Raw genomic sequence first — 144,179 nt, 5'->3', positions numbered from 1 at the left:
TTATGGACTGGTCTTGTGGCTTCAACTTGTTCAGATTTTATCATCTTCTTCTCGCCACACAGAAATCTCATGTGCTCGCTTCTGGACAATTATAACCCAATGGGTAATGGAGCGTTACCATGCTCCCATCATGGCGGACTCAATGCTTTCCTCCATTGCTACGTTTCATACCACCAACATAATTGTCACTCATCCTTCGAAGTTTCTTTTTGTTGGCTCCATTCTTGAGACAATGTATGCTTCTGTGTCTCCTTCGAGAAAGCTTATTCAGGAGTACAAGAAGCTTCCCTCTTCTGGTCCAAGGGAACTCACTGCTGAAATGGTGAAATCTATTGAGGAAGCAGACAAACCTGCTAAGAGGGGCAAGAAGCCAGAAGCGAAAAAGGGGGATAAAGGGGGTCAAGTCTCAAAGGTTCAGACTCCTAAGAAGCGAAAGTCTGAGAAGGCGGCGCCACCCCAGCCCAAGCAGAAGAAAGTCAAGAAATCTGCTCGTAGGCTAATTCTTCAATCATCAAGTGACTCTGACTCAGAGTACGTGCCTCCTGGTCATCAATCAACTCTTCCTAGCGAATCTGAGAGCGAAAGCTCATAGGATGAAGGTTCGGTTCGTGGTGATACACCACCTCGTTCGCCTACACCAGAGGTACCTGTACGGTCCAAAGCACCTTCTCCTCTACCTGTTTCCATTCCTGTCTCCTTCCCTCCCATTTTCCCTGTGATCACATCACAACCTTCCTCTACCATTCCCATTTCTACACCAATTTTTACTGAAGCTGCTACCACCACCACTACTGGAGTTCGGACCAACGTATCTGATACGGGGGCTCGCTCTTCAGCACCCGAAACCCCTGTTACCACCAAACCTCCATCACCTACTCCCTCGACAGAAACCAATACCGTTCTTGGCGGTGAGGACTTGGAGTTTGATTCCAGTTACTTCAGTCCTTATCGTGTCCAAAGCGACGATGATGAAGATGCTCCTATTACCAAGCGTCATCAAAAGGTTGTGACTGATAAGATCGATCAGTTACTTTCTTCCTCCTCTGCTGGTGCTTACTCAGAAGCCGCTCTCAAAGCTTTGTTCTCTTCGGTGGTACAAGAACATGCTACCTCTACCTCTGACGCAGCAAAGGCCATTGATGCTTCTACATCTCAATGTCATAAGGCTTCGCTTGCTGTTGAAGCCTCAACAAAAGATTGCAAGGAAGCGACCGCAAAAGTCGAAAAACTAATTTCAGAGGCTCAACTATTCTTGGATTCTCTGCAAGCTGTTGCTCAGAAAAACGCCCAAACAGTGAATGCTTCTGTTGACAATCTCACGCTTTCACTGGAAGCTGAGAAGACTAATCTTGAAGTCGCTCGAAGAGCCATTGAAGCTGCTAACGAAGACCTTCATACTAAAGTTGATGAGCGTTTAACTCAGCTGGAGGCGGAGCTTGCAGTTGAAAACCGAATTATGGATGAGCTGGACAAGCGAACTTCCCAGCTCAAGATTCAAAGTTTAAAGCTCGGTACTGCCACAAAAGAGCTTCATGATTTAAAGTCTGAAAGGGAGGTTATTCGAAGCTCTGTGGGTGATGTACATTCCATTCTGTTGCATCTTCTTGACGCCCACGACTCCATCCTGACTATCTCCATTCGACGTCATTTAGCCGAAAAGCTCAGACCTGCTTTGGATATTCTTAGTAGGATTGAGGGTGTTCCGAAACAAGGGGGAGAAAAGGTTACACAAGGTAAAGCAACTCATTCCCAACCCCCTCCAGAACCAAAATCAACTGTTGAACCGAAGGTTAATGTAGCTTCGGTCAGTAAGAGGAATAAGAAGAAGAAGATTATTGGAGAGGACGATGAAGATGATGATGATGATGATGATGATATTGAAGACACCATCATTGGAAATGCTCCTGAACCCAATCCGAAAATTAAGTCCACTGATAAAGAAATTGAGGAGAGACTTCTGAAGGAAAAGGTTCTTATCGAGAAGGAGCTGAAAGAAAAAGAGCTCTTAGAGAAAAAGAATCCATATTTCCAGAATGGACCATTGAATCGCTCCAGAGGGAAGTTATAGATGAACCGAGTACTCACTGGCTCAAACCCGTTATGTCGTTCGATCTTGAGAACTCGAAGGACGCTCATTCGATATGTCAATCACCCGAAAGGCATTTATCTTTCATTGCTTCAACTCAACAGTTGTCATTCCCTCTCCGGACCCGAAGGTGGATCGGGATCTGTTGGAGTTTTATTTGGAGTTCGCTCAGCCTCAATACTTGACCTGGAGCACACAGAAGATTACAACGGTGAAGGTATTGAAGCCTTATTTAGCTGGGAAATTTGTTAATCTCAAGTTCAAAGTGACCCGAGGCTCTGATAGCTCGGTCCATAATTTTCCCTGGCTGTTCTACCAAACCTGAACCCGCACGAATGGATACTCCTCAACAATATTCTACTATCCAATCCTCAGGAGTATCAGCCGATTATTGATCATGTCAAGCGAATGCTTGTTTGCTACATCCACGAAGTAGAAAGGATGGATCAAGAAATCGCATCTGCCATTCACAAGCGACCAACGATCAAACCAATTGGAAGAACTGGCAATGTGAACGCGATGGTCAAAGGAAAAATCGATCCAAAATTTCATACAGTGATGTTCATTAGGGGCGAAGGTCAAAAGTGCCTGTTCGCTCTCATTGACGAGCACCTGTTCTCAACCACTTGCCTGGAGCACATTTTGGAGATCATTCACAGGTGTAATCAGAATACTGCAGCTGACAAGAAGTTGTTGATCGGTTTTGAGCACTACAACATTCCTATGGTGTACATGCAAACCCTAAAGCGTTGGATCTAGTTTGTCTAATGAACATGCAATAATCATCCAAAGCCATAAACCCTAGATCTAGCATGTGATAATCAATATTAACATAAGAATAGGGTTTAGATCTTACCTTTGATTGTTATGTAGCAATAACAATCTATTCCTTCTGGTAATTGGCTTCTGAAAAGCTTAGAGTCACAAATGTCACTCCTCTAATGGCTCACAAACACCAAGAGCAACTAGGATGAAGAAGAAAGAGAATGGGAACTCCAAAAACGTCCAGAAACCCTCTTCAAAAGGTTAGCCACGTTTTTGGATCTCAAGGGGCCTTTAAATAGGTAAGCAATTAGGGTTATCTAACAAGGAAACCCTAATTTGACTACTTAAGCCCTAAGCAGCCCATGGTCCCCTTCTGGAACATGCCTTGGACGAAAATCATATGGACTTCCCATAGATTTTGTCCAACCTATATTCCAAGGTGATCCATAGCCCAATTGCAATTATCTTATAATTGCAATTATCTTATAATTACAATTCCAGTCCCCTAAGTTTAATTAATCTCTTTTAGCCACAAAATTAATTCTTAATTAATTATTGACTAATATTAATTAAACAATATGATTTCTCCTTTAATATATTATTCTCATAATATATTAATAAATCATAATTAGTCCTCTCTCTCTATAATTCATCCTATCAAGTTGCTTTGGTGAAGGCAACCCAAAAGGACCATGCACCATCGGTTCAAGTACATACCAAAATAGTTATGGACTTAGACACTAATCCAACAGTCTTCCACTTGGATAAGTCTAATAACTATTCTGCGTATGACTTCAAATCCTGATCTGCCATCGTAGCTTTCAAAAACCGTTGTCAACTCTGATCTTATCAGATACGCGTCCTTTAGATAAGGGGTCATATATTCCTCCATTCTAGATATCATATAGACGTGAGACATGGATTGAAATCATTCTCTCAGTCTATGTGTCGTTTCCTGATTTCCGATTTATGACGACTAACCAATTGAACAAATCAAATCAGTCCTGGCCCGGCCGAGCACTTTCCTTTGTCATCACTAAATCATCGAGGGGCCCACAGATATCGCTTTTATCCTACATTAGGTAAAAGGAATGGATAAACTTCGACTCGATGCTCGCTTGTACTCACTCACCGAATTACACACAACAATACGTTTTATAACACCAAGTTACTGGTGCGTTTACATATTATCAATGTGCAACCGATTTGCAAGATACAACTCACACATCTCGGTTTCAAGAATATAAGATATTATCGTCTCACCAATCACTCGTGATAAAATCCATGAAGCGATCCAAGTGAGCGTGGGTTTAATCCAATGCTTAAATCATATTCGTAAACACTCATGAACGTTGTAGCAAACTTTTGCTATGTCTAATACACTTTAGACAATCTACACACCAATTCATGACAATCTTCTTTCATACCTACTCCCAAAGTATAAGCGACTGTGGAACATTCAAATAATTCGATTATTCCCAAATAACTCAATTATTTAGGAAGTCAAAACATGCAAATTTGAAACACAAGAATAATACTAATCTTATATGGCCCCAAACCTTTGAGTATAAATAAAACACTTTTATTTAATCACCATATCGATTACTCATTATTTGTTGTTTCGGGTAATCAACTTCTCACTTGAATTATAACGACAATTGTCCCATGCTCTTAGCATGCACACTATGTTTACTTATGGTCCTTACTCTGTGAAATAGTATAATTGAAAAACATTTTCAATCACACTCATTTTACAATTCCCAATCCTTACCACAAGTGTAAGAATACCAAATTCTTTCCACTTATAGAATATGTTAGATTCTAACACTTTATGCAACAGTCCTTTCGTAATGTCATGGCACAAAAGTCACCAAGACTCGGCCAATGAAATTACAAAATGCTCTGTTGGAGATTGTTACAAGACAATTCCATAGACATGAAGTCTCACATTCAAAGTACATTCCTTTGAACATCCTTCTTGCATAAAAGTTTCTAATCTAGACATAAATTCTTAACGTCTAACTCCCAATAAGGAAACATTTCCATATTTTCCATATGACAACTCATTATTAATAGAATCATATCTAATAATAATAATAATGTTAATATGGTCCTTCCATTACTATACTTCCAACTGTTCACAAGTGACCAATCCTTGGCGAACCTTAGATTATCCTTGACAGTTGTTTAACTAATTCAGTCAAATCCGATTCTAGTCTTCTTTCCCTCTTAATGCCCTAAGCATTTGGAAAATTTTAGAACGGTCAATGACATGATACTTTACCAGTCTTTGGCTATAATATTTCTATTTTCCATGTTCTCACGAGTCGAACTATGAAGAGGGATGCCGTAATCATAATCGAGTGTGAGAACACAACAAATATTTCCATATATAGAATTCTCTTACGTTGAATCCTTTCAACATAACATCCATATATCTTTTTGACTAAATTTGAGTAAAATTTCTCGATCTAAACCTTTAGATTTGAAACGAAGTATAACATTCTCTCCCTTAATTATAGCAAAACATCTTTTCAACCTATGCAACTTTAAAAAGTGAAACCTTTTGTTTTCTATAATTAATATTGCTAACTTGCAATAATAATCATGCTCCCACTAACATGATGATTATATCCATACCAACATAACATTTATGCTCCCACTAGCTTTGACACGTATTCAGAAAACAGTTGGACTTCTAAAAGTCAATACTTATTGATTTTTCAAAGTTCATTGTTTTTAATACGATATGCTTTGATAAGCTTTTATCTAAGCTTCTCAAATCCACACACCTTTCCTTAGATAGCTCACATGTGTGTCTAAACTAATTCAGAACTTATATTACTAAGTCCCAAATGTTCAGACTAATTGCCAAATCTCACAATTCGAACTATGAAGAGGGATGCCGTAATCATAATCGAATTTGAGAATGCAATTTACATAATCGCTATCTCCTTAAAATCTCTCTTAGTGAAAACGTTTCCTCACAATCATTTTCATGAAGGAGAGAAACCTTATGAAACTTAGATTTTATGGTGTATGTGTTCCTATCCATGTGAATCTGTCATAACCATAATCGTAAGATAATGTTCGTGACAAATTCAACCTCTTATGGACAGAACTTGTTCATTCTTAATTTCTTGCCATCAAGGGTCCCACCATTGCTTCCAAGTTATTTAGCAGCTCACCTATGCCAGTTAATGTACTTTCATTGATCAAGGTGTTTGCCTTAATGCATTCAATTGAGAACTCGTAGTACTCATATGCATAATCACTCAACTGGATTGGCACAGAAATAAAATTTTGTCAACACGATATGTTACAATCCTCAAGTCGTGTGCTAGTGTTTAATAGTTTTACTTCTTGATTTGTTCTTGAAACTTTTCAAGATCTTTAGACTCCCACTGACCTTTTGTCATATAAGATTCTCTTATCAATAAACATTTCTTGACAAAACAAATATTCAAGAGTCAGTGTGTGTCTATGCCAAGACAAAACTACGCGCAATTTGGTACTAGCTGCTCTTTGTCTTATTCAAGACATTACAACTTACCAAAATGTGCAAATGTAAGAGCATTCCTACATAAGATTATCTCACTCAATTCACAATCTTGGAGTATGACTCTAAGACTTGATATTGAAACGAAGTACGATACATCTTATTGACTTAACCATTTCTACAATTCACCATTCCTCTTCTCAGCCAAACTAGTGCACTAAGGTATCCTTAGAGGATGAATTGTAATATGGTTCCTACAATAACCAAGATGATCAGAGAACACGATACAAAGGTACTCTCACTTCTTCTTAGATTGGAGAACCTTTTATCTTTCTGCCTTCATTGATTCTTCTTATTCGTTCTGCCATTCATTGAAACTTTTCAATGATTCAGAATTACACTTAATCTTGTAAGCATAATCACGTTTACTAGACTTTTAGTAAATCATGATGAATAAACTTATCGTTCTTTGTGGTGGACTTGACCAGTGCACAACATTGTGTACCAGATCTCCTACTCCTTCACTTGACTCACATAATTATGTGAACAAGGAATTAGTCTCAATTTCCCAACTACGAAGGTTCTCATTCGTCACACAATACCAGTTGCATGATTCCAAGTTTCTGTCCAATTGAAACTTGGGCGATGAGAATCTTTCCTCATTTGGTAAATTGCTGACATTACCACAAATAACATAACTAAGAATCAAATCCATTCCCAATATTGCTAACAATAGAACCATTCAAACACCAATTTTTCATAAAATCCATCGCAAGGAAACATAAATAAGATAAATCAAAATTTAGTTTATTGCGGAAAAATATTGTCCTTTCGATGCGATTACAAATGAAAACTATGTAAATATTACTTAGCAATCTATCTTAACTCCAAAGTAGTAGCTTTAATATATGATCCTTGAATCATGCGATCGAAATCCATTTCTTCGCGATCAGACTCAGCTTGCTCCTTCCTTTAAGCTTCCTTTCCTTTCTTTGATCCTTCAAAACATCGAAATGTAATCTTATCACATCATGTATTAAGAATCTCCACATAGGAACTTAATGGAGTTAGATAGTGGATTTTACCTGAAGCAGAGTCATACATCTTGACTCTCCCATCTCTTAGATCTCTCAGGTAGTTAGGGCAACTTCGTAACCAATGCCCCCTCTTTTGGCAGTCGAAACACATGGATTCTTATGGAATGGTACACGGGACTATCTCAGACTCATCTTTTCTCTTGCGTAGAGAAAAAAATTTCTGGACTTCCAATGTTACCATTGCCCATAGAGGGTTGGGATATTGATTTACCAGACAGATTTGCTGACCAGTGTGCCAAATCATTTCTGATTCAGGAGCAATGAGCAAATAAGTCAAATCAACAAGGGTCATGTCATGGTCCATCATATAGTACTCTCTAACGAACTTACCATATGAGTCAGGAAGTCACTGAAGAACCGAGTCAACAGCCAACTTCCTTTAAACATCGACACCTAGCAATCCCTACAATCTCAATCTATCAATATGTAACCTTTTATCCAAGACATGAGCACATATAGACTTTCCATTTTCATGTCTTTTGCCAATAGGGCTTGAGTGACCTTGAACTTTTCAAGTCTTCGAACACATGGGTCAGGGAGAATTATTGGAGGAGGTGGAGGAAGAGAAGCATAATTTCTATTTCCACAATCCAATCGTGGTACATCATCTTCATATGGAAACTTTTTCCAACAGATTTAGGAAGACCATAGTTGTCAGACTTTGACATCTATAAAACGGGAGAAAATTCAAGTTAGTTGATTGAGTCCTTAATAAAACACCCAAATGAGGTATTAAGGCTAGGACCCAACACAATATCCTACAAATTGGAAGAGGGATACCGTAATCCAACTCGCAGAACATTTGAAGGTAAGTGAATATCGATTCACTAATTTTCCACCATGAAAAATAATTTTAGTTTTAAATGTATTGAAAACTCCTAGATCTTTTGAGATTCATTGAACTTTTCAATGTCATGTTTAATCTCGATTATGCCCTTCATTTGTGACTGGGATGCCGAGGATCACAAATAAGGTGTGAATAACCATGTGAATGTACGTGGTGCCCTCAATGTTACAGTCACCTAATCGACGTGCCGGTTAACCACACACGCTCCATTGTTCTATGACAAACATCGAGTCACCCTTCGCTACCAATGTCAAACCCAACTTAGTGTGCCGGTTAACCACACACGCTCCACTAATTGTCTCGACAAGGGTACAAAGTGTAATTCCATGGAATTGCATCGATTTCACTTTTTCCTAAAGTAACTAAGATTTGGGAATTTAGTAAAACATTTAGTTACTTTAACATTCATTATACTTTTAATGAGGAGAGGTTTTGTCCTATCCTACCCGTTCGGCTAACGACCCTCCACTAGTCAAGAGTGCGGTGGGTAAGAGTGGATACCCATTCAATCGCCATTTTATAGGCAATTTCCTTAAACACCCCTATTAGACCAGCTTCGTGAATGAGGCCTACTAACGGTAAGACTAGCATTTTAAGTTATACATATATAATATTAGACTTTTAATTTTATATATAGTATAGGGTGTATTTTACACTTTTAAAATACTAGGTGGTTTAATTTCATAAATTACACATTTAATTTAATTAAATATAAACCATATCATTATGGATTTATTAACTTTCTTTTAATTATACCTTTAATTAACTTAATGAAACATAAGGGTGTAATTTGAACTTTTTCAAAACTAGGGTTTTAGAATTTAACATTTTAAAATCAAACTTTTAAATCAAAATTTAAATTCCAAAACTTGAGGGCAAGTTTTCAAAAATTAGGGTTCAGAATTTAAATATTTCAAAGTTAAACTTTTAAACAAAAATTTAAATACCAAAACTTGAGGACAAATTTTGAAACCTTACAAAATATTAGGGTTTAACTATTTAAATTTCAAAACTAAAACTTTTAAAGTTCAAATTTAAACTATAAAACCTAAAGGGTGTAAATTGAAACTTTTCAAACTTACTAGGTCAAATATTTACTTATAATAATCCTATATTATCCATATTTAACCAAATCCATCATATTTGACAAGGATAATCATTCCAAACATAAAAAATCGATTTTAGGCAATAAAAACGAGTTTTGGCAATTATCCTCAACAAAATCTGGTGGAAAAATCGAAAAATCTGGCAACAGATCCTTGGACTCGTCGAGTCCACAATGGAACTCGTCGAGTAGGACCAACTCGTCGAGTCCATTTATGGACTCGGCGAGTCTGCCAGTCAGAACCTAAAAAAATTCGATTTTTAAGCAATTTTCGATCAAAATAGCATCAATTCATCAACAAACAGCCCTAGGCTTTGATACCACTGATGGGTTTTGAGCACTACAACATTCCTATGGTGTACATGCAAACCCTAAAGCTTTGGATCTAGTTTGTCTAATGAACATGCAATAATCATCCAAAGCCATAAACCCTAGATCTAGAATGTGATAATCAATATTAACATAAGAATAGGGTTTAGATCTTACCTTTGATTGTTATGTAGCAATAACAATCTATTCCTTCTGGTAATTGGCTTCTGAAAAGCTTAGAGTCACAAATGTCACTCCCCTAATGGCTCACAAACACCAAGAGCAACTAGGATGAAAAAGAAAGAGAAAGGGAACTCCAAAAACGTCCAGAAACCCTCTTCAAAAGGTTAGCCACGTTTTTGGGTCTCAAGGGTCCTTTAAATAGGTAAGCAATTAGGGTTATCTAACAAGGAAACCCTAATTTAACTGCTTAAGCCCTAAGCAGCCCATGGTCCCCTTCTGGAACATGCCTTGGACGAAAATCATATGGACTTCCCAAAGATTTTGTCCAACCTATATTCCAAGGTGATCCATAGCCCAATTGCAATTATCTTATAATTACAATTCCAGTCCACTAAGTTTAATTAATCTCTTTTAGCCACAAAATTAATTCTTAATTAATTATTGACTAATATTAATTAAACAATATGATTTCTCCTTTAATATATTATTCTCATAATATATTAATAAATCATACTTAGTCCTCTCTCTCTATAATTCATCCTATCAAGTTGATTTGGTTAAGGCAACCCAAAAGGACCATGCACCATCGGGTCAAGTACATACCAAAATAGTTATGGACTTAGACACTAATCCAACAGTTGTGTATCGATATGCTTCGCTGGTACATTCAGTTTCGGCAGACACTTCTTGCTATCATTCCTCAGCTGTTCAAGGTTGTGAAGAAGGTCAAGGTTACTCAACAGAAATAGTCTCTCGCCTCATTTGACGCAAAGGGGGAGATTTTTGGGTCGAATAGTGTTGCGTCTTGGGCTCGGTCCTTAGCCCAGTTTTGTTATACGGTTTGGGCATGTCCAACCGTGTTTTATTTTATTAGGGTTTAGTATTTAAGGTGCATGCATGCATCCTTTATTGTTAACGCTTTAATTATTATTCTTAAATTGTACTACAAACCCTAGCTCGCCTCTACAGCGAAAGTTCTTCATCGAGCTCTACTGAGGCGTGACTACATTTGAATCATTAAGCATTATTTGATTCTATATCGTGTTCATTGTGTTTGATTGCTTTTGTTGTTTAACCTGTTGAAGATCTAATCGATCTAAGAGTTTTTCAACTCATCAGAATGGAATTGTGAATTGCACCCGATCACACCATATGATTTATTTAGAAGAGTGATGGAATTAAAGGATTAAGTCCTTAATGGGTTAACTAAGAAACACTTAACCTTAATCGTCATTTTATGTGAAAACCCTAATTTCACGTGGGCCTTGAGTTGGGCCTTTCTATTGGGCTTTGGTGTTTGGGCTGCTGATGGGCCATCCAAGAACAAGCATATGGACTAGAATATTTAGATTGGGCTTTAGGATAAGGCCCATTAGACAGGCTTAGGCCCAATTGGGAAAATTAGGCCATAGATGGGGATAACTGGACCTTGATGATTATGAGATATTGGACCATTGTAATCCCACATGTTTGGACTGGAATAATTGGTTGGGCCTTAGGGCAAGACCATGTAGAGGTTTGGGCCTAATTTGGAAAATTGGACCATAGTTGGGCCTTGGTTCATTATTAGACTTTTGGGCCTTTGGATTGGGCCTTGGGCTTGAGTCAAGCTAAGTTAGGGGTAAAAGTAGTCTTTTACCCCAAGCATGGATTTATGGATATGTGTTGGGGACCCAATTATTAATTGGGTGTTATTTTGATGTTGACAGATTCGGGAATCTGTCATCCAGGAGCTAGGTTTTTGTCAACGGGACTTCAGCAGTGTGAGGTGAGTCCTCTTCCAGTAGGAACGGGTCTAAGGCCACAATGCCGGTCCGTTTAGAAGTTAGTAGTTCCGGACTACGGTTCGATGTCGGGGCGGTCCCGAGAAGAGTATATGTATACTTGATGTCTTTATGATCCATGCATGTTATGTGTTATGTGTTCCGGGCCTAGGTCCGATGCCCGGGTAAGCCCGATGCATGTTAGCTTATATGTTTTGTGTTATGTGTTCCGGGCTTCGGTCCGATGCCGGGGTAAGCTCGATGCATGTTAGTTTATATGTTATGAGTTACGTGTTCTGGGCTTTGGTCCGATGTCGGGGTAAGCCCGATGTATGTTATATTCTTATGTTATGTGTTATGCTATGTTGTATGTATGTCGGGGAAAGCCCGATGCCGGACAGGGTCCGATGCCTGATGCGGTCGGATGTCGGGCGGGGCCCGATGCCGGGTAAGCCGATGCCGAGTTCGTCCCGATGCAGCTGGGCGGAGTCCCAAAGTTATGTTTATGTTATGCGTTTATGTTATATGCATTGTTGATATGTTTATATGTGTACCGGATTATGGTCTGATGCCGGGCGGGGCCCGATGCAGTGGACTAGGCCCAAGTTATGTGATTATGTGTATGGTATGTGGTAGTTTGGGGAGACTCACTAAGCTTCGTGCTTACAGTTTTCAGTTTTGGTTTCAGGAACTTCGGCTTTCAAAAGAGGAGCTCGGGATGATTGCAGTGCATACACCATTTGTTTAGCCTGGGATGTTTATACTCTGATATATTTTGACATGTGACTTTGATACATGACTTGTTATTTTTATATGATAAGGATATTTATGGTTACTAATGACTTTAAAACGAAATTTTTGGACGGTATTTTTGGGATGTTTCAAGTTGGTATCACAGCCTTGGTTTGAGGGATTCAGGCACACTCTCGGGTGTGTCTGGACTCAAACTGAGGACTTGGTATAAAAATTTTCAAAGGAAAATCATTTTTTATAAAAAGAATTTAGAAGAGAGAAAAGAATTTGAAAAGACAAAAGAACTTTGAAATGAAAAAAGGGTGTGGTGCATGCAATCAACCGAGCTCAAGTAAGTACTCCCAAATTACCCATACAAGTTTATGTTATTATATGATTATCAGCTTTATGAGAACTGCATGCTAGATTAGGACTAAGGATCTAGGAAGGATGCCTTATGTGCCTGTTATATGATTATCAGCTTTACAAAAACAGCATGCTAGATTAGGACTAAGGATCTAGGAAGGATGCCTTATATGCCTGTTATATGTGTATCAGCTTTATGAACCGCATGCTAGTACAGATCAGACAGTATGATAGCCTGAAAGAGATATGCTTGATTATGTTTACTCGATGCTCGAATGCTGCTTGCTTTGTGCTTTTAGGGGTCTTAGTTATCTTTTACTAACTATTAAATGAATATGTTACGTTACATATTGCGAGGATTAAATAATTTCAGAAGTTAAGGTCTAGCTCTATTGCGCAGCCCTTGTCTGAGTCCAAATGTTGTAGGGTAGGATCTCTCATTAGAAGAATTATCTAGCCTTAGTGATATGTAATAGTATTTACGAGCTAGTTAGGGGGAGGTAGCATGGACTTCTTATGCAGCTGATAGCGGAGAGTGGGTTGGTGTTAGCGGAGAGTGGGTTGGTGATTACCCTAGGGCAAGCCTAGGAAGAGTTTAGTATGAGATCAGTAGTAGTAGTAGAAGGGACTTGGTAGATTCGAGGCAGTTCTTGAGGAAAGTATGGATAGATGTGGAAAGTAGTATGGGCCCGTACTACTGAAAGCAGAGGATCCGTACTCGAATCAAGGAAGGCTGAGATAAGACCAGGGAACTTGTAGTGTGTGAGATCCCTCGAGTTTTGACGAGTATTATGATGATTTTCATGGTATATTTCCGAGTATAGTGACGCTACGTGGTAGACCAGAAGGCAGTTCTGGTGTCGACAAGGGATCAGGCTCGGACTCTACAGTCGGGCAGCTCGATGATCAGATGAGGGAGTTCATTCCATCTGAGGTTACATACAGTATCACTTACCAGACTCCTGTGATCTTCAGTATGATCAAGGAGGGCATTTTAGAGATTTGTGACGAGAGGCTGAGTGCATTATGCATTGAGATAACGGCCATGATAGGGACGCGTACGTTGATGCTTTAGGAGTTCAGAGCTTGTGAATCTCTAGATTATCATGGGGCTAGGGAACCCAATGCTAGAAGCAGGTGGTTGGCAGATGTCACCAATGCTTTTCGTACCAGTCGTAGTCTCGAAAGGGGACAAGGACCGACTTGCTTCCTGCCTCCTGAAGGACAGGTCATGTGGTTGATGGGAAGAGGTTGGTAGTGAGTTGAGTGATGGTGTGGTCGATGCTATGTCATGGGATGACTTTTCGACCAGATTCCTAGCAGAGTTTGCCCAGACGATTGAGGCACAGCAGTTGGCGCAAGAGTTAGTAGATCTCTGCTAGACTATTAAGATTGTGGTAGAGATCACTGCCAAGTCTCGGGAGGGAGCTATTTGGTACCGCAGTATGAAGCAGATGAGGAAACGAAGGAGGTGAGGTATCATGACATACTGCAGAATGATAGCAGGAAGATCGTGAGTGTATCGGGGTGCAAGACCCTGAATGATATGAATTCTAGAGCCCGAGAACGGGATGTTGATTGGGAGCACATTGGGAAGAGGGAACCAGATCAGTTGCTGATGTTGAAGGGTCTCGGGAGGAGACCCAAGATTTCATATCAGCTTTTGAGAGGCCTACAGGGCCAGAATTGGTGCAAAAATTGCAGGATTGGGAGAGTACAACGTCATCTTGGTTTATTCCAAGACTGAGGAGTAGCACGAGGAGCGCCTAAGGGAGGTGCTAGAGACTTTAAGGAGGGAGAGACTTTTTGCAACGTTCTCACTAGTTGGGCACCTTGTCACCAGAAGGGTATACTAGTCGATCCGGCCAAGATAGAGGCCGTGATGCAGTGGGAGATTCTGAGGTCTTCAACTGAGATTCGGAGTTTCTTGGGTCTAGCGGGTTATTACCGGAGATTTATTCGGGACTTTTCCAAGATTGCAGTTCCTTTGACCCGACTGACCAAGAAGTCGGTGGCCTTTCGCTGGGGGCCTGAGCAGCAGGCAGCCTTCGAGACTCTCAGACAACTGTTGTGCGAGACACCGATTCTCACCTTGTCAGAGGGTGTAGATGATTCTGTGGATTATTTTGACGCTTCGATCATGGGCATAGGTGCGATATTGATGCAGCGGGGTCACGTGATAGCCGGCCTTAGGGAATCAGGTTGGGGATTCCAGTCAGGACATGAGTTAAGTTGAGTGTTAGGTCAAGCGCGTGTTCGACCCAATATGGAAAGTGTTGTAAGTCTGCGGGTGTAGCCGTAGCATTCACTAGCAGCCAGATAGTGTGAGATTATGTTGTAAGTCTGCGGATGTAGTCGTAGCATTCACTAGCAGCCAGATAGTATTAGAGTGTTGTAAGTCTGCGGGTGTAGCCGTAGCATTCACTAGCAGCCAGGTAGTGTTAGAGTGTTGTAAGTCTGCAGGTGTAGCCGTAGCATTCACTAGCAGCCAGATAGTGCTAGAGTGTTGTAAGATTGCGGGTGTAGCCGTAGCATTCACTATGTTGGAAGATAGCATGGGAGTGTTGTTAGATCGTGTAAGGAACAGTAGTACCCACTTGTTCGGGTGCAGCAGTGAGGGCTTGCAAATCCACAGATTGGTTTACGGTTTTCCCCAGATGAATTAGACCTGTTTGAGCCAGTGATAATACTGTAGGAACGCCACTACAATTATGAGATCAGGGAAGCAATGGAATGCTTAGGGTTGTTATGATATAAGGCGACCATTGGTCAGGTAGCAAACACTTTTAGCCTGGGTTTTGGTGGCGTTAGGACTCGACCTATGGACCCTATCAGTTAGATCAAATGGTCGTTAGAGCCACAATGGCAAGATAATTAGTGGCAACTGTAAGCAGACAAGGATTTTGTTCGGAAGTCGCATGGGGCGACTGTGAGATTGCTCTTGGCTCAGCAACCGGGCAGGACTTCAACATTTCAGATAAGCTGGGACCAGGGAGGTTTCAATAGGTTTTGGGAAGCAGCCATGTGGTTGCATACTGTTTCAGGTAGTTCATTGTTTCAGGCAGATCAGTGCTTCAGACAGTTTTGGGTCTCAAGTAGTAATGGTATTTTACGATTTCATGTATGGTAAGCGTAACAGATTGTTGAGTAATGCTAAGTCACTCACAGTGGGATTAGCTGAGCCTAGGCCAAGTATAAGTGATCCGCAGGGATAATTAGGTCTGTGGTTTTGTTTTCTAATGGGAACCTCGGGTTATCAGGAGTTCAGTAGTCAGTTGAGAGGCAAGTGGACTGGATTCAGCGATAATGATTCAGTATGGGCGGGTGTCAGGGGGCCAGGCCATCTTGAGACTGCAGATTTCAGACGGATTAGATGTGATCTTGTTGCAAGGAACTCGTTTATCTCGGGATTTTAGAACCCTACAAGGGTTGGTTATGCTTACCCTGGGAAGGCTAGAGTGTGCTCGGGGTTGTGGTCATGTTACTTGAGTGGTTTAGCGTGTAAGGAATGATTTCGAGGACGAAATCTAACTAAAGTGGGGGAAAGTTGTAACATCCCGTTTGTTAAATAAATAAATAGATAAAAATTAATATGAATAGTAGCCCTGAATGCGGAATAATTTAGTAAGGCGTTAGTTCTGGGGATTAAAAGTTATAAATTTAGAAGTTGGGGCTTAAAGTGTAAGTTCTGGGATTTATTTTGTGAAGATTGTTAGAAGACAGGGAGTGTTTGGTATCATTTGGAACTAATATGAAATGACTTATGGAAGCAAGGGCTAAATGGTAAATTCTGGACCTAACTGAAAAGGGTTTTGTATACGAAGGGCCGTTTGCTAACATTTGGATTAAATTTGAAAGAAAATGGAGAATGAGGGGCCATTTCTGTCATTATGGGCTGAAGTTGTATGAACCGGGTATATAACCGTCGACTCATCCGTAACCCTAACCCTAAGTGCCATCCTTCAGCCGCCACCCCTTATACCTCCAAGTTTCCGGCCGCCACCTCCTAGCCTTGCCAGAACCGATGAACAGCGTCACTCCCGTTGACCGGTCGAACGTCAATGACAAAATCCCCGCTCCACCTTCTTTCCTTCGATATCCGGCTGCCGCTTGCTTGTTTTTTCGATCAGTGAGCGGCTTCAAGCGACCACAGGACGGCCGCATTATTCTCCTTCTCTTTCTGCAGCCGGTCCAGTAGACGTCGTAGTGGAGCCGCTGCCATCGCAAACTGCCTCTGCTGTCCGCCATCTCGCGTCACCACAGCCACCGCGACTGTTCCTTTCCGTTGCCGATCTCCGACCGTCCCACGCCACCAGGTGGGGGTTGCTCAAGTTAGCGTGTGATGTTGTTGCTGATTATGTTTGTTGTGTGAGCGTGACAGCTTAGCCAGAGATCGAGAGAAAAACCCACCATGGCAGCCGACCATGGTGGTTGTTTCCCTGAAACCATTTTCTGCCACCACAACCCACCGTAAGGTGATGGATGTGTGATTGAATCCTTGGATGAGTGTGTTCTTGAAGTTGTTTGCACAGTATATGGCCGGAAAACCAAGAAAAGGCATCACCACCACGTGCCACCGCCGGCCACCACTAGGGTGCCTGTGTGGGTGTGTTTGTATTAGTGTGTGTATGTGTGTTATTTGATATTTTTCATTGTAAAATTGTAATCGGGTAGTAATAATCAATATAATACTAAAAACCACCACCATGAGGTGGTGGCTGCCGCCACCAACCGCCGTGCTGGGTGGCAGTGTGCTTAGTTTGTGTTTGGATTGCTTTTGGAGTGCTTGGACATGATTTGACTAGGACCATAACCACTACCATGAGGTGGTGGCTTCCGTCGTGAGTCGCCGTGAGCCTTCGTTGACCACCACTACCTGAGGTGGTAGTGGGTGGTGCCCGACTTCTAAAACCCTAATGGGCCTTATGAGAGTCTAGTGGGCCTAATGAAGCCCTAATTGATCTAAGGACTTAGTTTTGGGACTATTGGGCTATGATTGGTTGAAAACCCTAATTAGGGTTTAAAAAACCCTAATTTTGGATATATGGGCCTTAGACTTATCGGGACCCGCATATTAGGCCATTGAAATGGAATTGTGAATTGCACCCGATCACACCATATGATTTATTTAGAAGAGTGATGGAATTAATGGATTAAGTCCTTAATGGGTTAAGTGAGAAACACTTAACCCTAATCGTCATTTTATGTGAAAACCCTAATTTCACTTGGTCCTTGAGTTGGGACTTTCTATTGGGCTTTGGTGTTTGGGCTACTGATGGGCCATCCAAGAACAAGCATATGGACTAAAATATTTAGATTGGGCTTTAGGATAAGGCCATTGGACAGGCTTGGGCCCAATTGGGAAAATTGGGCCATAGATGGGCCATAACTGGATCTTGATGATTATAAGATATTGGACCATTGTAATTCCACATGTTTGGACTGGAATAAATGGTTGGTCCTTAGGGCAAGAACATGTAGAGGTTTGGGACCAATTTGGAAAATTGGGCCATAGTTGGGCCTTGGTTCATTATTAGACTTTTGGGCCTTTGGATTGGGCATTGGACTTGAGTCAAGCTAAGTTAGGGGTAAAAGTAGTCTTTTACCCCAAGCATGAATTTATGGATATGTGTTGGGGACCCAATTATTAATTGGGTGTTATTTTGAGGTTGACAGATTCGGGAATCTGTCATCTAGCAGTTAGGGTTTTGTCAGCGGGACTTCAGCAGTGTGAGGTGAGTCCTCTTCCAGTAGGAACGGGTCTAAGGCCACAATGTCGTCCCGTTTAGATGTTAGTAGTTTCGGACTACGGTCCGATGTCGGTGCAGTCCCGAGAAGAGTATATGTATGCTTGATGTCTTTGTGATTCATGCATGTTATATGTTATGTGTTTCGGGCCTAAGTCCGATGCCGGGGTAAGCCTGATGCATGTTAGATTTTATGTTATGTGTTATGTGTTTCGGGCTTCGGTCCGATGCCGGGGTAAGCCCGATGCATGTTAGTTTATATGTTATGAGTTACATGTTTCGGGCTTCGGTCCGATGTCGGGGTAAGCCCGATATATGTTATATGCTTATGTTATGTGTTATGCTATGTTGTATGTATTCTGGGGCAAGCCTGATGTCGGACGGGGTCCGATGCCTGATGCGGTCGGATGTCGGGCGGGGCCCGATGCCGGGTTCGTCCTGATTCAGTTGGGCGGAGTCCCAAAGTTATGTTTATGTTATGTGTTTATGTTATATGCATTGTTGATATGTTTATATGTGTACCAGATTACAGTCTGATGCCGGGCGGGGCCCGATGCTGTGGGCTAGGCCCAAGTTATGCGATTATGTGTATGGTATGTGGTAGTTTGTGGAGACTCACTAAGCTTCGTGCTTACAGTTTTCAGTTTTGGTTTCAGGAACTTCGGCTTTCAAAAAAGGAGTTCGGGATGATTGCAGTGCACACACCATTTGTTTAGCCTGGGATGTTTATACTCTGATATATTTTGACATGTGACTATGATACATGACTTACGATTTTTATATGATAAGGATATTTATGGTTTACTAATGACTTTAAAACGAAATATTTGGACTGTATTTTTTGGATGTTTCAAGTTTTGTTGTCAAACAAACAATGTTTCGAATACAAATGTAAACACTATATTATCAATACAATGGTTGTTGTTGCTTTGATTACTATTATTCAATTGTTATGATATTGTACATGACGTCCTCCGCCCCCGAACGTTTCAGCCGTTCCAGTTTGGGGGTGTGACAATTTTCCCCCAGAAAAGGTCTGACCAGATGAAGCTGGCATAGGTCTACCGGTTGGAGAAACATTTGCCTCATCCAGGTTTTGGAATGCACTAGTTTCATCCAACTGATGATTAACACTCAAGCTATCTAAATCAATAGTATCATTTATATATTCAGCTTTATCTATATTATCATAGGAAAAAGGGTCCTGAAAATCAAAAGTAGACGAAGATTTATCAACAGAAGTGGATTTCATCTTATAAGGTAACATAGATTCATAAAACTTCACATCCTAGGAAATAAAAATAAGGTTTGAATCAAGACTTAGCAATTTATAACCCTTTTGTTTAGAAGAATAACCAAGTAAAACACACTTTTCAGCTATTTTTGAGAACTTTTCAGTATTATTAAGTATAGTGGCCAAGCAAAGACTTCCAAGTAATCTTAAAAAATCAAATTTAGGAATCTTTGTAAACACAAGTTCGTATGGAGATTGACCTTTTAAAACAGATGTAGGCATTCTATTTATCAAAAATACAGAAGTAAGAACGGCTTCTCCCCAGTACTTATCAGGGAGACCAGATTGAAACAACAAAGATCTTGATACATTTAGAATATGTCTATGTTTATACTCCACAACATAATATATATATATATATATATATATATATATATATATATATATATATATATATATAGAGCTTAGGGAACATTTTTTTTAGCTTTAGACTTTGGCCATACAGGTTTTAAAGGTTGGCAATTTTGGTCCCTCCCAGCACACGTGTTTTCCTCGGCCGCCTACTATATCCAATCAAATGCATCCACCGATTATATTTTTCATTGATCGACTTCAAAGGTTTTCTATACGTTTCCTTCTTCCAAACTTCCTTCCACTTCTATCCACTGCTACCTTTTTTCCTCTAAGCCATCATCCACCTATTATATTTTGTTTTAATATAGAAGATTATGCTTTGAAATTCTATGAAATACATCTCATTTCAACTTTACCCCATTTCAAACTATATAATATGGCCTTGTGTTTACTTTCATGTATGTGTTGCAAGAATCCAATTCCCTTTGTAGTGGTTTTCTTTTCGCACGTGGCTGCCCTTTGTTTTAGGTATGTGTCTGTCTTCCTTATCCCTTTTACATTTCTTCGATTTTGCTTTTTCAAGGGTTTGCAACCAACTATTTGTATATATGTTTACAATTAATGGTTCCTCTAATTCTAGATTTCTTGAGCATGAGGTATTATTGATAATCACAACATAACCTCTGTTGTTAATTTTCAGTAATCAGTTGGTTTGTTCAATTGATTTTTAAATATGTAGTAAACATGAGGTTTTTATGATCATATTATATGTGATAAAGTGTTGAAGAATGAATAGGAAGAAAGAAAAGCTAGGGAAGGTAGTGGTGATCATGTGATCGGCGGGACGTTTAAGCCTAGGAGGAAAATTGGTAGTGCATCTTTTTGACAGCTTTATATGAGTAAATTTTTTATTTTCTCATATCGTAGCCTCTTTGTTGTTCATATGTTATACCTTTGGTTGCATTCTTTAATGGTTTCCTTTTCCTTCGAAGAGTAATTGTTCAAAGAGGAGAAGAAGTTGCAGAGAATATGGTATGTATATGGGGTTTCGCATTTATATACAGTAGAATACACAATAGCTGATGTTCCCCACCTTAAATGGATTGGAGCTGAAGGAGAATACAATGCTATTATTGTTATTAGTGACTTTTATATAATTCCATTTTACATTCTTAGTATCGTTCCTACATTTTTATGTCAACAAACTCACTATACAACCTTATTCATGTTTCACACCCGGTGTTCCGCACCTTAAATAGATTGGAGTAATGAGGTCCCATGCTGCTATTAAATCAACATGACATTAATGAAGTGTTAAGGATCCGAATGGTACCAATATTTTTTGACATTTTTACCCTTTGTAGAATGGAATTCTATCTTGTTGGATCGGTGATATCTATATTTGAAGCAAAACCATGTTAATTTTATTATATATTGTTTTTTTCCTTTGATATTGGCAATTTAAATGTCATTAAAAAAAAGTAATACAACAAACAAAAGCAGAAAAAAAAAATCCTTGGGGAGTGTGTTATAATACAATACCAAAAAGTTAAAGAAAAAAAAGAGAATCGGGGGCACAGTCCGGACTTTTTTATTGTTTTGATCAAAATACCAAAATCAATGATAATATATATATATATATATATATATATATATATATATATATATATATATATATATATATAATCTGATTGCTTAATTTTAGCATTACAAGATAAATAACAAAATTTACCAAAATAGATTCTCAAAAACAAACCAATTTCTTTATTTGGTATTGCAAAATTGAAGGATTTACCAGAATATTAGTGAATGAGAATTAAAATAAGACAAATTAAATATATCTTGTATCAAAATCTGAAGATAAAGAACCTTAACTACTGGATATAATAATTAATTGCGAAATTGGTGGCTTTTGTGATATTACAGATACAATTTGGTTAAATTATTATTATAAATAAGGAATTGTTTATTTATTTATTTATAAATAATACCTGTTTCCTCGGCAGTGGCAAATGAAATTGTGGCCTCGTGAATAAGGTCCCCACCACATCATGCTGCTCTTCTCAACCTTGTGTTTTACTTGGCCCCAAAAATATGTGGTTGTTGTTTCACTTTCAATGATTATTTTTATTCAAATTGGATGATAAAATATCTCCTAAACAAGATAATAAGACAAAATGAAATCTTTTTTGGCTCAAAGTAGAAGAAAAGGGTTGTTCTTATCGTATCATCTTTTAAAATAATTGCCACTAGGCTCACAGTAAATTGACAATTGATGTGATCATCAATTACTGTTTTAAAAATAATTCGTACGTTTCTTTATTAGTTAAATGGACGTCTTAATTTCATAGGTAATAGAGTAAACTAAACTGTAAATTTGGTCCTTGTGTTTGGAAAAAATTAGGGATATTGTCCCAAAATCTTTTCAATTTATATTATTAGTCCAAAAGCTAAAAAGTTTTTATAGTTTTGGTCCTCAAAAACTTAAAAAACTGTTTTTCCTTTTCAATTTCTTTTTTATATTATTTAAGTATTTTCTTAATATACGGTTTTTAATTTCATTTTTACATTATTTAAGTATTTTCTTATTATTCCTTCTTTCTAATATGTGTATTTGGTCTGTGTTTGTTTTAATAGATCGGAACCATTCCAAGATTAGTTCCCATAAAAACTTTAATCAAAATCACATCCATTCTAGATTACAAATCAAACAAGATCAAACATAAAATAATCAAGCAATATCAAGATCAAAAAAATCAAGCAAGATGAAGACCAGAAACCTTCAATGAGATCCATTACTGTTATCCGTGTCGATGTTTTTAGCCTTAAAATCAACACTTGTCAGCTCTAAAATCAACATCTTCTAGGACGAACAAAACCTAAAAATCAATTCGCACTGTTATGATTCTTAAACTTATGTTCTTAATCCATTCTATTTTGGGTTCGTGTTCTGAAACTTGTGTTATTAATTCATCCTCTAAAAAAACCTAAAGAACCTGCAGCAAGTAGAACGATGGTGGTGCTCTAGGGACTGCTTTCTTGCTCTCAAAAAATTATCAATTGAATGGCAATATGAATGATCTCAACCTCTTTTCTCAAATTATCAAAGCTTGTGACTCTGTTTTTACATACTCCAAGTATCATCTCTAGTAATCTATATGACATCAATTCTACCATAAAGGTTTAGTCCTGTATTAAAATAAGTAGATTCTATTGTTGTACTCTTAAATTCTGATTACACCAAGTTCATAAATCTATTACAAATAATGATGTGAGAGGTGGCATGTGTTCTGATTCTTGTTAGAGTTGGTTGTGATGTTGGTGGTTTGTTTTTCAATGGCCAATTTTGGATAAAAGTTTCACAAATTAAGGTTCATGATTTAAAGCAAGTGGCTTGTTTTGGTGTTCGATTTTGGGGGAAATGGAACGCTATGTTGATGTTATAGTGGGCTGGGCCCATTCTTATAGGTTTAATTATTAAAGTACTAAAGTGATATAGAAAAGGAACTTAAAAGAGCAAAACAAACATTTCATGTTTTTGAGGAGTCAATTCTAAAAATAATAAAAAAAAAAAGAACAAAATTGATTTTCAAGTTAAAAATTTTTTTGAACATATTCATAGTTTATTGCAAACTATATGACCCAATTTTCACACTCTAGATAATGTTTAAAAAAATTACTTAAGTATTTATTGATCATTAAAAATATAAATCAATAATAATAAAAAGTTTATAAATGATAAAAAAATTTATTTAATATAAAGTAAATATTAATATAGTTTACAGAAAAATATCATTGATCATCAATTTCAATATTTCAATATAAATGGTATTTTGGTCAAAATACCGCATTTACTCGATTCACAATTGTCATGGTAAACGATTTAACATACAATGGCCGATAATAATAGTGCTACTATATTCATTTTGATTTTTTTTACATGAAAACGACAGTAACCGAACATACATACATATCGAACATAGTTATTGACCCTTATTAATTGTAACCCTATATTTGTAGCTAAGAAAAACCTTTTCAAATCACGATAAGCTAGGTATCTATTGGAGTACATTGCAAAAGAGAATATTTGATTATAACGAACATCGATTTAAAAAGAATAATAATAACTAGGTAAGAAAATACTTTACAAAACCTTTGTGGATGCTCCGAGTATGGCCCAAGTCTTTTTAAAAAATTAATTTTATCCTTTGACGTATAATCTTTTAAAACTGTAATTTTATAATAAATCTTTTAAGATATAACTTTATTTAATAATGATAAGAAACGACCCTACCTCTAAATATCTCTTGTCCTAAAGTCATGTTTGATGGATGATTTTGCTGCCAATCAGATAGAATACGGGGTCAAGGGGAGATGATATGCATAACAGTGCTGATTTGTTATTATTTATTGGTTTCTAGTCATCCGTTTTCTTTTACAGTAAGGTTTTCCGATTTTGTTTTCTCCCAAAAAAAACATTTAACAAAAAAAAACAATATTTTAAAAACTAGTTTTTTAGTTGAATCGGTATGGTGTCGGTTCTCGGTTTAATCGGTTTGACCATCGGGTCAACCGGTTTCTATAATTTTCATTTTTTTCTTATTTTTCTACACATACATACATATATCAAGAATTTGACGTCTACAAATTCAAACATTAAAAATACATATAAAAACAAGTTGTAGATCAATTCAAATAAATTCAAATAACACATAATCATAAGTTTTACATCAATATATATATATATATATATATATATATATATATATATATATATATATATATATATATATATATATATAGGGTCGGCCCAAGGGGAGGGCCAGCTGGGGCAACGGCCCAGGGCATCATTTAACTAGCGGGCATCAAATGTACAACAAGTCTTATGGGTTTGTTCTAGTTTAATTGGGCAAAATTTAGTCCAGTAGAAACTTTTAGTCCAGAGGGCAGTAGAACGGGAAAAATAAGCGGCTATAACGATTCTCCCCTAAATTAAAGCAGTATTTATTGGTAATCTCACAAGTCGCATCGCAATCCACAAAATCACTCGCTTAAATTGAAATCAAGGGGTCGATTGGAGGAAGGAACAACCGGTGGTTATTAATCACCACGACACCATTATGGATTCTACTCTCCAGTTCTCAAATCTCGACTTCTCCCTCCATTCTTCCATATCAGAAAAACAGAGCATATAAATAAACATCGATTGAGGTTTTTGTTACATGATTCTCGAGCTTCACTAGTCTAGGAATTCGTTCTCTAAGAATTCATTACTTAAGACCTAGTGAAGTTTTTTTGTCTTTCTGAATTGACAATTATTGAAGGTTTTCTGGTTTTGTTTCAATTTCTTGTAATGGAGTATTCTAATAGTTGTATGTGTTTGTTACGGGAAGTATTAAAGTTTTGCCCTGCACTTGGGGTACTTGGGCTGTTTTGCCATTTGGCCTGAAAGACGCATTCACTTTAAAAATTGAAGTATGTGGTGGTCTTTCATGTTTTCCCAATTGCCCAATTTGCCCTTTGGCTTCAAATTTGAAGTTCTTAAATCTTTCTTACTAGTGGAGTTTTTTTGGCATTTTTGTTCTATAATGTTTTTAGGATTATTTTGATAGTATCCAAGAATTATTCTTGAATCTGTAATTGCTTTTCAGAATTATTCTTCTATGAATTTTTTGGGAGTATGATTTTTTTTTGTGTTGTACTTGTTATTATTATTAACAAGTTCAAGCAACAAAAATATTACTTTTTTTTTATTGTCGTTTTAATAATTTGGTTAATGGTTGATTGTTTTGTTTTGTTAAGTTGTTATCTTTACATATGAGACTAAAAGTGCTTGAGACAGAAATTGAGTCTCAGATTTAGCTGTTAGGCTTTAAAATTGTTTGATGGAAAAATTGAGTGACTCCTAAAGTTGGTTTTTTTAGCAAGTGTCAATTTTGATAGGAAAACATGACATTTTTGTTCAAGAATTGTACAGACACAATGTTTTAGTTGAAGTTTGTATTCGTGAGTTTGTATAAATATGAGTTTTTAATAAAAAAAGTTATGATGTGAAAATTGCATTATGGATTTATGTGTTATATGGGTTTGATGTAGTTGTATGGCATAAAGACAGGGCATTGTCGAGTTTTTTCGCCTTGGGCATGAAAAACATTTGGACCGGCCCCTGTGTATATATATATATATATATATATATATATATATATATATATATATATATATATATATATATATATATATATATATATTAAAACAAAATATCATTTTAGATGACTAGAAACATATCAAAAAAACTTCATAACATTTATCTTATGACTTTATATCGAGAAATCTAAATAAATGTGAAAAGACCACTAATGTTATTGTAACATCTACGTTTCTCGCCAGACATTAATAAATATGTAATTGACATCGGTCATCAATTGTAATATTTTTATGAATAATTAAAAAAGAATTATTTGAGTATATGTGATTTATGTGTATATAATGTTTATAAAATAACTTAATAATTAGAGTTAAAATAAGCGTAAAAAATAAAAGATTATTTAGGATAAATAATTTAAACGGAAGTTGTAGTAGTCGTAATAGTGATTCCGTACATATAAAGAACGCTTAAATCTAACTTCGTATGAAAAAGTTATAATCCTTTGAAGTTTTGCGTTTAATCCAATACGACAATTGTGTCGTAAATAGTGAATCGGAAATGGGTTGCTTATTAGCCTAAGTCATCTAAACGAAAGTCGTAGTAATCGTAAAAGCGAACTCGTGCATATAGAGAACGTCCAAATCTTACTCCATGTGAGGAAGTTCTGATTTTTTAAAGTTTCAGCACAGTTGTGTTAACACAGAAATCGAAATTAAAATCAGTTGATTATTAGAAAAAATAATCTAAATGAGAATGATGACAACGCTATATTTAGTGAGGTGTTTAACGTGGGATTTCCAAACAGTATACTCAGTATACCAAATAGACCCTACCTCCGATATTATCTTACGTAGTTATTCATTACTTTATAGATCTTGATGTAGACATTGAGATTGTTAAGGAATCTAGACTATCGTTATTCACTAGGAATACAAGAGTAAGACTTAGCTATAATCATACCTAGGCCACGTCAAAGGAAAAGCTAAAGTGCCAGATGAAGCGTTGCCCAAATTTCGAGTCATTCACTTTTAATAGTAAGTGCATAGTTACTTTCATCTTACATATAGATACAAGTATCTAGAAGATTAAATGCTATATTTGCTTATTATCTATATTTCTTGATATTTGTGTTAAATGAAACAATATGATTTTTACTTGATTTAATTGTATATGTATTTTCATATATATAATATGTTGGGTAGTGATGGGTAATGAAAGCTTAAATGATGAAGAGAGGCCGTGACTATTATAGTACTAGTGTACTGATGAACCAGTCATCTAACAGAGTATAGATGACGGCCACAGACTATTCTAGACAGTCCAATGGAACGCTGACAAGCTCGCAACCTGTAGGAGACCTAAAGGAGATAGAAAGATTACTCGAAGAAAGTGAATACGAAGAATAAATAAGAAGTTTTGAAAAGTCAACTTGTCGAGTTGAAGAGATAAACTCGGCTAGTTTGGGTAAAAATCACGATCAGTCGGGAAAAATGAGAATAACTCGACGAGTTCGGTTTATGGACTCGACGTGTTTAGTGTTCAAAACTCAAATTTAGAGCTGAAAACTTTGCCGAAACACTTAGAGAATGCATTTTTGGAAGAGAGTAATCAAAAACCTGTGATTATAGCTTCTGACCTCACGAAATCTGAAAAAGAAGAGCTGGTTCAAGTTTTGAAGAAAAGAAAGAATGGCATTGTGTAGAAACTTACCGATATTAAAGGAATAAGCCCTTCTTATTGATCTCACAAGATCAACCTTGAAGAATGAGCGAAGCCGGTAGTGCAACATCAAAGGCGGTTGAACTCGAACATGCAAGAGGTGGTCAAGAAGGAGGTTGTCAAGCTCTTAGATACTGGGATCATATATTCGATTTCCAATAGGCCATGGGTTAGTCCAGTTCAAGTAGTGTCAAAGAAAGGAGGGATGACGGTCGTGACGAACGAGAAGAACGAACTCATAACTACACGAACAGTAATCGGTTGGCCGACGTGCATCAATTATCGAAAGCTAAACGATGCCACTTGCAAAGACCACTTCCCTCTTCCTTTTATAGATCAAATGCTTGAGCGATTATATGGCCATAGATATTATTGTTTCTTAGATGTATTTTCAGGATATTTCCAGATTCCTATTGACCCAATTGATCAAGAGAAGACGACTTTCACTTGTACGAGTGGAACATTCGCATATCGACGCATGCCTTTTGGGTTATGCAACGCGCCGGCAACCTTTCAACGATGCATGACGGCAATATTCCACGACATGGTGGAAAACTTTATGGAAGTATTCATGGATGACTTTTCTTTTTTTTGGCTCTTCTTTCAATGATTGTCTTACTAACCTTGATTTGATGCTTGCTAGGTGTGAAAAGACCAATTTAGTCTTAAATTGGGAAAAATGTCATTTCATGGTGAAAGAGGGCATTGTTTTAGGCCATAAAGTATCCAAATTGGGGATCGAGGTGGATCGGGCAAAAATTGATACTATTGCTAAATTACCCCCACCAACTAATGTGAAGGGCGTTAGGAGTTTTTAGGTCACGCGGGTTTTTACCGCCGTTTTATAAAAGATTTTTTCAAAATAACAAGACCTTTGACTCAATTACTTTTGAAAGAAGCACCTTTTAATTTTTCAAAAGAATGTTTTGCTGCTTTTGAAATCTTGAAAGAAAAATTAACTAATGCCCCGATCATTATCGCCCCGAATTGGAACTTACCCTTTAAAATAATGTGTGATACGAGCAATTTTGCCTTAGGAGCTGTACTTAGTCAAATGGTTGACAAGCACTTTCAACCCATTTACTATGCAAGCAAGACCTTAAATCCAACCCAAGAGAATTACACCACAACTGAAAAGGAATTATTGGCAGTGGTCTATGACTTTAACAAATTTTGTCCCAACCTTATTTTGTCTAAAACTACTGTTTTTTACTGACCATTCTACTATCAATTATTTGTTTGCCATGCAGGATGCGAAGCCTAGATTGATCCGATGGGTGCTTTTACTTCAAGAATTTGACATCGAGATCAAAGACAAGAAAGGGATGGAGAATGTAGTTTCCGATCATCTATCTAGATTGGAAAATCCAGAAAGGGACGAGATGGACAACAAGGGTATTGGTGATAGCTTCCCAGAGGAGTACTTGATGGTGATCATGGGGGAAGAACCATGGTATGCAGACATTGCAAACTGCTTGGCTGGCAACTTTCTTCCAAAAGGGCTCACTCACCAGCAGAAAAAGAAGCTCTTTTCAGAAATCAAATATTATTTATGGGATGAGCCTTATCTTTTTAGGAGTTGTGCAGATGGGATGATTAGGAGATGTATATTTGGAAGAAAGATTTATGACATTCTAGAGCATTGCCACAATGGACCGGCAGGAGGACATCATGGGGTACAATGCATAGCTAAAAAGGTGTTTGATGCGGGGTTTTATTGGCCCATAATCTTCAAGGATGCTGCCACCTATGTGAGAGAGTGTGATGATTTCCAGAGATTGGATAATATTTCTGCAAGGAATGAAATGCCTCAAAGGAACATCCAAGTGTGTGAAGTATGTGATGTGTGGGGTGTGGATTTCATGGGACCACTTCCATCATCTAGAGGACACAAATACATACTTGTGGCGGTGGACTATGTATCAAAGTGGGCAGAAGCGCAAGCATTACCAACAAATGATGCAAGGGTAGTGGTGAAGTTTCTAAAAAAGTTATTGTATAGGTTTGGAGTTCCAAAGGCATTGATAAGTGATAGGGGAACCCAATTTTCTAATGAACAACTAGCAAAGGTTTTACAAAGATATGGTGTACGCCATATATTTTCAACACCTTACCATCCACAAACAAATGGGCAAACCGAGATCACAAATAGGACACTCAAAAGAATCTTGGAAAGATCGATGGGTAGCAATAGAAAAGATTGGGCGGATAAATTAGATGATGCACTTTGGGCATTCCGGACTGCATTCAAGACACCCATTGGAACCATACCCTATAGGTTAGTCTATGGTAAAAATTGTCATCTACCGGTGGAGCTTGAACATAAGGCTTATTGGGCCTTGAAGACATGTAATATCGAACCAAGTGAGTTGTGTGCCAATCGACTTTTGCAAATGATTGCCTTAGAGGAATTAAGAAACGAGTCTTACACTAACTCATTGATCTACAAGGACAAAAAAAAGGTGGCATGATGCAAGGTTAAAAGGTAATAAGGAATTTGAAGCTAACCAAAGAGTTCTTTTGTACAATTCAAGACTAAAGCTCTTTCCGAAAAAATTGGGCACTCGTTGGTCCGGGCCTTTTACGATTAAGCATGTCTATCCATACAGGGTGATTGACTTATGGAACAAGGATGGGTCGAGTTTCAAGGTCAATGGGCATAGGGTTAACCGATATGAAGAAGGAATGCCAAGTGCAGAAAGAATTGAAGAAGGGCTAGATTTGGAGAAAGCCGTTGCAACGTAGAGCGAGAAGGAGTCCAGCTAACGACTCCTCAAAAAGAAGCGCTTACGGGAGGCAACCCGTTCTTTGAGTTTGCTTTCTTTTACCTTGTTCTTTTCTTTTTATTTTTCGTCTTGTATTTTCTTTATTTTTGTGTGTTTTATTAGGATTTTCACTCTAAGTCTTCTGATTTGCTTAAAATGATTGCTTGAGGACAAGCAATGTTTGAGTGTGGGGTGTGGTGGAATTTATTTAAAAAGATTTTTTTTTCGAAGAGATCCAAAAACTCGCCGGGTCCATATCTAAACTCGACGAGTTCATCTGAAAAATCGCGACATTTTGACAGAATCCGTCTCTACTCGACGAGTTTGGGACCCCGAACTCGACGAGTAGGTTTTTATTACCGAAAAAAATGTATAATTTTTAAACTCAGTAAATTAGGGTTTTTACCCTAAGAAGTGAAGTTTCTCATTGACAGCCGCCACCTGCCTTGCACTCTACGAGCTTTTTCTCTCAAGCAAGTGTTGGATATAGTGTCTAAGCCCATAACTATATTTGGTATGTACTTGACCCGACCCGGCATGGTCTATTTGGGTTGCATGGCATTGCAATAATTGGATAGACCAAAATGAGAGAAATGACACTTTAGGTGTATTAATATATTATAAGTACTAATATATTAATAATATTATTTAATTAGTATTGATCAAAGAATTAATCTTGAATTAATTAAGTGATCAAAAAGAGACTAATTAAATATATGGGGTTGATTATGTAAATAATCTATTCTTGTATAGTGGGCTAATGATCCATGGTTTGTATGGATTGGGTTAAAACCCATAAGATGCTCCATGGATAGTCCATGGGGGTTACAAACCCATGGATCATGGAATGTGGAAAGCCATGACAATTAGGGTTTATATGGTGTAACTCTAATTGTGTCACAACTATATAAAGGCTCCTTGTCTAGCAAAATAGGCACTACTACAAGCAAGTAAGAGGGCTACCCAATTTTGAGTTTAGTGTAATTCTCTCAAGGTTATTCCAAGAATTGTGGTGTTGTGTGAAGCATTTGAGGCATCACATTTGGGGTGCTAGGCTCACAAAGTCATCAAGGAATCCAAGCTTCTAAGAGGTATGTTATTCTACTTGTTTTTTGTATTACAAGTTATTATTAACCTTGGAAAAATCATTTTGCATGTATCTTAGTCAAACATAGATCCAAGGTTTCTAGGGTTGCATGTACACCATAGGAGTGTTAGAATGCTCAAAACCCAACAGTGGTATTGATGATTTTTTATATATTTATTTCATTTCATTCAATTGGGCATTTGTTAATTCATTTGTACTTTTTTGCTATTTTTTTTCTTTATTTTACGAATGTAACACTATTTACTATGCCTAATTAGGATTTGCAATTGTAGTTGTGTAACATCCCAAAATTCATGACCAAAAATTTCATTTTTAAATTAGATAATGTATAAAAATAGTAGTCTGAAAACATGAATATTATCATCTCATATCATAACCAAAACCAATATCTCAATAACCAAAACATGTCATAAGAAAACATCATCAGAGTACAACTCCCAAAGATCTCATGTGCTGAAAATCATAATGTGATGCGTTGCGATCATGTCGGCTCCTTTCCTATCGAAGAAGAAGTACCTGAAACCAAAACTAAAAACCGTAAGCACGAAGCTTGGTAAGTTCCCCCATCATACCACATAATCACATACTGTCAGGCATATCTAGGTGCCCGACCTACCCTGTCAGGTATATCTGGGGTGCTCGTGTAACGCCCGATTCCCGGGTATCAATTTATGGTTATAAATTCTCATGATTTCAAGGTCTACTCGACGAGTTGGTGGCCTGACTCGTCGGGTAACAACGCGTTGGTCCGCGAGTTTAAGTGACCTACTCGCCGAGTCCAAGAAGGGACTCGACGAGTAGGAGCTGGCAGATGAAACCCTAAATCCCGGGGTTTTGCACCCTATTTAAGAGGACTTATGCCTCCTTTGGCCTCCTTGCAGTTCTAGAGAGCTCTTAAGAAACCCTAATTCGTGTGGTGCTCTATTGTGTGTGTATTAAGCTTGGGAGGAAGATCTTTGGAGAAAAGGAACTTGGAAGGCAAGGGAATTGGAGCAAGGAAAGTGTGGGACTCAGAATCTACCTCGGTTAGTATCTTCCAGAGGTATCAAGTCGCCACCTTTACTTCTTTTCCCTTCTAGATCTCTTTTTGGTTGAGTTTGGGGCTTTTATGGATCCTTGAGTTGATAAGGTGGACTATGGGATAGATCTGAAGTTGTAACTTCAGATCTGGACCCTTCTTAAGTCCTAGAGTCATAAAGTTTCTGGTTTGGGCGTGAATGAAGCCTTCCTTGGGTAGGAAACCCCATTTCGGGCTTGGATCGGACATTTGGAGCCTTTTATAGCTATGCATGCACGTAAAGTTTGCAACTTTACGTGAAAAGCATGCCTTAGAAGCTTGGATCTGTAGTTTGGAGCCGCTGCATGGCTCAAATGAGTCTGTATGGCAAAAATGACTGAAGGGACTCGGCGAGTCGCATGGTCGACTCGGCGAGTCATATGAAGATAGGCATGAACTCGACGAGTTGGAAGAACAACTCGGCGAGTCCGTTGGAGATTGCCATAGACTCGACGAGTCGTATGAACAACTCGGCGAGTCGGATGAGATTTCCCCAAGTTATGTATGCGTGCGTATCCATCGAGTTGCATGAAGGAAACTTGACAAGTGGCCATAGAGTTTCGATCGTTAACCGAAGGGACTCGACAAGTCACCCCGATGACTCGGCGAGTGGGCAAGTACTTCAAGGAACTCGGCGTGTAGCCGAGGGTACTCGGCGAGTTAGGGTCAACATGGACTGTTGACCTTGACTGATGACTTTGACTTTGACCAGGGTTTGATTAGCTAACTTATGGGGGTACCTTGAAAGGTTGGGAACTTATGGGTATTTATGATTGGATCATTGATGGTTATAGGTGTTGGAGTTTGGGGTAGTGTTTTGGGAGCGTGTTTTCGTGGTTCAGTCCGGCATTGCAAGGTGAGTTATCCTCACTATATCAATAGGGTCTAAGGCACCAATGCCGGCCCTTTATGGTTTGTATTTGGATCATTGCATGATATGCTTACTGATTTACATCCTGGTAGTTAGGATGGTGATATGCTATGTTAGTGGCAGGTTAGGTCGATATCCTGGTTATAGGATTGTTGATATGTTTATTGATCTATTAGATTGGCGTCCTGGTAATTAGGACGGTATTATGTTTAGTGACCTGGTTAGGGTCGGTATCCTGGTATATAGGATGATGCTATGTTAGTGACCAGTTAGGTCGGCATTCTGGTTAGGATGTTGCTATACTATATGATCTGCTAGATCGGTTTGTCTGTCTATGGGCTGTTGTGTGATTACCTGTTATATGTGCACATGGTCATTTGCTTGATGTTTGGGTTGAGGCGGTACTGCTTCGTGCTGAAGGCCAACATACCCTACGAGCGTTCCGGATAGACTGTTGGCCCGTATGGCGGTCCAGTCATGCCGAAGGCTCGGGATAGATCCAGATAGAATGTAGGCCCGGTGCGGGCGGTCCAGTCATACTGTAGACTCAGAGAGTGGACCAGGTGGACTGAAGGCCCGGTGCGGGCGGACCAGTCACACTCTATACTCGAGATGCATGGTTGTTCTGTATTTGTTGATATGATATGATTATGGTTATATGAGGTTGGTATTTTGGGGGTAACTCACTAAGCTTTCGGGCTTACAGTTTCAGTTTATTGTTTTAGGTTCAACGGATGGCCGCGGGTAGGCGAAGGCGTGACCGTACACTTCCTCGATTTACGATTATGATTTCTGGGAACTCTGATGTATGAACTATTTTGAAAACAAATTGTAATAATTGAATGGTTTCAACTGAATCAAAAAGTTTTAAATTGGCTCGAATTTTTGGGATGTGACAAGTTGGTATCAGAGCCTTGGTTTGAGTGAATTGGAGGAACATTCGTGTGAATCCAGTCTCAAATCAAGGAAAGGTTTTCAAAATGATTTCTAAAATGGTTTTCAAAATAAGTAAAGGAGGATGTAGGATGTACGATCAGCCGGAGCCAGTAAGTAGACCCCAAAATACCATACAGTTATTTGATTCTGTGATATGTTAGAACAGCATGCTAGTACTAAGCTAAGGATCTTCGGGAATTGCATGATAGAATTGCCTGATTACATGATGACTGCTAGCCTAGGGTTTTTCCTTATATGAGATTGACATCATTACTGTAGTTACTTGTGTATGCATCACAGTTATATATAATTAAGATCTTATAGCCTAAGAATGTTTGATCTGGCCTTATGTTATGTTCTTATTGATTAGGGCTTAGGGTAGGAATGGATATTCGAAAGTCTATAGGGTCCAGCGTTATGTATGGCTAGCATACACTAGTGCTGCAGGGGTTGATGGAAGTTTCATGGATGGGTGGGTTGTGTGAGGCCGGGAGGTCAGTTATGAGATATTTAGCATTCCTCTAGGAGTAAGGATTGAGCGCTCGCTATGTTATGTACATTGTTAGGGCGTTGTGATGATACTTGATACAAATATGGGTAGGTATGGAAGGTAGTATGGGCCCGTACTACTGAAAGCACAGGACCCATACGCGTAGCAAGGAAGTCACAACCCCTAGGGTTGGGTAAGGAGTTGGTCCCCTGTTATATTATGCATTATCAGAGATCTTTCTGGTGTCTTACCAGAATGGTGGTTACGAGACGTCTTGAGACCGGATCCGGGTTAGGATCGGGAGTTGGCAGCTAGGATAGGCCAGCATTGTTAGAGGGTCGTGTCAGTGAGATCATCCGGGAGGAGGTGATTGAGATTGTTCGAGGACAGTTGGCGGAGATGTTTGGGTCTATCAAGACCGTTATGGTCAAGTATTTCGACGAGCGCTATGCAGCTAGTGCAGAGACGATTGTCGTGGCAGCTTTAGCAGCTGTAACAACGGCAGGGGGAGGAGCCAGTTAGGCTTTCTAGTATCGGGACTTCGATGATGCGAAACCCTGACTTTTATAGGGTTCGGGACCCGGTTATAGCCATGAGGTACCATATGACGTGAAGGGATGTTGCTTCACATGTTCATGTTCTACTGACCAGAAGGTCAGGCACGCTCTGAACCTGCTAAGGTCCGGGGCGAAGAATTGGTGGGGACTTGTTATTGGGACGTATTCTGAGGAGCAGAGAGCTGCAGCTACTTGGGATCAGTGAGGTGTTCTGTACTTGTTGCAGTCTGCGGGTTAAGCGGGAGAGTCTAGCACATGCGATTCTAGATTGAGGCTTCGGGGGTTTTGTTCGAGGCCGGAATGTGAGTCGCGGGGACTCCGGAAAGGAATAATGATTATGTTCAGCTGGAGTTATGCAACTGGAATTAAAATGGTTTATTTTCTAGGGCAAGGATTGTGCCCTTTCAGTTTACGAGCTCGAAGGATTAAGCAGGCTTGTGACCCCAGGATCAGGTTGTATTCTAACTCGGGGTTAGTTGGTCGCCAGGATTGGAGACAATGGTTTAGCGCTGGTAAGCGCAGGTGGGTCGATGTGACATAAGTATTTTGGAGGTCTATTTCGCATTGGATCTCTTGTATCAGACACTAAGGATTGATTGTGCGATCTATTGCACTTCCGGGATTGTAGACTACGTCTTGGGAGTGATTATAGCCTGGTTTAGGGCAAAGGTTGTTTCAGCTACTGCAGTTCAGCTGTGGATGATTGAGCTGGTGAGTGAGTCAGGGTGCGAGGCCCTGAATGATGAGTTCTAGAGTCGAAAGCGGGAGGATTGTTGGAATGCCTTGGGAAGAAGGGTATTATGTGGGAGGTCTGTGGACAGGGCCCCATAAGATGGTTATTCATCATTGTCAGGATTCAGTGGTTTTAGTAAGCATTATTGATTGGCGGAGGAAAGCGCCAAGGGAAGTGGTTCGTGGCTGAGGTATTATTTGCAGAATTTATCTTTTGGTCTCCAGGACATGAGGGTGGGGCCATTCAAGCATTAGTGACCGTCGGTTGCACTGGGATACAGAAAGTGTTCATCTGGTTATTAGAAGTGTGTGATAAATTGGGAAAGAGTTGGTCGTCATCGGATCAATTGTGGGAAAGTGAGAAGGGTTGGGAATTTCCCCAATGTCCATGTGTTGTGAAGACTTAGTCGAATCTAAGTGGGGGAGAATCGTCCCGGGATACAGAAGCATGAGCGGTGTTGAAAATGGGATAAGTCTCGCATCGTTGGCAGGAAGGAAGACAAACCAAGTGGCTGTTTGGTTGGAGGATTGTGTGAGTTGGGAGTTTGGTAAAACTCCCCAGCATGTGTATCACGTCTTCTCGGTGGTAGATAACAGAATTCGTGGAAATCAGGTTGGAGTTTTGATTATGGTTTGAGTTCAGTTCGAGTATTCGGTCGAGGGTGTACTCGACTCTGAGGGTTTTTGGATTGATAGATTGAGGGTTTTGTTAGCTGCCAGGGCTCGGCAATACACTCAGCACAGGAGTGCGGGTTATTTAGCGTGTGTATTAGACACGCGGGTCAGGGAACAGACCACGGATTTCCGAGAGGGTGGACAATCGACATGAAGCCTAGGGTTGGGTTGGGGATATAGTCCACAGAGTAGATCAGGAGTTCGAATCCCCAAGTGGGTGAGAACAGGATGCATGGGAGAGAGCATCAAGAGGGGTGGTCCAGGGAGATGCTCAACAGTTTAGAGCGGTCCGGATAGACTGAAGGCCAGTGGGGCGTACCAGTCAGACCGAAGGCTCGGAGAACGGTCCAGACACGCTGAAGGCCCAGAGAGGCGGTCCAGACATGCTGTAGGTTCTGAGAGTGGTCCAGATAGACTGAAGGCCTGGTAGGGCGGTCCAGTCATGCTGAAGACTCTGTATATGTTTGTAGATCTATGTTTGGGTATTGAGTAGGCTGTTATTCTATAGCAATCAATGGGTCTGTTCCAAATTTTGAACATGTGGTTGGAGTAGGCTGAGGACTCCGGTGTATTTTGGTTGATCGGAAGTTGTTATTAGTGGTCGGACGGAGTTTAAAGGATCTTGGTGATCTCATCAGTTTGGAGTGTCTCCGAGGTTTCATCATCTTGGATCGGGTAATACTCCAGTTGGGGACTGAGAGTGGATCTGAATGGATATTCGTCAGTTTTGGGAAGGTTTGGGATTAGAATATCCTGTCATTCAGGTTCTAGGAACCGGGTTAGATCTTTCTCATGAGTGTTTTTGGCTTTTGGATAGGGTTGAGGCGGTCCTGCTTTATGCGGTAGGCCAAGATACCCGGTGCGGGCCGACTGTAAGTCGTAGGCACGGAGGCTCGAAGGGAGCGTTAGGGTTGAGGCGGTAGTCCAACAAGCCCTGAGAATTTCAACTCAATAGTTGAATCGATTAGACATGTTGGTATTCTAACCCGAACGGGGTGATATGGGTTAGATATGAGTGTCGCACTGGTGGGCCGGTAGTGGTAGGTATGTTGATGATGGTTTGAGTTATTGTGATGTGTCTTGAGATTCGTGTGTGGTGGTAGTTTTGTATCGTTATGTTGTCCGTTGATGAGAGGAACGCCGATTAGGCCCTTCGAGTGGCGGAGGAAAGTGGATATCGGCAGGGTCGGAGTGTTGGGCAACTGAAGTGACGACAGTAGTGTCGATTGGTCAGCGGGAGCATTCCAGTCATGAGATAAGGGCCGGGGATGGCATACCAGACTCATGCTGTGGGCTCAGAGGCAATCCAGACCTATACTGAGGACCACGTAAGGGTATTCCAGTCATAGGCTGTGGGCATAGAAATTGTGTTGGTTATGTCTGTTGTAGGAGCACGTTCGGATTGGATGTATTGTTGAAGATTCGGGGGAGTTGCACTTGGTTGTGACGAATCTGAGGCTGGTGGATGAGACGCAAGGATTGATATTTGGATCTCAAGTTATGAGTGGACCCGAGTTATGTTCATGGAGGTATTCCAATCTAGGGTATTCCATTCCGAGGATGACCGGACCTTATGATTGACTGGACTTGATATGTTTGGTATTCCAACCCGAGGGTTGATTGAGTCAAACATGTGAGGAATACGAGGGTATTCCACCCTAGGGATGATTGGAGCCGTCGTAGGCTCGCCTGGTATTCCAACCTGAGGCCGATTGGGCCAGGCATGAGTGTTCGTGTTTCAGTGGATTGATTTTGTATGATGATGAGGGACAATTGTCCTGTCAGCACAAAGGGTTCGCCTCTGGAAGAGGGAAAGTTGGGCTTCCGATACGTTGGATCATTAGGATTTTGTCAGTTGGCAAGTGGCTTGTATGATAGATCTTTCAAAAAGGTTCGGTTGGGTTTTGCATCATCTTTCACGTTTCGCAGTTGTGAAAGTGTGTCATGGATCAGGAGGCGGTAGTATCATTGGATGACATTCAGGTTGGTGAGCGCCTGGATTATGTGGAGAGGCCTGTGGCCATACTGGGGAGAAAGGTGAAGGTTCTGCGGAACAAGGAGGTACCCTCGGTAACGGTACGGTAGGAACACCAAAGAGAGTCTGAGTGGACATGGGAGCCGGGGGCAGAGATGCGGGAGCACTATCCGAGGTTGTTCACCGCAGCGGACTTCGAGGACGAAGTCAAATATAAGTGGGGGAAAATTGTAACGCCCCGATTCCCGGGTATCAATTTATGGTTATAAATTCTCATGATTTGAAGGTCTACTCGACGAGTTGGTGGCCTGACTCGTCAGGTAGTAGCGGGTTGGTCCGCGAGTTTAAGTGACCTACTCGCCGAGTCCAAGAAGGGACTCGACGAGTAGGAGCTGGCAGATGAAACCCTAAATCCCAGGGTTTTGCATCCTATTTAAGAGGACTTATGCCTCCTTTGGCCTCCTTGTAGTTCTAGAGAGCTCTTAAGAAACCCTAATTCGTGTAGTGCTCTATTGTGTGTGTATTAAGCTTGGGAGGAAGATCTTTGGAGAAAAGGAACTTGGAAGGCAAGGGAATTGGAGCAAGGAAAGTGTGGGAATCAGAATCTACCTCAGTTAGTATCTTCCAGAGGTATCAAGTCGCCACCTTTACTTCTTTTCCCTTCTAGATCTCTTTTTGGTTGAGTTTGGGGCTTTTATGGATCCTTGAGTTGATAAGGTGGACTATGGGATAGATCTGAAGTTGTAACTTCAGATCTGGACCCTTCTTAAGTCCTAGAGTCATAAAGTTTCTGGTTTGGGCGTGAATGAAGCCTTCCTTGGGTAGGAAACCCCATTTCGGGCTTGGATCGGACATTTGGAGCCTTTTATAGCTATGCATGCACGTAAAGTTTGCAACTTTACGTGAAAAGCATGCCTTAGAAGCTTGGATCTGTAGTTTGGAGCCGCTGCATGGCTCAAATGAGTCTGTATGGCAAAAATGACTGAAGGGACTCGGCGAGTCGCATGGTCGACTCGGCGAGTCATATGAAGATAGGCATGAACTCGACGAGTTGGAAGAACAACTCGGCGAGTCCGTTGGAGATTGCCATAGACTCGACGAGTCGTATGAACAACTCGGCGAGTCGGATGAGATTTCCCTAAGTTATGTATGCGTGCGTATCCATTGAGTTGCATGAAGGAAACTCGACGAGTGGCCATAAAGTTTCGATCGTTAACCGAAGGGACTCGACGAGTCACCCCGATGACTCGGCGAGTGGGCAAGTACTTCAAGGAACTCGGCGAGTTAGGGTCAACATGGACTGTTGACCTTGACTGATGACTTTGACTTTGACCAGGGTTTAATTAGCTGACTTATGGGGGTACCTTGAAAGGTTGGGAACTTATGGGTATTTATGATTGGATCATTGATGGTTATAGGTGTTGGAGTTTGGGGTAGTGTTTCGGGAGCGTGTTTTCGTGGTTCAGTCCGGCATTGCAAGGTGAGTTATCCTCACTATATCAATAGGGTCTAAGGCACCAATGCCGGCCCTTTATGGTTTGTATTTGGATCATTGCATGATATGCTTACTGATTTACATCCTGGTAGTTAGGATGGTGATATGTTATGTTAGTGGCCGGTTAGGTCGATATCCTGGTTATAGGATTGTTGATATGTTTATTGATCTATTAGATTGGCGTCCTGGTAATTAGGACGATATTATGTTTAGTGACCTGGTTAGGGTCGGTATCCTGGTATATAGGATGATGCTATGTTAGTGACCAGTTAGGTCGACATTCTGGTTAGGATGTTGCTATACTATATGATCTGCTAGATCGGTTTGTTTGTCTATGGGCTGTTGTGTGATTACCTGTTATATGTGCACATGGTCATTTGCTTGATGTTTGGGTTGAGGCGGTACTGCTTCGTGCTGAAGGCCAACATACCCTACGAGCGGTCCGGATAGACTGTAGGCCCGTATGGCGGTCCAGTCATGCCGAAGGCTCGGGATAGATCCAAATAGAATGTAGGCCCGGTGCGGGCGGTCCAGTCATACTGTAGACTCAGAGAGTGGACCAGGTGGACTGAAGGCCCGGTGCGGGCGGACCAGTCACACTCTATACTCGAGATGCATGGCTGTTCTGTATTTGTTGATATGATATGATTATGGTTATATGAGGTTGGTATTTTGGGGGTAACTCACTAAGCTTTCGGGCTTACAGTTTCAGTTTATTGTTTTAGGTTCAACGGATGGCCGCGGGTAGGCGAAGGCGTGACCGTACACTTCCTCGATTTACGATTATGATTTCTGGGAACTCTGATGTATGAACTATTTTGAAAACAAATTGTAATAATTGAATGGTTTCAACTGAATCAAAAAGTTTTAAATTGGCTCGAATTTTTAGGATGTGACAGCTTTACCTACCAATATCAAGCATATCTAGGTGCTCGACCTACCCTGTCAGGCATATCTAGGTGCCCGACCTACCCATGTCAAGCATATTTGGGTGCTTGACCTACCCTCCAGTTTATCTCAACCGACTAGGGGGTCTATCTCACCCTTCCTACCACTATCACATAATATCATAACATACTAACACATAAATCATAATAGATAGTGACATACCATACAATTATCACAAAGACAATCATCCAACTACAAACTCCTACTAGTGGGCTGGCCTTGGTGCCTTAGACCCACTATTACCGGGAAGGTAACTCACCTCAAATGCTGTAAAGTAGTTGAACAGTCCCCGGCTTTGAAATCAACCCAACTCAAACCCCTACACATAAAAGATTTCCTTTAATTACCCTTTCATACTCATAACCCCTTAAGGGTCAACTTTGGTCAAAATCAAAGTCAACACCCTGGTCAAAGTCAAAGTCAACATTCCGAGTTGACTCAACTCGCCGAGTTTCTCTTCAACTCGTCGAGTTTCCATAATCATGAAATCACGATTTAACTCGTCGAGTTCTTTCATGAACTCGTCGAGTTCCTCCTATCCACATAATCGAGACATTTTCAAATCAACTCGTCGAGTCCATCCTTGAACTCTTCGAGTCCTTCCTTTTAACAGAATCGAGACACTTCGACTCAACTCGTCGAGTTCCTCTATGAACTCGTCGAGTTCTTCAGTCTATTAAGCCTTCTTAATGCATTGATCCATTATTCTTCGAATCTAAGTTCCATATTCCAGATTTGGGTCGGAAACACACCCAAGAGGGTAAAGTTTTCGACTTTACCCATTAAGACCAACCCTAGAAGAAATGAGCTCTAACCCTAACTCAAAATGGCTTGAATCCAACTCCAAAATCCATCAAAACTTCAAGATAGACCATGAGGTCATAGATCTGGACTCTAGGGACAATTTGGTCACATAAAGTTCCCATCTTTACTTGCATGCATGACCTACTAGGGCTTAAAAGACCAAAAAGATGGTCTAAAAGTTGCATGAGACTTCCATGGCCATAAAGTTGGCACATTTATGCCATGAAGTCCCCTCAAGACCCTAGATCTGAAGGGGTTGCCCACATGGGACGTCCAAATCGCAACAGCCAACATACTTGGACCAAAACATGAAGAAAGCATCCTAAAACTAGATTTAAGCATGTCATGGACAAGGTTGAAGCTTTATACCTCAGATGAACGAGAAATGAAGCCCAACTTATGGATCTACAAGCTCTCTTCAAGTCCTTGCTACCTCTTCAAACTCCTTGCTCTTCAAAACCACCAAAACAACACCAAAATGCTCAAATTAAGTTCACAATCACCAAAAATGGCTTAGGGTTTCGTGATTAGGGTTTTGGACAATGGAGGTTGGAAATGAGGTCAGCTTATGGGGGTTAAAGTGTTTAAATAGGGTACAAACCCCCAAAATTAGGGTTTCATTTCACACAGCCTACTCGTCGAGTTGAGGCTCCCCAACTCGTCGAGTAAGTTTCCAAACCCGCGGTCCTATTAATCTCTACTCGACGAGTTTGAGGCCCCCAACTCGTTGAGTTTCTATACAAAAATGAATAATTTATAAATTTAAATACATACCAGGAACCAAAGGTCACAACTTGTCATATAGATAACTGCTTTAAAGGGCCCATTTCAATCGGTTGGATAGTTTTGAATTGGCCACTATGAAAATGTTACATTTTGCAACCAAATATGGGTTTTTTGAGAACGTTAGATAGAAACCATGTTTTTTTTCTTATGTGGTTACTATGTGGCAACAAATAACACCACATCCTTTAGCATTATTATTTTTACTTGATGATTTTTAATTTATTTATTTCATTTCATTCAATTTGGCGTTTGTTAATTCATGTGTATTTTTTTGGTAATTTATTTTCTTTATTTGAACGAATGTAACATAATTTATTTTCTTTATTTAAACGAATGTAACTACTTATATAGATTACTACTTTAAAGGGCCCATTTCAATCGATTGAATAGTTTTGAATTGTCCACTATGAAATGGTTACATTTTGCAACCAAATATGGGTTTTTGAAAACGTTAGATAGAAACTGCCCACCATGGTTTTTTTTTTTTTTTTTTTAATAAAAAAGTCATCTTTAAGCAAAAGCTAATAACATCTTTCATAATTGTACTATTTTATCATTTAAAATAAGTGTCACATCATCATATAATTAATCTTGACCACATATTAAATTATATCTCCAATAGTTAAGCTTATTTAAATAGTTTTATTTATTTATAAATATAACTAGTTTACTCTCATCTATTTAAAATGTTTAATAAAATATCTACATTTAATTAGTCCATTTTTAAACACAAATAATATTTGAAGACGAACACATAAACACAAGTATATCATTTCATTATTTATACACGTAAAATACGAAAAATTATTATGTTATTGTTACAAATATAAAAGAAAAAACATTAAAAATATTATATTATCGTCATAAAATTAATATTTTATAAATGAGATGTCATAAATATTTAATAGGAATAGTTCATTAGTAAATAAATAAATAAAATATCTAAAACTAAATTAGAATTAAAGAGGTAAAAGGAAATAGGGTTAAAACACAAGAGATTATATGTACAAGTTAGTAAAATATATTGACCATTCAATATATAATGAATGGTAAAAAAAACAAAAACAAAAACAACAAACAAACAAACAAGTTATCCAGTCCAATGGTAAATAAATGTATAGTAATTAACTATAAAAAAACTCTCATTCCAAGTGCTCTAATGTAGCATTTGATTATCAATGTTCAAAGAAGCAAACTACACTACGAATGCATATCAACAACTCAATGTCTCTAAATCGATAGTGGTTTAGAAGCTTATCATGAAAAGATTTTGCATGTCTCTTAATTATAGAACTATATTTTAAGGTTATTGTTAGAAAAAGTCTCTTTATTTTGGTATAGTTTATGAAAAAGTTTCATATTACTTTTTAAATAGAAAAGTCATGATTATTGGATTAAAAAATTTAAATCAACCATTTGTTCGATTTCACAAATTATAACCAGCAATCAGTACTTTTATGCTAAATACATGTAAAAACTTTTACTTTCATTTTTTGAAAATATTATGATTTTTTTTAGAATAACCCAATATAAATAATACGCAAATTCTTATCCAAAAACAATCCGCTCGTTTATATGTACACCATTAGTTCATTTTCTCTCTACGTGCATTGAAGATTAGAAGATATAATTCATTCGATTTGAGTTTAAGATTTTTGTGAAGATAACCCAATATAATAACACAACTATGCATATTAGAAATTTAATAAGCTATTTTTGAAGATAACCAATATATAATAACACAACTTTTCCATAAGAACTTCAATAAGTCTTTATGCAATTAGAGCATAGCCAAAATCATCACCATTAAACTTAATAGTTGATCAAAATTTGATAAACATGTTCGAGTCTTTTATCCGCCTGCTCTTTTGTACAAAAAAACAAGCTCTTTTGTACAAAAAAACAAGAATAATAAACTAAACACATGCAATAGACATTATGATTTTACATGTGTTGGACCCTATTTGTATAGATTTGATGATGCAAAATGCATACATTATCTTTATAGTTTATCTACTCATTATATACAGTCAGTCTTGTCTAAGAAATTGTAAATAATACACTTAGAGAAGTTGATCTGTCAGAGTTTGTTTAGTTAGTTAATATGTAGATATGTTGATGTAAGTTCATACGTCGAACACTGAAGATCATCCTCTGATGATCAAATGACACTAAAGAAACTATCAACACCAAAGACACAAAGATCCCATTCACTGGATCAGTGTGTCCATACGCTAAATATCCTACACTGATGGCACACTGATCAGGTGATACATTGATGTCACACGCTGATGGGTATTCACTCTAGCTAAAGCTGAAGCTGATCAGTATGACTCCCTGACGCTGATGTTGAAACTAAAGCTGAAGCCGATCTCCCTAACATTGACATTGACGGTCTAATGTTCTGGTGCTGATGTCCGAATATGGAGCAGATCAGAATTACTTGGTGAAGAAGTATTCTGAAAATCTGATCTGATCCATTCCTTATATACCGGATCTGCATTTATCATAGAAGAAAAAATCCCATCAAATCAGGGATTTGATATAACAGATGATCTGGAGAATCTATAGAAATCTTATCTTCTATAGTTTAGCATATAATCTTGTAATAGGGCTAACCCCTAATTATCGCTTTGTGTGTTTCTTTTTTGTCAACTGCTTTGTGCACCCGTTCTCTTTTTTAGAACTTTTCTTAGTGAAAAACAATCTTTGTGATAATCCTTTGTTTTTCATTATAACTTATTTGTATCCGATCAACGAACCTTAAATATTCACACTTATGATATTACTTCGTGTTTCTTTAAGATTCATATATAAGTGTTAGGGTTTGGAACCATCAAGTGGTATCAGAGCAGGATATAACATTCGTTCTATGATCTGTTGAAGTTTTCAAAGTTAAATCACTATTTGGAAACTCAAAAATCAGAAGAGAAGAGTTTAAAAACTTAAAGCTAATCATTTTCCATTTGATTAGAGATTTTTTTTGAAAGTAAGTCTTAGAAAAGCAACAATATGTGTGCATTGTCTCTTCGTTATGGGTATGCCAAAGAAGAGAAGAAAATAAAATGGAATGATCTGTGCATTTTCCATAAATATGGTAGGTAAATTATTTTCTTTTTAGTCTTTTTTATTAATTTTTTTTCAAATGGTTTTGTTTTCGAAAGTTATATAAAATAATAAGTTCTATTTTTAAAATTTTAATTAGTTTTCTTTTTAATTAAATAATAATAATAATATTTTTTTTAAAGTTATTAGTTTTCTATTAGGCTCCACCAGTTCAAGCTAATTTATCTCTGTTTTTTTTCTAACGTGTCACGTGAATTCTCTTTTTGGAAAGCAAACATAGTGAAGTTTCACAGGGATCAAGTCTGTGTAAATGGTCTACTATTGCAACAACACAATAGTGTGATACACCTATTATATCCTTTAACATTTTTTGATGTTTTCTTTCATTTCAGGTTACTTACTGTCTTCTTAAAAAAAACAAAAAACAAAAAGAAGGAAGTTATTATTGATGCTGTAAAAAAAGGAAGAAATGTTTAGTTCTGCTATGTTGTCACTTGATCATTCATATAATAGCATGGCCTTTTGAAAGAAGGAGGTTGTTTATCTGAGGGGGAGCAAAATCTAAGGGGGAGCAGAAATCAACATTTTACTTCAAATGTAGTTAGTTCATTTATTATTTCATTCTTTATTAGTTTGGTTTTGACATCATCAAATAGGGGAGATTGTTGGGACCCTATTTGTATAGATTTGATGATGCAAAATATATACATTATAGTTATAGTTTAATAGTTCATTATAGACAGTCAGTCTTGTCTAAGCAAGTGTAAATAATACACTTAGACAAGCTTATATGTAAGAGTTTGTTTAGTTAGTTAATCTGAAGATATGTTGATGGAAGTTCATATGTCGAACACTGAAGATCATCCCTTGATGAACAAATGACACTCAAGACACTATCTGCACCAAAGGCACGAAGACACCATTCCCTAAAGACTGATCAGTGTATCCATACACTGAAGGTCCTATACTGATGACATATTGATCAAGTGATACATTGATGTTACACGTTGATGATTATTCACTCTAGCTGAAGCTGAAGCTGATCAACGTAACTTCCTGACGCTGAAACCGAAGCTGAAGCTAATCTCCCTAACGTTGACGTTGATGTTCTGATGTGTTGCTGTTGATATCCGAATCTGGAGCAGATCAGAATTACTTGGTGAAGAAGTATTCTAAAGATCTGATCTAATCTATTCCTTATATACCATATACACATTTATCATTGAAGAATCAATCTCATCAAATCAGGGATTTAATATAACATAAGATCTAGAGAATATGTAGCAATCTTATCTCCTATAGTTTAGTATATAATCTTGTAATAGGGCTAAGCCCTAACTATCGCTTTGTGCGTTGTTTTCGTGTCAACTGCTTTGTGCACCCGTTCTATCTGTGAGAACTTTTCTTAGTGAAAACTCATCTTTGTGATAATCCTTTGTTCTTCATTATAACTTATTTGTATCCGATCAACGAACCTTCAAGATTCACACTTGTGTTATTATTTCGCGTTTCTTTAAGATTTCTATACAAGTGTTAGAGTTTTGGGCCATCAACATGACATGCTTACCAAAGCTTCATCACCATAAAACAACTACATGGTGTTGGAGATAATGGTTGGCCATTGAAAAGCCAAAGCGACAAAACATTCAACTGCCAATTCGAGTTTCTTCATCTCGATCATTGTTGATGACTTTGCTTAAACTCAAAACCAATGAACTATATATATATTTCCAACTTAAACATACATAAAGAGAAAAATGAAAGAATAGGATACATATAAACGAGTAAATTGTTTTTAGAAAAGAAATTACATATTATTAAACTGTGTTATTTTCAGAAAAAATCCTAATATTTTGACCAAATTAACAAAAAAGTGCTTACATTTTTTTTAACGAAAAAGTCCGTATTACCGGTTAAAATATGTGAAACTAGACTGATTTGAATTTTTCATCTGATAATTGAGACTTTTCTGCGCAAAGAATAAAATTTAAGATATTGCTATAAACCAAGCTAAAATAATGAGACTTTTCTAAAATTAACCATAAATTTTATTAAAACTAGAATACTATATATGTCTAAAATGTAATACATTTAATATGACAAAAATTGAGAATACAATATTATATAAAAAATGAAATGGATATTTAATAAAAAGGAAAGAGTTTCTATAAAACAACACATGGTATAGTTATATTTTAATCGTATAATAAAAATATATAAACAGAGTGTATTCTTATATCTTATTGAAAATAATTTTTTCATTTAAGAAATTGATTCATCTATACAAGATACAATATCCTTACAACTACATATAAATCAGTGAAACATATATTTTATGTGAAAAATTTGATTTTTAAGTGAAACATATATTTTTTTTTGGATAAATTGATTTTTAAGTGGAAGAATCACCTTCCATATCTTACAAATCCTATTAGAAAATGTCATTTTATAAATCTTAATGCTTTCCATTATTATTTAACAACATAACGTCCATTAATATATACAAATAAGTGTTTTCAAATTTACGATTAAATACTACATTTTTTATTATATATGTTTTTTTTAAGATTTAGAACTGTGTTAAAACATCCCAAAAATACAGTCTAAAAATTTCGTTTTAAACCATTAATAAAACCATAATTATCATTCAACATATAAAAATCATAAATCATGTATCTCGAAAACATCACAACATTTGTCAAATACATCAGAGTATAAATATCCCAGGCTGAACATATGATGTGTGCACTGCAATCATCCCGAGCTCCTCTTTTGAAAACCGAAGTACCTGAAACCAAAACTGAAAATTGTAAGCACAAAGCTTAGTGAGTCTCCCCCAAGCTACCACATACCATACACATAACATGCAACTAGGAGATATGGGCCCCGCCCACTCTCATGGAGATGCGGTCCCCGCCCACACTCCATTGTCTAGGAGATTCGGGCCCCGCTCACACTCCGCTGACTAGGAGATTCGGGCCCCGCCCACACTTCATTGTCTAGAAGATTCGGACCCCGCCCACACTCCGTTGACTAGGAGATTCGGGCCCCGCCCACACTCCGCTGTCTAGGAGATTCGGGCCCCACCCACACTCCGATGTCTAGGAGATTCAGGCCCCGCCCACACTCCGCTGTCTAGGAGATTCGGGCCCCGCCCACACTCCACTACTAACAAGCACACAAGCATCACATAGACAACAAGAATATCTACTCATATCAGGCAGTCACATATCTATACTCAAATAACACTACGAGATTCGGGCCCCGCCCACACTCGGCTACTATGAGATTCGGGCCCCGCCCATACTCGAATAATAATGAGTTACGGGCCCCTCCCACAATCACATACATAAACAAACTCATACAAGTATCACACAGACAACAAGTATAGCAATCCAACAATCTGACTGATATCTATACTCTGATAATAATGAGATACGGGCCCCGCCCACACTCAGCTACTAACAAATCACATATACGGGCCAACCTTGGTGCCTTAGACCCGTTTCTACTGAAGGAAAGTCACCTCACACTGCTGACGTCCAGCTGACAAAACCCTAGCTGCTGGATGACAGATTCCCGAATCTGTCAACATCAAAATAACACCCAATTAATAATTGGGTCCCCAACACATATCCTGTAACATCCCATTTAAATATAATAAATAAATAATAAACCCGGAACCCCGAGAAGTGATTTTATTGTTATTTCGTATTATTATAGCCCAAAATCGAATAATATTTAGTGGGGTGTTGGTTTAGGGAAGCCAAATGACAAGGTTTGAACCTCCAGGGGTTAAAGTGTAATTTCGGGAATTATTTTGCAAAGGATTTTAGAAGTTAGGGGGGCGTTTGGTATCATTTGGACTTAATGGTAAATTTGGGATTTATAATGAAAGAAAATAAGGAAGGAGGGACTAAGATTGTCATTATGGACCAAAGTTTGGATGTAGCGGGTATATAGCCGTCCACCCTTGTAACCCTAACCCTAATCGGATGAGTAGCCGCCACCTTATGCCTCCCTTCACACCAGCCGCCATCCCTTCTTCCTCCGATCTCCGACACCGCTACCCCCTTCTGTCGAGTCGCAACCACTGCTGTTGGAGTCATCGAGCACCACCACCACAGCCCATGTAGGCTGTGACGATGGGAATGGCCAGAGAACCCCCCCCCCCCCCCAAGAGCAATGGTGCCACTGTTACCTCACCCTCTTGCTCGGAGAACAACCATGATGTCGCCGCTGTAGTTCCTGCCGTCGGAGAAGTCGAGAACCCCCGAACACCGACGTGTGGGCCGTAAACGGGTAGAACCTTTCACTGTCACACTGAAGCCGTCTTAGCGCCACCATTATTGCATCTGCTGCCGGCGAAGAGTGAGAAGCGACGGAAGGAACACTGAGGACGTCGGGAGAAGTCGGTAGAGCTGGAGCGTGGCTGTGACGTCGCGAAACCTTCCTCTTCTCCGGTTCGTTGCTGCAACGCCATTACCGCCTTAAACCTGAAGGGTTTTGAGCAATTCTAACACTCCTAAGTGTACATGCAACCCTAGAAAACCTTGGATCTATGTTTGTCTAAAATACATGCAAAATACTTTTCCAAGGTTCATAAACCTATCTAGCATACATGGGGAACTTTATAATATAAAAGATAGCTAGAAATACATACCTTGTAGTTGTTATGATTCCTTGAAACCTTGAGAGCCTAGCACCCCAAGTGTGATGCCTCAAATGTCTCACACAACACCAAATGCTTTGGAATAACTTAGAGAGATATGTAGAACACTTGAAAATCGGCCTAGCCCTCTTGCAACTACTTATGTAGCCGATTTTGGTGTATGACATGTTCTTTATATAGTGTGTCACATCTAGGGTTATATCATGTAAACCCTAATGTGGCATGACTCTTCATTTCCATGACCCATGGGTTTGTAACTCCCATGGAGCCTCCATGGAGCATCCAATGGGTTTAACCCAACTTGATAATCCATGGAGCCTTTTAGCCCACTATACAAGTTATGGATGATTTACATAATCAACCCATATATTTAATTAGTCATCTTTTGATCACTTAATTAATCCTAGATTAATTCTTGATCAATACTAATTAAATAATACTATTAATATATTAGAACTTATAATATATTGATAAACCACAAGTGTTATTTCTCTCATTTAGTCTATCCAAATGCATGATGCCATGCAACCCAAATGGACCATGCCGGGTCGGGTCAAGTACATACCAGAAATAGTTATGGACTTAGACACCTTATCCAACAGTCTACCACTTGGATAAGTCTAATAACTATAACTGCAAGTATGACTTCAGGAACCGATCAGCAATCGTAGCTCTTTTCAAGGTTTCTCGGAACTAAGAAGATGATGGTACGCCATTTCAGATAAGTGATCATATAATCCTCTATTCTAGATATCAGTCGGACAAATACATGGAACAGTGTCTTACTTTTTGTCCAGCAGTTTGTTTCCCGATTACCGATTTGTTTGACATAGAACTTAATTGAACACATGAACTTAGTTCTGACCGGGCCCGATACATGGGTCAAAACAAAATCATCGAGGGGCCTAGATATCGCTTCTAATCCAAGAAGGAACAGATAAACTTCGACTCATATGCTTGTTCTACTACTTGTTAAATCACACACACAAGCACGTTTTATAACATCGAGTTACCAATACGTTTTCGCAAGATCAATGCATAACTAACTCATAGTCAACAAGTCATATCTCTAGGTTTGAAGACTTATATGATATTACCGTCTCGCGATCACTCGAGATAAATTACATGAAGTGATACCAGCGAGCGTGGGTTGAATCCAATACTCAGAACTTATGAGCACTCATGAGTGTTGAGGCCATGTCCAACATCTTAGACCTCTACAACCAACCCATGACAGTCTTACTTCATATCTACTTCCAACATATGACTGACTGTGGATAATTTGAATAATATGTAAACACAACATAAATATTCTGGAAGTCAAAACATGCAAAAGAAATAATAGTAAACGATTGACAAAAGATAGCAACACTTTACTCATAAATAAACACAACTTTTATTCATCATCAAATGTCAATTACACTTTACATATTTCAAAATTATCTAACTACTAAAACTAATATCATCCTTCAGCCCTATGCTCCTTGCATGCTGGAGATGCTTAACCTTACCCAGTCCCTTCGTGAGGGGATCTGTCGGGTTCTGATCCGATGATACCCTCTTTGCCACGAGGAGTCCTTCTTCTATACTATGTCTGATGAAATGATATTTTCTGTCAATGTGTCTGGATCTCCCGTGATCCCTTGGTTCCTTTGTTAAGGCAACAACACTTTCACTATCACAGAAGATTTCCATAGGCTCCTTAATAGCTGGTACAACTCCAAGATCTCCAATGAAGTTCTTCAGCCATATCGCCTCCTTTGCTGCCTCGCTTGCCGCTATATACTCTGATTCGCAAGTTGAATCAACCACAGTCTCCTGCTTGGAACTTTTCCAAGAGATAGCTCCTACATTTAAGGTAAAGACCCAACCTGACTGAGAGCGAAAATTATCCGTATCAGTCTGGAAGCTAGCATCACTATACCCTACAACTCTCAAGTCATCACTCCCACCAAGGGTAAGGACCCAGTCCTTAGTCCTTCGCAGGTACTTGAGAATATTTTTTACCGCTGTCCAGTGAGCCTTACCAGGGTTCCCCTGATACCTGCTAACCATGCTCAAAGCAAAGGCTACATCAGGACGAGTGCAGGTCATAGCATACATGATCGAGCCTACTACAGAAGCATAAGGTACTCGACTCATTTCTGCTATCTCAACCTCGGTACTCGGGCTCTGAGTCTTACTCAGTCTAGCGTTACTCTGGATGGGTAACTCTCCAGTCTTGGAATCTTGCATGCTGAACCTCTTCAGCACCTTATCCAAGTATGTACTCTGACTAAGCTGATGTTTACCTGTATTACTGATTCCCTGAGAAATACAAGTAGTTTTGAAAAAGTGTCAACAATTAAGTTGCTGAGTTCATAAGCGTTTTTGTACTAAAATTTGTATGTCTTTCGGTAAAAATAAGTGAACGTGTTTCCAGAAAATCCAATATTTTCCATGTATGTGTAGTAGTTTGAAAAAGTTCCAAAGACTGAAATGTAATAGTATCTTTTATGCTGAAAATGGTGTAAATAGATTTATACATATATAATGTAATTACTGAGTGTATTTACTAGTTTCGTAAATCAAGATATTTCGATACTCCATGTGAGTTTTATAACCATGCTATTGACCCAGACTGCGTGTAACAACGTTCTTCAGGCGTTGCAGTGTTATGACGTTTTTCACCCCAGACCTGCCGGTCTAACTGTAGCTAACAGTTTAGGTGTGGGATTGTCAATCCCGTATAGATCTATACACAAGTATCACGCTCTCCCTCCAAGAGATTATGGTTTATAATACAGGACTTGAAATGCGTACTTGAGAGTACGTTGAAGCTGAATGTCTCACAACACTTAGTGTTAATAGGTTTACCAAAAGATAAGTCTATATTTCTTGTAAATGAAAGCATTTCCCTTTTTACAATGTTTACGTAAAGATATCATGAATAACTTGTAAACTATACCTATTATAGTTTTTCGAAAGTGTGTTCCATTCGGTGATAAAAACTCGATGTAATACCAACTTTGCATGTAAAGTGTAACGTTGGTATCAATGTTATTTAACATTTATAAAAATGTAGATAAGCATTTGAATCCATATAAAACGATGCGTATCTTAAAACATAAGTTTTTCTCGTATTTCACTTGTATTTCCCCCTAAAACATGAAAAAGACGTGAAAATGTAGGGGTATGAACTGACCTGGAACGTGTGGTGATTTGAAGAAAACGCGATGTAACCAGGGTGTCGGGGTCGTCTCGGGGTGCTAACCGAAGATTAGAAGTGAGAGAGAAGAGTGGAATGAGCAAGAGAAGTGGGAAGTCTCGTATGCTATTTATAGGAGGGGGAGCTGCCCTCGTACGCGGGGCGTACACCGAAGTACGCGGGGCGTACCTCATACGCTGGGCGTACCCTCGTACGCGGGGCGTACGTCAACGATGACGTCTCCGGTCTTCGGATGGGACTGCATTAGAGGGTGTAGGGGCGACGTGGCCGATCCGAGGCCCTCCATTCGGTACGCTGGGCGTACTCCGAAGTACGCTAGGCGTGCTCCTTCGGATAAGCCTTGAAGTGTGTGCCAAAAACTTCAAAAATGCGTAACTTTCATATACGAGCTCCGTTTTTGACGTTCTTTATATCCACGTGTAGGTGAGAATATACTCTATAACTTTGATTTAGACTTCGTCGGCTAATTTTGACTTTATTTTTAATGATATATCTTTTAATAGGCCGGGACAGGATAAATCCGTTAAAATTTCATAACTTCTTCATCCGATGTCCGTTTTCGTCTGTCTTTTTACCGTTGTACTACTATTGTCGAGACTTTCAATTCTCGTTTAGGTTGCGTCGGCTAAAAATCGTTCGATTTTTATCTCGAGTTTTTAGCTGTCTACTGCTATATATCTGAAACTTCGAAAAATCATAACTTCCTCATACGAAGTCAGATTTGGACGTTCTTTTTATGTACGCTTATGGTTTAACAAAATCTACAACTTTCATTTAGATACCTGAGGCTAAAAAGTATTTTATTGAAATTTCACTTTTCACGCTTAACAGTGTTTTACCGGTTGTGTCACGGATTTTCGATTGGTCATAACTTCGTCGTTATAACTCGGATTTGAGTGTTCTTTATATTTCTGAAAACCTTGGCACGATATCGAGCACTTTATGTGTCCCAATTGAGGCTTTAGAACACTTCATTTTTGACGCTATTTTCATTGATTCCAAATAGTTTATTATATTTGACTTTTTGAATATTACATTGACTCGAAATATCGAGTTGTCACATCATCCCCCCGTTAGAGGGAATTTCGTCCCAAAATTTAATATAAGATAGAGTTTATGGACTAGGAAAAAGATGTGGGTACTTTTGTCTCATTTGATCTTCACGCTCCCAGGTGTATTCAGGTCCCCGCTTGGCATTCCAACGGACCTTCACAATGGGTATGCGACTTTGTTTAGTTCTTTTAATTTCCTGATCCATGATTTCCAATGGCTCTGCTACGAAGTGGAGACTCTCGTCGATTTCAATTTCGTCCAGAGGGATGACGAGGGTCTCATCGGACAAGCACTTCTTTAGGTTTGATACGTGAAAGGTAGGGTGTACGTTATTGAGTTCCTGCGGTAATCGAAGTTTGTATACTACTGGGCCAATCCTGGCAAGGATCTCGAAGGGTCCGATATACCTTGGGTTTAGTTTCCCACGTTTTCCAAAGCGTATTAATCCCTTCCAGGGGGAGACTTTTAATAGTACCCGGTCCCCAACCTGGAATTCCAAGGGTTTCCGTCTTTTGTCCTCATAAATCTTTTGTCTGTCTCTTGAAGCTTTTAGCCGTTCTTGGATTTGAACAATCTTCTCTGTAGTTTCCCTTATGATTTCCGGGCCAGTGAGAGTGCTGTCGGGTACTTGACCTCTTGCTAGTTGCGTGTCACCCACTTCAGCCCAGCACAGAGGTGATCTGCACTTACGGCCGTAGAGGGCTTCGAATGGGGCAACTTTGATGCTAGTGTGATAACTATTGTTGTACGAGAACTCGACCAATGGTAAATGGGTGTCCCAAGCCTTACCAAAATCAATCACACAAGCTCTTAGCGTATCTTCTAAGGTTTGAATGGTTCTCTCACTCTGGCCGTCAGTCTGTGGGTGGTAAGCGGTACTCATGTCTAACCTCGTTCCTAGAGATTTTTGTAGTGACTGCCAAAACCTCGAGGTGAATCTACTATCTCGGTCTGAGATAATGGATATTGGTATACCATGCAGTCGTACAATCTCCCTGATGTATGTTCTAGTTAGCTTCTCCAGTTTATCCGTCTCTTTTATTGGTAGGAAGTGTTTTGGTTAACCTGTCGACGATCACCCAAATGGTGTCGAGTCCACCCGCGGTCTTGGGTAACTTGGTTATAAAACCCATGGTTATCCGCTCCCACTTCCACTCGAGTACTTCAGGTTGTTGTAATAATCCCGAGGGCTTTTGGTATTCTACCTTGACTTTGGCGCAAGTTAGACATTTGCCTACATAGGTAGCGATTTCAGCTTTCATGTTTGGCCACCAATACAGTTTCTTGAGATCCAGATACATTTTGTCTGAACCGGGGTGTACGGAGTATCGAGTCTTATGGGCTTCATTCATGACAACATCCCTGAATCGGCCAAACTTCGGCGTCCAGATCCGATTCATGAAGTAACGAACTCCGTCATCCTTGACTTCGAGATTCTTATCCATTCCTCTTAAGGCTTCACCCGCCACATTTTCGGATTTCAAGGCTTCTATTTGAGCTTCCTTGATTTGTGTGGACAGGTGTGAATGGATAGTTATGGTTAAGGATTTTACTCGGCGGCCCGAGTATTCCTTTCGGCTGAGGGCATCAGCTACTACGTTAGCTTTCCTGGGATGATAACGAATTTCACATTCGTAATCGTTTAGTAGTTCTACCCACCGCCTTTGTCTCATGTTGAGTTCCTTTTGATTGAGGATGTGTTGAAGGATTTTATGATCGGTGAAGATTGTAGATTTCGTGCCGTAGAGATAGTGTCTCCAGATCTTTAGGGCGAAGACGACCGCCCCTAGTTCAAGATCGTGTGTGGTGTAGTTGACCTCGTGCGTCTTGAGTTGTCTTGAGGCGTATGCGGACCATCCCTCGTTGCATTAGGACACATCCAAGTCCCTGGTTCGACGCACCACAGTAGACCACAAAGTCTTCTGTTCCTTCTGGTAAGGATAATATAGGTGCGCTGCATAGGGCTCGCTTCAGTGTTTGGAACGCAGCATCTTGTTTTTCTCCCCAGCTGAAGGTTACACCTTTCTGAGTTAGGGCGGTAAGTGGCTTAGCAATCTTCGAGAAATTTTGTATGAACCTTCGGTAATACCTAGCGAGGCCCAAGAATTGTCGAATTTCCGTTGGAGTCTTTGGAGTTGTCCAGCTCTCGATTGCCTTAATTTTGGAAGGGTCCACGTGTATCCCTTCCTTGCTGATCACGTGACCTAGGAAATCTACTTTCCGAATCCAAAATTTGCACTTTGAGAATTTTGCGTATAGCTTCTCCGTCCGTAATGTCTCCAAGACCTGTCAGAGGTGCTGGCTATGTTCCTCTTTAATCCTTGAATAGATGAGTATATCATCAATGAACACGATCACAAATTTTTCTAGGAAGGGAGGACATACTCGGTTCATCAGGTCCATGAACACCGCCGGTGCATTTGTCAACCCGAAGGGCATCACTACAAACTTGTAGTGACCATAGCGAGTTCGGAATGCCGTCTTGGGAATGTCTCCTTCCATAACTCGCAACTGGTGATACCCAGATCTTAAATTGATCTTGGAGAAGTAGCTCGCTCCTTGTAGTTGGTCGAACAGATCGTCTATGCGTGGTAAGGGATATCGGTTTTTGATTGTGAGTTTGTTCAGTTCCCGGTAATCGATGCACATGCGGAAAGATCTGTCCTTCTTCTTTACGAACAGAACCGGTGATCCCCAAGGCGAGAAGCTCGGCCTGATGAATCCTTTGCTGAGAAGTTCGTTCAGCTGGCTGGACAATTTTTGCATTTCTGCCGGTGCTAGACGGTACGGCAATTTTCCTACTGGGGTGGCTCCGGGAATCAAGTCGATCCTGAACTCGACTTGGCGTTCTGGTGGGACTCTTGGAAAATCTTCAGGGAAAATGTCAAGGAAGTTGCAGACTTCCGGAATGTCCTTAATGTCTTTTGTTTCTCGTTTCTTATCTACTACGTGGGCTAGGAAGACGTGATATTCCTTGCGCAGATATTTTTGGGCTTTGACGCAAGAGATGATTTGTAAATTGGTACCAGGTTTGTCGCCATAAATGACAAGAGTTTTGCCACTTGGCAGATTTAGGCGAACAACCCTTTCGTGACACAGAATATCGGCATGGTGAAGGCTTAACCAGTCCATACCGATGATAACATCGAAGCTTCCTATGGTGATCGGCATTAAATCGATTCGGAAAAAGTGTTCATTTAGAGCTAGTGTGCAACCTACATACAAATCGTTTGTGCTTTCTGTTTTACCGTTTGCCATTTCTACCGTAAATGTCTTATTGAGTGCTTGGGGTTTTTGATTAAGTAAGTGTTTGAATTTATGACTCACGAAACTTCTCTCCGCACCACAGTCAAAGAGTATGCATGCATAAATGTCGTTGAGGAGAAACGTACCCGTAACCACTGTGGGATCGGCTATTGCCTCGTTCGGCCCTATTGCCATCACTTTTCCTACACCGCCAGCATTCTTTGCCTTAGGGCAATCCCTCTTGTAGTGCCCAGTTTCCCCACACCCATAACATGCCTGGCTCACTCCAGTACCAGGAACTTGGGTGATTGGTCGCGCCGGTGCCTTACAGAAACGGGCAGTGTGCCCTTTCCTGTCGCAGTTTTTACAGTGCATCTCCCGGTAATTACCGTGGCGATGTAATTGCATTTGTTGCACTTTGGTAGGTTCCCAACATATTGTTTTGCCAGCGCAGGGGTCACAGGGACATCAGTGGGGGCAGTAGCGGCATGACTGCCACTATCTGTTGTTTCTTTGCAGGTTCTTGCGAAGATTGACCTTTCCTCTTGTTCCAAAACTTCTTCTTGTTGGTGTTGTTGGAATTACCGTTATTATTGTTGCTTCCTTTGGTTGGTTCTGGGACGACGGTCATGACACCTTGGCAGACCCCATGATCAACGAGGGATTGTGCCAGTTCTTTGGCACTGTTGAACGTCGTGGGTTTGGAAGCTAGCACACTTCCTCGAAGCTGGGGCGACAGCCCCCAAATATACCTTTCCACCTTTTGGCTTTCTAGGGCCATCATTCCTGGGCAAAGTATTATCAAGTCACTGAACCTATTTGTATAGCTTGTGATGTCCGAGCCCACCATAGTAAGGCCCCAAAGCTCCTGTTCGAGCTTCTGAATCTCGCCCCTTGGGCAGTAGTCTCGCAGTAGCATTTGTTTCAGGTTCTCCCAACCCATGGAGTTTGCCACCACCAGAGTCAGTGACTTGACGTGGCCATTCCACCACGTTAGGGCTCGTTCGAAGAAAGTACAGGCGGCAAATTTTACTTTGCTCTCTTCAGGGCATGAGCATATCTCGAACACGACTTCTGTTTTCTCTATCCATTGGGATAGAGCCATTACTCCCCTGGTTCCATTAAAGGGGATGGTTTTGCTGTTGGAGAAGTCCTTGTAAGTACATTCCCCATAACGACCCTGGTTTTGGCCATTTGTAGAGCTGTTTATCCCTCCTCCTGGTCCGTTGTTACTCATTTGCGCCATTGCTGCGGTTACGGCAGTTGTTACAACGGCCTGAAAGGTAGCAGCATCCATCGATGGAGGGGGTGGTGGAGGTGGTGTTGGTGCTCCTGTAGTATTGAAGCGTCGAGGATTCTTTCTTGGCTGCATGATTCCGCCATAAGTTAAGATACGAATTCTTGATAAGTCTTCAGAAATGATTACGGAAGGTTTTAGTATTATATGTTTTGCGTTCTGAACATTACCGAATTTTGTAAGTTAATGGAAACTTTCAATAATAAGTGCATGATTTCCTTAGTATTTTAAGAACTTAATAGAATACTCAAAGAAATAATAAATGCGTGTCAATTTCATTGATATTTATATATGATACAACGATCGGGAAAATTTGACCTTACTTAGGTCTAGGGTACATCAATGAAAAAGGGAAAATTTGACAGCATTTCGGCCTCCGAATTGTGTACTCACAATCCGTCGGGTTTACATTTATAAAAGAAAGAGTAACACCAACACTTAGTCGATAGGTATATACATAGCGCCAGAAGTATGCGCTCTACTCCGAGCGGGTAGCACGCTGAGGACCATGGTATGTGGTTGTGGAAGCCTTAGCTCGGGCTACTTGTCGTTTAACCTCGATGACGCGCCTTTCCAATGCGGCTTGGCTTCTACGGAATTCCCTTACTTCAGCCCTAGTAGCAGTATGTCCTTCTGAATGGAAATGTGTGCTCTATTGTTCGTTCATGTTCTTCGTGCAGACGACGAAGTCGTACTGCAGTGACAGCAACAGTGGCTCCAATGTCCAAGAGTTGGCTGACATTCACCCTTGCTTGTTCACCTTGGTTGACGATGCGACAAACCATGACAGGGAGTGCCCTGTCAGCCGAACCCCTGTTGCTGAGGTTATAAAAGCCTCGTGCCATGCCGTAGGGTGGGCGTTGTCCTTTTTCCCTGCTCCATCGCTTCAGATCCACAGCCCAGCGGGGCGTCGGGCCCTGAAAGTTCCTTTGGGGATTTGCTGCTCCTCGGGGAGGATTGTAAATCTCTGGTTCCGAGTCAGTGCTCCCACCATCTCCTTCCTCTTCTGAATCCTCGTCTGGGTCTTCCTCGGGATCTTCTTCGGAATCCTCTTCTCGCTCTTCCTCGGGAATCTCTTCGGGATCTTCCTCTGGGTCCTCTTCAATCCAGCCTCCATTACCCTGGTTAGGGTAGTAGGGATCCCCGGGGATGTGAAATCCTGCCATTTCGTCTGGTCGAGAATAGAGGTAAGAGAATTTTATATAAAACTTGGGAGTAAGAAGGGAAATTTTCGATAAGGATAATTTTATTTATTTGACGATTCCTATTTCTAATTAAATACCGAGGTTCGTATGGTTATAACAGTTCTTTTAGTTTTTACAAAATACTCCAATAGTATTTCAAATTTGTATGTCTGATTCTAATATTTCATTTGGTAAGTTTTTGACTTGTTGCTTACTACGATCATTCCCCGTCATACGTTGGTCATATCTCGGATAAATATAGTTGATCAGACTATATTTATCCTTGATTTGATTACATATCTCGAGGCCTAATCGTAGTGTCCAACTTGTCTCAATACTTTTTGAAAAATTTGGCTATGATACTAGACCGATGCATGCATGTACTTATACTTTTATAAAACTAGCATTTTATTTTCTCAAAAGTATAGTTTGTGAAAACGTTTTGTCAGTGGGTTTTAGTCCCTTTGCATTTATAGTTTGTATATCTTATGTGGTTCGATATACTTAGTTCACTATAAACAATGCTCTGATACCAATCTGTCACACCCCCAAACCAGAATGGCGGAAACATTCGGGGTTGGTTGACTTCACGTAGTATCGTAACAGTTGAATATTTGTAAAAAAAGAAATCTCAACCATCATAAATATAATAAAAAGTTACATTGTTGCATGTGATACATGTTTCAAAGGAATATTACAAATATGATGATTTAAAATGTTTTGATAACTGACGCCTTAGCGTTCCTTCTCCAAAAGCTGATGTTTACATGTATTACTGATTCCCTGAGAAATACAAGTAGTTTTGAAAAAGTGTCAACAATTAAGTTGGTGAGTTCATAAGCGTTTTTGTACTAAAATTTGTATATCTTTCGGTAAAAATAACTGAACGTGTTTCCAGAAAATCCAATATTTTCCATGTATGTGTAGTAGTTTGAAAAGGTTCCAAAGACTGAAATGTAATAGTATCTTTCATGCTGAAAATGGTGTAAATAGATTTATACATATATAATGTAATTACTGAGCGTATTTACTAGTTTCGTAAATCAAGATATTTTGATACTCCATGTGAGTTTTTTAACCATGCTATTGACCCAGACTGCCTGTAACAACGTTCTTCAGGCGTTGCAGTGTTATGACGTTAGTCACCCCAGACCTGCCGGTCTAACTGTAGCTAATAGTTTAGGTGTGGGATTGTCAATCCCGTCTAGATCTATACACAAGTATCACGCTCTCCCTCCAAGAGATTATGGTTTATAATACATGACTTGAAATGCGTACTTGAGAGTACGTTGAAGTTGAATGTCTCACAACACTTAGTGTTAATAGGTTTACGAAAAGATAAGTCTATATTTCTTGTAAATGAAAGCATTTCCCTTTTTACAATGTTTACGTAAAGATATCATGAATAACTTGTAAACTATACCCATTATAGTTTTTCGAAAGTGTGTTCCATTCGGTGATAAAAACTCGATGTAATACCAACTTTGCATGTAAAGTGTAACGTTGGTATCAATGTTATTTAACATTTATAAAAATGTAGATAAGCATTTGAATCCATATAAAACGATGCGTATCTTAAAACATAAGTTTTTCTTGTATTTCACTTGTATTTCCCCCGTAAAACATGAAAAAGACGTGAAAATGTAGGGGTATGAACTCACCTGGAACGTGTGGTGATTTGAAGAAAACGAGATTTTCTCGGGCGGCACTTCGACCGAAAAGTGGTGAATTTTTCGGGAATCTCGGAGCTTCGGACCTTCGTCGGGACTCGGGTATGTAACCGGGGTGTCGGGGTCGTCTTGGGGTGCTAACCGAGGAGTAGAAGTGAGAGAGAAGAGTGGAATGAGCAAGAGAAGTGGGAAGTCTCGTATGCTATTTATAGGAGGGGGAGCTGCCCTCGTACGCGGGGCGTACCTCGTACGCTGGGCGTACCCTCGTAAGCGGGGCGTACGTCAGCGGTGACGTCTCCGGTCTTCGGATGGGACTGCAGTAGAGGGTGTAGGGGCGACGTGGCCGATCCGAGGCCCTCCATTCGGTACGCTGGGCGTACTCCGAAGTACGCTAGGCGTGCTCCTTCGGATAAGCCTTGAAGTGTGTGCCAAAAACTTCAAAAATGCGTAACTTTCGCATACGGGCTCCGTTTTTGACGTTCTTTATATCCACGTGTAGGTGAGAATATATACTCTATAACTTTGATTTAGACTTCGTCGGCTAATTTTGACTTTATTTTTAATGATATATCTTTTAATAGGCCGGGACAGGATAAATCCGTTAAAATTTCATAACTTCTTCATCCGATGTCCGTTTTCGTCTGTCTTTTTACCGTTGTACTACTATTGTCGAGACTTTCAATTCTCGTTTAGGTTGCGTCGGCTAAAAATCGTTCGATTTTTATCTCGAGTTTTTAGCTGTCTACTGCTATATCTGAAACTTCGAAAAATCATAACTTCCTCATACGAAGTCAGATTTGGACGTTCTTTTTATGTACGCTTATGGTTTAACAAAATCTACAACTTTCATTTAGATACCTGAGGCTAAAAAGTATTTTATTGAAATTTCACTTTTCACGCTTAACAATGTTTTACCGGTTGTATCGCGGATTTTCGATTGGTCATAACTTCTTCGTTATAACTCGGATTTGAGTGTTCTTTATATTTCTGAAAACCTTGGCACGATATCTAGCACTTTATGTATCCCAATTGAGGCTTTAGAACACTTCATTTTTGACGCTATTTTCATTGATTCCAAATAGTTTATTATATTTGACTTTTTGAATATTACATTGACTCGAAATATCGGGTTGTCACAGATTATCAGAGATCTTTCTGGTGTCTTACCAGAATGGTAGTAAATGACTACTACTTGGGAAGGTCTGGTTGTCATCAGATCGATCGTTGCAAAGTGAGAAGCATTGGGAATTCTCAAATTTTCATGTATTGTGAAGACTTAGTTGAATCTAAGTGGGTGAGAATCGTCCCCGAATGCAGAAGCAGGATCGGTTTTGAAACTGGGATAAGTTTCACATCGTTTTCAGGAAGGAAGACAACCCTAGTGGCTTCTTGGTTTGAGTGTTGTGTGAGTTGGGAGTTCGGTAAAACTCCCCAACATCTGAATCGCGTCTTCTCAGTGTTTGATAGCAGAACTTGGGGAAATCAGGTTGGGATTCTAGCCATGAATTAAGTTCAATTGTGTGTTAGGTCGAGTGTGTGTCCGACCAGTATGGGTAGTGTTGTAAGACTGCGGGGGTAGCCGTAGCATTCACTAGCGATCAGTTAGTATGGGAGGTGTTGTAAGACTGCGAGGGTAGCCGTAGCATTCACTAGCGATCAGGTAGTATGGAAAGTGTTGTAAGACTGCAGGGGTAGCCGTAGCATTCACTAGCGATAAGGTAGTATGGAAAGTGTTGTAAGACTGCGGGGGTAGCCGTAGCATTCACTAGCGATCAGGTAGTATGGAAAGTGTTGTAAGTTTGCGGGTGTAGCCGCAACATTCACTAGGTTGGTAGATAGCACGAGCGCGTTGTTAGGACGCGGAAGGGATAGTAGTAACCACCAGTTCGGGTGTAGCAGTGAGGATATGGAAATCCACAGATGTGTTTATGGGTTTCCCCAAAGGGAGTAGACCTGGTTAAGCCAGCGATAGGACTGTAGGAACGCCACTACAGTTAAGAGATCAAGTTAGCAAGGAATTGCTTAAGGTCGTTTATGATATAAGTCTACCGTTGGTCAGGTAGCAATCACTTTTAGCCTTGGATTTGGTGACGTCAGGATTTGACGCATGGATCCGATCGGTTGGATCAGGAGGTTGCTAGAGTCGCAGTGGCATGGTAACTAGTGGCAACTTGTTCCAGGGAAGGATTTCGTTTAGAAGTCGTGTGAGGCAACTCTGTGGGAGTCCTTTAGCTCCGCGACCAGGCCGGAACCCGGTATTTCAGATGAGTGTTACTCGGTTGTGACGAATCAGAGGATTTTGGATAAGATGCAAGGATAAGTCCTTGGATTTCAAGTTATGGGTTAGACCCGAGTTATGTATATAGTGGTATTCCAATCTAGGGTATTCCATCGTGAGGATGACCGGACCCTACGATTGAGTGGAACTGACGTGTTTGGTATTCCAACCCGAGGGTTGATTGGACCAAACATGTGCGTGATACTAGGGTATTCCATCCTAGGGATGACTGGACCCGTCGTAGGCTTGCCTGGTATTCCAGCCTGAGGCTGATTGGGTTAGGTATGAGTATTTGTGCTTATGAGCCGGTTATTATATGTATGTGGTTCGGGAACTAAAGGAAACATTGTCTTGTTGATCCAAAAAGGGTTCATCTCCCAGTTTACACCCCGTTGTTCATTATGTCCCTGGGAATTGATTACCATAACGAGTTTCTCGTGAAGGAGTACTTAATCTCTTGTCAAGAAAAGGATCATAGTTAGCAGTGTGGGATTTGTGATTCTGTTTTCTAGTGGGAACCTCAGGTTATCTGAAGTTGAGTAGCCAGTTGGGAGTTAAGTGCAATGCATTCGACAATGATCCAGCGTGGGCAGTCTGTCAGGAAGCCAGACCATCTCGAGACTTCAGATTTCGGATCGAGTAAATGTGATCATAATGAAAGGGATTCTTTATTTTCAGGTTTTAGAACCCCGCGAGGGTTGGTTACGGTTTCCTTGGAAAGGCTATGGTTATGCTCGGTAGCGTAGTTCAAGTTGTTTGGCGTGTAAGGAAAGAGAAGAAACGATTTCGAGGACGAAATCAAATTTAAGTGGGGGAGAGTTGTAACATCCCATTTAAATATAATAATTAAATAATAAACTCGGAACCCCGAGAAGTGATTTTATTGTTATTTCGTATTATTATAGCCCAAAATCGAATAATATTTAGTGGGGTGTTGGTTTAGGGAAGCCAAATGATAAGGTTTGATCCTCCAGGGGTTAAAGTGTAATTTCAGGATTTATTTTGCAAAGGATTTTAGAAGTCAGTGGGCGTTTGGTATCATTTGGACTTAATATGAAAGGTTTTTGAATGGATGGGGCTAAAAGACTAAATTATGTACCTAAGCTGAAAAGAATTTGTCATGGAGGGGTCAAATGGTAAATTTGGGATTTATATTTAAAGAAAATAAGGAAGGAGGGACTAAGATTGTTATTATGGACCAAAGTTTGGATGTAGCGGGTATATAGTCGTCCACCCTTGTAACCCTAACCCTAATCGGATGAGTAGCCGCCACCTTATGCCTCCATTTACACCGTTACCCCCCTTCTGTCGAGTCGCAGCCACTGCTGTTGGAGTCGTCGAGCACCACAACCACAGCCCATGTTGGCTGTGACGACGGGAATGGCCGGAGAAACCCCTACCCCCCAAGAGCAATGGCGCCACTGTTACCTCACCCTCTTGGTCGGAGAACAACCATGATGCCGCTACTGTAGTTCCTGCCGCCGGAGAAGCCGAGAACCCCTGAACACCGACGTGTGGGCCGTGAACGGCTAGATCCTTTCACTGTTACATTGAAGCCGTTTTAGCGCCGCCATTGTTGCATCCGCTGCCGCGCGAAGAGTGAGAAGCGACGGAAGGAACGTTGGGGACATCAGGAGAAGTCGGCAGAGTTGAAGCGTGGTTGTGACGTTGTGAAACCTTCCTCTTCTCCAGTTCGTTGCTGCAACGCCATTACTGCCTTAAACCACCGTTGTGGCTGCTGCGGCCGTCACCGCGCACCACCAGGTGGGTGGTTGCGTCCAGACTTCCGAGCATGGGTGTGTGGGTGTGTTCTGCTTCTAATGCACATGTGTGTCGTGTGTGTGTGTGATTGTTGACAAGAAATGTAATGGGACCACCATGGCCGCTAGCCATGGTGGCTGCCACCATCCAACCACCGCCTGCCGCCACCCGGCTGGTTGGGTGTGTGCGTATGTGTTCTCGTGAGTGTGTGTGTTTATTTGATTATCGTGTTGTAATATTGTAACCAATCGGAATAGTAAAGAAAATCCATAACCACCACCGTGAGGTGGTGGTTGCCGCTTCCTGCCGCCACCAGCCGCCGTGTTGGGTGGCGGTGTGCTTTGTTGTGTTTTGGACTCGTTTGGGGATGCTTGGTCAAAGTGGGCCCAATGAAATCCTAGTGGGCCCAATGAAACCCTAATGGGCCCAATGAATCCCAATTGACCTAAAAGCCAAACCATTTGATTAATGGGCTAGTATTGGGTTGGAAACCCTAATTAGGGTTTAGAAAACCCTAATGCCATGAAACCCTAATTTTGGGATTTATCGGGACCACATCAGAATTAATTAATAAACTTATAATATTAAATTAAAATCATTGGCAAATTAATCTAAGGCAATAATGGACTTAATGGATTAAGTCCTTAATGGATTTGTCCTTAATGGGTTAAGTAGGAACACTTAACCCTAATTGTCATTTCATGTGAAAACCCTAATTTCACTGGGCCTTTATGATTATGTGATATTGGGCCATGAGAATACCAATAGTTTGGACTAGAATAATTGGATGGGCCTTAAGGAAAGACCATGTAGAGGTTTGGGCCCAATTTGGAAAATTGGGCCATATGTTGGGCTTTGGCCCATTACTTGACTTTTGGGTCTTTGGAGAGTGAGTTGGACCTTGGGCTTGGAACCCAATTATTAATTGGGTATTGTTTGATGTTTGACAGTTTGGGAATCTGTCAACCAGCAGCTGGAGTTTTATCTGCGGGACTTGAACAGTGCCAGGTGAGTTATCCTCACTATACTCAAGGGTCTACGGCACCAAGGCCGGCCCTTTGAATTTTTATTCAGATTTCTTACTATTATGATATGGTGAATTGGTATCCTGGTAGATAGGATTGTTATATGCTATTATGATCTGTTAGATCGATATCCTGGTAGTAGGATGATGCTATGCTTAGTGACCTGTAGTTGGTATGACTGTCTGTAGACTGTTGATGATTATCTAATATATGTGCACATGTTGATTGGTGGTTGAGGCTTATCTGCTTTGTGCGAAAGACAACAGACCTGGGCATTCCAACCCGATGGTTGTGGGCCGTGAGTATTCCATCCCGAGGATGATTGGATTCATAGTATGTGGGCATTCCAACCTGTTGGTTGTGGGCCTGGGGTATTCCATCTTGCGGATGATTGGACCCGTAGTATGTTGGCATTCCAACCCGATGGTTGAGGGCCTGGGGAATTCCAATCCGATGGTTGATTGGACCCATAGTATATTGGCATTCCAACCCGATGGTTGAGGGCCTGGGGGTATTCCATCCCAATGGATGACTGGACCCATAGTATGTTGTTTGTTTATGATTATATGTGAATTGTTGTGGGTATGGGTATTTTGGGGGAACTCACTAAGCTTTCGAGCTTACAGTTTCAGTTTATTATTTCAGGTACATCAGGGGATCGTGGCAAGGCAAAGGCGTGATCATACAGCTCCTCAGTTTTTATGACTTTGTTTCTGGGATACTCTGATATGATACATTTTGAAGACAAGTTTTGTAATGGTTAATAGATTTGAAATGTTTTTAAAAGTTTAAATTTGGCATGATTTTTATGGGTGTTACATATCCATAAATCCAAGCTTGGGGTAAAAGGCTACTTTACCCCTAACTTAGCTTGACTCAAGCCCAAGGCCCAATCCAAAGGCCCAAAAGTCTAATTGTGAACCAAGGCCCAACTATGGCCCAATTTTCCAAATTGGGCCCAAACCTCTACGTGGTCTTCCCTTAAGGCCCAACCATTTATTCTTGGTCCAAAAACTTGGCATTCTAAAGGCCCAATATCATATAACCATCAGGCCCAAACTATGGCCCATCTATGGCCCAATTTTCCAAATTGGGCCCAAACCTGTCCAATGGGCCTTATCCTATAGCCCAGTCCAATACTCTAGTCCTTATACTTGTTCTTGGATGATCCATCAATAGCTCAAAATATCTAGGCCCAACAGGAGGCCCAACTCCAAAACCAACAAAATTAGGGTTTTGACATGAAATGATTATTAGGGTTAAGTGCTCTCACTTAACTTATTAAGGACTTAACCCATTAAGTCCATTCTTGCACTAAGTCATCATACAATGGAATCGACATGAGTCATAACTTCAATCTACTGGTCCAAACGCGGGTCACAAAAGGCCCAAAACCAACAAACTCTTAATTAGGGTTTTCTAAACCCTAATTAGGGTTTCTAGCCCAATCACGAGCCACTTAGTCCAACAATTAGATTTTTAGGTCCATTGAGGTTCTACTAGGCCGGACACCACCCACTGCCACCTCGGGCAGCGGTGGTCGGCGACGGGTAACCACCGTTTCCAATGGTGGTGGTGGTTGTTCCTGCCCAAAATTTGCCTATATCACATCTCACATAATATATACACACACAGCCACCTCCTACGGTGGCTGGTGGCGGAAATAGGCGGCAGAACACGGTGGTAGCCACTACCATGAGGTGGTGGCGGTGGGTGTCTAGCCAAAAAACACATGCATGACCACGTATTCGACTCATACCACACCCAAACACAAACCAACATACTCCAATCATGGTTCAAGACTGAAAAACGTACCTACACCCGGCCATACTCGTGGCGGCATTCGGCAGTCGGAGGAGAAGAGCGCCACCGTGACTGCTTCCCGGAGTAGATATGGCGATGGCAGCACAACGACAGAATAGGCGGAGGAATGAGAATAACCGCATCTGAGAACCGGGAATTGAGCCCTTACCGCCGGACGACAGCAACAGTCGCGCCTCATAGCTTCGACGGCCCACATGACGACCAAATATGCTCACGACGTCCGGCAGTCGTGATGACGTTCCGATGGCGAATAAGCGACAACAACGGACTCGTCTGGTCGGAAAGGTGAACGGAAAAAGGGAGTGGCGGCTGGTGAACTCGAGTGGCGGCTGCAATGGAATAGGTAGGTTTAGGGGTTCCTCAAGAAAACGAGCGGGAAAAGGTTACCGGGTTTAATCCTGTTCCACGTTCAAACATATGAGCAATTTTTACAAGTTCAGCCCTCCTCCCAAGATTTGTTCTCAATTGAAGTCCAAAAGTTACCATACAACCCTCCACTTGTGAATTATTTGCAAAACTAATCCGAAAATTATCTTTTAACCCTTTCTTCCATAATTCCTTTCATAAAAAGTCCCGAAGTTACCAATTAGCCCCCTAAGCCTTCAAATCTTTTCAATTTAAGTCCAATAATTACCAAACGCACCCTGACTCCTGAAATCCTTTTCAAATTAAATCCAGAACTTGCACTTTTAACCCCCCAACTTCTAAAATTGTAACAATTAACCCTCGAGACCAACACCTTGCTATATAATTATTGATTTTAAGGCTACTATATACTCATCAATCTATTTATTCATTTATTTAATAAATGGGGTGTTACATGTGTACTACACATATATGTAACCTAACACACTAGATATTTGTGATTTTGTTTTTTTAACTAAAATAAATTTCATTGCTCTATATCAACAACCCCTACTTTTATGGCGAGTCAGGTCCAGTCTCCCCCTTAGAGATGGACACATAAGCCAAATCGATAATAAGGCACCTACTTGGTGTCCATGTCAGCAAAAGAGACAACTGGTATTGATCGCGACAATGAATTTCTTGATGGACTGATTTTCGGTTGGACAAGTTTTTTCCACCCGTTGATTATTCTTTGAATCCTTTTGAATTGGCTTTATCCCGTGTTGCTACTTTCCCCACTACATCCATCAGTCTCTTTCTTAACGAAGATTGTCATCATTTTTCATTTTCATCCACCACTTCATTTTCTCGTTTCTCCATTAGGTTGTTGGGCACTAGGGTTAACTTTCACATCTTCCTTCATCTCTTTTCTTACCTTTAAGTGTCCTAAACTATTACATGTCTCACTTCGAAGTTCAGTTATCCATTGCTCAAGTTCTTATATATACCTATATATACCGAAGTTAGGCACTATCTAGATATTTATTGATCAAATATAGATTAGTCTCTAATCAAATTTGAATTCCAATCAATTAGTTTTCTTCCACCGTTTATTCTCTCTACTATTTCGTATAAAAGATCTCTCTCTCTTTCTCTCTCTCTCTCTATCTCTATCTCTCTCTCTCTCGCTCTCTCTCTCTCTCTCTCTCTCGCTCTCTCTCTCTCTCTCTCTCTCTCTCTCTCTCTCTCTCTTCTCTCTCTCTCTCTCTCTCTCTCTCTCTCTCTCTCTCTCTCTCTCTCTTCTCTCTCTCTCTCTCTTTCTCTCTTCTCTCTCTTCCCCCTCTCTAATTCGTGGTTGTCCGTACATCCACGACTTCATCAAATCTAAAGAAAGTTACATAACGTAAGTGAAAACCAACAGGAAATTTTGTTATAGAAATAATTTGTTGAAATCCATGAAATCGCTAAGTTTAAGAGAAAAGTCAATTCTTGTTGAAGGGCCACTTAGGATTTATTCACACTTTCTGTGTTCATATTTTGCTATTATTAGTTCTTGTGATATTCCATGTATATCAAGTGTATACATAACATCTTAAAAAAATTAATCAAGTAAAAAAGATGGCATTAACTATACATTAGAGAGAGAGAGATAGCCCCTCCTAATTCTTAATTGTTAGAACAAATAAATTAGTTTTAGATTTAAAAAATGAAAAAAAAATGGAAAAAATGGAAAACAAATACCCTAAGGGTAGTACAGTCATTTAAATATTATGATAGACTAAAAACGCAACGAAACTAGCTCAAAGGGACCACAAAGCCAAAAAGGTCAAGGTTTAGACCAAACTTTAGAAAAAATGAATACCATAGGGACCATTTTTGCAGTTTTTTCTTTATCTTATTGACAAAACCTCAAATGGTCCCTATGGTTTCCCAAAATCTAGAATATAATCCTTAAGTTTAAAATACTTATTTATGTAACATCCCAAAACTGATGACCAAAAATTTCATTTTTAATTAAGTAATTGTAAATACCAATGATCTGAAAACATTCATAGTATCATCTCATATCATAATCAAAACAATTATCTCAAGAACCAAGTCATGTCATAATAATCAGAGTACAACTCCCAAAGATCTCGCGTGCGGAAAACCATAGTGTGATGCGTTGCGATCATGCTGGCTCCTTTCCCTTCGAAGTAAAAGCACCTGAAAGCAAAACTGAAAACTGTAAGCATGAAACTTAGTGAGTTCCCCCATCATACCACATAATCACATACTGTTAGGCATATTTGGGTGCCTGGCCTACCTTGTCAGGCATATATGGGGTGCCAAACCTACCCCTGTCAAGCATATCTGGGGTGCTCGACCTACCCTGTCAAGCATATATGGGATGCTCCAACTACCCTGTCAAGCATATCTGGGATGCCCGACCTATCCTCCAATTTATTTCAACCGGTTACGGGGTCTATATCACCCCTACTACTACCACATAATAACATATCATAACATACTTGTTAGACATTTTTGGGGTGCTCAGCCTACCCTCCTACCACTACTACATAACATATAGCATGCAAGCACATAAATCTCTACAGATAGTAGCATACCAGACAATTATCACAAAGACAATCATATCTACTATAAACACTACTAGTGGGTCGGCCTTGGTACCTTCAACTTACTTCTACAGGAAAGATAACTCACCTCGCAAAGCTAAATGCAGAAACTCACGGTAATGAATCTCTAACGGCTGCTCCGACGACTCCCCGAGCTATCATTACCACAATAACACTTAGTCAAAAACTAATATCCTTCTTAGGGTAAAATGATCATTTTACCCCTGATCTAATTTGGCCCATGACTAAGGCCCATCACCATAACATGAAAGGCCCAAATCTAGTTAGCCTTCCCAAGCCCACTAGTGGCCCACCAATGGCCCAATTTTCTAAATTGGGCCCAACTCCTTAAATGGGCCTTCTTTTAATCCCAACATATTCTTAGCCCAAACTAAATAATTTATGATGGCCTACTTCCATGAAATGGCCCAAACCGAGGCCCAAATGATGCAAAGCCCAAATTCAGTGAGTACGCGGGGCGTACTCCTCTGTACGCTAAGCATACAGGCTACACGGCTTGTATGCTACGGGTGCGGGCTTTTACGCCCAATGTACTACCCTGTTAAGCCATAAACTTCTAGAGGGCTTAATCCCTTAAGACCTTAAGCTCCAAACACATATATGATTCCATTGAAGTGTCTTAACCCATATAGTCAATTACTTTGTGGCTTGCAACCCACCAAATGGACCCAAACTTGAAATATAACTATTAACATCCATAGAAGGGACTAGAAGTCATGCATGGTCACAAAAGGACCTTCATGATTGAAACTTTTCTATTCTTGGGACCCATTTAGCACTAAGGATGGCAACCCTAAGCTTAGAAACGGATTTGAACCATAAAAATCCATTCTTGGGACCAAAAGAGGTCCAAAACATCATTAACATAGATCTAAGCATACATGAAGCAAGTTGAGAGCTTTTTACCTCAGATGAGTGCTAAATGGTGATGCTATCTCAGATCCTTGAGCTCAAGCTACTCAAGTTCTTCTTCTTCTACTTCTTCTTTCTCTTTCCAAGCTTCTAAACACCACAATGAGCTTGACAAGGCCAAAAACACACAAGGATGAGGAATGAAAGGCTTTCTAGGGTTTCTGAGGTTGAGAGGCTGGTAAGGAGGCTAGGGTTTGGGAGTTAATGTTGTGTTTGTATGGCTTAAACCCTAAAAATTAGGGTTTGGAGTCTGCCCGCGTACGCTGCGCGTACTCCTTGCTACGCTGCACGTACGCGCATGATCCTCCTGCATCCAATGGTGCACTACGCCCCGCGTACTCCAAGCTTACACCCAACGTACGTCTTCGGGTAGCCCACTCACTTAAGGCCCAACTCAATAATCCAAACCCTAATCTCATTTCCAACAATTAATTATAAAGGAATTAAATAATTATTATTACCTGAAGTCACGGGTGTTACAAGTCTCCCCCACTTGAATCAAACTTCGTCCTTGAAGTCAGTTGCCCTGAATAACTCTGGATAGTGCTCCCCCATCTCATTTTCGGGATCCCAAGTCCACTCTGACCCCTTGCGGTGCAGCCACTACACCTTTACCAGCTCTACCCTCTTGTTCCTCAGCTCCTTCATCTTCCTGTCGAGAATGGCTACTGGTTTCTCGATGTAGTTCAGGCTGTCATCAACCTGAATATCCTCTAAAGCTACAACTGCGGAATCATCCACTAAGCACTTCTGCAGCTGGGAGACACGGAATGTACTGTGGATCTGACTGAGCTCTGCTGGATGATCCAAACGATAAGCAACCCGGCCCACTCGAGCCAAAACCCTGAACGGACCTATGTACGTGGGGCCCAGCTTGCCCCGCTTCCTGAACCGGATGACACCCTTCTAAGGTGACACCTTCAGGAGGACCATGTCGCCCACTTGAAACTCCAAGTCTGAACGACGCTTGTCGGCATAACTTTTTTGCCGACTCTAAGCAGTCTGCAGCCTGCTTCGAACCTGCTGAATCTTCTCAGTGGTCTTGAGTACCACCTCGGTACTCCCCATGAATCTCTGACCGACCTCCCCCCAACAGATTGGGGTCCTACACTTCCTCAGGTAGAGCATCTCGAAGGGAGGTCGATCTATGCTAGCATGGTAGCTGTTGTTATACGAAAATTCCTTTAACGGAAGATACGTATCCCAACTGTCGCCGAAATCCAATAAACACGCACGCAACATGTCCTCTAGAGTCTGAATCGTCCTCTCACTCTGCCCATTCGTGTGAGGGTGGAAAGCGGTACTGAAGTGAAGACGAGTACCCATCACGTACGTAGATCTCAGCTAGCTTCTCAGCCGATATACTCTCCAGGATCGGGATTAAATGAGAACTCTTGGTCAATCGATCCACGATGACCCATATCGAATCCACTCCATGCGCGGTCATGGGAAGCTTTGTGATGAAATCCATAGTGATGTCTTCCCATTTCCACATGGGAATATCTAACGACTGCATCTTTCCGTGAGGTCGCTGGTGTTCGGCCTTGACTTTCCTACAAGTCATGCACCGCTCCACATACCATGTTATGCCCCTCTTCATGCAGGGCCACCAATAATCAGGGTGAATATCCCGATACATCTTCGTCGCCCCGGGATGGATGGAGAATCTTGACTTGTGAGCCTCATCCATCAGAACCTGGCGTACCCCACTCCATTAATGAACCCAGTGTTGGATAAGGTGTCTAAGTCCATAACTTATTTGGTATATACTTGACCCGACCCGACATGGTCCATTTGGGTTGCACTTCACCCGAACTATTTATATGGATAATATTATGAGAAGAGTATATTTGTGACTTATTAATATATTATAAGTTATAATATATTAATATGAAATCGTATTATTTAATTAGTATTGATATTAAATTAATTATGAATTAATTTAGTGATCAAAAGGTGACTAATTAAATAATGGGCTATTATATTTATATAGTGTGGGCTAACACTCATTTGGAAATGGGCTAAGCTTAAATTGGAGTCCATGGATGATCCATGGAGCTTTTAACCCATGGATCCTTGGAAAAGGAAAAGACATGGGTTATTAGGGTTTGCATGGTTCATAACCCTAATCATCTACACTATATAAAGAGGCTAGTGGTGCTTGAAAAGACACTATGTGTGTGTGCATAAGAGTGGCCGATTTCTAGAGTGTTTGTGTACTCTCTCATAAGTATTCCAAGTTTGTGGTGATTTGTGATTTCCATTTGAGGCATTCACATTATTGGTGCTTGGCTCTCAAACTCCTAAGGAATCAACTCACTAACAAAGGTATGTAATTCTTCTAGTATCTTTTATGTTTAAAAGTACCCCAGGCATGCTAGATAAGTTATGAACCTTGAAAAATTATTTTGCATGCATTTTAGACAAACATAGATCCAAGGTTTCTAGGGTTGAATGAACACCTTAGGAGTGTTAGTTTGCTCAAAACCCAACAGTGGTATCAGATCCTAGGCTTGTTTGTTTGATACTTGATGCAAAATAGCTGAAAAAAGTCGAATTTTTGTTGTCTGAACAGGGGACTCGCCGATTCCATGGGGGGACTCGACGAGTCCATGTACAAATTCATCCTACTCGTCGAGTAGGTTACTGCACTCGACGAGTAGGAGGCTCAGAATGCAGTTTTTCGACTTTTGCTGCTGGAAATGGACTAGAAACATTACCCTAAACTGTTTTGATGTTTTAAAACCTGTTTTAGATGGTGTAATGTTTATGCTAATCCATTTACAATGGCCAATATCAAAATTACATGTTTATATATGTGTTCATATGTTCTTGAAGTTTTGATATGATGTTCATGTTCTTATGAATTATTGTTAGATCATAGGAATTATTTGCTAAATTGTTTATTAATTAATTCTTGATCATTTATGTGTTTTAATGGAGTCCATAATTTGTCCTGAAGTTATGGATTTCCAAAGGTCACTTTCTTTTATGCACATTAAAACACATAAGTTACATGAAAATGAAGAGTCTTCATTTTTATGAACCTTTAATTCATAAGTTATGAAATGAAAAGTTTTGAATAGTTTCAAAACTTGTCCTCATGTTTTGGAATTTGTAAAGTTACACACACTTTAATATACTTTAATTCCAACCCTTAGAGTTTTAAAAGTTAAAATTCAACCCCCTTATACTATTTATAACATTAATGGTTAATTATTATAATATGTATAAGAATAAGTCGTTTTACCGTTAGTAGGCCTCATTCACGAAGCCGGTCTATAAGGGGGGTATAAGGTTGTTGCCTATAAAATGGCAGCTTAATGGGTGTCCATTCTCACCCACCGCTTCCTTGATCGGTGGAGGGTCGTTAGCCGAATGGGTAGGACAATGACTTTAAATTCTCATTAAAAGTATAATGAATATTATAAAGTAACTAAATATTTTTATAAATTCCCAATCTTAGTTACTTTAGGAAAATATGAATATGGTACTAACCCATGAAATTCACACTTTGTACCTTACCAAGTTGTTGGTGGAGCGTGTGTGGTTAACCGGCACACTAACTTGGACTAGTAAGGATCACGAAGGGTGACTTAATGTTTATCATAGATCGGTGGAGCGCGTGTGGTTAACCGGCACATTGATTAGGTGATAATATTAAGGGTACCAAGTGAACTTGCATGGTTATTCACACCTTGTTTTGTGATCCTCGGCATCCCAGTCACAAAACTTGAAGGGCACAATAGAGATTAAAACATGTCATTGAAAAGTTCAATGAATCTCAAAAGAATCTAGGAATTTCAAAACCAATTAAACCTAATAATTCATTTCGTTTTTCATGGTGGAAATTGGTGAATCGTTATTCACCTATCTTCAAATATGTTATAGCTTAGATTACGACATCCCACTTCTAAGTTATAATATATTGTGTTGGATCCTAGCCTTAATATTACATTTGGGTGTTTTATTAAGGATTCGATATATCTAATCTAAACTTGTTTTCTTCTTTTCAGATGTCTTCCAACAACAATGTTTCGGGCTCTAACCCTACTGGCTCCTTCTCTCTCATGAACCTTTGTGGGAGGGTCATCTTTGATGGTTCCAACTTCATGGATTGGATCCGGAACATCAGGATGGTTACTCGTTACGAGGACAAGGAATATGTCCTCGATAAGGAGCTAAAGGAGCTTGATGAGTCCACTGCTACTCCTGAGGAGGTCGCTGAGTATCAGGCACATGAGAGAGATGCCACCAAAGTGGCATGTATCATGATGGCCACCATGACAGCTGAACTCCAAAAGTCCTATGAGGACTATTACCCTTTTGAGATGCATCAGGATCTGATGGAAAGGTACCATCAGAGTGCTCGTCAAGAGCGGTATGAAATAATCTCCTCCATGATCACTACCCGTATGAAAGATAGCGAACCTATCACGGGCCACATGCAGAAAATGCAAAAGTATGTGGACCGTCTAATGAAACTGAATGTGAACTTCCCAGAGGAGTTGGAAATTGATATCATTTTTCACTCCTTAACCTCGTGTTATGACCAATTCCATATTACATACCACATGAACAGGGAGGAAGCTACACTCAGTAAGCTTCAAGGACTTCTGAAGACCGCCGGAAGTGGTCTTAAAAGTAAGTCGGTTGCTACTCCTACTCCTACAACTACCCCTGTTTTGGCTATCGGGCAAGGCAAATGGAAGAAAAGGAAGCACCCTTCGAAGGGTACCAAGGGAAAGTCTCTTGAAGGCTCCTCATCTGGAAACAAAGGTGGTTCTATCACTCCTTCTGCCATCCCTAAGGATGCTGAATGCTTCTACTGTCAGAATAAGGGGCACTGGAAGCGAAACTGCCCAAAGTACTTGCAGGATGTCAAGGATGGGAAAGTAAAACCATCCCATGCAGGTATTTACACTATATTGTCTAATAACTCACCATATTCTAACTCTTGGGTGCTTGATACATGATGTGGTATTCACATATGTTCTGATTTGCAGGGCCTAAGAAGAAGTGAGGATGTGGAGCACGGGAAAATAAACTTAATCATGGGGAATAGGAAGATTTCACCTGTTACCAAGATTGGAGTTTATACTTTGTTGCTAGATAGTGGGTTAAAGTTATATTTGAATAAATGTGTGTACTCGTCAGAAATGGCGAGGAATATTATTTCCTTTCATGATTTGTACAAACAAGGTTTTACCTTTTCTTTTGATAATGAAGTTGGTAGTATTAATGGTTTCTTTAATAATGTTCTTTATTTTAAAGCATTACCTTGTGATGGTGTGTATGAAGCTGTATCGATTGTAGATAATTTAGGAAATAATGTATTGTGTATTGATTCTTCTACTAGCTTGGATAAAGCATCTTTGTGGCATTGTCGTCTTGGACATGTAAGCAAGAAACGCATAGGCCAGCTCCAAAAGGATGGAGTCTTGGAGTCGTTCGACCTTAAGTCGGATGATAGTTGTGAATCTTGTCTACTTGGAAAAATGACAAAATCACCCTTCACTGGTACTTGTACAAGGGGTGAGGGTTTGTTGGACCTCATACATACTGATGTATGTGGACCATTTAAAACCGCCACAAGGGACGCTAATCGCTATTATGTGACTTTTATTGATGATTTTAGTAGATATGGTTATGTCTACTTAATCAAACATAAGTCAGAAACTTTTGAAAGGTTTAAAGAGTTTAAACAGGAAGTAGAAAATCAATTGGGCAGGAACATTAAGATGCTTCAATCCGATCGAGGTGGTGAGTATCTTAGCACTGAGTTCCTCGACTATCTTAAGGAGTGTGGGATTGTCTCACAATTGACACCTCCCAGGACACCACAGCTGAATGGTGTGGCTGAGAGGCGTAATCGAACTTTGTTGGACATGGTTCGCTCTATGATGAGTTGAGCTTCGCTACCAATCTCTTTTTAGGGGTATGCCTTAGAGACTGCCGCCCACATCCTTAATCTAGTCCCTACAAAGAAGGTTGCCAAAACACCTCATGAGATGTGGACTGGGAAAGTTCCCAATTTGGACCACATCAAGATTTGGGGTTGCGAGGCTTTCGTGAGGCGCGAGACTCATGATAAGCTCGAACCTCGAAGTGAAAGGTGTATTTTCATCGGCTATCCACAAAAATCTTTTGGTTACCTCTTCTACAGACCCATTGAGAATGTGGTCTTTGTGGCAAGGAGAGGGGTCTTTCGAGAGAGAGAATTTATAAGACAAGGAGATAGTGGGAGGCAAATTGATCTTAAAGAAATTCAAGAGTCAATTGGTGAAGGAACCTCATACACTAGCAATCAACCTGAGGAGGAAACTCCTATTGATCCGACTGACGAGTTTGTACCTCCGAGGCGTTCCACAAGGGTTAGGAACACACTTGAGTTTTATTATGGATTTCATATTACTACGGAAGGTGATACATTTATCAGTGATAGTACACTGGTAAATATGGATGAACCTAATAGTGTTAAGGAAGCCATGGCAGGCCCGGAGTCTGCTAAATGGAAGGAGGCTATGGACAGCGAGATATAGTCCATGTATGACAATCAAGTTTGGAACTTGGTTGACAATGTACCAGGCCGTAAGATAGTCGGGTGCAAATGGATCTTCAAGAAGAAGACCGACATGGAAGGGAAGGTACACACTTATAAAGTGCGACTGGTCGCGAAGGGTTTTACTCAGACTTAGGTTATTGATTATGATGATACTTTTTCACCAGTGGCAAAGATTAAGTCTATTAGGGTTATACTAGCCATTGCTGCATTTCATGATTATGAAATATGGCAAATGGATGTCAAAACCGCTTTCCTTAATGGAAAGTTGGCTGAGGATGTTTATATGAATCAGCCAGAGGGTTTTGTCAGTGCAGAGTATCCTAATAGAGTGTGCAAGCTTGAGAAATCCATTTATGGATTGAAACAAGCATCTCGAAGCTGGAATCTTTGTTTCGATTAGAAGGTCAAAGAGTTTGGCTTCTCGAGAAGTGAAGATGAGTCTTGCGTGTATGTTAGAGCTAGTGGGAGTCTAGTTAGCTTTTTGGTGTTGTACGTAGATGACATACTACTCATAGGAAATGACATCCCAACCTTGCATGAGGTTAAGTCCTGGCTTGGGAAGTGCTTTGCTATGAAGGACCTTGGAGAAGCTGCCTATATCCTAGGGATAAGGATATTAAGAGAAAGGGGTAAAAGACTAATTGGACTTGGTCAGAGTACCTACTTGGATAAGGTGTTGAAAAGGTTCAACATGCAGAATTCCAAGAAAGGAGAATTATCGATCCAAAGCAATGCAAAACTGAGCAAGGCTCAGAGCCCGAGTACAGAGGCTGAGATAGCTGAGATGAGTCGATTACCTTATGCTTCCGCTGTTGGCTAGATCATGTATGCTATGACTTGTACCCGTCCTGATGTGGCCTTCGCTTTGAGCATGGTCAGCAGATATCAGGGGAACCCTGGCAAGGCTCATTGGACTGCGGTAAAGAATATTCTCAAGTACCTGCGGAGGACTAAGGATTGGATCCTCACCCTTGGTGGGAGTGATGACTTGAGAGTAGTAGGGTACAGTGATGCTAGTTTTCAGACTGATAGGGATAACTTATGCTCTCAGTCGGTCTGGGTCTTTACCCTAAATGGAGGGGCAATCACTTGGAAGAGTTCCAAACAAGAGACAGTACCTGATTCGACTTGTGAATCAGAGTACATAGCAGCGAGTGAAGCGGCAAAGGAGGCGATATGGCTGAAGAACTTCATTGGAGACCTTGGAGTTGTACCAGCTATTAAGGAGCCTATGGAGATTTTTTGTGACAGCAATAGTGCGGTTGCCTTAGCCAAGGAACCAAGAGATCATGGCAGATCCCGACACATTGACAGAAAATATCACTTCATAAGACACAAGATAGAAGAAGGACTCCTCGTGGCAAAGAGGGTATCATCAGATGAGAACCCTGCTGACGAGGGTTAGGAATTTGCAGCATGCGAGACGCATCGGGCTTAGGGACGATATTAGTTTCACAGATTAGATAGTTATTACTGAAACTTGTAAAATGTAATCGACGTTTGATGATAAATAAAAGTTGTGATTTATTTATGAGTAAGGTGTTGCTGTCATTGTTAATTATTTACTATTGTTTCAACTTTGCATGTTTTGACTTCCAGAATAATAAATTTATTCAAACTTCCACAGTCGGTCATACGTCGGAAGTAAGTATGAATCAAGATTGTCATGAATTGGGATTGTAGATGACTAAAGGTGTTTAGCCATAGCAATGGTTGCTACAACATTCATGAGTGCTCATAAGTTATGAGTATTGGAATAAACCCACACTCACTTGTATCACTTCATGGAATTTATCTCGAGTGATCGTGAGACGGTAATATCATATAAGTCTTCAAACCTAGAGATATGAGTTGTTACCTATGAGTTGGTTGTGCATTGATTGCACGTAAACGCATCAATAACTTGATGTTATAAAACGTGCCTTTGTGTACAATTCAACAAGTAGTAGAACAAGCATATGAGTCGAAGTTTATCTGTTCCTTCTTGGATTAGAAGCGATATCTGGGCCCCTTGATGATTTTGTTTTGACCTATGTACCGGGCCCGGTCAGAACTAAATTGATGTGTTCGATTAAGTTCTTTGTCAAACAAATCGGAAATCGGGAAACAAACAGCTGGACAATAAGTAAGACATTGGTCCATGTATTTGTCCGGCTGATATCATGAGAGCAGAGGATTATATGATCACTTATCTAAAATGGCGCTTCATAGTTCAACAGAGTTTTCGAGAGCTACGATTGCCGGTTGGTTCCTGAAGCTATATAGGCAAATACAGTTATTAGACTTATCCAAGTGGGAGACTGTTGGATAAGGTGTCTAAGTCCATAACTTATTTGGTATATACTTGACCCGACCCGGCATGGTCCATTTGGGTTGCACTTCACCCTAACTATTTATATGGATAATATTATGAGAAGAGTATATTTGTGACTTATTAATATATTATAAGTTATAATATATTAATATGAAATCGTATTATTTAATTAGTATTGATATTAAATTAATTCTGAATTAATTTAGTGATCAAAAGGTGACTAATTAAATAATGGGCTATTATATTTATATAGTGTGGGCTAACACTCATTTGGAAATGGGCTAAGCTTAAATGGGAGTCCATGGATGATCCATGGAGCTTTTAACCCATGGATCCTTGGAAAAGGAAAAGACATGGGTTATTAGGGTTTGCATGGTTCATAACCCTAATCATCTACACTATATAAAGAGGCTAGTGGTGCTTGAAAAGACACTATGTGTGTGTGCATAAGAGTGGCCGATTTCTAGAGTGTTTGTGTACTCTCTCATAAGTATTCCAAGTTTGTGGTGATTTGTGATTTCCATTTGAGGCATTCACATTATTGGTGCTTGGCTCTCAAACTCCTAAGGAATCAACTCACTAACAAAGGTATGTAATTCTTCTAGTATCTTTTATGTTTAAAAGTACCCCATGCATGCTAGATAAGTTATGAACCTTGGAAAATTATTTTGCATGTATTTTAGACAAACATAGATCCAAGGTTTCTAGGGTTGCATGAACATCTTAGGAGTGTTAGTTTGCTCAAAACCCAACACCCAGACCCTCCGATACAGGGTCAACAACCCACGGCTGTCATAATCAAATGAGGCCACCTGGCCTACGATCCGCTCACACTTCTGACGCTCTTCCTTCATAACCTCTACCCGCGCCCCTCGAATCCGTTCCAGCAATGGAGTAATCACTGTCATCCTCAGGCAAATGTCTCGAAATCGGAGCCGCCACTTCCATGCGACTAAGAGCATCGGCCACCACATTGGCCTTCCCCGGGTAATAAAGGATCTCACTGTCAGAATCCTTCAGCACATCTAACCACCGACGTTGTCTCATGTTCAGATTTGGCTGGTCCGTCAGATACCTCAAGCTCTCTGTGGTCCGTGAAATGGTACAACGAACCCCATAGAGGTAGTGTCGCCAAATCTTGAGGGCAAAAACCACAGCCCCCAGCTCCAAATCGTGCGTCGGGTAATTTGCCTCAAGAGGCTTCAGCTTCCTCGAAGCGTAAGCGATGATGTGTCCTCTCTGCATCAACACCACGCCTAAACCTATGATAGATGCGTCACAATACACCACAAAATCCTCAACTCCCTCAGGCAAGGCTAAGATCAGCGCCTCGCACAACCTCTGCCTCAAGGTCTCGAAAGCTGCCTGCTGCTCAGGCCCCCATCGAAATGTCACCGACTTCTTGGTCATTCGGGTAAGTGGAACGACTATCTTGGAGAAATCCTAGATGAATCTCCGATAATAACCCGCCACACCAAGAAAACTCTGAATCTCAGATGGAGACCTCGGAACATCCCATCTCATCACGGCCTCTACCTTGGACGGATCGACCAGTATACCGTTATGATTTGAAGGGGTGCCCCAGAAACTACACCTCGCGCAACCAAAAATTGCACTTGGAGAACTTTATGAAAAGTCTCTCCCTCTTTAGCGTCTCCAGCACCCCCGTCAGGTGCTCCTTGTGCTGCTCCTGCGTCTTGGAATAAACCAATATATCATCAATAAAGACTATCACAGACAGATCCAATATCGGTCTGCATATGCGGTTCATGAGATCCATGAATGCGGCAGGGGCATTAGTGAGCCCAAACGGAATCACCACGAACTCATAATGACCATATCGACTCTGAAAGGTTGTCTTCTGCACATCCTCATCTATGACTCTCATTTGGTGATAGCCTGAACACAAATCGATCTTGGAAAACCAAGATGCTCCCTGCAGCTGGTCAAAAAGGTCATCGATCCTTGGGAGTGGGTAACGGTTCTTCACCGTTACCTTATTCAACTCTCGGAAGTCAATACACATCCGGTGAGACCCGTCCTTCTTCTTCACAAACAAAATCGGGGCTCCCGAAGGCGAACTGCTCGGCCTGATAAATCCCTTGTCTAACAGCTCCTGCAGCTGTGTAGACAACTCCTACATCTCAGGAGGAGCCAACTGATACGGTGCCTTGGCTATCGGAGCCACAACCGAAATTAGGTCAATCCTGAACTCCACCTGTCTCTCCGGAGGTACCCCAGGTAAGTCCTCCAGGAACACGTTCGGATACTCCCGTACCACTGGTACATCATCCACAGTCGCCTTACCCTCCTCCCTGGTATCCATAACGTAGGCGACAAAACCTATACATCCCTGATGAAGGTAGTGTCTGGCTCTTGTTGCTGAACACATGACCGGTCCACGCTGCGGTCTCTCACCCTGAATTACTAGCTCTCCCCCACTTGGGTTCCTGACCCGAACCAACTGTTGCTCACAGTCGATCACTGCCCCATTAGGGATCAACCAATCCATTCCTATGATGACCTTGTTCCCACACAAAGGAATGGGAACCAAATCCACGAGGTAACGTTCGTCATATATCCTCAGGACACAATCTCTATAGACCTCTATTGTCCGGACGAATCGGTCGTCTGCAATCACGACCTCTAAAGGACAATCCAACGTGCCTGAAGACTCAGTAAACTTCTTGCTAAGTTCAAGAGAAACGAAAGACCGGGTAGCTCCAGAGTCAAATAACACCAGCACTGAGATATCATTCACATGGAACGATCCTAAAACAGAGTACATGAAACATAAATATCAAAACTGAAACATAATAAAAGATAGGGAGAAGAAACATATCTATCACCACAAATGGTGCGACATGTGCCTCCTCGGCGGTCAGTTGGAAGGCTCGGCTCCTCACCATTGGAGCATCTGTCTTGCCCTGTCGGCCATCTGTGATCCGTAGGGTCGCTGGAGCTGGCACCGCCACTAGCGCTCCTGGTACCAATCTCGGGCAGTTGGCCTTTTTATTTACCTTAGATTGCAATGAAAGCAAATCAAGTCTGATGTCTGAATGGTGGGTGTAGGGGCAATGCAATCTATGCTAAAGTGCCCAGTCTTGCCGCACTTGTAGCAGCCCAATACCCCAGCTCTTCACACTCCCTCATGTGGCCTGCCGCATTTCCCACAGCAGCTCCAGCCCTGGTGGCCCTTCGACCTCGATTTGGATCCCTTGGCTTCTTTACCGAAACCCCAATCGTTTGCCCAGCCTCTGAATTCCTCTTCCTAACATGCTCTATGTCAATCTCCCTCTCTCGTGCCCTGGCTATCATGTCATCCAAAGTCGGGCACGTTGAGTAACTGAGATGTTTCCGAATGTCAGTTCTCAACATGTCATGGTACCAGGTTTTTTTCATCTCCTCATCACCCGCGTACTGAGGCACCAACAAGGCCCTCTCCCTAAACTTGGTGGTAATCTCCGCCACTATCTTATTAGTCTGTCTCATATCGAAGAACTCTCTGGGCAGCTGCTGAATCTCCATAGCCGACGCGAACTCATCCTGGAATCTGGTCATGAAGTCTGACCAAGTCATAGCCTCCATGGTTGGGGCTCTCAACGTATCACTGAGTGCCTCCCACCAGTCTCTGGCGATCTCCCTCAAACAACCAGCAGCATACCTGACCTTCGACCCCTCAGGGAAGAAGCTCGTCAACTGTGCAGACTCAATGTCTGCAATCCATCTCCTAGCCACAATGGTGTCTTTCACCCCGCTGAAGTCTGGCACACCACATCCCCTGAAATCCTTTAAGGAGAGCGTGCGAGTCCCTAACTAGCCAGGTGCCATGTCACTCCCGAATGCCCTCAAGCGATCCTCCATCAACTCAATGATACCTTCCTTGATCTACCCAAAAATCACCGGGGTCACCTCAAGGATGCCTCTCATAATCTCGGATGCAATAAATGCTCGCAATCCCTCATCGATTGGCTCGGAACCCGTACCCGAACCCGAACCTGACCCAAACCCTAAACCTCCTGCTCAGTGACGTGTCACCACCATTCTGAAACAAAACACACAATTGTCAGGGTTATACATAACCTCGAAAGGTCTCACACACACTACAAGTTCCCTGGTTCTATCTCAGCCCTCCTTGACTCGAGTACGGATCCTTTGCTTTCAGTAGTACGGGCCCATACTGATGGGTTTTGAGCATTCTAACACTTCCTAAGTGTACATGCAACCCTAATAACCTTGGATCTATGTTTTTCTAATAATCATGCAAAGTTGAATTCCAAGGTTATATTCCTATCTAGCATACATGGGGAACATTTTTAACTTGAATAAAAGATAGAATAACTTACCTTATTGTTGATTATGATCCTTGAAACCTTGTGAGCCTAGCACCCCAAGTGTGATGCCTCAAATGCTTCACACAATACCAAATGCAAAGGAGTAAACTTTGAGAGAATCTTACACTTGCAAAATCAGCTCTAGCCCTCTTGTTTCTTATGTGTAGCCTATTTTGGTGGAGAATGGGTTTCTTATATAGTGTTGACACATCTAGGGTTACACCATGTAAACCCTAATGTGTCATGACTCTTCATTTCCATGACCCATGGGTTTGTAACTCCCATGGAGCATCCATGGAGCATCCTATGGGTGGAACCCAACTTGATAATCCATGGAGCCTCTTAGCCCACTATATAAGATATGGAAGATTTACATAATCTACCCATATATTTAATTAGTTATCTTTTGATCACTTAATTAATTCTTGATCAAACTAATTAAATAATATTATTAATATATTAGAACTTATAATATATTAATAAACCATAAGTGTTATTTCTCTCATTTTAGTTTATCCAATTGCATGGTGCCATGCAACCCAAATGGACCATGCCGGGTCGGGTCGGGTCAAGTACATACCAGAAATAGTTATGGACTTAGACACCTTATCCAACAGTCTCCCACTTGGATAAGTCTAATAACTATAACTGCAATACTTCAGGAACCGATCGGCAATCGTAGCTCTTTCAAGATCTCTCGGAACTGAGAAGATGATGATACGCCATTTAAGATAAGTGATCATATAATCCTCTGTTCTAGATATCAGCCGGACAAATACATGGAACAGTGTCTTACTTTGTGTCCATCAGTTTGTTTCCCGATTTCCGATTTGTTTGACATAGAACTCAATTGAACACATCAACTTAGTTCTGACCGGGCCCAGTACATAGGTCAAAACAAAATCATCGAGGGGCCCATATATCAGCTTCTAATCCAAGAAGGAACAGATAAACTTCTACTCATATGTTTGTTCTACCACTCATTGAATTATACACAAAAGCACGTTTTATAACATCGAGTTACCAATGCGTTAACGTACAATCAATGCATAACCAACTCATAAGTAACAAATCATATCTCTAGGTTTGAAGACTTATATGATATTACCGTCTCACGATCACTCGAGATAAATTCCATGAAGTGATTCCAGTGAGCGTGGGTTGAGTCCAATGCTCAGAACTTATGAGCACTCATGAGTGTTGTAGCCATGTCCAACAACTTAGACCTCTGCAACCAATCATGACAGTCTTGATTCATACCTACTTCCGACATATGACCGACTGTAGAGGTTCGAATAATATGATATACCAAACATAATTATTCTGGAAGTCAAAACATGCAAAAGAAATATAGTAAACGATCGACAAGAGATAGCAACACTTTAATCATAAATAAACACCTTTTATTCATCATCTAATGTCAATTACACTTTACAAATTTCAAGGTTATCTAACTACTAAATCTAATATCATCCTTCAACCCTATGCTCCGAGCATGCTGGAGATGCTTAACCCAAGTCAGTCCCTTCGTGAGGGGATCTGCTGGATTCTCATCCGATGATACCCTCTTTGCCACGAGGAGTCCTTCTTTTATTCGATGTCTGATGAAATGGTATTTTCTGTCGATGTGTCTGGATCTCCCGTGATCCCTTGGTTCCTTGGCTAAGGCAACTACACTTTCACTATCACATAAAATTTCCATTGGCTCTTTAATAGCTGGTACAACTCCAAGGTCTCCAATGAAGTTCTTTAGCCATATCGCCTCCTTTGCTGCCTCGCTAGCTGCTATATACTCTGATTCGCAAGTTGAATCAGCCACTGTCTCTTGCTTGGAACTCTTCCAAGAAATTGCTCCTCCATTTAAGGTAAAGACCCAGCCTGACTGAGAGCGGAAATTATCCCTATCAGTCTGAAATCTAGCATCACTATACCCTACAACTCTCAAGTCTTCACTCCCAGCGAGGGTAAGGACCCAGTCCTTAGTCCTCCGTAGGTACTTGAGGATATTCTTTACCGCAGTCCAGTGTGCCTTGCCAGGGTTCCCCTCATACCTGCTAACCATGCTCAAAGCAAAGGGTACATCAGGTCGAGTACACGTCATAGCATACATGATCGATCCTACAGCCGAAGCATAAGGTATTCGACTCATTTCTGCTATCTCAGCCTCAGTACTAGGGCTTTGTGTCTTACTCAATCTGGCATTACTCTGAATGGGTAACTCTCCTTTCTTGGAGTCCTGCATGCCGAATCTCTTCAACACCTTATCCAAGTAAGTACTCTAACTAAGTCCAATTAGTCTTTTACTCCGGTCTCTCAAGATCCTTATCCCTAGAATATAGGCAGCTTCTCTTAGGTCCTTCATAGAGAAACACTTCCCAAGCCAGGACTTAACTTCCTGCAGAGTTGGGATGTCATTTCCTATGAGTAGTATGTCATCCACATACAATACCAAAAAGCTAACTATACTCCCACTAGCCTTGACATATACACAAGATTCATCTTCACTCCTAGAAAAGCCAAATTCTTTGACTTTCTCATCAAAGCAAAGATTCCATCTGCGAGGTGCTTGCTTTAACCCATAAATGGATTTCCCAAGCTTACACACTTTATTAGGGTACTCTGTATTGACAAAACCCTCTGGCTGACTCATGTAAACATCCTCAGCCAACTTTCCATTAAGGAAAGCGGTTTTGACATCCATTTGCCATATTTCATAGCCATGAAATGCAGCTATGGCTAACAGAACCCTAATAGACTTAATCTTGGCCACTGGAGAAAAGGTCTCATCATAATCAACTCCCGGAGTTTGTGAGAAACCCTTTGCAACCAGTCGTGCCTTATAAGTGTGTACATTACCATCCATGTCGGTCTTCTTCTTGAAGATCCATTTGCACCCTATAGTCTTACGACCTGGTACATTCTCAACCAAGTTCCAAACTTGATTGTCATACATGGACTGTATCTCGCTGTCCATTGCCTCTTTCCACTTGGCTGACTCAGGGCCTGCCATGGCTTCCGCGTAACTGTTAGGTTCATCCAGACCTATCAGTGTCTCATCACTGATAAGTGTATCACCTTCCGCAGTAATATGGAATCCATAGTAATGCTCAGGTGCATTCCTAACCCTTGTGGAACGCCTCAGAGGTACAGACTTGTCAATTGGCTCAACAGAAGTTTCCTCCTCAAGTTGAGTGCTAGGGTTTGAAGTTCCTTCACCACTTTTCTCTTGAATTTCTTCAAGGTCAACTTGCCTCCCACTGTCTCCTTGGCTTATGAACTCTCTCTCTCTCGAAAGAACGCCCTCCTAGCTACAAAGACCACATTCTCACTAGGTCTGTAGAAGAGGTAACCAAAGGATTTCTGTGGGTAGCCGATGAAAATACACCTCTCACTTCGAGGTTCGAGCTTATCATGAGTCTCGCGTCTTACGAAAGCCTCGCAACCCCAAATCTTAATGTGGTCTAGTTTGGGTACTTTACCAGTCCACATCTCATGAGGAGTTTTGGCAACTTTCTTTGTGGGAACTAGATTAAGGATATGGGCGGCAGTCTCTAAGGCATACCCCCAAAATGAGATTGGTAGCGAAGCTCGACTCATCATGGAACGAACCATATCCAACAAGGTTCGATTACGCCTCTCAGCTACACCATTCAACTGCGGTGTCCTGGGAGGTGTCAATTGTGAGACAATCCTACATTCCCTAAGATAGTCGAGGAACTCTGAACTAAGATACTCACCACCTCGATCAGATCGAAGCATCTTAATGTTCCTGCCTAATTGATTCTCGACTTCCTGTTTAAACTCTTTAAACCTCTCAAAAGTCTCTGACTTATGCTTGATTAAGTAGACATATCCATATCTACTGTAATCATCAGTAAAAGTCAAATAATAACGATTAGCATCCCTTGTGGCATGTTTGAAGGGCCCACACACATCCGTGTGTATAAGATCCAACAAACCTTCACCCCTCTCACAAGAACCTGTGAAGGGTGACTTTGTCATTTTTCCAAGTAAGCATGATTCGCAACTATCATCTGACTTTAGGTCAAATGACTCCAATACTCCATCCTTTTGGAGTTGACCTATGCGTTTCTTGCTTATATGTCCAAGACGACAATGCCATAATGATGCTTTATCCAAGTTATTATCATTAACAGAATCAATACACAATACATTATTTCATAAGTTATCAACCACAGATACAGTTTCATACACACCATCACAAGGTAATGCTTTAAAATAAAGAACATTATTAAAGAAAGCATTAATCGAACCAACTTCATTATCAAATGAAAAGATGAAACCTTGTTTATACAATGCATGAAAGGAAATAATATTTCTTGCCATTTCTGGCGAATAACAACATTTATTCAAATCTAAACTAAACCCACTACTTAGCGATAAAGTATAAACTCCAATCTTGGTGACAGGTAAAGCTTTCCTATTCCCCATGATTAAGTTTATTCTTCCATGCTCCACATTCTCACTTCTTCTTAGTCCCTGCAAATAAGAACAGATATGAATACCACAACCGGTATCAAGGACCCAAGAGTTAGAATGGGGTGAGTTATTAGATAAGATAGTGTAAATACCTGCATGGTTGGGTTTAACTTTCCCATCCTTCACATCTTGCTGGTACTTTGGGCAGTTCCGCTTCCAATGTGACTTTTCATGGCAATAGAAGCATTCAGCCTCTTTAGGGTCAGAAGAAGGAGTGACAAAACCTTTCTTGGTTCCACTTGAAGAAGAGCCATCAAGGGTCCTAGCCTTGGTACCCTTCGAAGAGCTCTTCCTCTTCTTCCCTCTACCTTTCCCGATTGCCAAAACCGGGGCAGAGTTTGGAGTAGGAGTGTTAACAACCGACTTACCCTTAAGACCTGTTTATGCGGTCTTGAAGAGTCCCTGAAGTTTGCTGAGTGTGACCTCTTCCTTATTCATGTGATATGTCATGCGGAATTGATCATAGCACGATGGTAAGGAGTGCAAAATGATATCTATTGCAAGCTCCTCAGGGAAGTTCACATTAAGCTTCAGCAACCGATCCACATACCTTTGCATTTTTTGCATGTGGCTCGTGACGGATTCCCCGTCCTTCGTCATGGTTGTTATGATAGAGCATATGATTTCATACCTCTCTTGTCGTGCACTTTGATGGTATCTTTCCATCAGATCTTGGTGCATTTCAAAAGGGTAGAAGTCCTCATAGGACTTTTGGAGTTTCGTTGTCATGGTGGCCAACATGATGCATGCCACTTTTGTAGCATCCCTTTCATGTGCCCGGAAGTCAGCGATCTCCTGGGGAGTTGCAGTGGTCTCAGCAATCTCCTTAAGCTCCTTGTCAAGGACATATTCTTTGTCCTCGTAGCGGGTAATCATCCTGATGTTTCTGATCCATTCATTGAAGTTGGATCCATCAAAAGTGACTTTCCCACACAAGTTCATAAGGGTAAAGGAGCCATTAGGATTAGAGCCAGAAGCAGCATTGTTTGAAGACATCTGAAAGAAGAGGACAAGATTAGTTTAGATATTAAGAGAGTCCTTAATAAAACACCCAAATGTAATATTAAGGCTAGGATCCAATCACAATATATTATAACTTAGAAGAGGTATGCCGTAATCCAAGCTATAACATATTTGAAAGGTAGGTGAATGACGATTCACCAATTTCCACCATGAAAAACGAAATATAAATATTAGGTTTTTAATTGGTTCTTAGAAATTCCTAGATTCTTTTGAGATTCAATGAACTTTTCAAAGGCATGTTTCAATCTCGAGTGTGCCCTCCAAGTTTTGTGACTAGGATACCGAGGATCACAAAACGAGGTGTGAAGTAACCATGCAAATCACTTGGTACCCTCAAGGTTTATCACTCAATCGATGTGCCGGTAAACCACACACGCTCCACCGATGCTATGGTAAACCTTAAGTCACCCTTTACCTACCTTGTTAAGTCCAAGTTAGTGTGCCGGTTAACCACACATGCTCCACCAACGACTTAAACAAAGTGTAAAGTGTAATTTCATGGATTAGCACCTTATTCATATTTTCCTAAAGTAACTAAGATTGGGAATATAATAAAAGCATTTAGTTACTTTATAATATTCATCATACTTTTAATGAGAATTTATAAGTCCTTGTCTTACCCGTTCGGCTAACGACCCTCCACCGATCAAGGAAGCGGTGGGTGAGAGTGGACACCCATTAAGTTGCCATTTTATAGGCAACAACCTTATACCCCCCTTATAGACCGGCTTCGTGAATGAGGCGTACTAGCGGTAAGACGACTTGTTGTTATACATATATATATTAGTAACTTATAATATTATAAAGTATAAGGGTTGAATTTTAACTTTTAAAATTCTAAGGGTTGGAACTAAAGTTTTAATCAAGACTTTACACGTTCCAAAACTTGAGGGCAAGTTTTGTAAACTTCCAAAACTTTTCATTTCTTATAACTTATGAATTAATTGAGTAATAAAAATGAAGACTCTTCATTTTTTATAACTCTTGTGTTCTTTTAATGGCTTTAATAAAAGTGAGACTTTTGGTTTTCCATAACTTGAGGACAAGTTATGGACTCCATTAAAACACATTATGATCATGAATTAAACTACCATGAAGGTTACAAACAATTCCTATGATCATCTAATCTTCATAAGTTCAAGAACATGAATATGAACACTTTCAAGAATCAAAAATTACACTTAAAAAAAATTTGTAATTTTAATAATTGCCATTGTAAATGGATTAGCATAAACATTACACCATCTAAAACAAGCTTTAAAATATCAAAACAGTTTAGGGTAATGTTTCTAGTCCATTTCCAGCAACAAATGTGCAAACTTTCATACGAGCAGAAAACAGAAAAACAATTTTTTTCAAGCTGTTTGCACACAAAAAAAAAACAACAAACAAACCTAGGCTCTGATACCACTGATGGATTTTGAGCATTCTAACACTTCCTAAGTGTAATTGCAACCCTAATAACCTTGGATCTATGTTTGTCTAATTATCATGCAAAGTTGAATTCCAAGGTTATATTCCTATCTAGCATACATGGGGAACAAATTTTAACTTGCATGAAAGATAGAATAACTTACCTTGTTGTTGCTTATGATCCTTGAAACCTTGTGAGCCTAGCACCCCAAGTGTGATGCCTCAAATTCTTCACACAACACCAAATGCTTTTGGAATGACTTTAGAGAGAATACACACTTCTAAAATCGGCCTAGCCCTCTTTTTTCTTATGTGTAGCCAATTTTGGTGGAGAATGAGTTTCTTATATAGTGTTGACACATCTAGGGTTACACCATGTAAACCCTAATGTGTCATGACTCTTCATTTCCATGACCCATGGGTTTGTAACTCCCATGGAGCATCCATGGAGCATCCTATGGGTGGAACCCAACTTGATAATCCATGGAGCCTCTTAGCCCACTATATAAGATATGGAAGATTTACATAATCTACCCATATATTTAATTAGTTATCTTTTGATCACTTAATTAATTCTAAATTAATTCTTGATCAAACTAATTAAATAATATTATTAATATATTAGAACTTATAATATATTAATAAACCATAAGTGTTATTTCTCTCATTTTAGTTTATCTAATTGCATGGTGCCATGCAACCCAAATGGACCATGCCGGGTCGGGTCAAGTACATACCAGAAATAGTTATGGACTTAGACACCTTATCCAACACATACTACCTTCCACATCTATCCGTACTTTCCTCAAGGATTGCCTTCACTTCACCAAGTCCCTTCTACTACTATTACTTTCCGTGCTAATATCCTCCTAGGCTTATCCTAGGGTAATCTCCGACCCACTCTACACCATCAGCTGCATAAGAAATCATGCTACCTCTCCCTAACTAGCTTGCAAATACCATTACATATTACTAAGACCAGATAATTCTTCGAATGAGAGGTCTCTCCCTACAATAGTTAGACTCAAACGAGAGCTGGGAAGTAGGGCTAAACCTAACCTTCTGAAATTATTTAATCCTCGTAATATGTAACTTAACATATTCGTTTACTAGTTAGTTAAAGATAACTAGAACTCCTAAGAGCACAAAGCAAACAACATTCGGGCATTGAGTAACCAAAACCAAGCATATCCTAATCAGGCCATCATATCACTGACTAATCAGTACTAGCATGCAGTTCTATAAGCACATACAGCAGGCATATAAGGCATCTTTCTAAATCCTTAGCCCTAATCTAGCATTCAGTTCTCATACACATACAGTAGGCATATAAGGCATCCTTCCTAGATCCTTAGCCCTAATCTAGCATGCAGTTCTCATACACATACAGTAGGCCTATAAGGCATCCTTCCTAGATCCTTAGACCAAATCTAGCATGCAATTCTCATAATCATATCATATATCATGTCAATCATGTATGGGTATCTTTGGGGAAAACTTACTTGAGCTCGGCCGATTGCATTCAGCACACTCCTTTTTCTTTCTCAAAACCCTTAATTTTAATTTTTCGAAAAATTATTTTTCTTGTAAAAACCTTTCAAACCCTCGATTTGAGTCGAGACACCCCGAAGGTGTGTCCGAATCCCTCAAACCAAGGCTCTGATACCAACTTGTAACATCCCAAAATTCATGACAAAAATTTTCATGTTTAATTAAGTAATTATAAAAACCAATGATCTGAAAACATTCATAGTATCATCTCATATCATAATCAAAATCAATATCTCAAGAACCAAGTCATGTCATAACAATAAAATCAGAGTACAACTCCAAAAAATCCCGCGTGCGGAAAACCATAGTGTGATGCGATGCGATCATGCCGGCTCCTTTCCCTTCGAAGTAGAAGCACCTGAAACCAAAACTGAAAACTGTAAGCATGGAGCTTAGTGAGTTCCCCCATCATACCACATAATCACATAATCCTAGGCATATCTGGGTGCCTGGCCTACCCTGTCAGGCATATCTGGGGTGCCCAACCTACCCATGTCAAGCATATCTGGGGTGCTCGACCTACCCTGTCAGGCGTATCTGGGGTGCCCGACCTACCCTCCGGTTTATTTCAACCGGTCACTGGGTCTATCTCACCCCTAGTACTACCACATAATAACATATCATAACATACTTGTCAGGTATATTTGGGGTGCCCGGCCTACCCTCCTACCACTACTACATAACATATATCATGCAAGCACATAAATCTCTACAGATAGTGGCATACCAGACAATTATCACAAAGACAATCATATCTACTATAAACACTACTAGTGGGTCGGCCTTGGTAGCTTCAACCCACTTCTATAGGAAAGGTAACTCACCTCGCAAAGCTGAATGCAGAAACTCACGGTAATGAATCTCTAACGGCTGCTCCGACGACTCCCTGAGCTATCATTACCATAATAACACTTAGTCAAAAACTAATATCCTTCTTAGGGTAAAATGGTCTAATTTGGCCCATGACTAAGGCCCATCACCATAACATGAAATGCCCAAATCTAGTTAGCCTTCCCAAGCCCACTAGTGGCCCACCAATGGCCTAATTTTCTAAATTGGGCCCAACTCCTTAAATGGGCCTTCTTTTAATCCCAACATATTCTTAGCCGAAACTAAAAAATTTCTGATGGCCCACTATGGCCCAAAGTAGTAAAGTCCATGAAATGGCCCAAACCGAGGCCCAAATGACGCAATGCCCAAATCCAGTGAGTACGCGGGGCGTACTCCTTTGTACGCTAAGCGTACATGCTGCATGGCTTGTACGTTGCGCGTACGGGCTTGTACGCCAACATACTACCCTTTTAAGCCATAAACTTCTAGAGGGCTTAATCCCTTAAGACCTTAAGCTCGAAACACAGATCTGAGTCCATTGAAGTGTCTTAACCTTTAAAGTCGATTACTTGGTGGCTTGCAACCCACCAAATGGACCCAAACTTGAAATATAACTATTAACTTCCATGGAAGGGACTAGAACTCATGCATGGTCATAAAAGGACCTTCAAGATTGAAACTTTTCTATTCTTGGGACTCATTTAGCACTAAAGGGTGGCAACCCTAAGCTTAGAAACAGATTTGATCAATAAAAATCCAAGGTTGCAGAAAACACTCGACGTAGGCTCGGCGGTAGACTGGGGTCAAGGGATTAACCGGCTAGGCGGGGATTAATCGGGGACCATTAATTATTAAAAAAATTATTAAAAAATTAATAAAATATAAGATTAATTCTAAGAATATAAGTAAACACATTAACAAATAATAAATATGTAATACATAATTTGTTCTTGTTTTCGATTTTGTAACATTCTTCATGGAAACTAACAATATACATATACCAGCAGAAGTCTCCCTTCTTAACAACTCTATATTCGACAAAACCGAACACATAATTAGGTTTAGAGATGATCGTCCCTATCCGATCCAAATTATCAAATCAGCCATTGATGTTTATGAATCCTTTCTCTGAAATAGTATGGGGAAGAAAGAGATGCAAAATTGGTTGCAGCACTTGAAAACCTCACTTAGACATTTTATCGAACACTCGGTGGGCAGAAGAATAAGTGTCCGATTTGCACCCGTGAGACTTTATAAATTTACCAAGGTAAAACCTTAAAGAAGATGGAGCAGCTGCTGGAAGTAAAAGGACTTAAGAAACAATCTGCAATTGCCAATTAAAGTACCAGTTTGTATCAGCAAACTAACGTAATACCCTTTAGAAATAATCAGCAAACATGTTCTAGTTTATCAATTTAGTTGACAACAGGGGACATTGAATGAGTAAATGTGTTTCATATATATTTTGTATCAAACATTCAGACCTGAAACTGTTAATCTTATATATATGTTTCTAGTTCATCTTTCACATGGAAAATTGGGAAAATAATGACAGATCAAAATAATTAGATATTAGTTCATCTTTCCCAATTCATTCCGGTTCATGTATCGGAATCCATGAATTCGTGTATCTGAATCCATGAATTCGCCAACTGTTTTCTTCCCAAAATAAAGTCTAGAACTTATAATTTGTACATCAAATAGACGAATGAGAAGTGGAGACTGGAGACTAAACCTGAAGGAGAATTCGGATGATGAACATAAGGCATCAAAGCCTCACACAGAAGCTTCAGCAAGTGACGACGAACTTCAGACAGACCGGTGTGCTTCAGACGACCTTCAGACAAGGAAGATGGCGGCGTCGTGAATGGAGAGGAAGATGGCGACGCCGTGAAAGGAGAAGAAGATGGCGACTCGTTCGTTCCTTCCTTGAGTCCGAAAGAGAGAATTTCGAAAGAAAAAAAAGACTGAATGCAATGGAAAGGGTAATCGGAAGGAACCCTACGAATCAGGTTTTACAATTTGACAATTTAGCACCTGAATGTTTTTAATTTAAGTTGACATTCGTTGACCGATTAGAGCGCCTAGACCCGCCTAGCTCCGATAATCTCCGTCTTTGACCGACTTTCACCATGTCCGATTATAGAGGCCGATTAGCTATAAACGTCTTCAGTTGAGGACCGCCAAGCGCTTAGGCACCGATTAATCGGCCGCCTAGGCCGATATTTGCAACACTGTAAAAATCCATTCTTGGGACCTAAAGAGGTCCAATACACCATTAACATAGATCTAAGCATACATGAGGCAAGTTGAGAGCTTTTTACCTCAGATGAGTGCTAAATGGTGATGCTATCTCAGATCCTTGAGCTCAAGCTACTCAAGTTCTTCTTCTTTTACTTCTTCTTTATCCTTCTAAGCTTCTAAACACCACAATGAGCTTCACAAGGCCAAAAACACACAAGGATGAGGAATGAAAGGCTATCTAGGGTTTCTGAGGTTGAGAAGCTGGTAAGGAGGCTAGGGTTTGGGAGTTAATGTTGTATTTATATGGCTTAAACCCTAAAAATTAGGGTTTGGAGTCTGTCCGCGTACGCTGCGCGTACTCCTTGGTACACTGCACGTACTTCTTGGTACGCTGCGTGTACACGCATGATCCCCCCCGCATCCAATGTTGCACTACGCCCCGCGTACGCCAAGCTTACGCCCAACGTATGTCTTTGGGTAGCCCACTAACTATCAGCCCACTCACTTAAGGCCCAACTCAATAATTCAATCCTTAATCTCAAGTCCAAAAATTAAATTTAAAGGAATTAAATAATTATTATTACCTCAAGTCACGGGTGTTACAATTTATGGTCCTTATGGGTTCAAAACTTTGAACATATAGTTTCTCACCCACAAAAAAGACTTATTTACCGTTTTAAAATTATTTTATATATTTTTTTTAATTAAAACCATTTAGAAAATAAGAAAAAATAAAATGAAAAAGATTCCACCGTTACCACCACCATTACCACAACCGTATACAATATTACCACCACCGTCAACCTACACCACCCTTATACAATACCAAACCCATCCACACTCTTAATCAATTTCTCCCCCTTTTTCCTATCATGTCACGATCAGAAAGCAGAGAAAGATTTAGGTTGTAAAAACACAATATACATCAAACCTAATCGAATTCGACAACTGGATTCTCCATAAACACACTTAGAGGAAAATGACAGTACTCCCAATCTAATATTTAGGACGTTCAGGTGGAAAATAGTAGACATTTAGTTTGAAATTGTTGAAACAAACTGAAAAGAGATCAACCACTATGATTCAAAAGGTGTGAAGCCCAAAAACGAAACGACGAGTGCAGAATCTGAAGAACAATCATGAATCAATCACCATAAAGTTCCAAGTAATCTGTCAAAGTTTTTGTATATCATTGATTTCGAAATTGGACATACAAAGAAACCTTTTTGAGGAAAAAGCTTACCTAACAAGCTAGGCTAACGACTATATATATAGGAAAATAAAACATGAGCCAAATAACTAAAAACCCTATCAAGACTAAAAAGTCTTCAATTATTAACAGAAATGCCAAATCAGTTTCAATATCTCAAATACTCAACAATCACCATCTAGATATTGAAACTGATGAAAATCACGATTCCCATTCTTCTTGGCATTTCTCCCCCTAAATTGTGAGACTCGTCAGAACTTGGGGTCTTCAAAGAGAGAAATCAGATCTAAAAAAATATCATCTTCAAAGAACATTGATCTAAATATACGAACTCCCCCTTAAACAATCAACATTCCCCCTTGAATCTTCAACAAATACCATGGAGAGAATCCGGAAAGTTAAGAAGAATCATCAACAACCTACTCTATCACAAAGAGCAAGTTCGCTAATATGGATCTTCAAAACCCATCATATTTGAACAAATAACGAAATAACAACTTTATAGATTTTCGAGAATTTCTGAAATTAAAAACGGAAAAATAACAAAAATCTTTTTGGGTTTGTCGGTTTTTAAGGTTTAGAAAAAAAAGAAAAGAATAAGAAACAATTATTAGAAGGGTTTTGAAAGAATTAGACCAAGAAAAAGATAAGGAAAGAAAATATTTTGGGTAGAAAGGGTAAAAGTGATACAAATCCAAGAAATTGTAAAGAATTTTAGGAATTGGGGAAGAAACAGTCATTTTTGAAAAGATTAGGGACAGTACATGAAAATTTAACTCATCTTCTTGAATCTGATCGGAGAAAACACACTGTATTGACTTTAGAAAGTCAAAATCAGAATTAATCAAAGCTCCGATCCAGCAAACTTCCGATTTCATGTAATTTCGAAAACCAATTCCTACACAAAATTCCGATTTCGATTTTATTCCGATCACAAAATTCCAAAAGCAGAACTTCCGATTTCCAAATCACTTTCTGAACCGAACGTTATGTCTGAGTCGATCCAATTCCGATTTTGATTAATTCCGTTTTCGGTTATACCAATTATGATTCCAGAATTCCGAAAACCAATTTTAATTATGAAAGAATTCCGATTTCGGAATTCTGAAATCAATTTCAGTTAGTTCCAATTTTTGATTTCGATTTTCATTATCAGATATGCCGATCCTCTGAGTTGATTTTAAGACGAATAGAGACTTCCGATCGTGGCCTGTGCAATTCTGATTTCGGTTGATTAATTCCGAGAAACGTAATAGACTTCCGATTATAGAATCCCTCTTTTTTGCAGAAAAAAGTCACTTTTCAGCCCTTTTTCACTTTTTGACTTTTTAGCAGCTTTCGCTTTTTCAAAACTTAGTGTTGTAAATTTCAACCATTAAAAATTAATAAAAATTGATATCTTCAACAAAAAAGAAGTCTCCTCAAAAAAAATTTCACATTTAGGCTACCCGGTATGGGAGCGTTTTCACGCGTCTTGGGCTGAGGTGACAGCCTCCCCCACGCGTGAACACCACCCCCAAGTCCGGTGGGCTGCGCGTGACATGGCTCCGGAGACAGGCGAAGACGGAGCTTCTTATTGGCTTGCTTCTTTTTTGACCGTTTGCCCTTAATTTTGTTGGTTTTTCTTTTAACCATCGAAGTAGTAAAAAAAAAGGATATACCCGTTTTCCAGAAATCGGGTGAAGAAGACAACCAAACTGTAAATCATCGGGTGGACATTAGATATGTTTTAATGGAAGTTACAAATTTAGTCCCTGAGATTCTGTCATTTAATCCTATTATACCCTTTCACTTTTATTTGAATTAAGTTAAACCCTTAACTACATATAATTATGTTTATTTAATTTTAAAAACTAATAATATGTTTATTTGATTTTTTAATTAGTAAAATGATTACTTAAGTTTATAATAATATTTTTTTTATTTAATCTAATGTTTTAAAATTAAAAAAATAAAAATATAAATAATGTGGAGTGGTAACCATTTCCAATGTTTAGTGGGTTGGTGGTGGGTTGGGTGTGAAGCTGACGTGGCGCACATGTGACAGCACTTTTTCAGTGGGGTGGGTGTGACCACTCCCCATAGCCTTAACATGAAAGTTTTGGAACTCATTTCAGGTTTAACATTAAAGTTGGTTTATTGCACACCCATTTCTTGAAAGAAAAACATCAATTTGAAGAAAAATCATCTTCTAAAAATTGAGAAAAATAAGATATCGACTTCTTAGTTGGAACACAAAAATTATCAAATATCTCAATTAACCAACCATAAACTTTTTTTTTTCTCTTTTCTCCAACTTCTAACACCTCCATATGAACAAAAATGAGAACTGAATTTTCTTTCAACATGCGTGACTTGTACTTTCTGAACTTTTTCACAAGAATGAGAAACTTGTACTTTTGGCATCCAAACCTTTTTTACCTTTCTCTTGTTCTTATTCTTCTTCCTTTTCAGATTTTGAGACTTCAAATATGATTTTCGAATTTAAACATGTTCATCACATTTCATGATCTGAATATTTGAAATCTTTTGTACACAATCATTTGGAGTTTGGTAAATCTGAACAACTTGAATAATAGGCTTTCTATAAGTAACCATTCCTTCAAAACCATCACTAGAACATGAAGAATCTTATGTTTGAGTTCCAATAGAACAAAACATCTTTACCTTTATGATTTCTGAATTTTTGCATTGAGATTTGTCTTCAGAACTACTAGTTCGGAATGTGAAAATTTTGAAAAAGTTGAAGTACCTCCCCCTCAACTAATGCATCTGGAGTCAATTTTTTCTCAGAAACTTGAAGAACTTTATGAGTATCGTTATGAACACCAAGAACACCAAGAACAACAGCTTTTTCCTTTTCTTTTCTTTCCATCTCTAAATTTCGTTGTTTATTTTCCCGAATTAAATGTTCATTGATAATACAAAATTGCTTTAACCAATCTTTATCTTCATCTAAATGATTGTTTTCAAATCCACCACAAGAAATCTATGTGAGATCACCTATCTTCTCATCAATATAGAGATTATACATCTCAATGACATTCTTCAACATGGATTGACCAAGAACATCCCATAATAGATATCCTTCTTTAAGACGAAAACTTGGATCTGTAACCTTCAATCCTAATCTTTTAATGAGTTTTAACACCCTATAATCCGCCATTAAATCTTCAACAAGAAACAAAACTCGAAGAGAGAGAAAATATATATGATAAGATTTCTAGAGAGAGAAAACGGATATGAGATGATTTATAGAGAGAGAAAAAAAATCTGAGATGATTTCTAGAGAGAGAAAATAGATCTGAGCACAAATTTGAGAATAAAACTCGAATCTCTTCTTCTATTTCACTTCCAAAACACGAATCAAGAACAAATCAAATGATAGAATGTGTAGAAAATAACATATCTGAATTGAGTTTTGCAAAAATAAGAGATATTTCACTTCCTTTTCGGAAAACTTACAACACATGAAGCACAAAGTATGATTCATGAATAAATTTCGCCATATCTGATCGTTTCTTGCAATGGTCGCTGAGATCTACAAGAACCAGCTCTGATACCACTTGTGAAACCCAAAAACGAAATGACGAGTGCAGAATCTAAAGAACAATCACGAATCAATCACCATAAAGTTAAAAGTAATCTGTCAAAGTTTTTGTATATCATTGATTTCGAAATTGGACATACAAATAAACCTTTTTGAGCAAAAAGCTTACCTAACAAGCTAGGCTAACGACTATATATATAGGAAAATAAAACATGAGCCAAATAACTAAAAACCCTATCAAGACTAAAAAGTCTTCAATTATTAACAGAAATGTCAAATCAGTTTCAATATCTCAAATACTCAACAAAAGGTCAATATTCCAAGTATTATTCAAGCATTATCACAATGTTTAATCAAACAAACTTGGAATTACAAGTTGAAGAGAGGTTAGGTAATGAACATGTAGAGATTCTAATCTAAAAATGCATAAACAACAGTGGAAGTATAAACGAAAAGTGGAGAGGTCAGCAGGACAAGACAACATCTACTTCCACAAGACAACATCCCCATTGAATCTCAATCACATTTACCATCGAAAGCATTAGGAACAAACACCCCATAACCAATGTGATAGCTAATCCGAGCATCCCGAACCTCAACGCCTTCAGATTAATGTGTGCCCTAAAAGCCTCATTAACATCGCTACTGTTGAGCAGATTGAGGGCGAGTTTAAGACCTTGAGCGAGATGAGAAGAGGAAAAAGCTGAACGATACAACTGCAAACACTAATAGCTTTTCAACGACAAATATATCGGTGTCACAGGCGGATCGGTTCTCGAGGCTGCGATGGCCGGGAGAGATACATAAAATACAGTTAGTATGTGAATAAATCAGGGTGGAACGAAGACCACCATCGCTCACCTATGTGAATGTCTTCTTCCTCTCGGTGCCGGTGGATTTACATTCGGTGAGTTGAGACCAAGTCGGAGAAGAGAGACGAACGAGATTGAGGCGAGAGGTTGTGTGTGTGGGGATGGGTCGACCGATGGTTTAGGTTGGGTGGATATGTTTTTTTTAATTAGTTTTAATTATAGAAAATCAAAAATATATTAAAAAAAAGGTAAATAAATCTATGATGGACAATTTGTTAAAGTTTTGAAACTACAGAGACAATTTATGAAGTTTTTTAAATTTGGAGATTATATCTCTGAAACCAAAGAGACAATTTATAAGGTTTTGTCTATTTTATATTTTTAATTAGTATATGTGTGTAAAAGAAAAAAGTAAAAAGAAATTGGAAATGATAAATTGATTTTTTAGTGGATGGGAGACCATGGGTCTAATTTCTCCAACCATAGTGATGATTCATGTCAGCCTTTTAAGGGTTTTAAAAGTTGGAGCAACCCTACAAAATGGACCAAACCATATGGACCATATCTGTAATTTACTTACATTATAATTATGTGATTTTTAATTATTAGAGGATTATTTTATTATGAGGAACGGAAGGGATGATTCAAGTTAAAGGTACAAAATTAAGTAATTTGTCCCCGACTGATTCACATAATCACTTCCATGTTCTATACTTGAGAAAGCTGTTTTCGCACCTATTTTCGATGTTTTGGAGTTGGCGAATTTAAATTCTATACTTTTGTATTACGGAGCAAGAACAATTCAGTGCTATGGTTGCAAGCTGCGACTCCCTCTCTTTTTTGAACAAGTCAAATGCCACTGAAAAAAACGTCAATTGACAATGTCACATATGAATATAGAAATCTTAGCTGGGTCTTGGCTTGACGTTTCAGAAGGTTCTATAAAAATACGGAAGACGGCTTCTTTGAAGTTTTCTTGTCACCACCTTACCTGTCCAGATTAAAAAGATAAAAACTCCTATTTTAATCTCACCTGCTAACCCAAGAACAATTCATCTCAATAAATAAATAACTACATAAATAAAACTTTACCCTTTTTGAATAATCCTTTCTGGTAGATGGTTTAGTTGAGAAGGCTTCCTCTCTCATTATTTATTTAATTGTCAAAAACAACAAATCCTACAAGATTTTCCTTGCTAATTTCCAAAGTCATGGCGTTCTCCAGGAGCCATCTAATTACATACTTCCTTCTGGTTTTGATCCCTTACGCAGCTTCTATTACCTTTAATTTGCCAGATATCGGTCCAGAGAATCAGAACCTGGACATAAGAACAGAAGGCGATGGAGCTTATATCTCCGACAGTGGAATTCAGGTGACCCCAGATGGAATTGGTTCTGATCGGAGCCAGAAAGCAGGTCGGGCCATATACTTGACACCGTTTCATCTTTGGGACAACAAATCTAACGAGCTGGCAAGCTTCTCAACTAATTTCACCTTCTTGATAGATTCAAACAGGGCCAGAACCTACGCTGATGGCCTCACCTTCTTCCTCGCACAAAATAACTCAGTCATATGTCGTGGTGGTGGCATGGGGCTTCCGATCAATGCCACAACCATTGTTGCCACAAACCCGTTTGTTGCAGTGGAGTTTGATACTTATTCCAATGTTTGGGATCCAGTAGACTCTAATAATGCTTCAATAGGTGATCATGTAGGTATCACTATTAACTCTGTTATTTCTGTTAGGCATCAGAAATGGTTCAGTAATATAACTGGTGGAAGAGTCTGTCAAGCTTGGGTTACATATGATTCTGTTTCGAATAATCTCAGTGTTTCCTTTACTGGTTTTCAAAATAATACAATCGTACGTCAAGTAGGCCTTGTGTACACAGTTGATCTCAGGAACGTGTTGCCAGAATGGGTGATTTTTGGGTTTTCAGCAGCAACCGGAGCTCTATTCCAGAAAAATAATGTGAGATCTTGGAGTTTCAGTAGTTCTGATTTACAGGTTGATGAAAACAACAGGCTGCCTCCAGACGTAGGCCCAAATCCAGTGAAAAACAGCAGCAGGGTGGGATTAGTAGTTGGAATATCGGTTGGAGTTACTTTTTTGGCTGTGTTTTCCTTTGTTTTATGGAGGTGGAAGAAGAAGAAAAGTAGGGAAGATGAACATGAAGATGAAGAATCTGGATTTGATATTGAGATGAACAATGAATTCGAAATGGGCACCGGGCCTAAAAGATTCTCTTACCAAGAATTAGCTCGATCTACTGGTGAGTTTTCAGAGAACGAGAAGCTTGGTGAAGGAGGTTTTGGTGGGGTTTATAGAGGTTTCTTGAAAGATTCCAACACGTATATTGCAGTGAAAAGGGTGTCAAAGAGTTCTAAACAGGGGATCAAGGAGTATGCATCCGAAGTAAAGATCATTAGCCGATTAAGGCATAGAAACCTAGTCCAACTCATAGGTTGGTGCCACGAGAAAAGCGAACTCCTCCTTGTTTACGAGTTTATGGAAAACGGAAGCTTAGATTCACATCTTTTTAAGGCGAAAACCTTATTGACATGGGGAACAAGGAACAAAATCGCACATGGTCTGGCTTCAGCGTTGCTATATCTACATGAAGAATGGGAGCAATGTGTTTTACATAGAGATATCAAATCGAGTAATGTGATGTTGGACTCAAATTTCAATGCCAAGCTCGGTGATTTTGGGTTAGCCAAGTTGGTTGACCATGAGAAGGGCTCACAGACCACAATGTTGGCTGGAACCTTGGGTTACATGGCTCCTGAATGTTTAGTAACCGGCAAGGCAACCAAAGAATCAGATGTGTTCAGCTTTGGAGTCGTTGCACTGGAAATAGCTTGTGGGCGAAAAACAATCGAGTATAAGGCTCCAGAAAAGCAAATAAGACTAATCCAATGGGTTTGGGAGCTCTATGGGACAGGGGCACTTTTAGAAGCAGTGGATCCACGTCTTGGGTTAGATTTTGAAGAAGAAGAAATAAAGCGGTTGATGATCCTTGGGTTATGGTGTGTGCACCCTGACTCTGATTTTCGCCCATCAATGAGACAAGCGGTTCAAGTACTGAACTCTGAAGCTTCCGTACCTATACTCCCCTCAAAGATGCCAGTGGCATCTTATTTTACCCCTCCCTTGTCTTCATTATATGGTGTCACTTCCATCGTCCAAAACCAATCATCAAGTAGTGTCTTTAACACGGATTCCTCAAAGCAAACTTCATCAACAGCAAGTTCTTCTTCTCCATCTGTTGCATTATTACATTCTATACATTGACATGCATATAGTGTTGTATATTGATACAAATTAGGGATTTTTGAATGATATAGTTTGGCGTTTATTATTATTCTTGTAGGGTCGTTGAAATTATTATTGACAATTGCATAGAGCAAGAAACCTTGTTCATTAAATTCATATTTTTTTTCTTAGTTTAAAGCATATGGATTTAAATATGAACATATGATGTTGATGGGACATCTCTCTTAAGATAGAATTATGTGAATTGATTACATAACATATGTAATCTACACTGGTAATCTATAAATTGATTATATTAAAATGATATGGCGACCCTAAAATCACCAAAACATATCATGCCTCTTAATTGACACCAACACCATCCTGCATCGCCACCCACTTCCATCCTTCTCCGCCACCAGCGCCGCTGTCCTCTTTCCTCGTAGCCACCGACGCCATCAACTTCATTCCACATATATAACAACAATCTTCCTTCCTTTTTCTTGATAAGAATCTTACTTGAGATAATTTTTACCAGTAATTTCTTAAGCTAATGGAAAAATGTGTCTTTTAAGGAGCTCTAAATAAAGCATGTAGGCAGCAGGTTTGCTTGTTCGACTTGGGGTTATTTTGTGATAACCAAAAACCATCGGACTCAAACAATAATATAATCTAATAAAGTATAAATTCTACAAAAAAAAAAAAAAAAACTACCACAAGTTGCTTAGCGCATAAACATATTAGACTAATCACAAAATCAGCTATGAGCGTATACATCTTAACAAGTACCTAGTTGTTTGACTGCAAACTTGACTAAAAGCGATACAGTTTGGATGTGTGTTTTGAAAGTCCTTATCAGATTATTGTAGCTTCCAGTCACAATAATCAATTTGTAGTGTTTGGGAGAGCCAACATTGCTTTATGCAGGAATTGGAATGAAACCACGTATGGTATTTATAAGTTTTTATAATGGATGATCCAAGTCTTTACCATAATCCATATATAGACGTCCCTTCAAAAACTTCTATCACAATACCCTTATACTTGTAATACTCGTTACAATTTTAGAAATCATCATACAATTTTTTATTTTATTTATAGTAACAATCAAATAATACATACCTGTATTATTTGATGATTGATGAACTTCCACCTTCTTTTTATCACATCCTTCCCCAAGTTATGAATAATCTAGTTTTGCATCCATCATCATATCCATTCCACCCCTTCATCTTCTTTCCCATATGAACAAATACAAGATGTTACTGAGAATTTCTAGAAGATGATATTTATTCTTCCATATTCGAGAGGTGGAAACTCTCCAAGGGTCAGAGACCTTTTAGAAAATCCTACTCTACCTTAACAATGGAATAAACTAACTATAAATACTCTCAAAGTTTAGACCACAAGGTAGACAACATAACAAGACCAAAAAAGTTGTATCCCCAATCAAAATTGGCTAACCTGTAGAGATAGTGGGAGGGACATAATTATTTAGGATAATAAACCATAAAGGGCATTTTCCAGCATACTCCAAGGAGCTAATTGGCTGCTGTCACAAGTCCATGGTGGAACTTGCTTTTGGACCTATCATTCTTCTATAAACCTGAGTTAGTGGGGTTTATCACATCATCCGACCAAAACTTTCATCTTGTCCTCAATTTGAAAATCTGGGAATTGCTCTGTTATTTAGGAAAAGTATTCCCAAGTTGCCTCAACATCGGGCAGTCCTCCCCATTGGATTAGAACTCAACGCTCATTGGTTTTGCTTCATTACCTGTTTCGAACTCCGTTGAAGGACTTAGGCTTAACCATTAACTCCAATTCAACATCTAGCTGCACTGGTATCTCTGTTACTGTTTCAGTAACTCCAAACGCAGGGCAAAGCCGTGAAACATGAAAGGTAGGATGAATCCTTGCAGATGATGGTAACATGAGTTTGTAGGCGACTTTTCCCACCTTCTTCTCACTATTAAATGACCCATAATATATTGTAGCAAGCCTCTCATATCGCATTCTAGCTAAAATTTGTTTCCAGTGAGGTTTTGGTTTCAAATAAACTAATGCCCCTTCTGGTAATTCATTCAGTCCTCTTTTGGTCAGCCTAAAATTACATCTTTTCCTGAGCTCTTAAGAGGTTCATGCAGAGATCATCAAAAAATGCATCCCTATCTTTCAACATTTTATCAATGGAATCGATTACAATGCATTGCCCTTCGTACCAGGTGATCAGGGGAAGATCTCGCCCATATAAAGCCTTGAACAGGATGCATTTATCTACGGTACGATGAATTATACTAAAGTTCTGCCCACAATAACCATTTGGCCCAACACCTCGGTTTCTATGAACAACATCTTAGATATGTCTCCAAGCACCTATTTACCACCTCCGACTGTCCATCTATTTGTGGGTGGTAGGCTGTGCTCCGTTTGAGATCCTCCTTATGAAGTCGAAATATTTCTTGCCATAATTGACTCACAAATATCTTTTCCTTCTCATGATTATAGATATGGTTAGACCATATAATTGGACGACCTGCTTCAAAAAGTTGTTGGCTACTGTTGCAATAAAAAATGGATGTCGAAGTGGGATAAAGTGAGCATACTTACTAAACCTACCCACAACCACCCACATAGTATCCCAACCCTTGGATCTCGGTAAGTCCTTTGATGAGGTCCATCATCACTTCATCCGAAGTTTAAATAGGAGGGGAATGGGTTACAGAAGACCAACATATGAAGTTGTGAGGGTTTTGTGTTTCTAGAAGACTTTGCATTTTTTTAGTATCCTCTATTTGTAAAATCCATAAAAATCATGAAAATTTGTAACTTTTAAAATCAACACACGAATCATAAATTGTTTGTAACATAGTTTTCAAAACATGTTCCATATAAGAGTTTCCCAAAATCAAAAATCAAAACACAAGGATGTGTACGGTCACGCCTTCGCCTTCCCGCGATCGTCTGAAGTACCTGAAACATAACCCAAAACACTAAGCCCAAAGCTTAGTGAGTTTCCACCAAAGTACCAACATAATACATAATCATAACAACAACAAACATACAACATGCATATAGAGCCTTCAGTCTGACCGGAACTCCCCACCAGCCTACAGTCTATCTGGTACGCTCACAGGACCTTCACCATGACTGGTACGCCTCACCGGCCTTCATCCTATCTGGAACATCCTTTGGGCCTTCATCCTGACTGGTACGCCCCCTTGGCCTATAGTCTATCCAAGATGCCCTGGGTCTCTCGGCCTTCAACACACAGCAGGACCGCCTCAACCTAAGCCACCATCACATATCAACATATACCATATCAAACCCTAGGTAGCATATAAAGATATTCTTACAGATTCAACAGATCACTAATAATAACATCATCCTATATATCAGGATACATATCTAACAGATCACTATAATATACAACCATACGATAAACTAGGATAACAATCCAAAGGGTCGGCGTTGGTGTGTAACAACCAAAAGTTATGACCCAAAAATTTCGTTTTAGATTAAAGTAAAAACAGTTTTCCAAAACATTGTTCATACATCCCAAAAGAATAAATATGTCAAATATCATCAAAATCAGAGTATGTCCCATAAGCACAAAGCTTAGTGAGTTCCCCAAACTACCTCATACCATACATACAATAATAATATAATGGCCCCGCCTTGTCATCAAGCCCCGCCCGACATCGGACCCAATCCGACATTGTGCCCCGCCTGGCATCGAGCCCTACTCGGAAATAGATCGGGCCCCATCCAACATACATATAACAAATATCAAATAATCACAAAGATACATATCATACAAATGGTCAAGGGGCCACGTCCGACATCGGGCCCTAGCCCAACAAGGATATAAACACATACACATGCAAGATTCACGAAGACAGCTAGCATACTATCATTGCATAAACATGGGCCAACATTGGTGCCTTCGACCCGCTAAACCCAGTGAGGAAACTCACCTCGAAGAGCTGAATGTAATGAATGATCCCTGACTGCTGGTCCTACCGCTCCCCGAGCTATCAATTGATACATAAAAAGACCATTTTACCCCTATCCTAACTTGGTCCAAGAATGAATCCCATAACCACAATCCAATGGGCCCAAAAGTTAAACAATCCACCAAGGCCCAAAATATGGCCCAATTTCCAATTGGGCCCAACTCCTTCACATGGGCCTTAGCCCAAGGCGTAATAACATACTTGGCCCACAAAAACTACCAAAATCAGATGGCCCAACTAACCCTAATCTTTTAGGCCCAAAATGTAAGTCCAATAATGAAATGCCAACAGACTTAGTATGTTGGGCGTACTCATCTGGTACGCTAAGCGTACTACATTGATGGATTGTACGTTGCAAGTAGAGGCTTGTATGCCCAGCATACTCACCCACTTCAGCAATCTTCAGCATTAAGCTCCTAACCCGTTAAGACTTTGCTCCAGGATGTAGATATGACCTTCGTAAGCTAGAATATCACGTAAAGTTGCTAACTTTACATCTATGCATGACCATAAGAAGCTCTAGAGCTCAAAAAGGACTTAATGAAGAGCTTATTGAATACATGAAGCCCCTAACTCCATAAAGTTGACATCTTTATGACAAAGGAGTCCATGACGACCTTAGATTTGAAGGAATAAGCATTTGGGATGTCCTAATCCAAACATCCACCCAAACCATAGCTAAAAACATAACAACCTAACCTAAAAAGAGATCTAAGCATCTAGCAAGCAAGATAAGAACTTGATACCTCAACACCTTGGCAAATAAGGTGTTGATTTTGGATCCAAGACCTGCTATTCAGGCTAAGCAACCTCTAGCTTCTTCCACTCCTTCAAAATGCACACAAAAGAACAATAAAAGCTCTCTAGAGGTTCACACACTCAACAATGGAAACAAGGCTCGATTTTAGGGTTTCTGGACAATAAAGGGTGATAACGAGGCTGCCATTTGGGGACTTAATGACATTATATAGGGCTTGAATCCTACAAATTAGGGTTTTGAGTCTGGCTACGTACGTTGTACGTACCACCATGTACGTTGAGTCGGGATCCTGCATTTCCTCCCGTAGAGCATCTCAAAAGGAGGCCGATCAGTACTAGCGTGATAACTGTTGTTATATGAAAATTCTGCTAAGGGAAGATACGTATCCCATCTCCCACCAAAATCCAACACGCATGCATGCAACATATCCTCAAAAGTCTAAATAGTCCGCTCACTCTGCCCATCGGTCTGCGGATGAAATGATGTACTGAAATGGAGACAAGTGCCCATCTCGTCATGAAACCGCTTCTAAAATCTGGAAATAAATCGAACATCTCGGTCTGAAACCACTGATACTGGCACCCAATGACGTGTCACCACCTCGTGGACATAAATCTCAGCCAACTTCTCTGTAGAAATGCTCTCCTGGATCGGAATGAAATGCGCGCTCTTGGTCAATCGATCCACGATGACCCAGATAGAATCCACTCCGCGCGCAGTCCTGGGAAGCTTCGTGATAAAATCCATAGTGATGTCTTCCCATTTCCAAATGGGCATTTCTAACGGCTGCATCTTCCGTGAGGTCACTGATGCTCGGCCTTGACTTTCTTGCAAGTCAAGCACCGCTCCACGTACCATGCCACATCCCGCTACATGCAAGGCCTCCAATGATCAGGAAGAAGATCCCTATACATCTTCGTCACCCCGGGATGGATAGAAAATCTCGACTTGTGAGCCTCCTCCATCAAAACTTGGCGCACACCCCCCCCCCCCCCCAATATGGAACCCAGACTCTTCGCTGCAGGGTCAACAATTTGCAGCTATCATAATCGAAGGAAGCCACCTGACCCATAATACGCTCGCTCTTCCAGCGCTCTTCCTTTATAGACTCAACATGCGCCTCACGAATTCGCTCCAACAAAGGATTAATCACGGTCATCCACAAACATAGGTCTCTGATCGGAGCCGCGACCGCTTTGCGGCTGAGAGTATCGGCCACCAAGTTGGCCTTCCCTGGGTGGTATAGGATCTCACAATCGTAATCTTGCACCACATCTAACCATCGACGTTGCCTCATGTTCAAATTCGGTTTATCTATCAAGTACCTTGGACTCTTGTGATCCGTGTAGATGGTACACCGGACCCCATAAAGGTAATGCCGCCAAATCTTGTGGGCAAAAACCACAGCCCCCAACTCCAAATCATGAGTCGGATAATTCGCCTCATGAGGCTTCATCTGCCTCGAAGCGTAAGTGATCATGCGACCCCGTTGCATCAACACTTCCACCATACCTGTGATCGAGTCATCACAATAAACCACAAAATCATCAACACCCTCAGGCAGGGTTAGAATCGGTGCCTCACACGACCGCTATCTAAGAGTCTCAAAAGCTGCCTACTGTTCAGGCCCCCAGCAAAATATCACCGACTTCTTGGTCAGTCGGGTCAATGGAACAACGATCTTGGAGAAATCCTGGATAAATCTCCAATAGTAACCTACCAAACCAAGAAAACTCTGAATCTCAGATGGAGACCTCGGAACCTCCCATTGCATCACGGCCTCGACCATGGCCGAATCGACTAGAATACCCTTCTAGTTGACAAGGTGCCCCAAAAACTGCACCTCGCACAACCAGAGCTCATACTTGGAGAACTTTGTGAAAAGTCTCTCCCTCTTCAAGACCTCCAACACCTCCCTCAAGTGCTCCTCATGCTGCTCCAGAGTCTTGGAATAAACCAAGATATCATCGATGAATACTTTCACAGAACGATCCCACACCGGTCTGTACACGTGGTTCATGAGATCCATGAACGCGGATGGAGCATTGGTGAGCCCAAAAGGCATCACCACGAGCTCATAATGACCGTATCGATTCTGGAAAGCCGTCTTCTGCACATCCTCGTCACGGACCCACATCTGATTATAACCCGGTCGCAAATCAATCTTAGAGAACGAAGATGCACCCTGAAGCTGGTCAAAAAGATCATCAATCCACGAGAGGGGATAACGGCTCTTCACTGTTACCTTATTCAACTCCTGGTATTTGATACACATCCGATGAGACCCGTCCTTTCATAAACAGAATCGGGGCTCACCAAGGCGAACTGCTCGACCTAATAAATCCCTTGTCTAACTGCTTCTGTAGCTGTGTAGACAAGTTCTGCATCTCAGGAGGAGCCAACCGATACAGTGCTTTGGCTATCGGAGCCACACCCAGAACCAACTCAATCCTGAACTCCACCTGCCTCTCCGAAGGTACCCCCGTCAAATCCTCTGGGAACACATCCGGATAATCCCGTACGATCGACACATCATCCATGGTCTCCTTACCCTTATCTCGGGTATCCATGACATTGGAAATAAAACCCGAACAACCCTGATGAAGGTAGCATCTGGCCCTTGCTACAGAACACATAATCGGCCCACACTGCGGTCTCTCACCCTGCATCACCAACTCTCCCCCACTTGGGGTCCGAACCCGTACTAATTGTTGCTCACATCAATAACTACCCCATTAGGGATCAACCAATCCATGCCCACGATAACCTTGTTCCCTTACAGAGGAATGGGTACCAGATCGACCGGATACTGCTTGCTGAATAACTGGAGAGTACAACGTCGATGAACCCTCGCAACCCAAATAGACCTATCATCAGCAATCGCAACATCTAGAGGACAATCCAGCTCCCCTGGAGCTCCAACAAATCTCTTGCTAAGTGAAAGAGATACAAACGATCGGGTAGCCCCTGAGTCTAATAATACCAAAGTAGAGATACCGTTCACAAGGAACGATGCTAAAATAAAACACATAAACATAACCAGACAATTCAATATAAATAAAGAGATAAGGAGAAAATACATACCCATCACAACATTGGGAGCTGCACGCGCCTCCTCTGCTGTCAGCTGGAAAGACCTGCTCTTTGCCGCAGGCGCATCTGCCCGGCCCTGGCAGCCGTCAGTAATCCTGAGAGTCGCAGGAGCGGGTGCTGACACCGGTCCTGCTACAACTAAACTCAGAAAATGGGCCTTCTTGTGGCCCCTCTGATTGTAATGAAAGCAAATCAGATCAGATACCTGAGTGGTGGTAGTGGTGGTGGCAACAGTACAATCCCTTCTGATATGACCAGTCCGACCTCACTTGAAGCAGCCAGGACCACCCTCTCTGCACGTCCCCTCGTGCACCTTACCGCACCTGCCACATCGGCTACGTCCCTGTTGGCCTCTCGACCTAGAATCAGAATCCTTGGGCCTCTTGCTCGAACCCTCAACACTCGGCACCGCATCTGGCCTTCTCTTTTTCTGCATCTCCAAGTGAATCTCCTTCTCCCTATCCCTCGCTATGATGTCCTCCAGCATCTTACAGTTGGATCGTCTAAAAAACTGTCGGATATCACTCCTCAACGTCTCATGGTACCGAGCCTTCTTCATCTCCTCGTCCGCCACATACTGCAGAACTAGGAGTGCCCCCTCCCTGAACACAACGGTGATCTCAGTCACCGTCTCATTAGTCTGGCAGAGGTCCTGGAACTCTCGCGCCAACTGTTGCACCTCGATCACCGGTGCAAACTCGGCTCGGAACCTGGTCGAGAAATCACTCCACGTCATTGAATCAATAGCAACATCATCTCCTATAGTACGCCCTACCTCCTCCCACCAATCACATTCCCTGTCCTTCAAGAGGTAGGAAGCTAGTCTAACCTGGTCCCCCTCGGGACAACGGATGGTACAGAAGGCGTTAACAACATCTACTAACCACCTATTGCTCGTATTGGGGTCACTCGCCCCGTGATAATCCAGAGCTCCACATGCCTTAAACTCCCTGCAATTCAGAGAAAGCGTCCCAACCAAAGCCAGAATCTCAGCGTGAAAGGCGCTCAACCGCTCATCAAGAATCTCCAGAATACCCTCCTTGACCATGCCAAAGATCACAGGTGTCTACTCAAGGATACTGCATGTAATCTCAGACGAGATGAACTCCCTCGTCTAGTCATCAAGTTGCCCCGCTCCAGAACCTGATCCTGAACCCTCCCCAATGTCGGAACTGGCAACTGGTATGCCTCGCAATACCACCATACTGAAAATAGACCATATAAACCATCAAAATATGCATCAAATATATACATCGGGGAAATCACAACTCCACAAGCTCCCTGACTTCATCGCAACCCTCCTTGGATTGAGTACGGATCCTCTGCTTCCAGTAGTACATGCCCATACTACCTTCCACATCTATCCGCACTTTCCTCATGAAGTGCCTTAACTCAGCCAAGTTACTTTATATCCAACAATTCTCTCAGAGATAAGGATCCCAACACTAAATGTCATCCTACGTTCTCCTAGTGCAACTCCACACCAATCTCCGCCATTAGCAGCAGAAGGAACTCCTGCTAACTTCATCTCACTAGCCCATGAATACGATTACATATTACAAGAACTAGATAATTTTGGAATGAGAGGTCTCACACTACAACGGTTGGACTCAAACAAGAGCTGCGTAATAGAGTTAAAACCTAACCCTCAAAAATTATTTAGTTCCCATAATATGTAACTTAAAATATTCATTTACTAGTTAGCTGAAGCTATTTAGAACTCCTAAAAGCACAAAGCAAGAAGCATTCGAGCATCAATTAATCAAAACCAAGCATAACCTAATCAGGCCATCCTATTACTGACTGATCAGTTCTAGCATGCAATCTATACGCTCATACACTAGGCATACAAAGTCATCTCTCCTAGATCCTTAGCCCTAATCTAGCACGCGGTTTATAGATTCACAATTCAAAACATATCATAAAGATGTATGGGTATTTTGGGAAAACTTACTTGAGCTCGGCTGATTGCTTGCACCACAACCTTTCTTACTTCAGGAAAACCTTCTCTTTTAAATATGTTTCTTTTTGATAACTTAACCAAATCTTCAGTTTGAGTTCAGACACACCCGAGAGTGTACCTGAATCCCTCAAACCAGGGCTCTAATACCAACTTGTAACAACCAAAAGTTATGACCCAAAAACTTCATTTTTGATTAAAGTAAAATAGTTTTCCAAAACATTGTTAATACATCCCAATAGAATAAATATGTCAAATATCATCAAAATCAGAGTATGTCCCGTAAACAGAATACATATGGTGTGTGTGATGCAGTCAAACCGAGCTCTTCCCTTTGGAACCGGATGTATCTGAAACATAAACTAAAACTGCAAGTAAAAAGCTTAGTGAGTTCCCCAAACTACCTCGTACCATACATATAATAATCATATAATAGGCCCTGCCCTATCATCAGGACCCACCTGGTATCAAACCTTGTCCGGCATCGTGCCTCGCCCGACATCAAGCCCCGCTCGGAAATGGATCAGGCCCCGCCCAACATACATATAACATATATCAAATAATCACATACACATGCAATAATCACAAAATTACATAGCATACAAATGGTCAACGGGCCCTAGCCCGACAAGCATATAAACACATACATATGCAAGTGTCACGAAGACAACTAACATACTAACATAGCATAAACATGGGTCGACATTGGTGCCTTCAACCCGCTTAACCCAGTGAGGAAACTCACCTCGAAGAGCTGAATGTAATGAATGATATCTGATTGTTGGTCCAACTGCTCCCCGAGCTATCAATTGGCACATAAAAACTAATTAACACTTGGGATCTACTTCATAATCAAGAATCCCTGCTTGGGGAAAAAGACCATTTTACCCCTATCCTAACTTGGTGCAAGAATGAAGCCCATAACCACAATGCAATAGGCCCAAAAGTTAAACAATCTACCAAGGCCCAAAATATGGCTCAATTTCTAATTGAGCCCAACTCCTTCACATGGGCCTTAGCCAAGGTCCAATAACATACTTGGCCCACATAAACTACCAAAATCAGATGGCCCAACTAACCCTAATCTTCCAGGCCCAAACTATAGCCCAAACCGAAAGTCCAATTATGAAATGCCAACAGATTGAGTACATTGGGCGTACTCATATGGTAAGCTAAGCGTATTGCATTCATGGCTTGTATGAATCTTAGTTATGTATAACCATGATGCATACACTAAACAACTATAGTAATGACGTCAATTTCATATAAAGAAGGGTCCTAGGCTATCAGGCATCATGTAATCAGGAAATTTTATCATGCAAATTCCTGAAGATCTCTATCCAATCACTAACATGCTATTTTAACATATCGCAATATCAAATAACAGTGTGGTAATTTGGGGTCTACTTACTGGCTCCGACTGATCATACACATCACCTCCTCCTTGATTATTTGAAAAAAATTACTTTGAAAATCATTTTTAAAATCCTCTCCTTATTTTGAAACTGGATTCACACGAGTGTTCCTCCAACTCACTCACACCAAGGCTATGATAACAACTTGTAACATCCATAAAAATCATGAAAATTTTGAACTTTTAAAATCAACCCAAGAATCATAAATTGTTTACAACATAGTTTTCAAAACATGTTCCATATCAGAGTTTCCCAAAATCATAAATCAAAACAAAAGGATGTGTATGGTCACGCCTTCGCTCTCCCACATTTGTCTTAAGTACCTGAAACATAACCTAAAAATGTAAGCCCAAAAATTAGTGACTTTCCCTCAAAGTACCAACACAATACATAATTATAACAACAACAAATACACAACATGCATATAGAGCCTTCAGTCTGACTGGAACGTGCCACTGGTCTATAGTCTATCTGGTACGCTCACACGACCTCCAACATGATTCGTATGCTTCACTGGAGTTCAGCCTATCTGGAAAGTCCTCTGGGCCTTCGACCTGACGTGTACGCTTCCCCGGCCTGCAGTGTTTTCGGGATGCCCTGGGTCTCTTGGCCTTCAGAATACAGCAGGACTGCCTCAACCCAACCCACCATCACATATCAACATATACCATATCAATCCTTAGCTAGCATACACATACAGTCTTACAGATTTGTAACATCCTGTTTCGAGTTTTTCCCATTTTGAATTGGTGATCAAAGGGTTAAGTGCTATCAAGCTACAGATACCTGAGGGGTTGGGTTTCGGACCTAGTTGGAGTTGGATAATCTACCCTCGACTGCTCGGGTATTCAGTTTGATTTTTTGGATCAAAGGGTATTTCGGTAATTTATTAGCTCGGACGTTTATGGAAAATGGATTCTAGTTCAGGATATGGTATGGCAGGCATGAATTGATAATAGTGTTGAGCGTCTCAATACATTTCTATGGATATATGAATGGTTGGAATCAGAGTTGTATCGAGTGAGTTATGGCCTTCGGGAGAATTAGGGTTTTGGGAAAAGCCCTAGTACGCGGGGCGTACCAAGGTGGTACGCATGGCATACCGAAGAGATGGAACTACGCAAGGCGTAAATGGGAGGAACACATGACATATATGCGAGGTTGGGTCAGGGTATGCGGCCTCGTACGCGAGGCGTACGAGAAGGTACGCTGGGCGTACGAGGGTCAGATTGAAAACCCTAATCATAGGGTTATACCCTATATAAGCATAATGTTAAACCTACTTCTTTATTCTAAGTCATCCCCCACCCTCTAAAACCCTAGAAATCGTCCTTAATCAATCATGGTGGCATTTTGAGCTTATGGAGTCCATCTTTGGAGTCTTTGGTCCATTTTCAAGAAGGTGGAGTTTGATGCAAAGACTGGGATCAATGAGAAGCTTATAGATCTGGCTTTTATGACTCATTGTCAGCTTGATGAATGTATAAAGCTCTGAACTTGATCATTGATATCTTAGATCTCTTATTTGTGAGTTTTAGTTCATTTTGGTCCTAAGGATGAGAGCTAGTGGTCGTGATTTCATTCCAGGAGCTTTGAGTTGCCCCTCTTAGTGTTTTTGAGGTCCAAGGTCCATAAAGTTGGTGCCTTTAGAGTTTAAGACCATCTATGTTGGAGTTTGAGTCATTTCCATGGAAGTAGAATGCTATACTTTGAGATTTGGTCTTTTTGGGGCATGCAAAGTCACCAAGTTAGTGACTTTATGGTTCTAGTCGTTTAATTAGAAGTAGATCTGCGGTTTGGACTTGTTCGACCGAGCATTAAGAGCTTAATGAGGATTTATCTTAATAGAGTAGTATGTTGGGCGTACAAGTGTGTACGCTTAGCGTACAACTGAGTATACCCTGCGTATTCAGTCAGGTGGAGTTTTGAATATTAGGCTTCGGTGTGGGCCATCTGTTGGGCTTGTTTGTCTTGGGCCCTGTTGGGCCATCAGGTTTTGGGCTGTTAGAGATGTTGAAAAGGCCCAGGAAGGAATTGGGCCCAATTTGGAAAATTGGGCCATGGTTTGGGTCACGAGTGGTTTTTATCATTTTGGGCTTAAGTGTTTGGATTATTATTGCAGCATCAGGATATAAAGTGTGTTGGACTGAAAAGAAGGAATGGGCCTCATGGCAAGACCCATGTAGAGGTATGGGCCAATTTGCAAAATTAGGCCAATGGTTGATTAATTGGCCTTTAGCCCTTTAAGATTATAGTTTGGGCCATAGTTTTGGACAAGGATAGGTTAGGGGTAAAATGGTCTCTTTACCCCGGGTATGAAGTTATATTTATGGACTAGAACCTAATTGCTAATTGGGTGTCATTTGGTATTATTATCTCGGAAAGTTGTCAGGGAAGCAACTAGGGATTTCGTTCAAGAAGCTTCTGCAATCGAGGTGAGCCCGTGGCACTTGGATATCAGACCATGTGGGGGAGCTGATGGCATTCCAGGTAAAGACCATAGGGGAGCCCATGACACTTGAATATCAGACCATGTGGGGTAGCCCATGGCATTCCAAGCAAGAGCATGGGGGGAGCCCATGACACATAGGTATAAGACCCTGGGGGGAGCCCAACTAATCTTGGAGTAAGACCTGGAGGGAGTCCACGACATCCTTATATGTTTATATGCATGACAAATGTGATTGATATGGTTATGTGATTATATGGGGTATGCTTTGGGGAAATCACTAGGCTTCGTGATTACAGTTTTGTCTATGGTTTCAGGTATCATCGGTTTCGAAAAGAAGGGCCCAACTTGATCGCAGCGCCCATACCCATGTTTTCCGTAATATGTGATTTTGGGGATGAACTCTAATACATGTTTTTAATTAGCAATGAGTTGGAATGTTAAATTAAACGATATCTATGTTTGAAGTATAATAAAAATGAAATTTTTACCCTTGATTTTTGGGTCGTTACAAGTTGGTATCAGAGTCTTGGTTTGAGGGATTCGGACATACTTTCGGGTGTTTTTGATCTCAAACTGAGGATTTGTAAAGATTTCAAAAGAAAAATGTTTTCAAGGAACAAGTTTTCTAAGACAAGAAAGGGTGTAGTGCATGCAATCAGCCGAACTCAGGTAAGTTTTCCCCAGAATACCCATATATGTTATCTATTATGACTTGATTTATGAATCTGTGAATCGCATGCTAGTTAGGGATAGGAGAGATGCCTTTGTATATATGTTGTATGAGCTGGTATACTTGCATGCTAATGTTGATTATTCAGCGATAGATTGGCCTGATATGTGATGCTTGTAGCCTTTGGGGATACTAAATGCTATGCTGGAATGGGAAGGACTATTGGTATTAGTAACTGCTAAGTGCATGCTTTAAAAATTGTATACAGTTAGAATCTTATAGCCTTAGAATAATTGATATAGCCGACAGTGAGGGTGGATTTGGACAACATGAGTTGTGGAATGTGGATTGAATGTTCTATGATATTTTCATGGGTTGGAGAGTTACTGCATAAATGTTGGTTGCTTTGTGCTTTGTGGAACTCTTGAATGATGGGAGTCAGCTACTAAGTGAATTTGATGATATTCACCAGATGATGGCAGGGTGAGGTTGAGAACCTTGGAAAGCCTAGGATATGCTCCGGTGAGTCAGTGGGGCGGTTCGGTGAGGTTGGGAGCCTACGGGGAGCCTAGGAGTTGCTTCGGTGGGTATCGTGCTGTTGTTTGGCGGATATTTCATGCATCAGTGGAGTAGGTGACTAAGAGGATTCTGGAGGATTGCTGAGGAAAGTATGGATAGGTGTGGAAGGTAGTATTGGGCCCGTACTACTGAAAGCATAGGATCCATACTCGAATCGGTGAGAGTCTTGGAGAATCTAAGAAGCTTATGGGAAGGAGAATTTTTGGTTATGCTTGGACCGTGGGAATAGCTGTTTTACAGGATGAGGATGAGCACGCATGGGGAAGGACCAGGGTTTGGTCGCGGCTCCGGTGGTGAGCCAGTTAGTGGAAGGGTGCCAGGGTGCCAGACCCTAAATGTTATGAAACCTGGAGTCCGAGGGCAGGAGAACGATTTGGGGTACCTCAGGGAGAGAGGATCAGGACAGGTGCATTTAGTGGAGGGACTCGGGAAGAGACCCAAGATTTCTGAGTAGGGTTGGAGAGGCTAGCAGGGTCGGGGTCGGAGTAGCGTGTGAGAGAAAGGAAAAATAGAGCTTGCCAATCCAGAAGTATGGGTTGCTACGAGCGTAGCATGTTGATCATGTCAGTAGAGATTATTCTCTAGGGAGTCAAGGGAAGCCAGGAGGTTCGGCATGTGTGTTATCATTTACGAATCTTTCATTTGCTATCAGTTTCTTGTTTCCTGGAATCTTATAGTATGTTGGGTTCACGTTATCTTTGGGTTGTAATTATGTCATCGTTGGGCTGTATCTTCGGGGAATATCTTATGTCTTTTGCATGTTGTGAATCAATAATGGGTTATTGAAGGGTCATTTCTCGTATAGCGAGCTCCAAGTGTTCGATTTCATGTTGGGTGGTAGTCGAGATCGGTTCAGGGGCATTGTATGGAGGGTTTGCGGTCCGGATTCAGGGGGGAAACTCTCCCGTGTCGTTTGGATTCAGTAGCTTTTCCAGTCATGTTGATTGGCGTTTAGGAGCGAGTAGGGAGGTGGTCCGTTTTTGAGGTTGCAAGTGTGGGGTGTAGTATCATCTAAAGTATTAGGTATCAATAATGTTGTCGGGCTTCAGAAAGCGTTCAACAGATCTTCAGAGATTGTGCAGTCTTTTGGGATGGTTAGTGATGGAACAATAGCATTGGTAAGCGCGTGTTGTAAGTAGACCGTTAGGAGGAAAGAAGGATTGGTGAAATCCTTCAATTCTCGTGTGTCGTGAGTACTTGTCGGATCGAAGTGAGGGAGAATCATTCAGGTATTCACGAGCAGGAGCGGTGATGAAACTAGGATGAGTTTTGCATCCCCGTCAGGGAGGAAGGCGGCCCAAGCGGCTGTTTGGTTTGAGGGTTGTGTGAGTTGGGAGTTCGGTAAAACTCCCCAGCATGTGAATCGCGTCTTCTTGGTGCTTGATAGCAGAATTTTGGGAATCAGGTTGGGGTTTCGGTCATGAATTGAGTTCAGTTTGGGTGTTCGGTCGAGTGCATGCTCGACTCTATGTGCGATTTGAATTGATAGATTAGGGTAAGGCATTGGGCTGCGGTTGTGTTAGGGAAAAAGTGTTGTAAGACTCCGGGGATCCGTAGCATTAACTACTGGTCCATTAGGGCGAAAGTGTTGTAAGACTGCGGGGGAGCCGTAGCATTCACTAATGGTCAGTTGGAGTGAAAGGGTTGTAAGACTACAGGGGAGCCGTAACATTCACTAGTAGTAAGATAGTGTGAGAAGTGTTGTAAGACTGCGGGGTAGCCATAACATTCACAAGCGGTCAGATAGTGTGGAAAGTGTTGTAAGACTGCAGGGGAATCTGTAACATTCACAAGCGGTCAGAGAGTGTGGAAGGTGTTGTAAGACTGCAGGGGAGCCGTAGCATTCACAAGTGTCCAGATAGGGTGGAAAGTGCAGAAATACTGCAGGGTAGCCGTGACATTCACAGATTCGTTCAGATGACTTAGGCCAGGGTGGGCCAGTTCGTAAGGTTGTGAGTAGGTCACAAGCATGGAAGGGTATCAGCTCGTGCTTCGGGCATGCCGACAAGGGTTGTCAGGGAATTATTCTTTGTTCTAGGATGAGGGTCTTTGGGATCCACGGGCGAGCTTGGGTGATTATGGAAATTTAGGTAAGAACTGGTAGAGACTGTTGAGTCAAGAGTTGGATCCTGAGTTGCAGGACATTCGGGTAACCAGTGTGTGACGCAGAGGGGTTCAGGCTAGGTAGCTTGGTTGTTGACTCTTGGGAACATGGTGGTTGGACCAGGTGCGAGATTGGTAGTCTTGAAGATAGTTTGGGTATACTAATCCATCAGTTAGGTAAAGGGGTTGGTAATCAGGAGGATGTGGTGTGAGATGCTGGTGCAGATTCGTAGATGTTGGGTAATGAGTGTGTATCGAATCAATTTTGGGTGAGATCTCGAGTCGGGTATCGCACATGTTTTATGCATGATTTTTTTCGTTCCAGAAGGATAAGGAAGGAGATATTTATATGCTGATGGCATCAATCGCAGGGTTCAAGGGTAATGGATGGGTTTAGTTGATGGCAGTTCGAGTTACTGTGATGTGTCTTGGGTTGGTTTTATCCGTGAAAAATCCATAGTGTGTTTGAAGTGAAGAAAAGATGGGTTGTTGGAGACTGGGTAGAGACTGCAGTGGGTCATGTAGCATTCATTCTGTTAGCAGAAGTTTGATGGTAAGGTCTCTAAGCAAGTCCTGCCAGTCAGTTTTATTTTCGGGAGACGCGTACAGCTGCTGTGTGTGTGTCTTTTGGCTCAACAATCGGTTAGGTGTTCGGTGTTTCGGGTAGTGGGCAGACAAGTTAGGACTAAGGGGTCTCTACTACTTCTGAAAAGTAGCAGATGGTAGCAGGAAGAGTCGAAGTGGGTTTAGTGATTAGGATTCGTGTGTGGAGTTGCTTGTTATTCGGGGTATATGCGGAGTTGTTTACAGTTGGATTAAATAATCTCAGAGTGGCTGATTAGACCCTGTTGTTCAGCTCTCGTCTGAGTCTAACCATGCAGGGGTGAATCTTTTACTCGAAGGATTATTTGAGCCTCTTGAAAAGTTGATCGTTCTGTAGCCGCATTTGACCAATGATTTTTTTCTTTTGGAAGCCTCAAGGTATTACGGGTGGAAAATATTCTATTTAGGCTGGTTCTCTTATGGAATAAGTTTGATGATGGTTCAGTGTGGGCCGTTTTCGGAAAGCTAGGTCGATTTGAAGTTTCGAGTTTTGGAAGGATAGAGGTGGTTTTATGAAATAGGGTTTAAGGCTCGTTCCTTTTCAGGTTGGTAAGTCCTTTTACGGTTGGTATCGGTTGCCTTTGGAAAATTGTATTTATTCCGGATTTTGGAGGTATTGAACATATTGTTGGATGTGTTGGGGAAGGTAAGGACGGATTTCGAGGACGAAATCTAATTCAAGTGGGGGAGAGTTGTAACATCATGTTTCGAATTGTTCCCATGTTGAATTGGTGATCAAAGGATTAAGTGGTATCAAGCTACGGATACCTGAGGGGTTGGATTTCGGACCCAGTTGGCGTTGGATAATGTACCCTAGATTGCTCGGGTATTCAGTTTGAGTTTTTGGATGAAAGGGTATTTCGGTAATTAATCAGCTCGGATTTTTATGGAAAATGGATTCTAGTACGGCATACGTTATGGCAGGCATGAATTGATAATAGTGTTGAGCATCTCGATACCTTTCTATAGATATATGAATGGTTGCAATCGGACTTGTATTGAGTAAGTTACGGCCTTCGGGAGAATTTGGGTTTTGGGAAACGCCCTAGTATGCAGGGCGTACCAAGGTGGTACGTAGGGAATATCGAAGAGAAGGAACTACACGAGGCATACCTGGGAGGAACACGTGACGTATATGCGAGGTTGGGTCGGGGTGTGCAGCCTCGTACGCATGGCATACGAGAAGGTACGTTGGGCGTACGAGGTTAGGTTGAAAACCCTAATCTTAGGGTTGTACCCTATATAAGCATAATGTTAAGTCACCTTCTTCATTTTAAGTCAACTCCCAAATCTTAGGGTTGTACCTGAGGGGTTGGGTTTCGGACCTAGTTGGAGTTGGATAATGTACCCTCGACTGCTCGGGTATTCATTTTGAATTTTTGGATCAAAGGGTATTTCGGTAATTTATTAGCTCGGACGTTTATGGAAAATGGATTCTAGTTCAGGATATGGTATGGCAGGCATGAATTGATAATAGTGTTGAGCGTCTCAATACATTTCTATGGATATATGAATGGTTGGAATCAGAGTTGTATCGAGTGAGTTATGGCCTTCGGGAGAATTAGGGTTTTGGGAAAAGCCCTAGTACGCGGGGCGTACCAAGGTGGTACGCATGGCATACCGAAGAGATGGAACTACGCGAGGCATACATAGGAGGAACACATGACATATATGCGAGGTTGGGTCAGGGTATGCGGCCTCACACGTGAGGCGTACGAGAAGGTACACTGGGCGTACGAGGGTCAGATTGAAAACCCTAATCATAGGGTTATACCCTATATAAGCATAATGTTAAACCTACTTCTTTATTCTAAGTCATCCCCCGCCCTCTAAAACCCTAGAAATCGTCCTTAATCACTCATGGTGGCATTTTGAGCTTATGGAGTCCATTTTTGGAGTGTTTGGTCCAGTTTCAAGAAGGTGGAGTTTTAGTTTATGGATTTGGATTTTATGACTCATTGTCATCTTGATGAAGGTATAAAGATCTGAACTTGATCATTGATATCTTAGATCTCTCATTTGTGATTTTTAGTTTATTTTGATCCCAAGGATGAGATCTAATCGTCTTCATTTCATTCCAGGAGCTTTGAGTTGCCCTTCTTAGTGTTTCTAAGTTTCAAGGTCCATAAAGTTGGTACCTTTAGAGTTTAAGACCATCTATGTTGGAGTTTTAGCCATTTCCTTGGAAGTACAGTGCTATCCTTTGAGATTTGGTCTTTTTGGGGCATGTAAAGTCACGAAGTCAGTGACTTTATGGTTCTAGTCGTCTAATTAGAAGTAGATATGTGGTTTGGACTTGTTGGACTGAGCATTAAGAGCTTAATGAGGATTTGGCTTAATGGAGTAGTAATATGGCCGTACAAGTCAGGTGGATGGAGTAGTAATATGGGCTACGGTTAACGTAAAGCTGAGTACGCCCTGCGTATTCAGTCAGGTGGAGTTTGAATATTGGGCTTCGGTGTTGGCCAGCTGTTGGGCCATCAGGTTTTGGGCTGTTAGAGATGTTGAATAGGCCCCGGAAGGAATTGGGCCCAATTTGCAAAAATTGGGCCATGGTTTAGGCCACGAGTGTTTTTAGCATTTTGGGCTTAAGTGTTTGGATTATTAGTGGACCATCAGAATATAAATTATATTGGACTGAAAAGAAGGATTGGGCCTCATAGCAAGACTCATGTAGAGGTATGGGCCCAATTTGAAAAATCGGCCCAATGCTTGATTAATTGGCCTTTGGGTGTTTCAGATTATAGTTTGGGCTACAGTTTTGGACAACGATAGGTTAGGGGTAAAATGGTCTTTTTACCCCTGGTTTGAAGTTATATTTATGGACTAGAACCCAATTGCTAATTGGGTGTCATTTGGTATTATTAGTTCGGAAATTTGTCAGGGCAGCAGTTAGGGATTTTGTTCAGGAAGCTTATGCAATCGAGGTGACTCTCCTCACCATACCAATGGGTGGAAGGCACCAAGGCCAGCCCATTCAGTTATTTGTGATGTTTATTGTGGAATCATTATTGATATGCCTAGTATGTATGTATGTGGATGCTAGTTGTCTTTACGATACTTGCATGGAAGACCCCGGGGGAGCCCGTGTCACTTGTATATCAGACCATGTGGGGGAGCCCATGACATTCAAAGTAAATACCATGGGGAGCCCATGTCACTTGGATATCAGACCATGTGGGGGAGCCCATGGCATTCTAAGTAAGACCATGGGGGAGCCCATGGCATATAGGTATAAGACCTGAGGGGGAGCCCACGACATCCTTGAGTAAGACCCTGGAGGAGTCCACGACATCCTTATATGTTTATATGCATGGATTATATGATTGATATGGTTTATGTGATTATGTGGATTATGTGGGGTATGCTCTGGGGAACTCACTAAGCTTTATGCTTATAGTTTTGTTTATGGTTCAAGGTATCATCGGTTTGGAAAGGAAGGGTTCGGCTTGATCATAGCGCACACACCCGTGATTTCTTCAATATGTGATTTTGGGGATGAACTTTGATAAATGTTTTTAATTAGCAATGATTTGGAATGTTGAATTAAACGATATCTGTGTTTTGACTAAGCATAATATCATCCTATATACCAGGATACCGATCTAACAGGTCACTACAACATACAATCATATGATAAACTAGGATAACAATCCAAAGGGCTGACCTTGGTGCCTTCCACTCGAAAGTATAGTGAGGAAAACTCATCTCCCACTGTTGAATCACACTGAAAATCTCTGGCTGCTGGCTCACTAAAATCTCCACACAATCAACAACCAAAATAATCATCCAATTAATTATTGGATTCCAATCCTTAACTACCAGTCCAAAAATAGGGTAAAAAGACCACTCTACCACTTTCCTAGTTTGTGCCAAGACTTAGGCCCAAACCTTTAATGCAAAAAGCCCAAAAACCAAGTAATCATTTAAGGCGGGTACTTGGCCAAATTTTCCAAATTAGGCCCAAGCCCTTACATGGGCCTTAACCTAAGACCCACTTATTTTTCATAGTCCAAAACACTTGCACTTAAATGGCCCAACAAGGCCCTAAGTATCTAAGAACAAAAGAATTACCCAAACTCGAAGCCCAAAATGCGAACCCCATCAGACTGAGTACGTAGGGCGTACTCAACACGTATGTAATGCTTGTATCAGGTACCATTTATCTCTCAAACATTTTAGGGCTTTGGACTGGGAATCGACGAGTTGATGAGCTGCAACTCATCGAGTAGAGACTATTTTGGGACGCGGAATGAAGAGGCTACTCGACGAGTTGGAGGGACCAACTTGAAGAGTAGGAGTTGTAGAGGAAAACCTTAATTTTCAGGGATTTGTACCCTATTTAAAGAACTTATGGCTCATTTTTAGCGTCTCTCATCGTCCTTACAACCCGTAGAAACCCTAGTTCGAGCCTTATACCTTCTTGAGTGTGTGAGAGAGCTTTTGAGGGTGATTTTGGTGTGGTTGTGAAAGATTTTGAAGCTTGAAGAGGGTGGAGTAAAGAGAGAAGCAGTAGATCCGACATCTACTCTGTTTTGGAAACCATATTAAGGTATAAAGTTGCTACCTTGACCTTTATTTGCTTAGATCTTATCTTATGAAAGTATATGGTCACTTTTGGTGCATAATGGTGTCATTCTCGGATTTGAACTTGTCATTCGGATATGGTATCAGATTTGGACACCTCTAGGCCTCCATGGACATAAAGTGGCTCACTTTATCTAGTCTTAGCCCTTCTACATGCCCTAAACCTTGTATGCACCTTAGTTTTGAGTGTTTTTGCCTCTTAAGGCCTTGCATGCACGTAAAGTTGGCAACTTTACGTGGTAACTACACTCTAGGGGGCTGGATCGGTAGTTTGGAGCCGTGGATTCAACTGGAAAGGACTGAACATGAAAAGGGCTGAAGGAAATCAACGAGTTGCTTAGCCAACTCGACGAGTCGGGCAGGGTTTACCTGTTTCTGGGATTCTGAGTGATTTCGGTGAGCTGAGTTGGTTTTCGGTCTCCTGACTTTAGTTTTCGTTCTAGAGTTTTCGGTATAGAGTTTTCGGTCTCCTGAACACTAAAGGACTCGACGAGTTACTTAGGTAACTCGACAAGTTTACTCGAGATTTCAGTTTATGGACTCTGAAGGAACTCGACGAGTTGCTAGATGCACTCGACGAGTTGGGGTCCACATGGACTGTTGACCTTGACTGTTAACTTTGACTTTGACTAGGGTGGACCAAGTTTTATGCTGAGGGTTTTTTTTGTATTTTTGGATTTTTGATAAGTTAATCACATGGTGGTTGTAGACAGTTGATTTGGAGCTGCGAGTTGGAACTTATCTTACCAGTTCAGCATTTCTTGAGAGGTGAGTGTTCTCACCATACCAATGGGTCCAAGGCACCAAGGCTGGCCCATTTCAAGATATATCGATTATTAGTTGATTATGTGATATTTCGATATGACATCTATATGGAAGTCCCCGGGGGGTTCCTGTGGCAGGAGATTAAGACGATGATGAGGTTGTTATGGCTTTTGGTATAAGTCCTTGGAGGGTTTCCACGGCTTCCTAGTAGGTTTACATGTTTAGCTCGTATGTTATTTCTATGGTTAGTGAAGACCGTGTGGAGGTTCCCACGACAAATAGCCAAGACCACGTGGGGGTTCCAGTGGCGGCTAGCAAAGACCATGTGGGGGGGGGGGGTTCCCATAGCAGATAGTTAAGACCACGTGGGGTTTCCAGTGGCACTTGGTATAAGACATTGGAAGGTTTCCATGGCATCCGTATATGTTTGTATGCATGGCTTATGTGGTTTATGTAGCTATGTTATTGCTGATATGGATTATGTGATTATGTGGATTGTGTCGTGTATGCTCTGGGGAACTCTCTAAGAATTAGCTTATAGTTTGTTGATTCTTTCAGGAACTTCTGAGCCCAAGGGCAAGGGCAAGTCTTGATGGCGTCGCACGCACTCTCTCATGCATTTTTATAGCGACACTCTAATGTTTGAAATAAAATGTTGATGTTAGGAATTTGAAAATGATTGTCATTGAGATTTTATGGTTTATGGGAATGTTTTGTTTATTTTAAAAATGAAAAATTTAATTGGAAAAATTGGGTCGTTACAACGTACGTGCAGTGTACATGCTTGAGGACTTGTACGCTAAGCGTACTTACTTGTACGCCCGACGTACTCACCCATACATCCAAAACTTGATTTAACCCTTAATCCATTAAGTCATTGGTCCAAAACGTAGTTCTGACTTCCCTGAGCTGGGTTATCACATGAAGTTGCTAAATTTACGTTCATGCATGGCTAAATGAAGCTCTTAAGCTTAAAGAGGACTTAATAGGTGACTTAATGCATGCATGCGACCTAATACCCCAGAAAGTTGGTACATTCTAAAGGAACTGCTAATAAGCTCAAATATAAATGAGTCCTTCAAACGTCTTAACCCATCCATCCAACCCAAAAAGGGACTAAAAACATAAAAACTAAGATATGAAAAGATCTAAGCATGGAGAAAAAAAGGTTTGAACTTGATACCACAATAAGCTTGCAACATGGGTGATGATTCTAGATCTATGACCTTCTTACCAAGAAAAACACCTTTTGTAACATCCTGTTTCAGATAGTTGTGTGATTTAAGGCTCGTGGGTTGTAATTCGAGTATGAGAAGCTTTTGAGGCTTTTAAGAAGAAAGGTTTAGACCCTTTTGGATGTGGGTAAGGTCGGTTGTGCGATAAAAGAGTTTGGTTTGTGCTTTAGAGACCAAGGGTATCGGTAAAGGCGTTGGTTTGGGCATTTCATGAATTTTGGTTCTGAGTTCGAGTGGGTTTCAGGAAAAATAAAGTTGATAGAAGTGTAGGAATTCTCGTTACCTTTATGTGGATATAAAGAACGTCAAAATCGGAGTTAGAACGAAGAAGTTATGACCGTTTGAAGTTTGGGTGGTTTTGGGCAAGCTGAGTACGCTGGGCGTACAAGGAGGTGTACGTTAGGCGTACTAAGGGAATTCTGAGTACGCTGGGCGAACCAAGAGTACGTTGGGCATACGTAATTAGTGTTTAAACCCTATTTTCATGGTTTGAGCCCTATTTAAGCTCCTTAACTGCCCCAAAACCATCCCATTCTCAGCCTCCACCCCTCCAACACCCCTTCCATTAAACCCTAACCCTAGTTGCGCCCTGTGAGCTAAAAGAATGTGTTTTTAAGTGCTTTGTAGTATGCATTGTGCACCTTGGAGAAGAAGGAACTTCTTGGAGAAGTCTTGGTTGCATTGGAGCTTGTTGATCTGGACTTTGTTCACCTTGATCTATCTACTATAGGTATAAAGTTTGAATCTTGATGATGCATTTGTTAGATCTAGCTAGTTTTGGGTGTTATGATATTTTGGTCATTTTATTTCATAAAGTTTAGATCTTCAGAGTTTGTGACCTTGTTATGGATAAATTTTGAAACTTTATCCATCTAAACATCATTGTAATTCAAATCTGAAGGTTGGAGACTTGGACTTAATGGATTAAGTTGAAAAAGATGCACTTTTGGTCCCATTAGATGCTTAAACGCTAGATCTTGGTGGTTTGGACCATTCTAATGGATAAAGTAGGAAACTTTACCCATTATGGAGCTTTTACGATCCATAAAAATTTTATCTTGATCCTTCTATACCTTCCATGAAAGTGTCATGATGTCTTATTGGACTAATAAGTTAAGGTTTTGGCTTTTGGACCTTTTCTAGACCTAGAAATTCATAAATGTGGAAACTTTATGACTTAGAATGATGTTGTGGGACTAGATCTGAGTGTTGGATGAAAGGAATTAAGAGATTAAGCACTTAATGGAAAAGTGCCTTTTGGCTGAGCATGTTGGTCGTACCTTCGGGTATGCTACGTGTACTTGTATGTGGTCCCGATTCTGGATGGTGAGTACGCCATAGGTACTATCTGAGTACGTTGGGCGTAATCAACCTAAAGTTGACTTGTTGACCTTGACTTTCGTTGACCGTTCACTTTTGACCAAGTTTGACCTTGGGCCAAACTTGAGGGTTTTGGGCTATTAATTAAGATTTTATCTGGTTCTAGTATTAGTGGATTTGCGGGTGCAAGCAGTGCAGAGAAGGGATCATGTCGTAGTGTTTCAGGGTTCTTCGATTCTAGTGAGTCTTCTCACTATACTTACCTGTGTGGTAATTTTATGAGTGAGCAGAGGGTCTTATTCGAGTTATTGACCAGAGGGTCTTTTTTGTATTATTGACCGGAGGGTCTTATTCTTGTTATTGACCGGAGGGTCTTATTTTATTATACTGAGATATGTGTTTTATGAATTTTGTCTTTGTGATTTATGTTGTTATATTATTATGTGCATATATTGATTTATGACCGGAGGGTATTCACTGATACACATGAGAGGCTAATTATTTGTGTATTTGGTATTTTGGGGAACTCACTAAGCTTCGTTCTTATAGTGTTGATTTAAATGTGTTTCAGGTACTTTTATAGATTCCGGGAAGGCGGAGGCATGATTGTACACATTCGCCGACTTATAGAACTGCATGCTAGTTTAGGGCTAGGGTTCTTCTTAGTATTGCATGCTAGTGTGCCTGCTTAGGAAAGATGCCTTTATGCATGTTAGGTGAGCTGGTAGTGTTGCATGCTTATGATTATTGATCTCCAGGAGTTGTGAGGTCGGATTGCCTGACTTTGATGATGCATTTTGTGTTGTGGTGAGAGCAGTTGGGTTTTATGCTAGTGTGGTTTCATGTGTTGGTTTGGGTAGCCTGTTTAGGTAATGTGCTGGTGGAGGTTGCTTGATGCCCGAATGATGCTTGCTTTGTGCTTTTAGAGACTTCTATTAATATCGAAAACTATTAATTGAATACATTAGGTTGTATGTTATAGGGATCAGGAAATTTTAAAAGGTTAGATTTAGCTCTATTATGTAGCTCTCGTTTGAGTCTAACCGTTGTAGGGTGGGATCTTGCGGTCGAAGAATTATCTAGTGCATGTAGCATGTAATCGTATTCGAGAAGTAGTTAGTATTTATTAAAGGAGTTCCTTTTGCAGCTGATGGCGGAAAGAGGTGTGAAGGCAATCCTAGGAGAGCCTAGGAAATATTTTTAGTCCGACGAGTGCGTTGTTTAGCTGTGAGTATTCGTTGGAGAGCGGGTATGTGGAATTGGATTGGTTGATAGTGGAGTTGAGTAGCTACTTAGAAAATCTGGAATGATTCTCGAGGAAAGTATGTATAGATGTGGAAGGTAGTATTGGGCCCATACAACTAAAAGTAGAGGATCCATAGTCGAATCAAGTAGAATTCTAGGGGTTCTAAGTAGCAGGCTAAGAGTGGATAACATGGTTTGGGTGCCATGATTCATTACAAAGTGTGTTTCAATCTTTACCGGTAATCTGGATGCGGTTGTTCAGACTGAGAACGGGCCTGGTGATTGTTGGGCCCAAGGGCCATGTCGGGCGGGTTTGAATGGAGTAGGCCTTGCGAGAAAGTTGAGTTTAGGTCTCGAAGGATTTGATCAGTGAGGTGCCAGTTTGAGTCGCTGGACTAAAAAAGGAAGTGGATGTGATGAGCTATTTGAGGATTTGTAGTCTGAGTTGAGTGATCGACCGATGGTTTATGATGTCATTTTCTATGACGAGGATTATATTATTCCAGTTTTTCCGTATTGGAATGAAGAAAGAGTGAGCTTATGATTTCGGAATTTAGAGGTAGACCCTATGGGGTACCAGATAGTTGCGGTATTTGCACCAAAGGGTTCTTGTGGTATGACTACCTTGAGGTATTTCTCATGTCGTAAGAGAGTCATTACAGTGGGGATTGTGAAAGATAAGGACAAGGATATGCCTTATTTGAGTATAGTAAGGCGTATTCTAGTAACTGTTTCAGGTGATCAGGAGGAGTGTATCGGAAACGATAACCCTCATTGTCTATGTTGCATATCATCTGTGAGAGTGAGGTCTCCTTTTTCTATGTTGATTCTTGTGATTGGGTGTTGGTTGAGGATTCAGAGATGAAGTGTGTGATAGTCCATTTATTCTCAGATAAAGAGACGGTGCTATTTTAGGACTGTCGAAATATCTTCTTGTGCAACTGTATGAGATTGTTGGTGATTGGAGGCAGTCACGTTGGGAAGTTTCTAAGGTCTCCGTCTGAGATTCACAAAGCCTAGAGTTGACTGCTCTTTATCTAGAAGGTCATAGTGTGATGCGTGGTATGCTCCAAGAGTTGGGTATTGTATATCTGATGGGTTTTGCGCATTCTAACACTCCTAAGTGTACATGCAACCCTAAATACCTTGGATCTATGTTTTCTCTATTATACATGCAATTATGAACTTTCCAAGGTATTACCCTATCTAGCATACAATAATTGATACTTGGGTAATCAAATGGATAGAATACATACCTTTGTTTGATGTAGCTTGTCTCCATGAAGCTTGAGTGCCTAGTGCCCCAAGTGTGACACCTCAAATGGTTCACACAACACCAAATGCATATGGAATGACTTGAGAGAAATGAAACACTCCTTGAAATCGTCTAGCCCTCATATTCACACATTAGTGCACGATTTCTTGAGCCATGGGATTCTTTAATATGGTGGCTATTAGGGTTACACCATGTAACTCATAACTTTACCCATTCCTTATGTTCCATGGATTTTAACCTCCATGGAGTATCCATGGGTCACCCCATGGACTTAGTCCAACATAAGGAATCTTGGATCACAAGCCCACATATATAAGAATGAATGATTTACACAATCAACCCATATATTTAATTAGTCTCCTTTTGATCACTTAATTAATTCCAAATTAATTCTTGATCAATACTAATTAAATAACCTTATTAATATATTAGAACTTATAATATATTAACCAACCTTAAGTGTTATTTCTCTCATTATAGTCTATCCAAATGCATGATGCCATGCAACCCAAATGGACCATGCAGGGTCGGATCAAGTCTTACCAATTATAGTTATGGACTTAGACATTAATCCAACAATATCAGGTGAGCCAGTTTCAAGTTCGGTCTGTTTGGAATACCAATTGGCAGTAGTTCGAACCCTAAGTGGGGGAGAGCTGGGTATTCTGTTCGAAGGATCATCGATATGTTCAAGTTGCGGCTTCAGAAGATTGGGTTATAGGGATCTGCGGTTTGGGTATTAGAGACTTGGGTCTAGATGTGGTCAAGGCGAGGTGCAGAACGAGATGATGCATGTTGTATGTGCTCAGGAATTAATAAGTGTCTTCACGGAAGGTAGCCATTGTTCAGGGAACTCGTTATGGTCAATGTGTCTTTTGGGTTCGCCAATGTTCGGGTTATGAGGCGGTTGGGTCATTTGGATCAAATTTTGGTAGTTGAAGGATTTACCAGTTCGATGTATAGATTGCTCTATATAATCCATGAAGAGTGGCGATTGATCTGTCAATCAACCTTAGAGTTGGTATGTGTAGTTTCGCTTGGCTTTGTTCAGTAAGTATTGGGGTTTTGGGTTGACGTCAACGCATTCTCGGTCGTTGAATAGTTATCGTTCTTTATTAAGAAGTTGGAATACTTCGAAGGTTTCGAGTTGTATATGTTGAAGATCAGTGGTCATGACAAGCTATCGTTAAATTATGTGATGGTGTATCTTGGCTTCTGAGTCTGTTGCTCTAAATTGCTGGATTGTAGAATTATTGTAAGACTCGTTTTTGTTTTGGTAGTAAGTGGAGCAACGGATCGACTATCTACCTATCCCAGTTGTGGGCTTATCAGTTCTTTGTCATCAGATGGGTTTGTTCAAGTGTGTGGAATTGTATTGAGGGAAGGTGCTTTGGATGTGACAATCTTTGTCGAGATTTGTAAAGTGCTTAATCTGGCTTGGGTGTGGGCACCTGTTAATGGTTGGTCATGGGGTAGTAGTTCAGCAAACTCAGTATGGTGGTGGTTTGGAAATGAGATTGTGGGATGGTTTGGTAATCTAGCGGTTACGAGGTTGAAAGATAGTGGATGAATCCAAGTGGGGGTAATCACTTGGGATTATCGGGGGATAGCTCCAAGTGTGAACCATTTTAGGGTTCATACCCATGACAAAATTTGAATCGGTATATTTGGAGGGAACGTAGAGTTCCTTGCGGTCAAAAAGAATCCAAGATAAGTGTGCTTGTGAGTGTGGAGCAAGTTCGGTAAGGCCATCAGGGCCTTAACGGGTTGATCAGGTCCATAGGGATTACGGTTTGGGATCTCTCATAGTCTAAGTTGGATAGCATGAGAACTCTTGGTCTAATGCATGTTTGTGATGTTCTTGTATGATTGTTCTCTCTCGGGTGGATCATCTGTTCGACCGTCTATCTGACCCCTGACTACATGCAACATCATGACTGTTGTGGAAAGACCATGGGGCGAGCCCATGGAAAGTGAGGGAGTGTTGTAAGACTGTAGGGTGCCGTAGCATTCACTAGTCAGTGAGGGAGTGTTGTAAGACTGTGGGGTGCCGTAGCATCCACTAGTCAGTGTGGGAGTGTTGTAAGACTGCGGGATGTCGTAGTATTCACTAGTCAGTGTGGAAGTGTTGTACTACTGCAGGGTAGCTGTAGCATCCACTAGGTTGGTAAGCGGTTGAGGGAGCGTGTGAAGCCTACGGCTTGGCACATATCATTCTCTAGGATGATTTGGACCATCGTAGAAATGGGTGTTGGTTTGTGGGAGAGTCACATCATTTTTGGGTTTTAGATAGATCATAGGCTGATGTGGGGGTCGGAGGTGATGTGTCACTACAGATCGGATTGTAGTATTCGCTTGGAGTGAAGCGAACTTAGTGATTGCACGTGCAATGTGATTGGTTGAGATAACTTTGTTGGAGTGAACGACTATTGGATTCGTTTTGACGGATGACACTTTCTGAGTCATAATATATTGTAATAGTCTAGGTTAACCTTTGTATAGCTGCTGCATCATGTACATCTCAAGTCATTTGGATTCAAATTCAGCTTCGTGACTATGACTTAAGCATGAAAAGAATCCCACTATATTGTGACTCTGAAAGTTCTATTTGCATTTGTCACAACTCAGTACAACACTCAAAGACAAAACACATAGCAATAAGGTATCATTTCATCAAGGATCACGTAGAAGACGACAACGTTGAAATTTACTTTGTGAGATCCGTTGATCAGTTGGCTGACATATTCACAAAAGCCTTTCCTGAAACAACCTTCAACAAAATTCTTCAAGGCCTAGGAATGATGGAAGCTGAATCTGTATAGAAACCACCTTCGCTTTAATAAAGTTGTTGACGCGAATCGATGTGAATGCTCGCAGAGACTCGTTGTCCACTGTTCATTTGTGATTCTGTTTAACCAATATCCTTTTTCTAATTTATGTATAATGTTTCAAAAACTTCAAAAATCTTTTGTTTGAAAAATGCAAAAATCCAAAAAAAAATATTTGTTATCCTTTCGTTTTTATTCTTGTTATGCGAATTGGCACGAGCGCTCGCTTTAATTCGTTTCCGATTTTTCCGGGACCCGAATCGACATGAACTTTCGCCTTAATTCGCATCAAATAATTTTTGCTCGCTTTTAATTTTATTTTTGTCACGCGAATTGGCATGAACGCTCGCTCTAATTCGTTTCCGATTTTTTCGGAACACGAATTGGCACGAACGTTCGCTCTAATTCGTATCATCCAATTTTTATTTATTTATTTTTTGTTTTGTTTGATATTAATTTATTTTCTTTTGTACATTATTCTATTTTATTCAAAAATTCAAAAACATTTCTTCTGTTTATGTTTTTTTTTTTTTTTTTTTTTTTTCACAAGTTTCAACACACCAAAATATCTTAAGAAGATCCTGGAGGCACAGATTCGTGTGATAGGGTAGGTATAACATTCTTTATCCATGTATTAGCTAAGTGTCCCTAGAAGCATGTTGTTGTATGTTGTCTAAAGCCTTTATTGACTCGATGTGAAGCCTTAATGAATCGATTCTACCAATCATTTCTTCCCAATTAGGTTGTTAAATTTACATTAGTCATGAGCTACCTTACTATTCTCGCTTTGAGTTAAGAGTTATCTGCTTAGTCACTTTCGTTTAGCAGAGGTACATCCGCTTCTCTGGAACCATCTTCACATTTCTCCATTGCCTTCATACTCATCAATGTAACCCTTGAGACTCTCAGCTATACCACTGACGTTTATGGTTGCACAACATCTGTGTTAATGATCTTAGTTTCGTTCACCACGAACTGAGTGAAACCCCAAATCCAACACTCTTACATGAATTGACGGTGAATGATTAAATGTTCTAGATTTTCACCATGGAATTAACGAAAGCCACTTTCGTGGTATGTATCAAGGAATCTCTTTTTTCATTTGTGAGATCTTTATTAAGTGTTCTGGTTCCAAGATACTTCTTCCCATAAGATCTAGTTTTATATTTTTTTGAGATTTCAAAAGCTTAATCTTGTCACTAAAATAATTTCTCACCTACTCGTTCAACTAAATACACTGGTCACACGAGTACTTCATCCAACATTCCTTATTATGTCAAGTTCGTTGTTTAATTGGAGAGTTAGCCACCCATTGAGCCTAATTAAAAGATGCCTTTCAATGTTTCTTGTCAAACATTTGATCGTATTTCAACAGGAAACCACACAGACACTTCTTAGTCTCTCTTGATTTTGAAGGAAGAGATCGTTGCCCGGGACCTATAGTTTTGTGTCTTTTAAGACATCACTAATATCCCACAGATATATATTGATTATTTCTTTTTCTTTGGCACACTCTCACACGAAGATCTCTATGATTTTCCTAATGTCTTGCTTGTGGTACTTATGGCATTTTCAGTTTCGCAGATTCAATAATGCTCAGTGTTATACACACAAGTTACCTTGTGTCTTAAATGTGAACGACCGTATGGATATTTAATGCAATGAATGGAGATTGAAAGTATGAGAACAAGATAATGATTACGCGGATGTTGGTGGATAAAACTTTGAAATTTAGGCACGTGGAATTTCAAACGCTTCCACTTATCACTCCGCCTGACACCTTTATCGGGGCTACAGTTATCAAATCCCGCTTTTTCAGGTGTCGTTTCAAAGGAAATCACTCAATCGACGCTTTAGATTCTCTCTCCTACGTAATCGTATGAAATGATTTTTAACTCACAGCGTTACCTTTTACCACTATCAAACTCTCTCAAGAACCCTAACGACAATTTCTCTTTATTGTTCTTATTCTTCATCAACCTGCAACAATGGATGGTTCTTCATTAGTTCATGATCAGACCGCTCACTCATCACTGCTTGCCATCAAACGGAATCAAAACTTGATTCTTGATTTGTCGCCATTCAAGTACGATTCTTTCATGCTACTCATCATTGAATGCCTCAAGTATTCCCCTCTAGTCAATGCCTTAACTAAGGTTGAGTGTGTCCCAATGTCTCTACTCTCGAAGGCTTATTCCTCTGCATCGTACATCAAGTAAGAAGAACGCATCACCTTCGAAATCTCTGACAGGAAAACCTCTATCACCAAGTCAAGGTTCTATTCTTTGCTAGGGCTGGCATACGATGACTCCATGGTGAATACAGAATCAATCTCCATCGCAACTATTTTGGAGATGTTCTATGAGATACGGTATAAAGATCTCATTCCTTCAATCTCCAAGTTCATAAAACCCAACTTGCCTCCTCAATGGAATGGTCTGTTCACTCTTCTCTTCAAAGCCTTCTGAAAGAGTCACAGGTTCAGACTGTGCCAGTAAGCTGTTCATGACTCTGATGTATGGTCTTTACCACGGCATCAACCTTGATTATGGCACTATGTTATAGGCTCAACTTGTGCAAAGTACTCACTCCACGGCACGACACAGTGAGATTTCCTGTGCTCGTTTTTGGACCATTGTTGTTTAAAGGGCAACAGAAAAACACCAAATTCCCATGATGAAAGATTCCCTGATGTCTTCGATTGCTACTTTTCACACAACCAAGATCATTATTACTGACAACTCAAAGTTTCCCTTTGCTGGTTCCATTCCAGAGACCATGTTTCGTTGTGTTCTAGCTGCAGGCAAAATTTTGGAGGAATACAAAAAGCTTCCATTTGCAGGAGCTCGCACCAATACTCCTGAGATGCGCTTGACAATTGATGAAGCTGACAAAGTAAAAAAGGGGGTAAGAAAAAACAAATGAAAGAGGGTCCATCTGAGCTAGCTGTCACTCCAAAGAAGCAAAAGGCGAAAACTGCTCCTTCTTCCGCCAATCCCAAAAGGCGAAAACAGCCTGCTCGCAAGCGAAAGACCCCAACACCAAGTGCAAGCAAAGGTTCGGAGTCTGACACTCAGTCCAACATTCACATTGAGGAGGACAATCCAGTTCGCAACGAGGCAGTTCACAACGAGGAGGTTCACAATGAAAATGTTTGCAACGAAGATGATACCGTTCGCAAAGAAGAACAGACATCCAATCCTGAGGTAACTCCACCTTTTAATGATTCTATTCCTTCTCCACCTCCTTCACCTAAAACCACTTCTACCCCAATCACTATTGCACCATGCCCACCCCCAGTCTCTTCACAACAACAAACCAGTATTCCTCTCACCATCCCACTGTTCACTGATTCAACAGTTCCTCCTACTACCTCAACCCCACCTTTTGTTTTAGTCAACGTATCTGAGACGGGAGCTCAAACTTCTGGTTTCTCAACCCATATTTCACCTCCTGTTTCCCCTCTTAACCGAGATGACCCTGATATCATCTTTGGTGATGATAAAGACGAAGAACTTGGGGGATTTACTTACGGTCCATTTGAAATTCGGACTGAGAGTGGAGATGAAGCAACTGTAACGAAAGGGCAACTTCAGTCCCTTCATGAAATGATTGACCAATTAATTCTCTCTGCCAAGGCTTCCTCTTCTGATACATATGCTAAAGCCACGGTTGATTCACTCTTTGAACGAATCTCGAAGGAGCATACAGCCAATGCTGACAAAATGAACAAGGTGGTTGCTGATTTCGCTGTAGTTTGCAAGACAACGACCGAAAAAGTCAATAAACTAATTGCTGAAACTACCACTTTCATGTACAACTTCCAAACTACTTTAAACTCCGACAGCACGACAGCCAATGAAGCTTTAAAGAGTCTGGGCTCTCTCTTCAAAACTGAGAAGACAAAACTACAAGAGATTCACACTGGTCTGAAAACTGACTATGAAACATTTCAAGCCACTATCTCCTCTCAGATTTCACAGCTTAAAGACGAACCGGCAAAGGAGAGTAACCTCAAGGACTCTCTTTCCATCAAGATAGAAGAAGTTAAGGAGTTAAGTTTCAAGCTGAATACTTCGGAGAAACAGGTCAATGATCTATTATCTGAGAGCGCTGTCATGCGAAGCTGTATCACTGATGTTACTAGCATGCTCTCGATATCATTGAGACTAGGGACTCCACGCTCACCATCACAATGCGTAAGCATCTGGCAGAAAAGTTAAGGCCAGTCTTCGCAATGCTTCACCGCCTTGAAGGTGTTTCTGATCAATCCTTCAATCCGAAACAAGGGGGAGAAGGTGTGTCTGGTGGATCACGAAAAGAAGAACCCAAAGCTCCAGTCAAGCCTGTTTTCAAGAAAGAATCCAAGGGCAAGGAAAAGTTTTTCAGTGAGGAGATTGATAATGAAGAAGAAGAAGTTCCTGATGAAGAAGAACTAAAAAGGCGAAAGCTCGTGAAGCCGAACTGGATGAGCACCAGCGAATCATCCGAGAGGCTAAAGAAAATGAAAGAACTGAGGAAGAGGCACATGCTACTCTTCAGAGCAAAAAGCTCTTGTTCCCCAAATGGACCTTGAAGCGAATCCAACGTGATGTTGTTGATCTACCAAGTCAGTATTGGTTAGAGCCAGTAGTTTCGTTTGATCTTCAAAACACATGAGACTCGCAACTGGATCTGCCAATCACTCCAAAATCCTTCAGGTTCCGTTCCTTTGTAAAAGTGGTGAATGCTCCATACACTGACAGCGGATATGTTATTCTTGTTTTATTTGAAGCATATGAAGCCGCGATATGAAACCTGGTCGTTAAGCAAGATAACCGGTGTGAAGGTCACAGGGCCAATCGAGACTGACAACTTTCAGAACGCAAAGTTCAAAGTGGCAAGAGGATCAGCCGGTTAGTGCTCTGAATTCATTATCATAGACTTACCATGTCTTAACCCCAATGACTGGTTTGTTCTTTACAACTTGCTGCTGAAGGACAAAGAAAAATATGAACCTGTCATGTCTCATCTCAAGCTAATGATAATGTCTTACGTTCAAGAGATTGGGGATATGGATGTTGAGGTTGTTGTTGCACTGCGAAAGAAGACTTCTGCTGCTCGCAAGGAATCTCCTAAGGATTTTGAAAAGTTGAAGCTAGGAAAGATTTACAGTGGAGAGTGGTTTGTAGTCTATCAAGCTAAGGAACGAACAAGTGCAGATTTTCGCAGAGGTTGCTTCTTCCTTTCTGATAAGCATTTGTACATTACATCCTTCCTCGAGTACATTTTGGACCAGGTGGTAAAATACAAAGGCAACAGTAAGGACGACCTCAAGTGCTTCTTTGACATGGTTTTATGGTATATGGAATTTCGTTAGGCTATTTTTGGCATTATTGCGAAAGTGTATGAAGTGCAGATGCGAATCCAAGGCTGATGGGTCCGTGCCTCAATTGATGCAAATGGGGAGATTGTTGAGTATTAGATGTTGCTTAATTGGGCCTTTTATTGAGTCTTTTCTATTATCGATTTGGGCCTGTCCACTCGTTATTAATTCTAGGGTTAGAGTATTTAAGATGCATGCATGCATTGTATTTAAGGTTAACTTTGATTATTACGCTATAACCCTAATTACGCTTCTACAGTAGCAATTCTTCATAGAGTTCTTCTGAGGCATGACGTTTAATCATTCGACATTCTTGAATCATTATTGTGTTCTTGTTTTATCTGTTTTTGAATCCAATCGATCATTAAGGATTTTAATCCTAATAGTTTATATATTGAGATATGACCGCAGGGTCCATACCGATATGTGAGACCAGAGGGTCTTCACTGAGACACATGACCGGGGGGTCCTTATCGAGATATAGACATGAGAGGCTAATTATTTGTGTATTTGGTATTTTGGGGAACTCACTAAGCATCGTGCTTATAGTGTTGATTTAAATATGTTTCAGGTACTTTTGTAGCTTCCGGGAAGGCGGAGGCATGATTGTACAGATTCGCCGGCTTATGATGTCTTGTGGATTTTGGGATACTCTGATATTATTTTGATAATGACTTATAATTCTGTGATGGAATTGGATTTATGAATAATGTTTGGTGAATTAAAAATGAAAATTTTGTTTTGAAATTCGTGGTGTTACACCTTCAGTCTTCTTTACTTCCTTCATAAAGAGCAAAACAACCACCAAATTCTTCTTAAGAACTCACAACACCACAAGGACGCTAGGGGTCGATTTCTAGGGTTTTAGGAGGTTTAGGGACTGGTAAAGAGGCAATTCTTAAAGAATTAAGGTGCTTATATAGGTTGCAACACCCTAAATTAGGGTTTCATTAAGTCGCACGTACGCCCCACG

General features: G+C 40.4%; 1 pseudogene; it reads left to right on the top strand.

Moving 5' to 3' along the window:
• Nucleotides 1-104,767: 104,767 nt before the first annotated feature.
• LOC145137391 (L-type lectin-domain containing receptor kinase IX.1 pseudogene) lies at nt 104,768-107,099 on the top strand (annotated as a pseudogene).
• The last annotated feature ends 37,080 nt before the right edge of the window (nt 107,100-144,179 follow it).

Source organism: Lactuca virosa, chromosome 9, assembly GCF_052849685.1.
Source record: "Lactuca virosa cultivar CGN04683 chromosome 9, Lactuca_virosa_CGN04683_v6, whole genome shotgun sequence".
Taxonomy (NCBI): domain Eukaryota; kingdom Viridiplantae; phylum Streptophyta; class Magnoliopsida; order Asterales; family Asteraceae; genus Lactuca; species Lactuca virosa.
Note: the sequence above shows the minus strand (reverse complement) of the source record. Positions and strands in the feature narration are given on the sequence as shown.